Source organism: Acipenser ruthenus, chromosome 1 (genome assembly GCF_902713425.1).
Source record: "Acipenser ruthenus chromosome 1, fAciRut3.2 maternal haplotype, whole genome shotgun sequence".
NCBI lineage: Eukaryota > Metazoa > Chordata > Actinopteri > Acipenseriformes > Acipenseridae > Acipenser > Acipenser ruthenus.
Genome location: NC_081189.1, coordinates 76,892,282 through 77,036,460, shown reverse-complemented (window position 1 = coordinate 77,036,460; position 144,179 = coordinate 76,892,282). Strand labels below are relative to the sequence as shown.

At 38.9% G+C, this 144,179-nt stretch overlaps 4 protein-coding genes, 4 long non-coding RNA genes and 2 pseudogenes across 16 annotated transcripts in view; 6 read left to right on the top strand and 4 right to left on the bottom strand.

Moving 5' to 3' along the window:
• LOC117972433 (alcohol dehydrogenase class-3-like) overlaps positions 1-3,837 on the top strand; it is a 9,940-nt gene extending 6,103 nt beyond the window's left edge. The window contains exons 6-9 of the mRNA XM_034921315.2: positions 137-397; positions 533-665; positions 746-884; positions 3,463-3,837. Of these exons, the coding sequence (XP_034777206.1) occupies positions 137-397; positions 533-665; positions 746-884; positions 3,463-3,487 (558 nt within the window). The 3' untranslated portion in view covers positions 3,488-3,837. The remainder of the gene's footprint in view (positions 1-136; positions 398-532; positions 666-745; positions 885-3,462) is intronic.
• Positions 3,838-24,683: 20,846 nt separating this feature from the next.
• On the top strand, positions 24,684-31,665 carry LOC117420756 (alcohol dehydrogenase class-3-like). Its single transcript, XM_034034368.2, has 9 exons — positions 24,684-24,782; positions 25,748-25,849; positions 27,027-27,168; positions 27,721-27,808; positions 28,594-28,813; positions 30,043-30,303; positions 30,436-30,568; positions 30,649-30,787; positions 31,292-31,665. The coding sequence occupies exons 1-9, from the start codon at positions 24,765-24,767 to the stop codon at positions 31,314-31,316; spliced, it is 1,128 nt and encodes a 375-aa protein (XP_033890259.2). The 5' UTR covers positions 24,684-24,764; the 3' UTR covers positions 31,317-31,665.
• Positions 31,666-38,491: 6,826 nt separating this feature from the next.
• On the bottom strand, positions 38,492-43,850 carry LOC131737926 (uncharacterized). 2 transcript variants are annotated; one of them, XR_009329508.1, is made up of 6 exons: positions 43,808-43,850; positions 42,059-42,119; positions 40,628-40,734; positions 39,702-39,749; positions 39,234-39,434; positions 38,492-39,070 (listed from the first exon to the last, which is right to left on the bottom strand). It is a non-coding gene; the product is annotated as an uncharacterized LOC131737926 (long non-coding RNA). The 2 variants fall into 2 exon arrangements; XR_009329509.1 differs by lacking the exon at positions 39,234-39,434.
• A 449-nt stretch (positions 43,851-44,299) lies between these two features.
• On the top strand, positions 44,300-52,494 carry LOC117420700 (alcohol dehydrogenase class-3-like). The gene is made up of 9 exons (XM_059030014.1): positions 44,300-44,387; positions 47,338-47,439; positions 47,849-47,990; positions 48,536-48,623; positions 49,412-49,631; positions 50,869-51,129; positions 51,262-51,394; positions 51,469-51,607; positions 52,120-52,494. The coding sequence occupies exons 1-9, from the start codon at positions 44,382-44,384 to the stop codon at positions 52,142-52,144; spliced, it is 1,116 nt and encodes a 371-aa protein (XP_058885997.1). The 5' UTR covers positions 44,300-44,381; the 3' UTR covers positions 52,145-52,494.
• A 5,566-nt stretch (positions 52,495-58,060) lies between these two features.
• On the bottom strand, positions 58,061-64,021 carry LOC131737254 (uncharacterized). The gene is made up of 6 exons (XR_009328848.1): positions 63,979-64,021; positions 62,180-62,240; positions 60,759-60,865; positions 59,308-59,355; positions 58,870-59,070; positions 58,061-58,706 (listed from the first exon to the last, which is right to left on the bottom strand). It is a non-coding gene; the product is annotated as an uncharacterized LOC131737254 (long non-coding RNA).
• Positions 64,022-64,465: 444 nt separating this feature from the next.
• LOC131737925 (alcohol dehydrogenase class-3-like) lies at positions 64,466-72,398 on the top strand (annotated as a pseudogene).
• A 4,175-nt stretch (positions 72,399-76,573) lies between these two features.
• LOC131737922 (uncharacterized) lies at positions 76,574-95,236 on the top strand. Of its 4 annotated transcripts, none has more exons than XR_009329504.1 (4): positions 76,574-76,625; positions 77,140-77,389; positions 78,147-78,276; positions 95,194-95,236. It is a non-coding gene; the product is annotated as an uncharacterized LOC131737922 (long non-coding RNA). The 4 variants fall into 4 exon arrangements; XR_009329500.1 differs by lacking the exon at positions 95,194-95,236 and adding an exon at positions 83,568-83,690; XR_009329502.1 differs by lacking the exon at positions 95,194-95,236 and adding an exon at positions 82,727-83,253.
• On the bottom strand, positions 80,796-86,963 carry LOC117421286 (uncharacterized). 3 transcript variants are annotated; one of them, XR_009329506.1, is made up of 6 exons: positions 86,726-86,963; positions 86,405-86,634; positions 83,515-83,636; positions 83,068-83,243; positions 82,547-82,648; positions 80,796-82,268 (listed from the first exon to the last, which is right to left on the bottom strand). It is a non-coding gene; the product is annotated as an uncharacterized LOC117421286 (long non-coding RNA). The 3 variants fall into 3 exon arrangements; XR_009329505.1 differs by having other exon boundaries at positions 83,515-83,619; positions 86,726-86,962; XR_009329507.1 differs by lacking the exons at positions 86,405-86,634; positions 86,726-86,963 and having other exon boundaries at positions 82,379-82,648; positions 83,515-83,619.
• On the bottom strand, positions 90,480-114,062 carry LOC131696850 (TBC1 domain family member 2A-like; annotated as a pseudogene).
• Positions 114,063-123,318: 9,256 nt separating this feature from the next.
• LOC117416284 (uncharacterized) lies at positions 123,319-131,858 on the top strand. Of its 3 annotated transcripts, XM_059029986.1 has the most exons (9): positions 123,326-123,590; positions 127,428-127,542; positions 128,128-128,239; positions 128,556-128,643; positions 128,800-128,964; positions 129,190-129,315; positions 129,656-129,818; positions 130,324-130,403; positions 130,955-131,858. In XM_059029986.1, exons 3-9 carry the CDS (start codon positions 128,136-128,138, stop codon positions 131,258-131,260), a joined length of 1,032 nt encoding a protein of 343 aa, XP_058885969.1. In that variant the 5' UTR covers positions 123,326-123,590; positions 127,428-127,542; positions 128,128-128,135; the 3' UTR covers positions 131,261-131,858. The 3 variants fall into 3 exon arrangements, with proteins under 3 accessions (XP_058885963.1, XP_058885971.1, XP_058885969.1); XM_059029980.1 differs by lacking the exon at positions 128,128-128,239 and having other exon boundaries at positions 123,319-123,590; XM_059029988.1 differs by lacking the exon at positions 128,128-128,239 and having other exon boundaries at positions 123,319-123,590; positions 129,656-130,403.
• Positions 131,859-144,179: the final 12,321 nt, after the last annotated feature.

Below are 144,179 nucleotides of genomic sequence, written 5' to 3'. Positions count from 1 at the left end.
TAATAATGTAGCAATTTTTAAAAACAAAAACATTTCTTATATAATTTACAGTGTAAGTAACACAGATAACTGAAGGCAGTATCGTATCTGCTCTCCTAGTCCCCTCCTCTCACCCCCTTTCCCTCCCTGGCTGCAGGTTGAACCCGGCTCTTCCTGCGCTGTGTTTGGCCTGGGAGCTGTGGGTCTTGCTACTGTGATGGGCTGTAAGGCAGCGGGAGCCTCTCGGATCATCGCGGTCGATATCAATAAAGACAAGTTCATTAAAGCAAAAGAATTCGGAGCAACTGAGTTTGTCAACCCCAATGATTACAGCAAGCCCATCCAGGAAGTACTCATTGAGTTGACTAAAGGAGGTGTGGACTACTCCTTTGAGTGTGTGGGCAGTGCTACCGTGATGGTGAGTTCAGCCTGGTCAATATAAAGGCAAAGGTACTTTGTTACATTTTTGCATATATGGAGAACCTCTTATGAAGTCGTAATTTTAAAAGTCCTAGAGCAGTCATAAATGATCAAATACATTTTTGATTTCCAGAGAGCTGCCCTTGAGGCATGTCAGAGAGGCTGGGGAACCAGTGTTGTTGTTGGCTATACAAACGTGGCGGACATGTCGACGCGACCGCTACAACTAATATATGGACGAACATGGAAGGGAACATATTTTGGAGGTAAGGATTAGAGCCAATTTAGTGATCATCTTCTAGTTGTTGTTGTTGTTCTTCAAGCCTTGTTTTACTGGTTCTCACAGGATGGAAGAGTGTGGAGAGCGTACCTAAGCTGGTGAATGATTACATGGCAAAGAAAATTAAGCTGGATGAGTTCATCACCCACACTCTGCCCTTGGACCGTGTTAATGAGGCATTTGACCTGATGACCTCTGGGAAAAGGTATTATTTGCACATTTTCCTTAAACAAATTGGCAAGCTAGGTATATAGAAACATTCTAGCTGCATTACTGTCCTTTAGGACAATTGGAGCAGACATCCATTCATTTATTAAGCAGCAGCAGCAGCACAATTCTATGTAAATATACCCTCAACCATGCAGTTATACTGTTAAATGTGCACTTACAGCAATGTAGTTACAGTGGCTCTCAAAAGTATTCACCCACCTTGGACTTTTCCACATTTTATTGTGTTACAACATGGAATCAAAATGGATTTAATTAGGAGTTTTTGCCACTGATCAACACAAAAAAAAGTCCATAATGTCAAAGTGAAAAATAAAATCTACAAATTGTTCTAAATTAATTAGAAATATAAAACAGAAAATAATTGATTGCATAAGTATTCACCCCCTTTGCTATGACACACCTAAATAAGCTCTGGTGCAACCAATTGTCTTTAGAAGTCACGTAATTAGTTGAATGGAGTCCACCTGTGTGCAATTAAGGTGTTTCACATGATTTCAGGTTAAATACACCTGTCTCTGGGAGGTCCCACAGTTGGTTAGTACATTTCCTAACAAAAACTACATCATGAAGACGAAGAAACATTCAAAGCAAATCCGGAATAAGGTTCATCAAAAGCACCAATCAGGGGTAGGATATAAGAACATTTCCAAGGCATTGAATATTATTATTATTATTATTATTATTATTATTATTTGTTTTTTTAGCAGACACCTTTATCCAAGGCGACTTACAGAGACTAGGGTGTGTGAACTATGCATCAGCTGCAGAGTCACTTACAATTACGTCTCACCTGAAAGACGGAGCACAAGGAGGTTAAGTGACTTGCTCAGGGTCACACAGTGAGTCAGTGGCTGAGGTGGGATTTGAACCGGGGACCTCCTGGTTACACGCCCTTTACTTTAACCACTGGACCACACAGCCTCCCCCGGAGCACAGTAAAGTCCATTATTAAGAAATGGAGAGAATATGGCACAACTGTGAATCTGTCTAGAATAGGCCGTCCTCAAAAACTGAGTATCCGGGCGAGAAGGGCACTAGTCAGGGAGGCCACCAAGAGGCCTATGGCAACTCTAAAGTAGTTACAGTCTTCCACGGCTGAGCTGGGAGACACTGTGCATACGGCAACAATACTCCGGGTGCTTCACAAAACTGTCCTTTATGGGAGAGTGGCAAAAAGAAAGCCATTGTTCAAAAAAATTCACATTGAATCTTGGCTAGAGTTTGCCAGAAGGCATGTGGGAGACTCTGAGACCAAGTGGAAGAAGATTCTATGGTCTGATGGAGACCAAAATAAACCTTTTTTCCTCAACGCTAAGCACTATGTTTGGCGCAAGACTAACACTGCACATCATCCTGAGAACACCATCCCTACCGTGAAGCATGGGGGTGGCAGTATCATGCTATGGGGATCCTTCTCTGCGTCAGGGCCTGGAAAGCTATAGCTATGAAGATAGAGGGCAAAATGGATGCAGCAAAGTACAGAGAAATCCTGTAGGAAAACCTGCTGAAGTCTGCAAGAGACCTGGGACTTGGGAGAAGATTCATCGTCCAGCAGGACAATGACCCCAAACATACAGCCAAAGCCACACTGGAGTGGATTAAAAACAAAAAGGTCAGTGTCCTGGAGTGGCCCAGTCAAAGCCTGGACCTCAATCCAATTGAGAATATGTGGAAAGAGTTGAAAATTGCTGTTCACCAAAGGTCCCCATCCTGATTGACGGAGCTTGAGCAATTTTGCAAAGAAGAATGGGCAGAAATTGCAGTTTCCAGATGTGCAAAGCTGGTAGAGACTTATCCAAATAGACTCATGGCTGTAATTGCTGCCAAAGGTGCCTCTACCAAATATTGACTCAAGGGGGTGAATACTTATGCAATCAATTATTTTCTGTTTTGTATTTCTAATTAATTTAGAACAATTTGTAGACTTTATTTTTCACTTTGACATTATGGACTTTTTTGTGTTGATCGGTGGCAGAAACTCCTAATTAAATCCATTTTGATTCCAGGTTGTAACACAATAAAATGTGGAAAAGTCCAAGGGGGGTGAATACTTTTAAGAGGCACTGTATAGCCTCAAATGAAAATTGCTTCACACTTGAATTGGATAAATGTATGTGCCTTGATTCAGTTCAAACACTGCTATGGCTGCTCCTGAGCTCACAACAGCTGTTCTTTCTAAAATCACTCCGATAAAAGAAACAGTAAACTTTAATAACCTCTGGAATAATTACACTTAGCCATCACAAACCGTTACTAATAGTGGCCACGTGTAAAATTTCCCTCAGTAACAAGACAATGCTACTTGATTACCAGTATTCCATATTTAATAGCCAACAGTATATAGCAGCAGTTTCTTGAGGTCTGGAGCCATCCTGTTCTTTGTTGCACCTTAACCAAAGGAACCTCCTTAGAGTCAGTTATTTAATGATCCCAATAAAACCTGGACCTTGAGGACCAGATTTGTGCACTTTTGTTATAGTATGTTTACATACGTTTTGCAACGGTATTGTTTCATAAATAAATAAATAAATAAATAATCCTCTTTATTTCAGCATTCGAACAGTCCTGAAAATGTAGGAAAGAGAACTCTTCAAGCAACCTTCTTTGATCAAGTCATTTTTGGTTCTTTGGCATGTTGATCTCCTATCTGAAATGGGTGTTTATTTTCCCTAGATCATTCTATGTAGTTTATATGTGATCAATACACAAATTAAAATACATTCTCAGAAGGATGCAATGGGCAACAGTAGCAAAAAGTAGCTACTTAGTCTTTCAGTACCTTCTATTTTGAATGGAGAAAACCTCATATTGGAACCCAACAGCAATGTCTTGGTCTCCTAAGCACTCTTGTGGTGGTTCTCTGTTTTGAAACGTTGCCATTGATTTGTCTCCTTTCACAGAGTATGAAATAAAATACTGGAGCAAACGCTTTGGAAGTATGGGTCATTATTATATATGCAAACATGTAGTATATTCAGAGTGACTTCAGTCACTAACTAGGCTGACATTTTATCACACATGCTTCACAATCAAAAGTCAATTGCATTGTGGTCTGACCTTTTGGAACTCATATTTTGACTTGGAGAAATCAGAATTTTGTTAACTATGGTATAGTAATATTACCCTACATTTGTCTGACCTTAAACTTGTAACCCTTCTCTATCAAGGACCATGCATTTGCAATACTGCAGTAATATGGGGGTAAATAGTTCACCTTCAAGAGTGGCTTTATTTATATCTGCCACTGTTAGGATCATTAGAGTAAGTCACTTCAAATATAATTGTAATTGTTTCTCTGCAATTATCAGTTATATAATGTTTGCCATGTGTGGCTCTTTCATTTGCTTTAATACAGAGTTAACATCAAAGTGATTCCTTGCTTGAAATTTAAGTCACCATTTAATGTGAGTTTCAAGATCCCTAAGTGAGATAACCTATGAGGTTTCTAATGAGCAAAATAAAAGCAGTACCCCTAACCAAGACTTATTTTCTCAACTGAATCTGTGTGATGGGACAAAACCAGTTTTAAAAGGCATTGGTTTTCCCTCTGATCGTATTGCATCTTTAACTACAAACTATTGCCGCTGTGTTACAATTACTGAATCTCACATTTTGATTGGTTAAAATGATTAACTTGGGGACCAGAAAGGGGAAGGAGTTTTGTTACAAGCCTATTTGAAGATTACAAACTAGGATAATTACTTTTAACAATATAGACTTGTCAAAATCTCAGTGGTTCAATATTTCAGAGACCTACCATAGTTCTAGCAAAGACCAATCTGATCAATTTAAATAATTACCAGTCCATTTGCAAGTACAACTAGACATTGTGTACCCTGTAGTAAAAAAAGGTGTGAGGGAGGGGATCCTTTGATTGATTTCACATGAATGTCATCATGGTCACATGAATAACACGTTATTTTTCTCAATAACTATGGAAGGCCTTTCGGGTCAAAAACACTTTATTTAATACATGTTTCAAATATTTAGTACATATTTTAACACTAATTTGAATTGTGTACATGTTGTAATTCTAATTATTACACATACTAATCTGGCCAATCAGATCACTGAAAATGAAATACAAGCCAGTGAATTTAAAGAAAATAATATGTGTAATTGTCCAATTCAATAGTCGCCTTACATTCGCTTATTGGGCTGTCAGGGCACGGACACTATACAAACCAATGGAATACCTTGTGTGCGTTATATACAGCGTGTGATATTCCATATATATACTGTGAATATATATATATATATATATATATATATATATATATATATATATATATATATACAGACATGCTCAAATTTGTTGGTACCCCTCCACAAAAAACGAAGAATGCACAATTTTCTCTGAAATAACTTGAAACTAACAAAAGTAATTGGCATCCACCATTGTTTATTCCATATTTAATAGAAATCAGACTTTGCTTTTGATTTTTTATTCAACATAATATTGTAAATAATAAAACAAATGAAAATGGCATGGACAAAAATGATAGGGCCGCTAACCTAATATTTTGTTGCACAACCTTTAGAGGCAATCACTGCAATCAAACGTTTTCTGTAGCTCTCAATGAGACTTCTGCACCTGTTAACAGGTAGTTTGGCCCACTCTTCCTGAGCAAACTGCTCCAGCTGTCTCAGGTTTGATGGGTGCCTTCTCCAGACTGCAAGTTTCAGCTCTTTCCATAGATGTTCGATAGGATTCAGATCAGGACTCATAGAAGACCACTTCAGAATAGTCCAATGTTTTGTTCTTATCCATTCTTGGGTGCTTTTAGCTGTGTGTTTTGGGTCATTATCCTGTTGGAGGACCCATGACCTGCGACTGAGACAGAGCTTTCTGACACTGGGCAGTACGTTTCGCTCCAGAATGCCTTGATAGTCTTGAGATTTCATTGTGCCCTGCACAGATTCAAGGCACCCTGTGCCAGGCGCAGCAAAGCAGCCCCAAAACATAACCGAGCCGAGATATATATATATATATCATACATACATACATACATACATACACACACACACATACACAGTGGTTTGCAGAAGTATTCACCCCCTTGCAAAGTTTTCATACTTTGTTGGCACCTGAGCGTACTCCACGACGCTTTCAAATTAGACTTTACATGTAGAATCTACACAAACTGCTCCACATTGATAAAGTAAAAAAATGCATATAGAATATAAATAAGATTTACAGAGAAAAACATTAATCTCAGTTGCATAAGTATTCAACCCCTTTGCTACTGCAGCCCTAAATCAACTCAGGTGCAAATGATTTGTTTGAAAGGTCACAACATTAGTGAAATGGTTTCAGACTGTGCATACTCAAAGTGGTTTAACTTGTAGATAATTTCCCTCAGGTATATGAAGACTTTCAAGCTGCAACTCACATAGTGATCCAACAAAGCAACCATGAAGACCAAGGAGCTTTTGAAACAAGTCAGGGATAAAGTGGTTGAGAGGCACAGAGCAGGAGAAGCGTACAAGAAAATTTCAAAGGCGCTGATTATCCATCTCAACACAGTGAAGTCCATCATTAAGAAGTAAAAGATGCATCATACCACCCAAACACGACCCAGATCAGGTCACCCTCCCAAACTGAGCAGCCAGGCAAGCAGGAAACTGGTTCGGGATTTCACTCTGAAGCCAACAATGACCTTGAGAGATCTGCAAAATTCTGTGTCTGAGATGGGAGTCAGTGTTCACACCAACAATAACCCAGTCCCTACACAAAGCTGGCCTGTATGGACGGGTGGCAACAAAGAAGCCATCACTCAAAAAGCCTCATCTTAAAGCACATATGTAGTTAGTAAAAAAGCAGTAGATGATACTGCAGACATGCAGAAAAAGATTTTGTGGTCAGACGAGACAAAAATTGAACTTTTCAGACTAAATTCCAAGCGTTCCTTCTGACGCAAGCCCAACATTGCACATCACCCAGTCAACACCATCCCAACTGTCAAGCATGGTGGTAGCAGCATCATGTTATGGGGATGCTTCTCTTCAGCAGGGACTGGGAAGCTTGTCAGAATAGAGGGGAGAATGGATGGTGCAAAAAGTACAGGCAAATCCTTAAGGAAAACCTGTTTGAGTCAGCCGACTCTGAAACTGGGGAGGAAATTCACATTTCAGGACAATGTTGGTGACACTCTGACGAATAAGAAAGATTTGATAGTTGTATATACAGTACTTCACAGGCTTACGTTGAGGCCAAATTCCAGCTAATTTGATAAGAAATATTATCAAAAGGCAGAAGTGCAGGACATTAGAAGTTCACGTTTAAAGCATGAAAGATGAGGAACAGCAGCATAAGGAGGAAGGACAGGTGTACTGGCAGAATAGCAAATTACACAGAGGACAAGGAAGGCAGAGCAAGTCAGAGTCAGGCAGCATAGAGGATGAATGAGGCAGCACATGAGGCAAAGCGAGTACAAACATTCTGGTTTGATATCGTTTTGTTTTCTTGTATTTTGAAGTTGAATTTGGAGGCAGCTAACTTGCTATTAAACTGTCATCCAACAATTGGATTTGGTGCCCAAACAAGATCTTCAACTGTAGCCACATTAAGTGAGTTACATAGCTTGGATTTAATTGTTTTGTGCAGAAAATCCACGTTTGCATTGGGCAGCTGATATCGGCAGCATAAGCATGATTTCCACTAAATGTAGAAGATTTTTTAAATCTGTGCAAAAGTGTTCTTTTGTTAGCATGACCTCCCATAAACCAATGTACGATTTATTCATAAACTGACCTTTGACCAATGTTTTAAGCATTCTCCATTCTGCTTGAACTGCATCAAAATTGTATCCATGCTTTTCTAAAAGGTCACTATACACATCGTGAGTGTTTCGTATTTTGTTTGTTTGGTACATGTCTAATTGTTACTGTTTATTCTTGTTAGACAGCTAAAACATCCAGGAGCTGTCGTTTGAGGCCAGCACCATTGAAAACCTGCACCCCACTTGCACTGAGAGCACGCACTGGTTTTGTCTACATGTTCGTGTCATTTACAGTCTGGACTGTAACCCACCTTTTAAGCACAGTGCAATACACATTGTTGTGTACAGCCTGTGCGGATTATTATTTAAAGAGTTGTTTGCAAGCAACAAAGCCAAAATAAAGCTGTTTGAACTGTCTTGTGTTTATCTAACCCGGAGCACTGCATCACCCCTACACCTGAGCACTGCAAACCACACGTTCACAGGGCCCTTAAGTTTAATGTCCTGAAATGTAATGCTGGTAAAGCTACTGCTGATAGCCCTGCCCTTCCTGCTTCCTGACTGATCCTGCTGCTCACTTCTCAAGAGAGCTCCTACCCCCTCCTCTAGCTCCCATATTAACACTGGCACCATCAGCTCCAAAAGCACTTAATTTGTCTCGCCACCAATCTGAACATTCTTTGTCAACCTTTCCAAGCAAATTCTCGGTTGTGTTTAAGATTCCTTGAGCATGACAATGATCTAGTTCAGCTAAGCCTACCAGACGATTCACTACCACACCTGCAGAAACATACCTACAGTACACAATTACATTATCTCTCCCAGCTACACCTGTTCCACAGTCAGTTAAAACAGAAATGTAATTTGCGCTGTGAACCACTTCATGCAAATCTCATCCTATGTCTTCAGCAATGATAGCAACAAATTCAGCACATGCTGTATCATTGTCATATGTTTTGGATACATCCAAACCATCTTCTTCATGAAAACAATCTACTAGTTAAATTTAGTGAATGGCAATTCTACTGCAATCATATAAGTAACATTGAATTTCATTTTTAATTCTCTGTGATTTTTTTTTTTTTTTTTTTTGCATTGATTTCAGTAGCACGTATCATTGCTCTGGCTATCAGTGTCTCGGTTGTCCTACACTTTGCAATAACGCAGTCCCTAGCATTTTTATGCTTTCTGCTTTCACCATGCTTTTTCATGGTCTCTTTTTTTAAATGGCGTGTTCCAGAAATAAAATCAGTTTTCTCTGCAATTAGTTATTTATATAAATAACTAATACTCACTGATGCTGTCACCATGTAGAATAAGAAAAAATGTGTGTTGTTTTTTTCTGCAATTTGTTCTTTCATTGTCAATCTAACATGCCTTCTCACACATTACAGTAGTTTAAAACTGCATGTAGACGCCATAGAACATTCACGCACTGACATGTGGGAGATTTGACGCGTGTTGGTGCTGTCGCGTGTGCTTTTAAAAGACGCAGTATTTTTGTGTTGCAGGCGCCAATGCCAACTAACCCCCCCCCCAAAAAAAATTTTGCGACCATTTTAGTCGCAGTCTGGAGCCTGAATTGTGCGTCCCTTGCTAAAATTTAATCGGGCAGTGTGTTCCGGACTTAATTCCTGATTTTTTTAAGCCTGTTTCATATCTGAAATTAAAAAAAAAAATGTTACCCTGAAGGTGATTGTCTACTTTTGTAATTAGGCTACTATAAAATGACCAGCCACTACATTGGTACTACTGTAAAATGTCCAGCCACTATGTAGAAAATGCGAACTTAATTTACATTTATTTAGAACGTTTAGTATTTTATGTATCCTGATTGGTCCAAATGAATACGTGTACTAGGTATGCGTTTTTGACCCGGATGGCCTTCCATACACTACTATAAAATGACCAGCTCCTACGTAAAAACATGTGTATGTAACCAGCCTTCTCATTTCCAGGCGGCGGCCGGCTAACTTGCAGTCTACTTTGCCATATGAGCCGCCTAAAATAGTTATTTCAAAAAGAAAAAAATAGTTTTTTTTAGTGCTCGTATGTTCCATTGAATAGTATTGTAGCGTTTCACCGACAGCCAGAAAACTGGAGAGACAGACACGTTGGTTTCCCGTTCCGAAAGCTTTATTCAGCACTCAGTCACACACAGCTCCCTCTCAGCTGCTCCGGAACCATGGCAACCACGACAACAGGGCGTCGCAGAGTATGGAAGGCCATCTGGGTCAAAAATGTGCGCTGTGCTGTTAGTGCACGTTTCAAATAAATTACTACGTGTAGTATTGCGATACACTACGCGTTTTATTTTGTTAACTACACGTACTATTTTTACTATACGTACAAATTTGGGAGAATCAGATTTAGAAATGAAATAAGAGCCAGTGAATTTAAAGAAAATAGTACGTGTAAAATGAAAAGTCGCTTCACATTTTCCATGCTCTTCCAAAATTAGTGGATATTATTGTTTCTGTTATTATCAACAGTGGTAGATGCAATTCAGTTCCAATGCAGAATTGTTCTTCTGCTTGTTCGTTTTCTAACGTTTTGCATTTCCTTTGCACTGTTTATAAAGCATTAAATGGAGTTGGACCAGCCTATCTTCAAGATGTTCTTCCTGTTAGAATCAATACCAGCAATTTATGTTCGAATGGTTCCCTCCGTATTTCTCCTCCTTTTTTCGAGTTAATTTGGGAGGCCGCACCTTTCAGGCCACAGCAGCTCATCTGTGGAATTTGTTTCCAGTGGAAATTAGAACCTCTTCTAGCCTTCTTCAGTTTACAAAGCTATTAAACTTTGCTTTATCAAAGAGTATTTGGGTAACTTTAGAGAGCTGGAACGGTTTTAATAATTTAATACATGATTTGAAAGTGTATAATTGTGTGCAATGTGTTTACATTGTACTGTTCTGTGTATTTTAGATTATTTATGATGTAACATGTTTTTCTTTTCACATGGTACTGTATGTTAAATGATTTTAATGGTTTTTGCCTTGTACAGCGCTCCGATGCCATTTGACTAGTGGCGCTATATAAAAATGCTAAATAAATAAATAAATAAATATCCTTGTTTATTTTTGCTTTATATTGTGGGGGTGTATAATACAGTGGCATTGTGTTATAAAATAAAACTGTTACTTAATACCCACTAACCTTTTAACGATGTTGCTGGAATGTTGCAATTTAGTTCTGTTGATGCTATAAGGTTGTATCATGTTAGTGGCTTCTCCATGATTGTATCTGAAGTATTTAAAGATGTTGATGTTACGTAATAAACGCTGGGTCTCAATAGTCGGCGGGGCTTCTGGCAAATATTGTAAAGAAACGCCCCCGGCGCTATAAAAAATAATAATAATAATAATAATAATAATAATAATAATAATAATAATAATAATAATAATAGATTGTGATGACCCTTACTATTTTTGACAGTAAAGCAGGAGACTGAGAGATAACAATTATTAACAGATGTATTATACTTGATAATAAACAAGATCCCTGTCCGGGACAGGACCATGCCACGTAAAATAACAAATGCCAAACCTCAATGAGAGGCTGCACTCAGCAAATGTATGCTTGCAGCGCAGAAGTAAATCTCTCGCCGCCATATTTGCAAAAATCCTTATTTAAAAATCGATGTCTTCTTGCCTAAATGATTGTGGCAAAGTGGTTGCTGATTATGTACAGGTGCAGAGGTGATGCAGTGCAGGAATAAACAGACAGATTTGTAATCCTGTATGGAAAATAGTTGTTTTATTTTTATTATAATCCAAGTCTGGTGACCAAATAATAATAAGCTTCGGTAATACACAGCAATATGTAAAACCCATAGAAAACAGAAATTGCAGCCCTAAATAATAAAGACAAGTTATCTGCCCCACAATAATACTTGCCACGATCACCCGTCCCGGTGCGTGCAGTACTAGTGCTCCTGGTGGGTGATAACAATTTATTATAGTTTGTGACAGTTTTAGTGCAATAGTGATCCGGTTTGGTGCTGGCCCAAGGCGACAGCTCTGGATTCGTGATAGCCGTCTGGTGGTTCAAAAACACAGACAGTTACTAACAAATTACAAACAAAACACTCACAAATATTTATTTTAACACACAAGTCTCGGTGTCTCTCACGGTCCTTCCAGTCTCTCAATAAAAACCAAGTGAAGGAAAAGATATACAATTCACCAGCCCCTTTTATGCGATTATGCTTAGGTATTGTATTAAGTTATATGATTGGTTAACCTGTTACGTTTGACCTGTTGTCAGAGCAATAACTTTTTTTTTTTTTTTAAATCTTCCAAAACACCAGATGTTTGTCTCCAGTTTATTGTAGAAAGTCTTGGGAAGTTGAGAGGGGCTGCTGTATGTTTTAAAATGAGAAACAGTTTGGCTTTATTATAGAAATACATGAAAAAAACAAGTGCATATGTCTATATTTCCTTTATTTTTCATATGATAAACTAATAGTTAGGAAAATTAGCAACTTAGTTAACCTGAATGCTTGCTGCGCAGCAATTGTCAAAACATTTTCTAGTTTTAATAAAATTAAAATTAATAACATGCTGTTTTATTAGCATTACAGTGAGATTTGTATAATTATTTGTTTGCAAGATGTCGTTTGAATACTGGTCAGGAAATTATATTTGCTTTCTATTTTTATTATTAATGGTGATTACAAACATTGTATCATATTCAGTAGTTATTTCTGAGATGTATTAGTTGATTGGTGCAAGTGCAGTGTTGCAATGTTTTGTTACTGTCTGTAAAGTCTGATTGGATAGTCAGATTTTCATGACCATTTAAACACCCACCCACCACTACGCACATCTTGAGCCCCCTGTGGCCCCCAAGGTTTGGACATTGCCTTATCTGGCCCGCCAGAGAATGTAAGTAAGTACCACTGGTGTATACAATCTACGTTAATAAACCCTTTGTATGTGTAATTTGTACACCAAAGTGATTTTCCGTTTCAAGATTACTCTTTTCCATTTGAAGTAGTTTCCATGTTTTTCCATTTCATATACCTATAACTTGATATTTATGTAAAGGACTTTAACTTTCAAGCTACATTGTTTAAGTAAATATATATAAACGAAAGAACCAAAATAATACAACTTACTGTAGAAATGTATGCACTTGCGTATTCTCAGACACTGTAGTTACTGAGAAACGGCGACATGAGAAAGTATTGTAGCGACCTTGGTTCCCACAGGCAGGCGCGCACTACAGCATAGCGCCGATACCGCTGTACAAAGAGCCGGCTCCTTTGCAAGGAGCGTATATCGGGCTTATGTCTTTGTGTGTGATTATGTCACCTACCAGCCCTGCTGCTGCCTTCCCCCGTGCACGCTACACTCTCCCCAGCCAGCCTCAAGTCCGCCCCGGACTTCCTAACCAGGCTACAGTCCGACGAGTGCGTACTGGGGTACCTGCGTCCACTTCTGACACCAGTGTAGCGATCTTGGTTCCCGCAGGCAGGCGTATCAGACATGGCGAAGCAGTCCACACACAGGCAGAGGGCGGGCGCGTACACGGGACCTCTCGCACTAAAGCATAGCGCCGATACACCTGTACGAAAGAGCTGGCTCCTTTGCAAGGAGCGTATATCAGTCTTATGTCTTTGTGTGTGATTACGTCACCTACCAGCCCTACTGCTGCCTTCCCCCATGCACGCTACAGTGTGTATACTCAGAATCTTGGAAGACTAAAAATAAATGTAAGGGATGCTTGGTTCCATGAATATTTTTAGAAGCTTAGGCTGGGACCAAATCAAAACTTTAACAACCTGCTAATCGCACTTAAGAAAACTGTATTTAATCGCGTTTTCATTTTATGAGTAGAAGAAATAAGTTACAAAAAAAAAGAAAAGAAAAAAAAGAAAACGCTATTAAATACAGTTTTGTTGAGTGCAGTTAGCGGGTTGTTAAAGTTTTGATTTGGTCCGGGCCTTAACATGTTTTTTTTGTTTGTTTTGTTTTTGGAATAAAATTACAAGAGAAAAAAAATGGAATACATGAAAAAAATAAGAAAACAAAATACCCTGTAATTCGTTTTGGGTTGAGGGCGTTGCCACTTGCACCCACGCTGGGGGAGGACCCCCATACCCCCCTGCACCTGAAAATTAGAAAATGAGTGCAAACAGCCAATCACCTTCCAGATCTGGCGGGCTTCTATTTTGCATAGATGCCCGCTGGAACGTTGAAGTGCTTAACTGTGAATTCACAGTTAAATCAATCCGAGCATAAATACCAGCTTTTTCCCTTAACATTCTAATCTACAACTAATCTAATAACATAAAAAGCTACTTAAACATACTTTCTGACGCTGGTCTAGAGACAAGCAAAATCATGTCTGACAGGACATCGTAATTAAGGCTCAATTCGCAGCTACTGGACAGCAAATCAACAGGAAAGACACGATTGGTCCACAATTCTGCCATCAGCTGGATCCAAACAACACCCTCCCTCAAAACCAGCTAGTCAAACTGCCAACCCTGCTTCAGTTCTTTCCGCACCAGCCAATCCACTCCCTGCCAGCTTGAATGATGCCCCGCCTCCAACAACAAGTCTCGACTCAATACTACACGGACTATTCGACAATTGTACATGTCCAGATCAAATATAATAAGAGTAAGACCCCAATAAATAAATATGTTAGCCAAATAATAATTTTAATAATAACGTTTTCTCTACATGTATGTCATTTTTCTATTCCTATTCCTCAGTGGAAGGTTACCCGGCGAAATATCAGAAGTTAGAGGTAAATATAGGTTTTAATTTTTTTTTTTTAAAGAGAAAATAAAGAAATAAAATCATTTTCTAATAGCGTTAGAGCCCTCTCGATGCGGGCTCTACCGTGTGGTGGATGACCGCGACTGGGGTTATGTGTCCCGAGCCGTGGGCTCTACGTGTGGTAGATAATCTTGATTTACGGCTCAGGACGCAGAACTCCAGTTGCGGTCAGGATAGGCCTGAAAGACAATCGAGTTTGATGACGTTTTTCAAGTCCAAACATCCAGAGAAAGATGGTGAATCGAACCCGAAACGAGCCAGAGAACTGTCAATGCCGGAGGAGAGGAGTGAGGGGCAAACTGCTCCTGATGGCGATTCCGGCTAGCAGCGCTGTCTGCGCTGCTAATCCCACCAGTTCAGCATCACCACCGGCACGTCCTCCACTAGCTAGTAGGCCTACTAGTGAGTCAGACTCGGCGGGAGAGGGGGATGGGGTCGGGGAGGACAGTGCATCCACCGACGAAGTGCCCGGAGCAGGTGCAGTTTGGACGGGGGTTCAGTTCAAGAAAAAGCAAAACATATAACCCCTGGCTTGTCATGCAAAATTCAAAGCTGAGCTGTACAACATGCAAAAAGGTAAGGAGCTTGGGTCCGGAAAAGACTGGAGGGATGAAACTAGCAAAAGAGTGGGTGGAATGTACAGTAACGTCCTCTGCCTCCGACGTAAAAAAACAACAAAGAGCCCTCAGAAAAAAGGTTTTTGAACATGCTCGAACCAAGGCCCATTTAGCGGCAGCAAGCATTGTAGCCAAGGCTAAAGATGACACCTTAACACAGATTATTGTTAACACTCAAAATGATCAAATAGACACTACATCCAGAGTCTTCCGAACAGCTTACAAGGAGGCTAAACGTCACAGGCCCGCTCATGGCTTTGAGCAAGAAATTGACTGTCAGGAGTTAAATGGACTTGACATGGGGAGAATTCTCCATTCCAATGTTGCTTGCTCTAACATACAGCAACATATTTCATCCGAAATGAAGGGAAAACTATTTGAAAGAATAGTACAGTGCTCCCAAAATCAGCTTAATGCTGGATGAGGCTACTAGTTTGAATAAAAAGAGTGCCTTGATTGTATACATCAGACTTCAGCTGGCAGATATGGATGTACTTGCAAACATTTTTGTTGATCTTGTGGAACTGGATGATTTATCTGCTGAGGAAATTGTCCGTAATCTGTTATCTGCGTTAGAGGGTGTGAAGTTTACTGAGGGCTTTCTCTCCAAAACCATCATTGGAATAATGTGTGATGGCGCGTCTGTCATGCTGGGACGCGAGAGCAGAGTAGCAACAAGGCTCCAGGCCCTCTTCCCTAATATGACTGGCAGTGCTCGACACACAGGCTTGAGATCACAGTAGGCGATGTGGTAAAAGAGATGGGAGCTATCAATCATTTTAAAATACTTATGGACAAGCTATATGCGCTTTATAGCGTATCCAACAAAAACAGAATGGAGCTGAGGGAGTGCGCAGAGAGTTTAGATATTCAGCTGTGCAAAATCGGCAGGATCTTCGACACTAGATAAGTGGCTTCCAGTTTTAGAACTGTAGAGGCTGTGTGGAAAAATTACCTGGCTCTTCCCAAGCATTTCACCGCAGCAGCTGAGGATGCCTCCAGCGACAGCGTGACCCGTCAGAGCTATAGTGGCCTTGCCATGCGCATATCCTCACATGCGTTTGTTAACAATCTAGACCTTATGTGTGATGCACTTCAGGAACTATCTGAATTGTCACTCGAGCTCCAAAAGAGAGACTGCACAATTATTAATGCACACAGGGCAGTCTTTAGGGAAGCGAGGGAGTTCAGTGCAATGTCAGAGTAGCCAGGCCGACACACACAACTCAGCCAGAGAGGGATTCAGGAGAACTCTTTCCAAGGCATGAAACTGAATGGTGGAAGACCCAGCAACAGAGTCCTTAATCAGAGGGAGTTTTTCGAGAGCTTGGCGAGGAACATGGAGGCTAGAATGTTCTCTCAAGGAGGACGGGCGGTGGACAATACAGGATTCAGCCAGTTCATCGAGTTGCTGAAGGTGCTTTACGCGCAATACTGGCCCCAGGACGCAGGAGCACTGTACGGAGAAACAGAGATAGAATCTCTCTGCCAGCGGTTTGGCATTGACAGTCCACGTATGGTCATACGGGCCTACAGGCAATACAGGGACACCAATGGTGAAGGAGACATTCCAGATGGACTTAAGGAGCTGTTGGTGTCGGTCAGCACCATCCCCATCTCCAGTGAAGAATGCGAACAGGGATTTTCTCAAATGAATCTGATTTGCACCTCAACCTGCGCTTCCCTGCATACCTCCTCCATATCAGGACTACTCTTTCTGAACCTTGTTGGCCCACCCCTGACCAAATTCAACCCAGTCCCCTATGTGAGGTCATGGATTGCTAAAGGACACAGATTTGGCACAGACACCAGGAGCAATATGTGTGTTCTGCTGTAGCCTACATTGATTTATTTTATTTGAAGTTATATTCCGATATTGTGATGTGTTCTACTGCTACATTGACGTCTTAAATTATATGAAATTCAGGTCTTGTAAGCCCCACAGCTGAGTAGCCTATGTGGGCATATGGTGGGTGTTCTGCAGTGACGTCTAAAAATGTTGCTGTACATTGATGTCTTGAAAATTAGGCTAGGAGAAATTCGGACTTGTGTAAGCCCCACAGTTACTCGAGTAGGCCTATGTGGGCATACTATAGGCTATGTGTATGGCAGGTGTTCTGCAGTGACGTCTAAATGCATTGAATTAATTAGCACCTTGAAGAGCACTGTCCATTTCAGCACCATATATAGTAGTTACTTGGCTGTTTACTCTGTCTGCTGCGCTGCTACATTGTGTTTATCACTTTTTTTCTCATGCGTTCTGGTACCTCAGAGCCCCCCGGAACACCCCCACTTTCGCGCTCACTATGTGTTCCGGGACCTCCCGATTTACAAATTAAGCACTGATCCCTCCCCAGAGCTCTTAAATGTTTATATACAGTCCATATTAAACAGTCCAAGTTTTTGTCCATTAACTGGGTACTCAGAAGTGTTATGGAATTAAAGGTTTTCAAATATTCCGTCTTTAAATGAAAGTGCGCAAGTCCGCCATTAAAGGAAAGGTATTTCAATCTGACCTGCGTCTGCTAATTAATTAATTAACCAATCAATACTTTGCATTGACAAAAGCAACCAATCCTGTAAGTTACCTGCAACTGCCAAGAGCCAATCACAGACTGTCAGATCCACTGGAGTCACAGACACAGCATCTTTCAACAGCAACAAAGCGAGACAGTTCAGTAATATTTCTCCATTCATATATATATATATATATATATATATATATATATATATATATATATGTACACACACACACACACACACACGAGAGAAAGGCTTTGGCTGAAGGTAGAAACATGGTGATAGGAGGCATTTTAGAGTGGTATTTATTGAGAGATTTTGGTAATTCAAACTCCATCGTCTACGAACTGTTCAGTAATTGCTCCGTTCAGTCAGGCAATGTCCACATTATAAATAGTTTAAAACCCTAACAAGTTAATAAAAAAAATTACAAAATAATTAATCGTTTTTCTCTTTATATGTATGCCATGATTTATATATATAAACAACGGTAAAAATCGTTTTCTAATAGCGATAGTGCTCTCTGGATGAGGTCTCTACTGTGTGATAATTGACCTCGACTTCCGTTAGCGCCCACGCCATAGGGACAGAAATAAGTCTGCAAGCATGAGTAGATGAAGGTTGGTGGTGGGTACAAACCTGTCTAGTAGTTGGTGTCTTCCAGAGCGCTGCTAGGTTTGGATTTTCTCCAACAGCCTCTTCTTGCAGGTCTCTCCTCACTGGACTCCCACAGCGAGACTCCTGGCCCGTTGGTAGAGAGGATGACACTTCGTGATGGTGCACAAATAGGCTAGATGTCTATTATTCTAACTAGATAGATAAAAGCTGTGCGTAAAACAATCAAATTGCAAATCAACCTCTATTTAATTCAACCACACTCACCTGGTACTAATAAAAAACAGTAAATCACCTAATTAAAACAACACCACCTTTATAATGTTACTTAAATACAGCTGATGTTAATTACTTGAAGCAGGACCATTTACCTAACTGCCTCTGACTCTGGTTACCTGTAGACTGACCACTAGTAGATTCACTTAGCTTAAGTAGGCTCCACCCTCATTTTGGTAGGGAACTGGTTAACAGCTGCTAAACTGCGTTAAAGACATTACTTAAGCAATGCAATAGTTTCACACAATTACAAAAAAAAGCTTTGAAAGTTATGCAAAAACACACACTATCAGAACACCATTAACTTGTTTTTGTTTTTACTGATCTAGTACCTTGCAAAGACAGCAGTTGAAAAATATTATCCAGTTGATTAGATTAACCTGCAAAAGTGAAGTTTTAATCTTATCAAGGTTTGGTCAGGGAAAAATGTTTAAACAGTTGCATTTCTTTGTTACTCTAGTGCAAAACAAATATGTTAAGGGACTTGACTGACTACCAATATTTGAATGACCCCAGTAGAAAGTTGTTTTCAAGTAAAGATCTGACTTACAATCAATCTATAATTGTATTCACCATTACATTTAGTTATGAATCTGTTTCATGTTTACATTAAGCCTCATTTTTCTTCTTTACAAAGTAGCTTTTGCAACAGTCACCATCAGCATTTCTAGATTTCTTACTTTCTCCAAAAGATGTGAGCGAAGTTTAAAAAGCGTTTTTTTGCATGTGGCTTTTTTGGGTTATTGAAAAAAAAATTATCAAAAACATGCCAATGATTCATGTACCACAAGTGCAGTAAAATTGATAAGAAAAGCCATTCACCAATGGTATCTGAGAGATATAGATAGATAGATATAATCTCTATATGTGTCCTTTATCTACCCTCTGTTCCTAGTGCAAAAAATAAATGTCAGGATGGAGTACATTTAATATAAACGCTAAACACATATGTTAAGTCAATACAATTGCAAGAAATGTTATTTAGTTGCTGGTAAACCTATATACCTCTTGGTTTACAGAATATTCAAGCTGAGTCATGTGAACAGCAGATCAATGACCCTAAATACGCAATTTTGGTCAAGGCTTTGTTAATGTTTTTATATTTACATTTTGATAAGGGTTTGATAAAAGTTCACTGACAGTTTATTTTAATGTTGTGACTAGCATAAATGACCTATCACTTCATTTTGCAAGTTTGTTAGCCTTGATTCTTCAGTTACAAACAATAGTTCATGGATAGCTGCCCATGGTAAGTTCTGTTTCTAATAAATAAAACAGCTAACCAACATGCAAAAAATGGAAAAGCTCTGATTTGTGTGTTTTCCACTATGAGGATACAGTACTCGGGTCTTCTCCATATTGGTTTGCACCTACAGTATTGGCATCACCGATGCAGTTTTAGCAGGGCAGAGGAGTACCTTTCCAGGTAAAACTCCACTTAACACACAACACTGCTTTACATCCATTATTATTTATTTCTTAGCAGACGCCCTTATCCAGGGCGACTTACAATTTACAAGATATCACATTATTTTACATACAATTGCATTATTTTTTACACATTATTTTTACATACAATTATCCATTTATACAGTTAGGCTTTTACTGGAGCAATCTAGGTAAAGTACCTTGCTCAAGAGTACAGCAGCAGCAGTGTCCCCCACCTGAGATTGAACCCACAACCCTCCGGTCAAAAGTCCAGAGTCGAGCCCTAACCACTACTCCACACTGCTGCCCATCTATCTGTATGTCATGCTTTGATTTCTGTATGTGTGTGTGTGTGTATATATGTATATGGATAACTGCTTATCCAGTTGTCCTGAAACTTGGTATAAACATGTATCTTAAGTTAATTAATGCTTATTCTATACTGAAAGCTCCAATTCGGAATTCACTGTGTGGATCTATGTTGCCGACGTACTTAACTAAAATGTTCATTGTGGGCATGTTCTAAAATATTAAAAAAAAAATAATTAAAACAAAACTCAAGCCATGTTACAACTTGAACACAATGAGGAACACATATTCACATTGTGTTTTGGATTATAAGTTAACCAGTTACCTGTTACTAAGTAAATGTTTTAAACTGGCCATTGCCATTTGTGCTGTTTTATCCTAATGACCACCTTGCATAACTAATTGTAATGTGTTTCTGTGCATTTAGATTGGTGTATTTTGAATCAATAAAATGTAACTTGTTTAAGCCCATACAATATTTTATAAAGTTGTGTATCTTTTATAGAAATCAAAGATTCTATAGAAGTTTAGAGTTCATGTGGTGGTTCTATAGAAATATAAACATTTTTATAGAAAACTAGTTTTAATCATGAGTCATTTGAGTCTTAATTATAGTTTATTAATTATAAATGTTAACCTATAGGTGGGGTTCAGGGGGCGGAGCTAGGCACCAACAACCTATCATCTGCTGTCACCAATTAAACCTACCTTATTTAAACATTAGTCACCTCTACCTCGCTGTCTTGTGTTTTTTCGTTTTGGGCTTAAACCTAAGCGATTTCAAGACCCATCTACATTTGCGTACCTCAATAATGGAGTACTTACAGCAGTTGTCATCGGATTCTGAGGATTCCCAGGATTTTCTGTCATTAACAGATCATTCTCCTTCAGCTTCAATCCAGGGTCCATCCAGTCTCCGTTTTTTCTCCCCTTCTGCTATTTCAGTTACATCTGATCAGGCTCCCGATCAGGCTCTCGACCAGGTTCCAGTACAAATGTTGCCTACCGTTCCTGCCACCCAAATATCGAATCTGTGGCGATCCAAGCGTCTTCGGCCTCAGGACGCCCCTCCGGATCGATTGTTTTGGAAGGACTGGCCCATGAATAAATTGATAAAAACCCTCCTTAAAAATGGTAATCCGATTCCGGCAGGGAGTGATAGAGAGTCTCTTTTCATTCTCTATTGCAATTCAATCTCAGCAGAACCAGTCTTTCCTCCGAAAAAACATAATCAGCCGCGCCCAGCCATTCAGCGTCCTAAAACAGACAGTAGGCAGTCTATTCCGGATCTAGCACCCCCACAACTAGCACCGCTAACCAGCAGCCAGCCATTGAAACCCAACACTCGCAAATATTCAACGAGGTAAAATCATTTATGCAGCCTTTTTCCGATACTCTATCTTCGGTCAGTTCTCAACTGTCGGATTTAGAGAAAAGGGTGTCTGTTATGGAACAGGGAAAACAATCTACAGCGCAGTCATTAATTTCAGCATCAAATACTGCAGCGCCACCTACAGCTTCTTACGGTCCAGCCCTAATTTCAGCCAGCGAAGCAGATCCTCCAATATACAACCTCGCTACTGCATCTACATACGGATCCTCCTCTCCAAATGCAGCTAGACGTCACACTATATCTCCACAAATCAGACGTGTCATTCTCGAAGATTTCCAAATTCCACAGTTTGCTGCCCTCAGCTCTGCAATATCCAGCAGCAACGCCTCAGTTCAATCAGCTGATTTTCAACTAAATCCAACTATTAATAAACTTCTTAATTCAGCTCAAGATTACATGGCATCAGCACTTGCTCCATCTACCAGATCCTCGTACTCTACAGGTTGGGCATGTTATGTAACTTTCTGTTTACAAAGCAGGATTAATCCTACTCCATTCAACCAGGACTGGATTATGGCGTTCATAGTGCACGCTAAGGACTCTCTACATCTGGCACCAGCTACAATCAGACTATATTTGTCAGGAATTCAGCATCAATTTCGCTTGATGTCCATCAATTCCCCAACTCTATTATCAATTCCAGCAGTTCGTCTCCTTTTACGAGGAATTTCCAAGTGCTCTCCGGCTCCTTCTTCTGCTCGCTTGCCTATTTCTATAGACATTCTCAGTAAATTGATTTCAATTCTCCGCCACAGCTGTGTTTCTCCATTTGATGATCTAACTATGGAAGTCATATGTCTATCTGCATTTTTTGGATTTTTGAGATGTTCTGAATATACAGTTCCTTCTCTTGCCAGCTTTCCTACCCTAGGTATCCGCTGCAGTGACCTCAAGCTCATCCCAGATTCTCATTTCATCTTATTTCTTCGCATTTCAAAAACAGATCAACTACGGCAAGGACAATGTATTCAGCTTTCTAAGATCAACTCTCCTCTGTGTCCCTTCACTTCCATGTTGAAGTACATTGCAGAACGCAAAGCCATTTCATCCTCAGACCCTTTGTTTATCAATTCAAGCCGGTCCATTGTATCAAGGCATTGGTTTTCAACACACCTTTCCACCGTGGTATCCAGAGCAGGTCTTCCTTCGCAATTCTACACTCGTCATTCATTTAGAATAGGGGCAGCTACTTCAGCTGCAAAAGCCAACATTAACCATCATTTAATTAAAAATATGGGGCGCTGGACTTCATCAGCAGTTGAAAGTTATATTCGTTCTTCATCATCTGAAATATCCTCCGCACATCAGTCCATTGCTAGTATGTCCGGAGTGGGGACGACCATTCTGCCTGAGCCACCAAAGATTTCCCCCTAAGAAATAAAATTAAAGAAAGGGTTTTTTTTTTCTTTCCACTGTGCAGAGGGTCTTCACATAGTCATTAGGGTACAGTCTACTAACCCCTTTGTCACGTTAAGTGTTTGTTTTCTTTCGTCTAAATGTTTTCTCTTTTCTTCTTTCTTATGCATTGGCGGTTCTCTCTTTTTTCTTCATGTTGCGTCAGCGGGGAGCCGGGGGTCCATCTTTTGGGGGGTTAGTGATTCCACTTTCTCCAACCCTTTGTTAAGCTCTGCTTCATTTACCTCATAGAGGAGGGTTCTCCATGAGTCAGAGGGGACCCCCAGCCAAACCCTTCCATCTGCATGTATGTTTCTTTTGGGATTCTTCTTTCAGGTCTGATGCCTCTATGTGAGGGTCCCCAAGCGGTGGCATCCCTCGTGTTTGTCGGGTCTCCTCAAAGACGGTGGCCCCTCTCCTGTTTGTCGGGTCTCCTCAGCGACGGAACCCCCCTTCTATTATGTTGGGCTTCAAAGAGGTGGAACACCACACATTATATGTTTTAACAAATACTAACTTTATGTTTTCTTTCCGGTTTGCGAGCCTCTTCGTATGTCGGGTAACCTCAGAGACGGTGCCCCTCTCGTATGTCGGGTCACCTCAAAGACGGTGGCCCCCCTCCTGTTTATCGTGTCTATCGATCAAGTAAATGTTGGGCCTGGAAGAGGCGGAGCCCCTCTCTCCATGTGTATATGTTTACTAACTCTGTCAATAAACACTATCAGGTGGCATAGCTCCGCCCCGTGAATTGATAATTACAATGGTAAAAATCAATGTTGTAGTCATAAGAAATTAATCCACACCTCTACATATGCATCATTTTAAAACTACAAATGGACTTATTTTGAGAAATGTACACATGTAGCCAACAAATTAAACATAATCTAGTTTATTCTAGGAATTTAATTATTTAATGATTGTACCTAATATTCTGGAAATTAACCAGTAGTTAAAAGCATACAGTTGACATGTTGGGAAGTGAAAATATTATCAAACCAAGCACGGGACACAATTCAGGTTTAGTCTATTTAATTGTTTGTACTTTTTTTTTTTGACACATTTTATTGTGTTACAACATTCTGTTGGTGGTGCAATATGATGTAAAGTGACAGACTCCAACAATACAATTCTTTTTACTGAAACTGGCTAATTTACTAATTAAAATGTATGTGTTTGTATGTTCATTTGCTTGTCAGATTTTTTTTTTTTTTTGCTGTTTTTTTATAGGTACAACAGCCCAGCCTACTAGCCATGGATCATTAAGAATTGGACAATGCAAGTGTTCTTTTCCTCGTAAACAATTAGTATATTTCTGTGTACTTAACAAATACATGCATACAATATATGCAGAACCATACATCTCTTCACCAAATGTTAATGTAATATAATTTACTTTTAAGATTTGTCTAGAGAGTCTTGTCTACAGACTTGATTGTTATTAGATATTGTCAAGCAATATTGTAGTACAATCCTAATTGACTGAATCTTCTAAACATTTATCATTGTGGGGGGAAACTAAAAATTACAGATGGTTACATTATTTACTCTGCAATACCTGTTAATTATTAGCAATTATTGGAGTGTAACCAAAAGAACTGACATCTGCATGTTTTCCTTGATATTAAAGTTAGCTATATGTGTATTGCAATTGTAAAACATTGACAGCCCTCATCATTTTTTTTTTTTTTATCAGAGTAATATAAAGTGCACTGCACACAAGTGGAGACAGATATCTTCTGCCAGTTATTATTTTTTTATTTTCAACTGTCAGTTAAGTCTGAAGATCATGGCAACAGCAGGCAAGGTATGGAGTGATTGATTTTTGTGTCGGCATTCAAAATAGTTCAGTGGCGATTGTATATGAATAGATAAGCAGATGCAGGTAACAATATTATTATTATTTATTTATTAGCAGACAATAATAGGTTAGTATCATGCACACATATTGTAAATGGTGTAGCTGTTTAATACTGTGTTGAACCTATGGAGATGCCCTGGCACTATGGCTTAACTAGCATATATTTATTGTAGTAGTTTACACAAGGTTACGTTTTATGTTTTTTTAAATTTAATTTTATGGTTTTTGTTCTGTATAGTTTGATTTGTTTTATTGTGATCACAAAATATTTAATGTATAGTAATATCCTGTAAATAGTTTACCTTTCTGAACTATAATTATATGGCTTGAAAGCATTGGGCAAGGAAATTACTGCATACATACTGTATTACTTTTGTTTTATCAGGGAAAATGAATACCACCCTCAAGCTAAAAATCACCTTCACAAACTGTATACATCTTGCATCTCGTCTTATAGAGATAATATTATAATCTTCCCCCTTTTTTAATCCATTTACAATGAAACTCAAAAGGGCTTGTGTTATTGGAGAAAGTGGCAACAACACACTCCCTTGAGAGTAATAAGAAATGATTTGAGAAATGTCTGCAGAAATTAAACAATTGGATGCTTTCCACAAAGTACTGAAAAAAGCATGAAAATAAAAGTGAAGTCACAACTAATCATGCTTTTATTTAATGATCTTATTGGTTTGTTGCTTTTAACTAGTGTTGATTTGGATTTGGCTTTGAAACTTGGCTGGCCCGGAGGTTTAATTAAACTCTTTTTTTTTTTTTTTCTCTCCGTGGATTCTGGGAATGCATTTTAACATCAAAGACCTTTGGGGTTAAAATGTGACTACTCTATTCTAGAAAGTGTAATATTCTTATTGTAGCTGTATTTTAATAGAATAACTAGCTAGTTTATTGTGCAGGTTATCAAATGCAAGGCTGCTGTCGCTTGGGAGCCAGGGAAGCCCCTGTCAATTGCGGAGGTGGAGGTGGCACCACCACAGGCTCATGAAGTTCGCATTAAGGTAACATTCATTATGTTGTACATATTAATTATCATAAGCTGAATTTGGAGTAATGTCAAATCTATACAGAGGAAACAGAAATGACAGCTTCACATCCCATCGGTCATTTTACATAAACCCATCAGAAATTCAGCTTTTAGGAGTATTTTCAGAAGCAGCCCCTGGGTGAAAAAATGGCATTAGTTAGGCCTGGTAAATAATGATCAAAACAGAATGACAGTAGAGAATAATTCAAAACACACATAATGGGGAGTTAAACAGATTTAAAGACTTCAAAGTCCAGTGATTTTCATTTTATTTTGTGCACAACCAACATGACAATAGACCCGTCTGATACTGTAGATAAGAATTCCATAGGGATTTTGACCGTTTAAGCCCTAAGTGTGGTCTTAATGTGTCGCACATTAATTTTACAAGACCTATCTACACGGTCTGTCAGTCTCTTAAGTAATTGTAGGTAACAAAATAATTCCATGAATTTTACTTATTTTGCAACTCTATTAGCTGCACAGGTCCTAAACATATTTTCAGCAGCTAGTAGGTTAATATCTGATAATATATGCCTGAAGAGGTGAGGACAATGTCACCTACCAGGTGAAATGACCAAGCAAGTGCACATGTGTTTCTTTCAAAATTGAACATCTGAGACCTATATAACCAATAAGTGCACAACAGGTAAGTATAGGGTTAAAGGAATTTTTGTTGGCTACAGTCCCTTTTAAAGTGTTTTACTATTGCTTGAAGCCTCTTGATATACACATACTAGCAAGCCCAGCAGTGTTCGTATCCATGCATCATATTTTCTAAAACGTCAAGTATCCTGTACTGCTCATCTTGAGCCAAAGGCCTGATGTGGATTCAGGTACGTCTGGCCATGATGATTTGTGTATTTAATCATTTAACTTGTCAACACTACTGAGTCAATTCAATAATGAACAAGGTAAGTAGCAATTAATTTATTTGTATATTTTATAATTATGACCTAAAGAGCAATATGGAAGTTGTGCATGACACAACACACACAAAGGCAGCATATCTCCTAAGGTGAATTTGTCAGCATGGCTTAAGTGAGTGTTTAAAAGAGTAGCCTAGATTGCAAACACACAAGAGAGTCAGTTCTGTCAGTGAGATCCACCATCTATATACATACTTAATGTATGGATCTTTTACCAAACAGATTGTCGCTACTGGAGTGTGTCACACTGACCTCTACTTCCTATATGAAGCTGGTGAAACAAAGCTATTCCCTGCAATCCTGGGACATGAAGGAGCTGGGATTGTAGAGAGTGTTGGACCAGGAGTGACCAAGTTCAAACCAGGTGAGATGAAGACACTTTGTTAATCAGTAACAGATAGGCTTCTGGTACATAAAAGGAAGTCACCTTCAACATATTTTTATGTGGAAATTATATTGTGTCTGCTTGGTTTAAGTGGCTGATCTTAAATGTGTTCTTTCCGTTGACATAAGCCAATCACATAGTGTTAACAGCACAACGCGGTAGATTCGTGTTATATAATCACTTCCTGTGCGGTAGATCACATCACCTGGTTGCAGCTTCTGCACCTAATATAAAGTACATGCAAATGTGGGTAAGATTTTTGCTTTCATGAATTCTCAAAATACCCAGGACATATGGGTATTCTGAAAAAACATGCGCCCTACCCAACAAGTGCACACTTTTCTCAATTTTTTACCTTGTAGGGTTATCCCAATGCCTAGGGAGTACTGTACATTGGAAACCTATTTAATGCTTGTTGAAGTTCAGCTTACCAGCCTTTTACACAGTCCTGTCCTAACCACAAGAAACAATTTTTATTGGCTCAATTCCACTACATAGTGTAACATTCTTATTTTACTGTATCTTTTCCAGGAGACAAAGTTATCCCTCTGTTTGTCCCCCAGTGTGGGGAATGCAAGTTCTGTCTGAGTCCTAAAACCAACGTCTGCGATAAAAACTGGTAATTAGGTTTTGCACTATCTTATGTAACAAGTGGTCTCTCAGAAAACAGTCAGACAGATTTATTCTTTCGTTGATGTACCCGGCAACCCCACACACAGCAAGCAAGCATCCTACCACTATGCGAAAGAACTGGGCTTGTCTGCATTCATGGGTTTAGAGCTTTTAACTTGTAATCTTATCTCTCCAACAAGTGACAGAATCCGTTACAGCAGGGGATCAAACAACACTGCCCGTTGCACTGAACAACGTTTAGATGCAATTTACAGCTCAGATGCTTATACTGTACTAATTTGGGAGGAATGACAAACAGCTTTCTGTAGAATACCTTATTTCAGATTAATGTTTTTACAATCATTTGAAAAACGGTAATCTTTGTTTAAAAAATTTAGTAATTATGAATATTTAATTAAAATAAAAAAAATACATATCAAGTATTTTACCCCTTTTTCATGACAGGCCCAAATATATCATGTGATTTCTGAGGAATTCACCAGGTTCACTTGCAAAAGGAAGCCAGTCTTCCAATTCATGGGAACCAGCAACTTCTCTGAGTACACTGTGGTCTCTGACATTGCATTGGCCATGATTTATGATGCTGCACCTTATAACCTGTTCCACAAGCCACCTTATAATGAGGGAGTACTAATACTTTAGTGCAGTATCTCTATTTTGTGATCTGCAATGCAGGCAGATTTCAAAGTGTTTCATGTATAGTTTAGCACAGGCAGCTGTAGCAGGTTTTGTCACCGAAGGTTGTTTCAATCATATCTCTTGTATTGGCAGGATTAGCCAGGGTGAAGGCTTGATGTCTGACAAGACGTCCAGGTTTACCTGCAAGGGGAAGCCCATCTACCACTTCTTGGGGACCAGCACTTTCTCTGAGTACACTGTAGTGGCTGATATCTCTGTGACCAAGATTAATGACTTGGCCCCTCTTGATAAAGTCTGCCTGCTTGGCTGTGGCATTTCCACTGGGTATGGAGCTGCACTCAATACCGCCAAGGTTACTGTTGCTCTTTCATTTAAAATATTACTGAAGATCAGTGAAGTTAATACAGGAACAGGCAAGCCTGAAACAGATACTGTCATTGGCAAAAATCTGAATTCATTTTTGGTTGTTTAGTATAAAAAGTAATTGATACATGGAAACATTAATACCAGTTAAAAATACCAATTTTGGGTGGCATTACTTCCTGGAGGTATTAGCTATCAATGTATTAGGCAACCATTGAATTTTAAAAAAAAATAAAAATTATGGTAGTGAAAAAATAACTTAACACACTGTATACAGCTGGTTGTCTTAAGAGTTTCTGAAGCAAAAGGCTGTTTATTTGTCTTGGTAGAAATAAATGTATTGCAGTAAAGGCTGCATCTGCTATAATATTCAGGTAAAATGGCCATGTCACTGTAGCATGTTAAAATGTTTTGAATGAATCAATTGTTAATATCCTCTATTGGTTCATTAAGGATATGGTTTTGGGTCTTTATGTCAAAGTACAATTTACAGAGTATTAAACTGTTCTAGTTACAAAACTAGATAAAACCCCTTAGGCACACCCTTTGAGTCCTGAAATCAACATTCTGTTTGTTACCCGTTTTGTATCATTAACTTGTTTTAACCTGTGGAGGACTGGAGCAGGCTGTTTTACAATTGCTGTGAACATGTCAAGCCCATACAGTAGTTTTGGGTTAAACACCTTTGGGTGTAATCATTTACAGCCACCAGAGGTCAGTATAGAATAGAATGCAAAATCACAAGGCTCTTTGAAACAGTCCTTTAGTGGTGCAGTTAAATCACTATAGTGCAAAATTAAAACACAAAAAACATTCATAAAAGGCTGACCAAGAGGGAATTTCAAACAAGGCATCTAACCCTAAAATCAAATACCTTCTAGCAGCTGAAGTACCTGAACAAAACAGGAAAGCAAACAGATCCCAGCCCAGGAGGTATGCATTGTTTAACTCCCAGTCATATCCAGACACAGCCCTTGCATAGCCTGAAGCACCACCTCCCAATATGGTGTCCAATTAACAACTTTTCTGCCTACTGCTCTGGAAGAGCATACTTTGTGCAGCTTACCCGCACCCCGTCGGGAGGTGTGATTTCTTATAGCCTGTCGTTAAAAATGGTACAAATTGTCCTTTGGACTATTATGTCCCCTACGTTCATTTTTTTTATAATGTAGCCATTTTGGTGGCCTCCTCTCACCCCCTTTCCCTCCCTGGCTGCAGGTTGAACCCGGCTCTTCCTGCGCTGTGTTTGGCCTGGGAGCCGTGGGTCTTGCTACTGTGATGGGCTGTAAGGCAGCGGGAGCCTCTCGGATCATCGCGGTCGATATCAATAAAGACAAGTTCATTAAAGCAAAAGAATTCGGAGCAAATGAGTTTGTCAACCCCAATGATTACAGCAAGCCCATCCAGGAAGTACTCATTGAGTTGACTAAAGGAGGTGTGGACTACTCCTTTGAGTGTGTGGGCAGTGTTACTGTGATGGTGAGTTCAGCCTGGTCAATATAAAGGCAAAGGTACTTTGTTACATTTTTGCATATATGGAGAACCTCTTATGAAGTCGTGATTTAAAAATCCTAGAACAGTCATAAATGACCAAATACATTTGATTTCCAGAGAGCTGCCCTTGAGGCATGTCAGAGAGGCTGGGGAACCAGTGTTGTTGTTGGCTATACAAACGTGGCGGACATGTCGACGCGACCGCTACAACTAGTATATGGACGAACATGGAAGGGAACATATTTTGGAGGTAAGGGTTAGAGCCAATTTAGTGATCCTCTTCTAGTTGTTTTTGTTCTTCTTCAAGCCTTGTTTTACTGATTCTCACAGGATGGAAGAGTGTGGAGAGCGTACCTACGCTGGTGAATGATTACATGGCAAAGAAAATTAAGCTGGATGAGTTCATTACCCACACTCTGCCCTTGGACCGTGTTAACGAGGCATTTGACCTAATGACCTCTGGGAAAAGGTATTATGTGCACATTTTCCTTAAATTGGCAAGCTAGGTATAATAGAAGCTTTCTAGCTGCATTACTGTCCTTTTGGATAATTGGAGCACAGACATCCATTCATTTATTAAGCAGCAAAATTCTATGTAAACTATGTAAATATACCCTCCACCATGCAGTTATACTGTTAAATGTGCACTTACAGCAATGCTTAGCCATCGCAAACCAGTTACTAATAATGGCTGCGTGTAAAATTTCCGTCAGTAATAAGACAATGCTACTTGATTACCAGTATTCCATATTTAATAGCCAACAGTATATAGCAACAGTTTCTTGAGGTCTGGAGCCACCCTGTTCTTTGTTGCACCTTAACCAAAGGAACCTCCCAAGAGTCAGTTATTTAATGAGCCCAATAAAACCTGGACCTTGAGGACCAGATTTGTGCACTCTTGGTATATAGTGTGTTTACATACATTTTGCAACAGTCTAGTATTAATAAATACTTTTTTTTTTTTTTCTTTCAGCATTCGAACAGTCCTGAAAATGTAGGAAAGAGTTTCAAGCAACCTTTTGATCAAGTCATTTTTTGTTCTTTGGCATGCTGATCTCTTATCTGAAATGGGTGTTTAATTTCCCTAGATCATTCTATATAGTTTATATGTGATCAATACACAAATTAAAATACATTCTCCGAAGGATGCAATGGGCAACAGTAGCAAAAAGTACCTACTCCAGTCTAAGTACCTCTTCTATTTTGAATGGAGAAAACCTCATATTGGAACCCAACAGCAATGTCTTGGTCTCCTAAGCACTCTTGTGGTGGTTCTCTGTTTTGAAACGTTGCCATTGATTTGTCTCCTTTCACAGAGTATGAAATAAAATACTGGAGCAAACGCTTTGGAAGTATGGCTCATTATTATACATACAAACATGTAGTATATTCAGAGTGACTCCAGTAACTAACTAGGCTGACATTTTATCAAACATGCTTCACAATCAAAAGTCAATTATGTTGTGATCTGACATTTTGGAACTCATATTTTGACTTGGAGAAATCAGAATTTTGTTAACTATGGTACATTAATATTACCTTACATTTGTCTGACCTGAAACTTGTAACCTTCCTTTATCAAGGACCATGCATTTGCAATACTGCAGTAATAAGGGGGTCAATAGTTCACCTTCAAGAGTGGCTCTATTTTATATCTGCCACTGTTACGACCATTAAAGAGTAAGTCACTTCAAATATAATTGTAATTGATTCTCTACAATTCATTCACTTTTATAATGTTTGCCATGTGTGGCTCTTTCATTTGCTTTAATACAGAGTTAACATCAAAGTGATTCCTTGCCAATGGCTCCCAGACCAAAATGCTTGGGAACCAAATCCAGTTGTTGGATGCCAGTTTAATAGCAAGTTAGCTGCCTCCACACCATCTGCAGAAGGTCATATACATTCTCAAGCATTGGAACTGATCTTTTGAGCACTTAACATTGTCAATTCAAGCCTGTGTGGTAAGCAATGAAATGACTGTCCAATCTCGCTTCTCAAGAGAGCTCCTACCCCCTCCTCTAGCTCCCATATTAACACTGGCACCATCCGTTCCAAAAGCACTTAATTGGTCTTGCCACAAATCTGAACATTCTTTGTCAACCTTTCCAAGCAAATTCTTGGTTGTGTTTAAGATTCCTTGAGCATGACAATGATTTAGTTCAGCTAAGCCTACCAGACGATTCACTACTACACCTGCAGAAACATACCTACAGTACACAATTACATTATCTCTCCCAGCTACATCTGTTCCACAGTTTAAACAGAAATGTAATTTGCACTGTGAACCACTTTATGCAAATCTCATCTTATTTCTTCAGCAATGACAGCAACAAATTCAGCACATGCTGTATCATTGTCATATGTTTTGGATACATCCAAACCATTCTTCTTCATGAGAACAATCTGCTAGTTAAATTTAGTGAATGGCAATTCTTTCTACTGCAATCATATAAGCAGCATTGGATTTCGTTTTTAATTCCCAGTGATTTTTTTCTGTATTGATTTCAGTAGAATGTATCGTTGCTCTGGCTATCGATGTCTCGGTTGGCGTACACTTTGCAATGCCCTAGCATTTGTATGCTTTCTGCTTTCACCGTGCCTTTTCATGGTGTTTTTTTTTAAATGGCGTGTTCACGAAATAAAATCAATTTTCTCTGCAAAAGCGGGTCCTGCCTTTATGCATAACTGCCTTTATGCATAACCATTGTAACGTAACCAGGCAAATTATTGAAGCCAATAAGTCTTAAACTACCGTACAAGTTTTTCTGTTGGTGGTGTACCTTGTCTGAACAGGGAGGCTGCTGCGTAATTACCGGTAAATCACCTTCAGCAAACTCGACTCGCAAGACTTACAAAGTCTATACCTACAGTTGATGCAGATTCTGCAGTACTTGTGCTAGATGCAGCATACGAACTGGAGAAAAAAAATCAGATGTTTCTTTTCAACAACATGACTCGAAATAAAGCTCTTTTACTAAAGTGCACCAGCAAAGTCTACATTGATAATGGGAGACACAATTTCTTTCAGCATGGTATGGCGAATTTTTAAATCCTCCCTTTTTTATAATTTCTTACAGTATTTGTGGCACGTTTTGAATGACACGTGTGCAAAACATAACACGTTCCAAGTTTTATTTTTTCCATATGCTTTCTCAATAAAGTTCAGTCTTTTTTACCATGGCTTTTTAAACTGTTTTTTGTTTTGTGTGCAATTTTATTTGTTATCTTTTTATTCTTGTTTTATTCTTGTAGTGCTGTTTTATTGCTTGTTTTTATTCATTTATTGCCGATTTGTATTTTTTGTGAAGTGCTTTTGATTTCCAAAAGGCGCTATATAAAGTCTGTAAATTATTATTAGGCAGATGTATATAATTTGTCATCAGAACAGTTCTCCTTTGCAGCAATGATCTTACTGTGCTGGTTGAATAAACCCATGTTCCTGACCCACAACAAGTCTGTAACAATTCGCATGGTATGGCGAATTTTTAAATCCTCCCTTTTTTATAATTTCTTACAGTATTTGTGGCACGTTTTGAATGACACGTGTGCAAAACATAACACGTTCCAAGTTTTATTTTTTCCATATGCTTTCTCAATAAAGTTCAGTCTTTTTTTATATAAATAACTAATACTCACTGATGTTGTCACCATGTAGAATAAGAAATACTGTGTGTGTGTGTGTGTGTGTGTGTTATGTTATTTTTTCTGCAACTTCAGTTCTTTCATTTTCAATCTAACGGGCCTTCTCACACATTACAGTAGTTAAAAAAAATGAGAGTAGTTACCTACACGTAGATGCCACAGCGCATTCACGCACTGACACGTGGGAGATTGACGCTTGTTGGTGCTCTCGCTTCTATGGAGCGCCATTTGTTGCCAAAACTATCCGGTCGTTAGTTTATCAATTCGTTTGTCAATTAGTGAATTGGTCAATTTGTCCAGCAGTTCGTCCATAAATGTGTCAATTCATACAGTAATTCATAAACGTATTTGTTAATTCATCTAACAATTCATTAATTAATTTGTCAATTCATTAATATGAAACTGTATGGACCTGCAAATTTCCAGTCAACCAGACAAACTTCCAACTGTCAATCTCGCACTGTGCCGAAAACACGGCAACCTTTCTAGCCAATGGGAGCACACACTAATATTTTAATCAACGAAAATCCAGCCTCACTCGAAACTGCTTCAGCCAATAATATTTAGAAGGGCGTTTCAAAAGATATTCTATTTAACAAGATACTCGCCGCCGCTGATTTTCAATGGGGACTTCCGTCTCACTGCACGCAAAGCATTGTGGTCTATAGAGATTCTATGGAGAGTCAATGTAGGCATACGAAATGTTGCTTCCATACACTACTACTGTAAAATGACCAGCTCCTACGTAAAAAATGTGTATGTAATCAGCCTTCTCATTTCCAGCCAGCGGCCACCCAGCTAACAATTCTACGTTGTAGCAACGTTGTGAACAAGTTGCTTTTTGGTTACGGGAACGTTTGAATTCAACATTGCAGCAACGTTAATGTGTATGGTTATTGTGTATGGTCTGTTGGCTGTGTGGTCCAGTGGTTAAAGAAAAGGGCTTGTAACCAGGAGGTCCCCGGTTCAAATCCCACCTCAGCCACTGACTCATTGTGTGACCCTGAGCATGTCACTTAACCTCCCTGTGCTCCATCTTTCGGGTGAGACGTAGTTGTAAGTGACTCTGCAGCTGATGCATAGTTCACACACCCTAGTCTCTGTAAGTCGCCTTGGATAAAGGCGTCTGCTAAATAAACAAATAATAATAATGAATAACGTTGTGGACACCTTGTCAAAATATGAAAATAATTACAAAAAATTCAAATTAATGTAGTGTAGCATTAATTTTCTTTTAACAATAACAAATACAAAAAGGAAACCAAAATGTTAAGATAAATTAAGTGTAGTATGGTGCATAAACTAAATATTCCAGTCTTGTGGGTTTTAGAAAGGAATGACACTGAGACAGTGTTAAATGAAATGTTAGTTTATTGTCTTTTTGAGAGCGTTTCATAAAACTGGTAGCAAGTGCTATTGCTGTTTTGCAAACTACGATGGGAAAATCATTAATTTGGCAACTGACTTTTAATGACAGGTAGCCTACAAATAAAAAAATAAAAAATCTAAAGAAGAAATTACAACCATTATAAAATTTGTAGGCAAGAATAAAAACTGTCGGCAAGTAGGCCTCCATGAACTTTAACTGACGAGTAAAAAAAAAAAAAATATGTGAATGATTTTTGTGTTGAAGCGGTAGGCCTACAGCTGTGGACATAAGAAAGAAATGGATAATCTTTCTAGTAGACAATATTAAAGGAAACAAAACGGAGAATGAATAAAAAAAAAACAGTTGAAGGAGATGGTCCTAAATGTAATATTAAAAACTTAGCCGTTAATGTTACTGAGGGCAGATTGGACATGAGCCAAATGAAAGGGAAGCGGAATGACCATTGGTACATTACCTTTCTGTTTATATCTATCTAAGATAGCAATTATGACATCATATTCATATACACTAAGGTTGCATTGTGATTATTACTGCTGCCATTGTTGTTGCTGTTGTTATTCTTATTATTAATTGATTTTATTTATGCAGTAGAATGCCTCAATGCGAAGTTAACAAGGTTAACAAGCAGTAAAATTAATTATTAGACTATAAAAAGTCAAAATCATTAACAATCATCATGTTGCGTTACTTGAATCATCTCAAACATTGTATTACTGATATTTAGCCTATCTAAGCATGCATCCCAGTTTTATTTAATAATATTTCGGAGAATGTATAGGTAAATGAGGCTAATTACTGTAAATGCTTTCATTTACTAAATCTCTTTTAAAAACATATTTTTACCATGGCTTTTTAAACTGTTTTTTGTTTTGTGTGCAATTTTATTTGTTATCTTTTTATTCTTGTTTTATTCTTGTAGTGCTGTTTTATTGCTTGTTTTTATTCATTTATTGCCGATTTGTATTTTTTGTGAACTGCTTTTGATTTCCAAAAGGCACTATATAAAGTCTGTAAATTATTATTAGGCAGATGTATATAATTTGTCATCAGAACAGTTCTCCTTTGCAGCAATGATCTTACTGTGCTGGTTGAATAAACCCATGTTCCTGACCCACAACAAGTCTGTAGTTTGGATCTGGAAGCTCTTTACATTATGCAGGCATATGCGGTAGCTACTGTACAGCTCGAATAAATTACAGCATTCAATTTCTGATTTTAGTATTACATATATTGTTCAGGGATCAGTGCTGGAAAGGAGAAATATCTGATGACAAATACATCTTCCTAGTAAATGAAAGCATCTAATTAATTTACTTACACATTCTCTGAAATATTATTATTATTTATTTCTTAGCAGATGCCCTTGTATCCAGATACAAGATATCACATTATTTTTACATAAAATTATATTATTTTTTACATACAATTACCCATTTATACAGTTGGGTTTTTTACTGGAGCAATCTAGGTAAAGTACCTTGCTCAAGGGTACAGCAGCAGTGTCCCCCACCTGGGATTGAACCCACAACCCTCCTGTCAAGAGTCCAGAACCCCAACCACTAGATAAGCTAAATGTCAGTAACCGCTGTACACCGCCACCTGATCTGATTGAGGGCAGTCGATTGAATGGGACGTACTGTAGGTACCTACTAGCCTCCCAACAGGCAGAGTAGGTCCGAATCAAGCGCTTTAATGGACATCGGATGGAGTAGCCGCTAGAGGGCGCTAGTAATAGTAAAGATTACTTAAAATAGTAACACAGTTAGGTCTAGGGGTTGAGATTAGGTTTAGGGGTAGACATTAGGTTAGTTGTAGACATGAGGTTTAGGGGTAGGGGGTAGATTTAGGGATTAGTAGGCTAATAGGTATCTACTGGCCCATTCCTATGGGATGATTTTTTTATTTTATTTTATTTTTTTTTAAATTTAGTCGTCGCCAATTATTTTACCCCGGTTTTCACCCCAGTTTTAGCATGCCCAATTAGTATTTGTATCCCCGGCTCACCGCTCGCAACCCCCCCGCCGACTCGGGAAACGGAGGCTGGAACACGCGTCCTCCGAAACGTGCTCCTTCCAAGCCGTCATTTTTCGCACTGCAGATCCACAGCAATGCCACCAGACCTATAGTGCCGGAGGACAACACAGATCTGGCGGCTCCGCTGCAGAGCCACAGGCGCCCTATCGGCCACAGGGGTCGCTGATGCGCGGTGAGCCGTGGATTCCCCTGCCGACCTAAGCCCTCCCTACCCGGGCAGCGCTCAGCCAATTGTGTGCCGCCTCCTAGGAACTCTCGGTCATGGTCAGCTGTGACATAGCCTGGACTCGAACCTGCGATCTCCAGGCTATAGGGCACATCCTGCGAGGAGCGCCTTTACTGGATGCGCCACTCGGGAGCCCCCCTATGGGATGATTTTTGCTTGATAACGTGCCATTCAGTCGACTGATCTCAATCAGATCGGCTGGCAGCGCTATGTTAAACACTGTGCTAATGCACATACTTTGTAGTAATATGATTACTAATTACTGAGATGATTGTTAATGGTTACTCAATCAGTGGCTTAACGAGGAGACTATATCGGCATCTTGCGGCTGCAGGATTGAGATACAGGTAAAAAAAAAATGAACAAGGCATGAAAAACACAGGGCTCTAATCATGTACAACACTTAAATGCAAAATTCCTTAGACCGTTTAGTACATACAAAAGATAATATATTTTTTTCACAGAGGGAGAAATGTCTAGTAATTCTTTTAAAAAAAGACAATACACACAGCTAATACGTTGAAGAAATTACCTTGTACTTTGTCCCTCCTCGTTTGTTGGGGGCATGTGTCACTGTTTCAGCAATCTCTCCCTCTATTTCATTCACCTTTGCTCTTGGGTGATTTTTTTTGTACAAAAAGAGGATACATGATCTGACAATGTGATTTATGCTCAAGGTACTGTACACAATTTAGCTAGTTGAAGGCTTGCATTATTGTGAAACATTACTTTAACTTTTAGGGAAGCAGAAATGCAGTTATGAAAATAACATGAAATATTTGCCGTGATTCCCAGTTATTCTTTAATTACATCACACCTTTCCATATGCATGTCATACCATAAGGCCTAGACCAGGGGTTCGGCAACCCTGGTCCTAGAGAGCCTCAATCCTGCAGGTATCTCTTAATCATCAATTGCTAAATACCTGCTGCTGGAACAACATAGGAATTCTGACCAATTAAGACCAATCATTGAATCGATTAATTTATTAAGGGGTTTGGGGGGGTAAAACAAAAACCAGGAGGGTCTGCGACTCTCCAGGACCAGTGTTGCCGACCCCTTGCCTAGACCAAATCTGTAGTCTGATAAAAATTACCTGTACCCAGTGGCGGGTTTTTTTTATCAGATGGTTCTTTCTTCTAGTCATGAAAAAACACTATCAAGTACTGGGTTGTAATTTCTGATTAGTGGGTGGGTCAAAGTTTCTATTTGGTCTAGGCCAAAGTTTTGTGTATTGTCTATAACTAAGTTAATTTCTATAGTCAAAGAAAAAAAATGTTACTTCACTGCATACTTACTAGTCAATACCATAATAAGTGGTAGCTCAAGTAGTGGCTTCTTCCCCCTTTTCCCTTTGAGGCTATAATTAGACCAAAGGTCATTGGTGCCGACCTTCCTCATCATTCGGCGAACACTGTCCCCAACATTTTGCCACCCACAGAAGTCAGATAGGATATCTGGTGAAGTGCATAGAAGCCATTAAAAAAACATCAGTAAATTAAATGACTTAATCTAATATAGTTAATGTATAATTACGGTGTTTGCTGTATTGGTTGAAATAACAGATTCATTTTGAAGATATTAAGACCATATTATAAAATATAACATTTAAAAAAATACCATTTGTTTTTTAAACTTGTCATCAGATTTAATTTTCTGGCAAAGGTCTTCAAATTCCTGTGTCAATGTGAGTGGGGCAGGGAGAACATCCACAAATTCCTCGTCCTCTGCATTCCTGTTAACTAGCGTGTGCAGAAGGTGCAACAACTGTCTGATTTTCGATGACTGTGTCCAGTTTAAGGAGGAATCGGCTCTGGACATCTGTTACACAGGAATTTCATTAATTACTCCTTATACTGTTAATCATGATTTCTGCATTTAAAGATATATGCAGAATATATATATATATATATATATATATATATATATATATATATATATATATGTATGTGTCTGCATTTAAATGCATACATAACCTTTTAAAAAAACTGCTTCCTGATATTAACTCATAGAATTATAATGTATATCAGATTTTTTTTTTTTTTTTTTTAAAGGAACACAGATATAAAAGACAAATAACAAACTTACTGGAGTCAGGTATCTGTGGCGTATGAGCTGGCTCTGTTGAAGTTCGAGCTGTGTTTAAAGAAAGTAACAAAATAAGTCCACAGCAAATCCATATTCATAATGCATGATTAAGGACAACTTAAGAATCTTTTTTTTTTTAATTCTGCTTGAAGTCCTACAACAGCAGTATACTGAATCAATGATTTTGTAGACAGAAAAATGTGTATGTGGTTTTCACCTACTACTAAGTAGTTGCCTGGTCTTAAACTTCCTCTTGCTGTTTTTTCTTAATGGTGAAGGGGCATTAATTAACCTTTTCTGGACAATGAGACTGGTTGATTCCATGAATATTTTTAGAAACTTTTTTTTGTATAAAATGCAAAAGAAAAAAATGGAATACATGACAAAAAAGAAAACAAAATACCCTGTAATTCGTTTTGGGTTGGGGGCGTTGCCACTTGCACCCGCGCAGGGGGAGGACCCCCATACCCCCCTGCACCCGCGCTGGGGGAGGACCCCCATACCCCCCTGCACCCGCGCTGGGGGAGGACCCCCATACCCCCCTGCACCCGCGCTGGGGGAGGACCCCCATACCCCCCTGCACCCTCGCTGGGGGAGGACCCCCATACCCCCCTGAATCCTCGCTGGGGGAGGACCCCCATACCCCTCAGCCTTCTACTTGGGATTTCTAGCCTTCTTTAAATGAAAATGAAAAGACTGTTTAATTTGGCTTTATTTAGAACACGTACTATGTTATGTATTCTGATTGGTCCAAATCAAAACATGTACTATGTATGCAATTTTGACCCTAATGGCCTTCCATAAGTAAGTGGCAACAACCTTCGCACTCAGTTTACTAACTTTTGCAAGTTATTATCATAAATATCAACCTTAAATTGAGACTCCACATCTCATTTTGAGAGCATTCTTGTAAAGCATTAACATACGCATATCTGTGTCTGTCTTGCAGCTGATTCTCTTGATTTCCTTCTGCAAAAATTCACATCACATTCGTCCAGAGCTCGCTCGGGTGCCAGCGAGTCTGCCACTCCCACTGCAAAAAAAAAAAAAGGTTTATTTGTTATTTTTATACTGATAACATTTTACAAGATTGACAGTTTAATGTAAGAACGTCAAGGCTCGTACCATAACACATCATGTCTCGCAATGGACACATCTAAATTAGAAAACGATTGAGTACGAACAGCCAATCAGCTTCCAGATCTGGCGGGCTTCTATATTGCATAGATGCCCGCTGGAACGTTGAAGTGCTTAACTGTGAATTCACAGTTAAATCAATCCGAGCATAAATACAAGCTTTTTCCCTTAACATTCTAATCTACAACTAATCTAATAACTTAAAAAGCTACTTAAACATACTTTCTGACGCTGGTCTAGAGACAAGCAAAATCATGTCTGACAGGACATCGTAATTAAGGCTCAATTTGCAGCTACTGGACAGCAAATCAACAGGAAAGACACGATTGGTCCACAATTCTATCATCAGCTGGATCCAAACAACACCCTCCCTCAAAACCAGCCAGTCAAACAGCCAACCCTGCTTCAGTTCTTTCCGCATCAGCCAATCCACTCCATGCCAGCTTGAATGACGCCCCGCCTCCAACAAGTCTCGACACAATACTACACAGACTATTCAACAATTGTACATGTCCAGATCAATTATAATAAGAAAGCGTAAGACCCCAATAAATATGTTAGCCAAATAATAATTAATAATAATAATAATAATAATAATAATAATAATAATAATAATAATAATAATAATAATAATAATAACGTTTTCTCTACATGCATGTCATTTTTCTATTCTTATTATGTTAGGAACTATTCCCCAGCGGAAGGTTACCCGGCGAAATTTCACAAGTTCAAGGTAAATATAGGTTTTAAAAAGTTAAGAGAAAATAAAGAAATAAATCATTTTCTAATAGCGATAGAGCCCTCTCGATGCAGGCTGTACCGTGTGGTAGATAACCTTGACTTTCGTTAGCGCCCTCGCCTACGGCTCGGGACGCATAACTCCAGTCGCAGTCATCTACCACACGGTAGAGCCCGCATCGACGGTCTCTATCACTTAAATAGAAACGATTCTGTACCGTTAGCCAATCAGCTTCCAGCTTTAGCGGGCACTAAGACAGTAGATGCCCGCTGGAATGTCTCAGCAACAACTGTGAATCAAATTTAAAATCAATCCGCGCAAGTGCTGGATTTTTGATTTTTTGTATCTTTTCAGCGTACATCACATCTATTGGACAGTAAATACTAAACAAAAACACAATTGGTTCAAATGAATTAATTATTCACTAAAACCAGGCAATCAATTCTTTGCATTGATGAAAGCAACCAATCCTGTAAATTACCTGCAACTGCCAAGAGCCCAATCACAGACTGTCAGCTCGACTGGAGTCACAGACACGGCATCTTTCAAGACAACAGCAACAAAGACAGCAACGAGACAGTTCAGTAATATTTCTCCATTCATATATATATATATATATATATATATATATATATATATATATATGAGAGAAAGGCTTTGGCTGATGGTAGAAACATGGTGAGTTAGGAGGCATTTTAGAGTGGTATTTAAATCAAAGATTGTATTGGTAGTTCAGACTCAAATGAGAGATTTTCGTAGTTCAAACTCCATCGTCCACGAACTGTTCCGGAATTGCTCTGTTCATTCAGGCATTGTACACATTATAAATAGTTTAAAATCCTAACAAGTTTAAAATTCATCATTTTCCTATTTATATGTATGCCATCCTTTTTTTTTTTTTTTAAGGAAAACGGTAAAAATCGTTTTCTGATAGCGATAGTGCTCTCTCGATGAGGGCTCTACCGTGTGATAATTGACCTTGACTTCGTTGCCTTAGGCTCGGGATGCATAACTCCCGTCGCGGTCATCAGCGGGCATATTAAAATATATCGGCTGTACTATTTAATGGCAAACCATTTTTAAAAATGAATATAATACACGCCTTACTTGCTTAAACAATGAAAACAAGTCTAAAAAACGGCTAACAAATCGCAGATACACAAACTTGATTAACTGCTTTGTTACATAAAATAAGTTTGAAAACTATCTTATCTGGAGCCCAAAGCCTGATTTCAAATCCCGTCTGTTCAGAGCGCATGTCCAGTGACTTTTCTTTCTACGACGTCACCAAAAACTGTTCATTACAAACAAATGATGACGTCTCGATTGGTCCATGTCTGTCACATGAATATGTCGTCACACTAGTGGGAAAGCTTGCAAGCATTTTTAACATTGCGATCAGAGAGAGTGAGAGATCTGCTTTACACAATCTATCAATTAAATATATAATGGCTTTCTGTGGTGGTGTACTTTTTTCTTTCAAAAAGCATATATCTATAATCGTTTGTGTGATATATATTTTAATATCAAATATATATATATATATATATATATATATATATATATATATATTCCACATTATTACAGTTGTGTTACAGGACAGGATTAGTTTATCTTTAATGTAATCACAGTTTTACATATAGACTGCCCCTGTTGTCATTTAAGTCCCAATTTTCCTGGCTGCTCTGGTTTTTAGATAACATCCCAAATTCTGGGCCGCTTTGCATTTGCGAAATTTGCCCATTTTTTTTTTTTTTTTTTAATCTCTATATTTTATACCAAATAACACGATATTCTGCTCAGCTGACAGCCGAGTTACTAATTCATGCATCTACAGTTTACAATAAACTGGATCGTAAATTCATTTAAGAGTAACCCTTAGTACATGAATCAAAGTTAATGTATTTTTTACTCTCCCCAAAAAACATTTTTTTGTTTTTTATTAAGAAACAGAAATGAAAATGTTTAAAAAAAAAAAAAGTGTTTCTTGTTACAATGAAGAAATTACATTGCACTGAAATAGATACAAGACAATTAATTAAAGCAGTCATTTTCATTTATAAAAGCTAATATTAAAACACATTGTTGAGAAGGAACATGGTATTCCAAAAAAAGGACATCTCATTTGCTTATGTAATGTCCATCAATATATTGTAGCATTTCGGGTTCTTTTTGGGACAGAAATGAGACTACAAGCATGAGTACATAAAGGTTGGTGGTGGGTAGAAACCTGTCTAGTAGTTGGCATTTTCCAGAGCGCTGATAGGTTCGGAATTTATCCAATAGCCTCTCCTCGCAGGTCTCTCCTCGCTGGACTCCCACAGCGAGACTCCTGGCTCATTGGTAGAGAAACTAGCACTTTGTGCTGGTGCACAAATAGGCTAGATGTATATTATACTAACTAGATAGATAAAAGCTGTGTGTAAACCAATCCAATTGCAAATCAACCTCTATTCAATTCAACCACACTCACCTGGTACTAATCACAAACAGTAAATCACCTAATTAAAACAACACCACCTTTATAATGTTACTTAAATACAGCTGATATTAATTATTTGAAGCAGGATCATTTACCTAACTGCCTCTGACTGGTTACCTGTCGACTGAGCACTAGTAGATTCATTTAGCTTAAGTAGGCTCCACCCTCATTTTGCAAGGGAACTGGTTAACAGCTGCTAAACTGCATTAAAGACACTACTTAAGCAATGCAATAGTTTCACACAACTACACACAAAAAAAAAACGCTACAATCAGCACCCCCTACCCCAAACAGGCTTCGCAGCTCTCACGCAACAGGAAAAATGAAGGTAACATGTTGTATTTAATATATTTTGAAGTAATGTACCCCAGACCTCATTCTGACAGAGACCTATAACATTTAATAGTGAAACAGGCAGTTTAAAAGCAACAAGTCTTGAGACTAAAATAAGCTTTGAAAGTTATGTAAAAATACACACTGTCAGAACACCATTAACTTTTTTTTGTTTTTGTTCCACCCTCATTTTGGTAGGGAACTGGTTGACAGCTTCTAAACTGAGTTAAAAACTTTACTTAAGCAATGCAACAGTTTCACACAATTACAAAAAAAAAAAAAAACTTTGAAAGTTATGCAAAAACACACACTATCAGAACACCATTAACTTTTTTTTGTTTTTACTGATCTAGTACCTTGCAAAGACAGTAGTTGAAAAATATTATACAGTTGATTAGATTAACCTGCAAAAGTGAAAAGTTTAATCCTATTATCAAAGGTTTGGTCAGGAAAAAATGTTTAAACTGTTACTCTAGCGCAAAACAAATATGTTAAGGGACTTGACTGACTACCAATATTTGAATGACCCCAGTAGAAAGTTGTTTTCAAGTAAAGATCTGATTTCCAATTAATCTATAATTGTATTCACCATTACATTTAGGTATGAATCTGTTTCATGTTTACATTCAGCCTCACTTTTCTTCTTTACAAATTAAATTCTGCAACAGTCACCATCTGCATTTCTAAATTCTTACTTTCTCCAAAAGATGTGAGCGAAGTTTAAAAAGCATTTTTTGTGTGTGGCTTTTTTGGGTCATTGAAAAAAAATTTATCAAAAACATGCCAATGATTCATGTACCACAAGTGCAGTAAAATTGATAAGAAAAGCCATTCACCAATGGTATCTGAGAGATATGGATAGATAGATATAATCTCTATATGTGTCCTTTATCTACCCTCTGTTCCTAGTGCAAAAAATAAATGTCAGGATGGAGTACATTGAATCTAAACGCTAAACACATATGTTAAGTCAATACAATTGCAAGAAATGTTATTTAGTTGCTGGTAAACCTATATACCTCTTGGTTTACAGAATCATGTGAACAGCAGATCAATGACCCTAAATACCCAATTTTGGTCAAGGCTTTGTTAGGATGTTTTTATATTTACATTTTGATACAGGGTTTGATAAAAGTTCACTGACAGTTTATTTTAATGTTGTGACTAGCATAAATGACCTATCACTTCATTTTGCAAGTTTGTTAGCCTTGATTCTTCAGTCACAAACAATAGTTCATGGATAGCTGCCCATGGTAAGTTCTGTTTCTAATAAATAAAACAGTTAACCAACATGCAAAAAATGGAAAAGCTCTGATTTGTGTGTTTTCCACTGTGAGGATACAGTACTCGGGTCTTCTCCATATTGGTTTGCACCTACAGTATTGGCATCACCAATGCAATTTTAGCGGGGCAGAGTAACTTTCCAGGTAAAACTCCACTTAACACACAACACTGCTTTACATTCATCTATCTGTATGTCATGCTTTGATTTCTGTATATATATATATATATATATATATATAATATATATATATAATATATAGAGATAACTACTTATCCAGTTGTCCTGAAACTTGTTATAAACATGTATCTTAAGTTCCTGAGTCATTCTGGAGCTATCTAGAGAATCACTTGTCAAATTTTTGCTAATGCTTATTTTATACTATTCTGTAGATACTGTTGATAAATGTCATAGTCATCAGCTGGATGTGGATGTATGTTGCTGACGTACTAATATGTACTTAACAAAAATTCATTGTGGGCGTGTCCTAAAATGTTTTTTTTTTTTTTTAAATGAAGTGAAATAAAACTCAAGCCATGTAACAAACTGAACACAATCAGTAACACATTCACATTGTGTTTTGGATTATAAGTTAACCAGCTACCTGTTACTAAGTAAATGTGTGGGGTTGGTTTTTTTTTTTTTTTTTTTTTTTTTTTTTTTTTTTTGGTTGGTGTTTTATAGGTACAACAGCCCAGCCTACTGGCCATGGATCATTAAGAACTGGACAATGCATAAGTGTTCTTTTCCTCGTAAACAAGTAGTATATTACTGTGTACTTAACAAATACATGCATACAATGTATGCAGTACCATACATCTCTTCCCCCAATGTTAATTACTTTTAAGATTTGTCTTGAGAGGCTTGTCTACAGACTTGATTGTTATTGGATATTGTCAAGCAATATTGTAGTATGGCTTAACTAGCATATATTTATTGTAGTAGTTTACAAATGGTTACGTTTTATGGTTAATTATTTATGTTCTATATAGGAGTTTGATTTTGTTTTATCGTGATCACAAAATATTTCATGTATAGTAATCGCCTGTAAATGGTTTCCTTTTCTGAACTAATGATGTGGCTTAAGCATTGGGCAAGGAAATTGCTGCATACACTGTTTTTGATTACTTTCGTTTGATCAGGGAAAATGAATACCACCCTCAAGCTAAAAATCACCTTCACAAACTCTGTATACCTCTTGCACATCGTCTTTTGTATTGTAGAGATTATATTATAATCTTCCCCTTTTTTCATCCATTTACAATAAAACTCAAAGGGCTTGTGTGATTGGGCAAAGTGTCAACAACACACTCCCTTGAGAGTAATAAGAAATGATTTGAGAAATGTCTGCAGAAATTAACCAATTGGATGCTTTCCACACAGTCCTGAAAAAAGCATGAAAATAAGTGAAGTCACAACTAATCATGCTTTTATTTAATGATCTTATTGGTTTGTTGCTTTTAACTAGGGTTGGTTTGGCTTAACTTTGAAGGTTGGCTGGCCCGGAGGTTTAATTAACATTTTTTTTTTTTCTCTCCGTGGATTCTGGGAATGCATTTTAACATCGAAGACCTTCTGGGTTAAAATGTGACTACTCTATTTTAGAAAGTGTAATATTCTTATTGTAGCTGTATTTTAATAGCATAACTAATTTATTGTGCAGGTTATCAAATGCAAGGCTGCTGTCGCTTGGGAGCCAGGGAAGCCCCTGTCAATTGAGGAGGTGGAGGTGGCACCACCACAGGCTCATGAAGTTCGCATTCAGGTAACATTCATTATGTCGTACATAATTTAATTAACATAAGCTGAATTTGGAGTAAAGTCAAATCTATACAGAGGGAACAGAAATGTCAGCTTCACATCCCATTGGTCATTTTACATAAAACCATCAGAAATTCAGCTTTTAGGAGTATTTTCAGAAGCAGCCCCTGGGTGAAAAAATGGCATTGGTTAGGTCTGGTAAATAATGATCAAAACAGAATGACAGTAGAGAAGAATTCAAAAACACACACAATGGGGAGTTAAGCAGGTACTGTAAAACATTACATTCCAAGAAAATGGAGCTGGTATAATATAAATGAAAGACTTCAAAAGACCAGGGATGGATTTTCAGTTCTGTCAGTGAGATCCACTATCTATATACATACTTAATGTGTGGGTTTTCTAACAAACAGATTGTCGCTACTGGATTGTGTCACACTGACCTCTACTTCCTATATGAAGCTGGTGAAATAAAGCTATTCCCTGCAATCCTGGGACATGAAGGAGCTGGGATTGTAGAGAGTGTTGGACCAGGAGTGACCAAATTCAAACCAGGTGAGATGAAGACACTTTGTTAATCAGTAACAGATAGGCTTCTGGTACATAAAAGGAAGTCGCCTTCAACATATTTTTATGTGGCAATTATATTGTGTCTGCTTGGTTTAAGTGGCTGATCTTAAATGTGTTCTTTCCGTTGACATAAGCCAATCACATAGTGTTAACAGCACAACACGGTAGATTCGTGTTATATAATCACTTCCTGTGCGGTAGATCACATCACCTGGTTGCAGCTTCTGCACCTAATATAAAGTACATGCAAATGTGGGTAAGATTTTTGCTTTCATGAATTCTCAGAATACCCAGGACATATGGGTATTCTGAAAAAACATGCACAAACAAGTGCACACTTTTCTCAATTTTTTTACCTTGTAGGGGTATCCCAATGCCTAGGAAGTACTGTACATTGGAAACCTATTCAATGCTTATCGAAGTTCAGCTTACCAGCCTTTTACACAGTCCTGTCCTAACCACAAGAAACAATTTTTATTGGCTCAATTCCACTACAGTGTAACATTCTTATTTTACTGTATCTTTTCCAGGAGACAAAGTTATCCCTCTGTTTGTCCCCCAGTGTGGGGAATGCAAGTTCTGTCTGAGTCCTAAAACCAACGTCTGCGATAAAAACTGGTAATTAGGTTTTGCACTATCTTATGTAACAAGTGGTCTCTCAGAAAACAGTCAGACAGATTTATTCTTTCGTTGATGTAACCGGCAACCCCACACAGCAAGCAAGCATCCTACCACTATGCGAAAGAACTGGGCTTGTCTGCATTCATGGGTTTAGAGCTTTTAACTTGTAATCTTATCTCTCCAACAAGTGACAGAATCCGTTACAGCAGGGGATCAAACAACACTGCCCGTTGCACTGAACAAAGTTAAGATGCAATTTACAGCTCATATGCTTATACTGTACTAATTTGGGAGGAATGGCAAACAGCTTTCTGTAGAATACCATATTTCAGATTCATGTTTTTACAATCATTTGAAAAACGGTAATCTTTGTTTAAAAAATTTAGTAATTATGAATATTTAATTAAAATAAAAAAAATACATATCAAGTATTTTACCCGCAGATGTATACCTTTTTGATGACAGGCCCAAAGATATCATGTGATTTCTGAGGACTTCACCAGGTTCACTTGCAAAAGGAAGCCAGTCTTCCAATTCATGGGAACCAGCAACTTCTCTGAGTACACTGTGGTCTCTGACATTGCATTGGCCATGATTTATGACCTTATAACCTGTTCCACAAGACACCTTATAATGAGGGAGTACTAATACTTTAGTGCAGTATCTCTATTTTGTGATCTGCAATGCAGGCAGATTTCAAAGTGTTTCATGCATTGTTTAGCACAGGCAGCTGTAGCAGGTTTTGTCACAGAGGGTTGTTTCAATCATATCTCTTGTATTGGCAGGATTAGCCAGGGTGAAGGTTTAATGCCTGATAAGACGTCCAGGTTTACCTGCAAGGGGAAGCCCATCTACCACTTCTTGGGGACCAGCACTTTCTCTGAGTACACTGTAGTGGCTGATATCTCTGTGACCAAGATTAATGACTCGGCCCCTCTTGATAAAGTCTGCCTGCTTGGCTGTGGCATTTCCACTGGGTATGGAGCTGCACTCAATACCGCCAAGGTTACTGTTGCTCTTTCATTTAAAATATTACTGAAGATCAGTGAAGTTAATACAGGAACAGGCAAGCCTGAAACAGATGTCATTGGCAAAAATCGGAATTCATTTTTGGTTGTTTAGTATAAAAAGTAATTGATACATGGAAACATTAATACCAGTTAAAAATACCAATTTTGGGTGGCATTACTTCCTGGAGGTATTAGCTATCAATGTATTGGGCAACCATTGAATTAAAAAAAAAAAAAAAAAAAAAAAAAAAAAATTATGGTAGTTAAAAAATAACTACACACTGTATACAGCTGGTTGTCTTAAGAGTTTCTGAAGCAAAAGGCTGTTTATTTGTCTTGGTAGAAATATATGTATTGCAGTAAAGGCTGCATCTGCTATAATATTCAGGTAAAATGGCCATGTCACTGTAGCATGTTAAAATGTTTTGAATGAATCAATTGTTAATATCCTCTATTGGTTCATTAAGGATATGGTTTTGGGTCTTTATGTCAAAGTACAATTTACAGAGTATTAAACTGTTCTAGTTACAAAACTAGATAAAACCCCTTAGGCACACCCTTTGACTCCTGAAATCAACATTCTGTTTGTTACCCGTTTTGTATCATTAACTTGTTTTAACCTGTGGAGGACTGGAGCAGGCTGTTTTACAATTGCTGTGAACATGTCAAGCCCATACAGTAGTTTTGGGTTAAACAACTCTGGGTGTAATTGTTTACAGCCGCCAAAGGTCAGTATAGCACAAATGCAAAATCACAAGGCTCTTTGAAACCGTCCTTTAGTGGTGCAGTTCAATCACTATAGTGCAAAATTAAAACACAAAAAACATTAATAAAAGGCTGACCAAGAGGGAATTTCAAACAAGGCATCTAACCCTAAAATCAAATACCTTCTAGCAGCTGAAGTACCTGAACAAAACAGGAAAGCAAACAGATCCCAGCCCAGGAGGCATGCATTGTTTAACTCCCAGTCATATCCAGACACAGCCCTTGCATAGCCTGAAGCACCACCTCCCAATATGGTGTCCAATTAACCACTTTTCTGCCTACTGCTCTGGAAGAGCATACTTTGTGCAGCTTACCCGCACCCCGTCGGGAGGTGTGATTTCTTATAGCCTGTCGTTAAAAATGGTACAAATTGTCCTTTGGACTATTATGTCCCCTACGTTCATTTTTTTTTATAATGTAGCCATTTTGGTGGCCTCCTCTCACCCCCTTTCCCTCCCTGGCTGCAGGTTGAACCCGGCTCTTCCTGCGCTGTGTTTGGCCTGGGAGCCGTGGGTCTTGCTACTGTGATGGGCTGTAAGGCAGCGGGAGCCTCTCGGATCATCGCGGTCGATATCAATAAAGACAAGTTCATTAAAGCAGAAGAATTCGGAGCAAATGAGTTTGTCAACCCTAATGATTACAGCAAGCCCATCCAGGAAGTACTCATTGAGTTGACTAAAGGAGGTGTGGACTACTCCTTTGAGTGTGTGGGCAGTGTTACTGTGATGGTGAGTTCAGCCTGGTCAATATAAAGGCAAAGGTACTTTGTTACATTTTTGCATATATGGAGAACCTCTTATGAAGTCGTGATTTAAAAATCCTAGAACAGTCATAAATGACCAAATACATTTGATTTCCAGAGAGCTGCCCTTGAGGCATGTCAGAGAGGCTGGGGAACCAGTGTTGTTGTTGGCTATACAAACGTGGCGGACATGTCGACGCGACCGCTACAACTAGTATATGGACGAACATGGAAGGGAACATATTTTGGAGGTTAGAGCCAATTTAGTGATCCTCTTCTAGTTGTTTTTGTTCTTCTTCAAGCCTTGTTTTACTGGTTCTCACAGGTTGGAAGAGTGTGGAGAGCGTACCTACGCTGGTGAATGATTACATGGCAAAGAAAATTAAGCTGGATGAGTTCATTACCCACACTCTGCCCTTGGACCGTGTTAATGAGGCATTTGACCTAATGACCTCTGGGAAAAGGTATTATGTGCACATTTTCCTTAAATTGGCAAGCTAGGTATAATAGAAGCTTTCTAGCTGCATTACTGTCCTTTTGGATAATTGGAGCACAGACATCCATTCATTTATTAAGCAGCAAAATTCTATGTAAACTATGTAAATATACCCTCCACCATGCAGTTATACTGTTAAATGTGCACTTACAGCAATGCTTAGCCATCGCAAACCAGTTACTAATACTGGCTGCGTGTAAAATTTCCGTCAGTAATAAGACCATGCTACTTGATTACCAGTATTCCATATTTAATAGCCAACAGTATATAGCAACAGTTTCTTGAGGTCTGGAGCCACCCTGTTCTTTGTTGCACCTTAACCAAAGGAACCTCCCTAGAGTCAGTTATTTAATGAGCCCAATAAAACCTGGACCTTGAGGACCAGATTTGTGCACTCTTGGTATATAGTGTGTTTACATACATTTTGCAACAGTCTATTGTTAATAAATATTTTTTTTTTTTTTTTTTTTTTTCTTTCAGCATTCGAACAGTCCTGAAAATGTAGGAAAGAGTTTCAAGCAACCTTTTGATCAAGTCATTTTTTGTTCTTTTGGCATGCTGATCTCTTATCTGAAATGGGTGTTTATTTTCCCTAGATCATTCTGTATAGTTTATATGTGATCAATACACAAATTAAAATACATTCTCCGAAGGATGCAATGGGCAACAGTAGCAAAAAGTACCTACTCCAGTCTAAGTACCTCTTCTATTTTGAATGGAGAAAACCTCATATTGGAACCCAACAGCAATGTCTTGGTCTCCTAAGCACTCTTGTGGTGGTTCTCTGTTTTGAAACGTTGCCATTGATTTGTCTCCTTTCACAGAGTATGAAATAAAATACTGGAGCAAACGCTTTGGAAGTATGGCTCATTATTATACATACAAACATGTAGTATATTCAGAGTGACTCCAGTAACTAACTAGGCTGACATTTTATCAAACATGCTTCACAATCAAAAGTCAATTATGTTGTGATCTGACATTTTGGAACTCATATTTTGACTTGGAGAAATCAGAATTTTGTTAACTATGGTACATTAATATTACCCTACATTTGTCTGACCTGAAACTTGTAACCTTCCTTTATCAAGGACCATGCATTTGCAATACTGCAGTAATAAGGGGGTCAATAGTTCACCTTCAAGAGTGGCTCTATTTTATATCTGCCACTGTTACGACCATTAAAGAGTAAGTCACTTCAAATATAATTGTAATTGATTCTCTACAATTCATTCGCTTTTATAATGTTTGCCATGTGTGGCTCTTTCATTTGCTTTAATACAGAGTTAACATCAAAGTGATTCCTTGCCAATGGCTCCCAGACCAAAATGCTTGGGAACCAAATCCAGTTGTTGGATGCCAGTTTAATAGCAAGTTAGCTGCCTCCACACCATCTGCAGAAGGTCATATACATTATCAAGCATTGGAACTGATCTTTGAGCACTTAACATTGTCAATTCAAGCCTGTGTGGTAAGCAATGAAATGACTGTCCAATCTCGCTTCTCAAGAGAGCTCCTACCCCCTCCTCTAGCTCCCATATTAACACTGGCACCATCCGTTCCAAAAGCACTTAATTGGTCTTGCCACAAATCTGAACATTCTTTGTCAACCTTTCCAAGCAAATTCTTGGTTGTGTTTAAGATTCCTTGAGCATGACAATGATTTAGTTCAGCTAAGCCTACCAGACGATTCACTACTACACCTGCAGAAACATACCTACAGTACACAATTACATTATCTCTCCCAGCTACATCTGTTCCACAGTTTAAACAGAAATGTAATTTGCACTGTGAACCACTTTATGCAAATCTCATCTTATTTCTTCAGCAATGACAGCAACAAATTCAGCACATGCTGTATCATTGTCATATGTTTTGGATACATCCAAACCATTCTTCTTCATGAGAACAATCTGCTAGTTAAATTTAGTAAATGGCAATTCTTTCTACTGCAATCATATAAGCAGCATTGGATTTCGTTTTTAATTCCCAGTGATTTTTTTCTGTATTGATTTCAGTAGAATGTATCGTTGCTCTGGCTATCGATGTCTCTGTTGGCGTACACTTTGCAATGCCCTAGCATTTGTATGCTTTCTGCTTTCACCGTGCCTTTTCATGGTGTTTTTTTTTAAATGGCGTGTTCACGAAATAAAATCAGTTTTCTCTGCAAAAGTGGGCCCTGCCTTTTATGCATAACTGCCTTTATGCATAACCATTGTAACGTAACCAGGCAAATTATTGAAGCCAATAAGTCTTAAACGACCGTACAAGTTTTTCTGTTGGTGGTGGTACCTTGTCTGAACAGGGAGGCTGCTGCGTAATTACCGGTAAATCACCTTCAGCAAACTCGACTCGCAAGACTTACAAAGTCTATACCTACAGTTGATGCAGATTCTGCAGTACTTGTGCTAGATGCAGCATACGAACTGGAGAAAAAAAATCAGATGTTTCTTTTCAACAACGTGACTCGAAATAAAGCTCTTTTACTAAAGTGCACCAGCAAAGTCTACATTGATAATGGGAGACACAATTTCTTTCAGCATGGTATGGCGAATTTTTAAATCCTCCCTTTTTTATCATTTCTTACAGTATTTGTGGCACGTTTTGAATGACACGTGTGCAAAACATAACACGTTCCAAGTTTTATTTTTTCCATATGCTTTCTCAATAAAGTTCAGTCTTTTTTTATATAAATAACTAATACTCACTGATGTTGTCACCATGTAGAATAAGAAATACTGTGTGTGTGTGTGTGTGTGTGTGTTATGTTATTTTTTCTGCAACTTCAGTTCTTTCATTTTCAATCTAACGGGCCTTCTCACACATTACAGTAGTTTTAAAAAATGAGAGTAGTTACCTACACGTAGACGCCACAGCGCATTCACGCACTGACACGTGGGAGATTGACGCTTGTTGGTGCTCTCGCTTCTATGGAGCGCCATTTGTTGCCAAAACTATCCGGCCGTTAGTTTGTCAATTCGTTTGTCAATTAGTGAATTGGTCAATTTGTCCAGCAGTTCGTCCATAAATGTGTCAATTCATACAGTAATTCATAAACGTATTTGTTAATTCATCTAACAATTCATTAATTAATTTGTCAATTCATTAATATGAAAGGCTGTATGGACCTGCAAATTTCCAGTCAACCAGACAAACTTCCAACTGTCAATCTCGCACTGTGCCGAAAACACGGCAACCTTTCTAGCCAGTGGGAGCACACACTAATATTTTAATCAACGAAAATCCAGCCTCACTCGAAACTGCTTCAGCCAATAATATTTAGAAGGGCGTTTCAAAAGATATTCTATTTAACAAGATACTCGACGCCGCTGATTTTCAATGGAGACTTCCGTCTCACTGCACGCAAAGCATTGTGGTCTATAGAGAGTTTGGCAAAAAAATTATATGGAGAGTCAATGCAGGCATACGAAATGTTGCTTCCATACACTACTACTGTAAAATGACCAGCTCCTACGTAAAAAATGTGTATGTAATCAGCCTTCTCATTTTCAGCCGGCGGCCACCCAGCTAACAATTCTAAGTTGTAGCAACGTTGTGAACAAGTTGCTTTTTGGTTACGGGAACGTTTGAATTCAACATTGCAGCAACGTTATTGTGTATGGTTATTGTGTGTGGTCTGTTGGCTGTGTGGTCCAGTGGTTAAAGAAAAGGGCTTGTAACCAGGAGGTCCCCGGTTCAAATCCCACCTCAGCCACTGACTCATTGTGTGACCCTGAGCATGTCACTTAACCTCCCTGTGCTCCATCTTTCGGGTGAGATGCAGTTGTAAGTGACTCTGCAGCTGATGCATAGTTCACACACCCTAGTCTCTGTAAGTCGCCTTGGATAAAGGCGTCTGCTAAATAAACAAATAATAATAATGAATAACGTTGTGGACACCTTGTCAAAATATGAAAATAATTACAAAAAATTCAAATTAATGTAGTGTAGCATTAATTTTCTTTTAACAAAAAGGAAACCAAAATGTTAAGATAAATTAAGTGTAGTATGGTGCATAAACTAAATATTCCAGTCTTCCAACTTTAACTGACGAGTAAAAAAAAAATAATAATAATAATATGTGAATGATTTTTGTGTTGAAGCGGTAGGCCTACCGCTGTGGACATAAGAAAGAAATGGATAATCTTTCTAGTAGACAATATTAAAGGAAACAAAACGGAGAATGGATAAAAAAAACAGTTGAAGGAGATGGTCCTAAATGTAATATTAAAAACTTAGCCGTTAATGTTACTGAGGGCAAATTGGACATGAGCCAAATGAAAGGGAAGCGGAATGACCATTGGTACATTACCTTTCTGTTTATATCTAAGATAGCAATTATGACATCATATTCATATACACTAAGGTTGCATTGTGATTATTACTACTGCCATTGTTGTTGCTGTTGTTATTCTTATTATTAATTGATTTTATTTATGCAGTAGAATGCCTCAATGCGAAGTTAACAAGGTTAACAAACAGTAAAATTAATTTAGATTATAAAAAGTCAAAATCATTAACAATCATCATGTTGCGTTACTTGAATCATCTCAAACATTGTATTACTGATATTTAGCCTATCTAAGCATGCATCCCAGTTTTATTTAATAATATTTCGGAGCATGTATAGGTAAATGAGGCTAATTACTGTAAATGCTTTCATTTACTAAATCTCTTTTAAAAAACATATTTTTACCATGGCTTTTTAAACTGTTTTTGTTTTGTGTGCAATTTTATTTGTTATCTTTTTATTCTTGTTTTATTCTTGTTTTATTCTTGTAGTGCTGTTTTATTGCTTGTTTTTATTCATTTATTGCCGATTTGTATTTTTTGTGAACTGCTTTTGATTTCCAAAAGGCACTATATAAAGTCTGTAAATTATTATTAGGCAGATGTATATAATTTGTCATCAGAACAGTTCTCCTTTGCAGCAATGATCTTACTGTGCTGGTTGAATAAACCCATGTTCCTGACCCACAACAAGTCTGTAGTTTGGATCTGGAAGCTCTTTACATTATGCAGGCATATGCGGTAGCTACTGTACAGCTCAAATGAATAACAGCATTCAATTTCTGATTTTAGTATTACATATATTGTTCAGGGATCAGTGCTGGAAAGGAGAAATATCTGATGACAAATACATCTTCCGAGTAAATGAAAGCAACTAATTAATTTACTTACACATTCTCTGAAATATTATTATTATTTATTTCTTAGCAGACGCCCTTGTATCCAGATACAAGATATCACATTATTTATACATAAAATTACATTATTTTTTACATACAATTACCCATTTATACAGTTGGGTTTTTTACTGGAGCAATCTAGGTAAAGTACCTTGCTCAAGGGTACAGCAGCAGTGTCCCTCACCTGGGATTGAACCCACAACCCTCCTGTCAAGAGTCCAGAACCCCAACCACTAGATAAGCTAAATGTCAGTAACCGCTGTACACCGCCACCTGATCTGATTGAGGGCAGTCGATTGAATGGGACGTACTGTAGGTACCTACTAGCCTCCCAACAGGCAGAGTAGGTCCGAATCAAGCGCTTTAATGGACGTCGGATGGAGTAGCTGCTAGAGGGCGCTAGTAATAGTAAAGATTACTTAAAATAGTAACACAGTTAGGTTTAGGGGTTGAGATTAGGTTTAGGGGTAGACATTAGGTTAGTTGTAGACATGAGGTTTAGGGGTAGGGGGTAGATTTAGGGATTAGTAGGCTAATAGGTATCTACTGGCCCATTCCTATGGGATGATTTTTGCTTGATAACGTACCATTCAATTGACTGATCTCAATCAGATCGGCAGACAGCGCTATGTTAAACACTGTGCTAATGCACGTACTTTGTAGTAATATGATGACTAATTACTGAGATGATTGTTAATGGTTATTCAATCAGTGGCTTAACGAGGAGGCTATATCAGCATCTTGCGGCTGTAGGATTGAGATAGAGGTAAAAAAAAAAATGAACAAGGCATGAAAAACACAGGACTCTAATCATGTACAACACTTAAATGCAAAATTCCTTAGACCGTTTAGTACATACAAAAGATAATATATTTTTTTCACAGAGGGAGAAATGTCTAGTAATTCTTTTAAAAAAAAGACAATACACACAGCTAATACGTTGAAGAAATTACCTTGTACTTTGTCCCTCCTCGTTTGTTGGGGGCATGCATGTGTCAGTGTTTCAGCAATCTCTCCCTCTATTTCATTCACCTTTGCTCTTGGGTGATTTTTTTTGTACAAAAAGAGGATACATGATCTGACAATGTGATTTATGCTCAAGGTACTGTACACAATTTAGCTAGTTGAAGGCTTGCATTATTGTGAAACATTACTTTAACTTTTAGGGAAGCAGAAATGCAGTTAATAACATGAAAATATTTGCCGTGATTCCCAGTCATTCTTTAATTACATCACACCTTTCCATATGCATGTCATACCATAAGGCCTAGACTAGGGGTTCGGCAACCCTGGTCCTAGAGAGCCTCAATCCTGCAGGTATCTCTTAATCATCAATTGCTAAATACCTGCTGCTGGAACAACATAGGAATTCTGACCAATTAAGACCAATCATTGAATCGATTAATTTATTAAGGGGTTTGGGGGGGTAAAACAAAAACCAGGAGGGTCTGCGACTCTCCAGGACCAGTGTTGCCGACCCCTTGCCTAGACCAAATCTGTAGTCTGATAAAAATTACCTGTACCCAGTGGCGGGTTTTTTTTATCAGATGGTTCTTTCTTCTAGTCATGAAAAAACACTATCAAGTACTGGGTTGTAATTTCTGATTAGTGGGTGGGTCAAAGTTTCTATTTGGTCTAGGCCAAAGTTTTGTGTATTGTCTATAACTAAGTTAATTTCTATAGTCAAAGAAAAAAAATGTTACTTCACTGCATACTTACTAGTCAATACCATAATAAGTGGTAGCTCAAGTAGTGGCTTCTTCCCCCTTTTCCCTTTGAGGCTATAATTAGACCAAAGGTCATTGGTGCCGACCTTCCTCATCATTCGGCGAACACTGTCCCCAACATTTTGCCACCCACAGAAGTCAGATAGGATATCTGGTGAAGTGCATAGAAGCCATTAAAAAAACATCAGTAAATTAAATGACTTAATCTAATATAGTTAATGTATAATTACGGAGTTTGCTGTATTGGTTGAAATAACAGATTCATTTTGAAGATATTAAGACCATATTATAAAATATAACATTTAAAAAAATACCATTTGTTTTTTAAACTTGTCATCAGATTAAATTTTCTGGCAAAGGTCTTCAAATTCCTGTGTCAATGTGAGTGGGGCAGGGAGAACATCCACAAATTCCTCGTCCTCTGCATTCCTGTTAACTAGCGTGTGCAGAAGGTGCAACAACTGTCTGATTTTCGATGACTGTGTCCAGTTTAAGGAGGAATCGGCTCTGGACATCTGTTACACAGGAATTTCATTAATTACTCCTTATACTGTTAATCATGATTTCTGCATTTAAAGATATATGCAGAATATATATATATATATATATATATATATGTATGTATCTGCATTTAAATGCATACATAACCTTTAAAAAAAACTGCTTCCTGATATTAACTCATAGAATTATAATGTATATCAGATTTTTTTTTTTAAAGGAACACAGATATAAAAGACAAATAACAAACTTACTGGAGTCAGGTATCTGTGGCGTATGAGCTGGCTCTGTTGAAGTTCGAGCTGTGTTTAAAGAAAGTAACAAAATAAGTCCACAGCAAATCCATATTCATAATGCATGATTAAGGACAACTTAAGAATCTTTTTTTTTTTAATTCTGCTTGAAGTCCTACAACAGCAGTATACTGAATCAATGATTTTGTAGACAGAAAAATGTGTATGTGGTTTTCACCTACTACTAAGTAGTTGCCTGGTCTTAAACTTCCTCTTGCTGTTTTTTCTTAATGGTGAAGGGGCATTAATTAACCTTTTCTGGACAATGAGACTGGTTGATTCCATGAATATTTTTAGAAACTTTTTTTTGTATAAAATGCAAAAGAAAAAAATGGAATACATGACAAAAAAGAAAACAAAATACCCTGTAATTCGTTTTGGGTTGGGGGCGTTGCCACTTGCACCCGCGCAGGGGGAGGACCCCCATACCCCCCTGCACCCGCGCTGGGGGAGGACCCCCATACCCCCCTGCACCCGCGCTGGGGGAGGACCCCCATACCCCCCTGCACCCGCGCTGGGGGAGGACCCCCATACCCCCCTGCACCCGCGCTGGGGGAGGACCCCCATACCCCCCTGCACCCGCGCTGGGGGAGGACCCCCATACTCCCCTGCACCCGCGCTGGGGGAGGACCCCCATACCCCCCTGCACCCGCGCTGGGGGAGGACCCCCATACCCCCCTGCACCCGCGCTGGGGGAGGACCCCCATACCCCCCTGCACCCGCGCTGGGGGAGGACCCCCATACCCCCCTGCACCCGCGCTGGGGCAGGAACCCCATACCCCCCTGCACCCGCGCTGGGGGAGGACCCCCATACCCCCCTGCACCCTCGCTGGGGGAGGACCCCCATACCCCCCTGCACACGCGCTGGGGGAGGAGCCCCCTACCCCCCTGCACCCTCGCTGGGGGAGGACCCCCATAACCCCCTGCACCCGCGCTGGGGGAGGACCCCCATACCCCCCTGCACCCGCGCTGGGGGAGGACCCCCATACCCCCCTGCACCCGCGCTGGGGGAGGACCCCCATACCCCCCTGCACCCGCGCTGGGGGAGGACCCCCATACCCCTCTGCACCCTCGCTGGGGGAGGACCCCCATACCCCCCTGAATCCTCGCTGGGGGAGGACCCCCATACCCCTCAGCCTTCTACTTGGGATTTCTAGCCTTCTTTAAATGAAAATGAAAAGACTGTTTAATTTGGCTTTATTTAGAACACGTACTATGTTATGTATTCTGATTGGTCCAAATCAAAACATGTACTATGTATGCAATTTTGACCCTAATGGCCTTCCATAAGTAAGTGGCAACAACCTTCGCACTCAGTTTACTAACTTTTGCAAGTTATTATCATAAATATCAACCTTAAATTGAGACTCCACATCTCATTTTGAGAGCATTCTTGTAAAGCATTAACATACGCATATCTGTGTCTGTCTTGCAGCTGATTCTCTTGATTTCCTTCTGCAAAAATTCACATCACATTCGTCCAGAGCTCGCTCGGGTGCCAGCGAGTCTGCCACTCCCACTGCAAAAAAAAAAAAGGTTTATTTGTTATTTTTATACTGATAACATTTTACAAGATTGACAGTTTAATGTAAGAACGTCAAGGCTCGTACCATAACACATCATGTCTCGCAATGGACACATCTAAATTAGAAAACGATTGAGTACGAACAGCCAATCAGCTTCCAGATCTGGCGGGCTTCTATATTGCATAGATGCCCGCTGGAACGTTGAAGTGCTTAACTGTGAATTCACAGTTAAATCAATCCGCGCATAAATACCAGCTTTTTCCCTTAACATTCTAATCTACAACTAATCTAATAACTTAAAAAGCTACTTAAACATACTTTCTGACGCTGGTCTAGAGACAAGCAAAATCATGTCTGACAGGACATCGTAATTAAGGCTCAATTTGCAGCTACTGGACAGCAAATCAACAGGAAAGACACGATTGGTCCACAATTCTATCATCAGCTGGATCCAAACAACACTCTCCCTCAAAACCAGCCAGTCAAACAGCCAACCCTGCTTCAGTTCTTTCCGCATCAGCCAATCCACTCCATGCCAGCTTGAATGACGCCCCACCTCCAACAAGTCTCGACACAATACTACACAGACTATTCAACAATTGTACGTGTCCAGATCAATTATAATAAGAAAGCGTAAGACCCCAATAAATATGTTAGCCAAATAATAATTAATAATAATAATAATAATAATAATAATAATAATAATAATAATAATAATAATAATAATGTTTTCTCTACATGCATGTCATTTTTCTATTCTTATTATGTTAGGAACTATTCCCCAGCGGAAGGTTACCCGGCGAAATTTCACAAGTTCAAGGTAAATATAGGTTTTAAAAAGTTAAGAGAAAATAAAGAAATAAATCATTTTCTAATAGCGATAGAGCCCTCTCGATGCAGGCTGTACCGTGTGGTAGATAACCTTGACTTTCGTTAGCGCCCTCGCCTACGGCTCGGGACGCATAACTCCAGTCGCAGTCATCTACCACACGGTAGAGCCCGCATCGACGGTCTCTATCACTTAAATAGAAACGATTCTGTACCGTTAGCCAATCAGCTTCCAGCTTTAGCGGGCACTAAGACAGTAGATGCCCGCTGGAATGTCTCAGCAACAACTGTGAATCAAATTTAAAATCAATCCGCGCAAGTGCTGGATTTTTGATTTTTTGTATCTTTTCAGCGTACATCACATCTATTGGACAGTAAATACTAAACAAAAACACAATTGGTTCAAATTAATTAATTATTCACTAAAACCAGGCAATCAATTCTTTGCATTGATGAAAGCAACCAATCCTGTAAATTACCTGCAACTGCCAAGAGCCCAATCACAGACTGTCAGCTCGACTGGAGTCACAGACACGGCATCTTTCAAGACAACAGCAACAAAGACAGCAACGAGACAGTTCAGTAATATTTCTCCATTCATATATATATATATATATATATATATATATATATATATATATATATATATATATATATATGAGAGAAAGGCTTTGGCTGATGGTAGAAACATGGTGAGTTAGGAGGCATTTTAGAGTGGTATTTAAATCAAAGATTGTATTGGTAGTTCAGACTCAAATGAGAGATTTTCGTAGTTCAAACTCCATCGTCCACGAACTGTTCCGGAATTGCTCTGTTCATTCAGGCATTGTACACATTATAAATAGTTTAAAATCCTAACAAGTTTAAAATTCATCATTTTCCTATTTATATGTATGCCATCCTTTTTTTTTTTTTTTGAGGAAAACGGTAAAAATCGTTTTCTGATAGCGATAGTGCTCTCTCGATGAGGGCTCTACCGTGTGATAATTGACCTTGACTTCGTTGCCTTAGGCTCGGGATGCATAACTCCCGTCGCGGTCATCAGCGGGCATATTAAAATATATCGGCTGTACTATTTAATGGCAAACCATTTTTAAAAATGAATATAATACACGCCTTACTTGCTTAAACAATGAAAACAAGTCTAAAAAACGGCTAACAAATCGCAGATACACAAACTTGATTAACTGCTTTGTTACATAAAATAAGTTTGAAAACTATCTTATCTGGAGCCCAAAGCCTGATTTCAAATCCCGTCTGTTCAGAGCGCATGTCCAGTGACTTTTCTTTCTACGACGTCACCAAAAACTGTTCATTACAAACAAATGATGACGTCTCGATTGGTCCATGTCTGTCACATGAATATGTCGTCACACTAGTGGGAAAGCTTGCAAGCATTTTTAACATTGCGATCAGAGAGAGTGAGAGATCTGCTTTACACAATCTATCAATTAAATATATAATGGCTTTCTGTGGTGGTGTACTTTTTTCTTTCAAAAAGCATATATCTATAATCGTTTGTGTGATATATATTTTAATATCAAATATATATATATATATATATATATATATATATATATATATATATATATATATATATATATATATATATATATATATTCCACATTATTACAGTTGTGTTACAGGACAGGATTAGTTTATCTTTAATGTAATCACAGTTTTACATATAGACTGCCCCTGTTGTCATTTAAGTCCCAATTTTCCTGGCTGCTCTGGTTTTTAGATAACATCCCAAATTCTGGGCCGCTTTGCATTTGCGAAATTTGCCCATTTTTTTTTTTTTTTTTTAATCTCTATATTTTATACCAAATAACACGATATTCTGCTCAGCTGACAGCCGAGTTACTAATTCATGCATCTACAGTTTACAATAAACTGGATCGTAAATTCATTTAAGAGTAACCCTTAGTACATGAATCAAAGTTAATGTATTTTTTACTCTCCCCAAAAAACATTTTTTTGTTTTTTATTAAGAAACAGAAATGAAAATGTTTAAAAAAAAAAAAAGTGTTTCTTGTTACAATGAAGAAATTACATTGCACTGAAATAGATACAAGACAATTAATTAAAGCAGTCATTTTCATTTATAAAAGCTAATATTAAAACACATTGTTGAGAAGGAACATGGTATTCCAAAAAAAGGACATCTCATTTGCTTATGTAATGTCCATCAATATATTGTAGCATTTCGGGTTCTTTTTGGGACAGAAATGAGACTACAAGCATGAGTACATAAAGGTTGGTAGTGGGTAGAAACCTGTCTAGTAGTTGGCATTTTCCAGAGCGCTGATAGGTTCGGAATTTATCCAACAGCCTCTCCTTGCAGGTCTCTCCTCGCTGGACTCCCACAGCGAGACTCCTGGCTCATTGGTAGAGAAACAAGCACTTTGTGCTGGTGCACAAATAGGCTAGATGTCTATTATACTAACTAGATAGATCAAAGCTGTGTGTAAACCAATCCAATTGCAAATCAACCTCTATTCAACTCAACCACACTCACCTGGTACTAATCACAAACAGTAAATCACCTAATTAAAACAACACCACCTTTATAATGTTACTTAAATACAGCTGATATTAATTACTTGAAGCAGGATCATTTACCTAACTGCCTCTGACTGGTTACCTGTCGACTGAGCACTAGTAGATTCATTTAGCTTAAGTAGGCTCCACCCTCATTTTGCAAGGGAACTGGTTAACAGCTGCTAAACTGCATTAAAGACACTACTTAAGCAATGCAATAGTTTCACACAACTACACACAAAAAAAAAAATGCTACAATCAGCACCCCTACCCCAAACAGGCTTCGCAGCTCTCACGCAACAGGAAAAATGAAGGTAACATGTTGTATTTAATATATTTTGAAGTAATGTACCCCAAACCTCATTCTGACAGAGACCTATAACATTTAATAGTGAAACAGGCAGTTTAAAAGCAACAAGTCTTGAGACTAAAATAAGCTTGGAAAGTTATGTAAAAATACACACTGTCAGAACACCATTAACTTTTTTGGTTTTTGTTCCACCCTCATTTTGGTAGGGAACTGGTCGACAGCTTCTAAACTGAGTTAAAAACTTTACTTAAGCAATGCAACAGTTTCACACAATTACAAAAAAAAAAAAAAACTTTGAAAGTTATGCAAAAACACACACTATCAGAACACCATTAACTTTTTTTTGTTTTTACTGATCTAGTACCTTGCAAAGACAGCAGTTGAAAAATATTATACAGTTGATTAGATTAACCTGCAAAAGTGAAAAGTTTAATCCTATTATCAAAGGTTTGGTCAGGAAAAAATGTTTAAACTGTTACTCTAGCGCAAAACAAATATGTTAAGGGACTTGGCTGACTACCAATATTTGAATGACCCCAGTAGAAAGTTGTTTTCAAGTAAAGATCTGATTTCCAATTAATCTATAATTGTATTCACCATTACATTTAGGTATGAATCTGTTTCATGTTTACATTCAGCCTCATTTTTCTTCTTTACAAATTAAATTCTGCAACAGTCACCATCTGCATTTCTAAATTCTTACTTTCTCCAAAAGATGTGAGCGAAGTTTAAAAAGCATTTTTTGTGTGGCTTTTTTGGGTCATTGAAAAAAAATTATCAAAAACATGCCAATGATTCATGTACCACAAGTGCAGTAAAATTGATAAGAAAAGCCATTCACCAATGGTATCTGAGAGATATGGATAGATAGATATAATCTCTATATGTGTCCTTTATCTACCCTCTGTTCCTAGTGCAAAAAATAAATGTCAGGATGGCGTACATTGAATCTAAACGCTAAACACATATGTTAAGTCAATACAATTGCAAGAAATGTTATTTAGTTGCTGGTAAACCTATATACCTCTTGGTTTACAGAATCATGTGAACAGCAGATCAATGACCCTAAATACCCAATTTTGGTCAAGGCTTTGTTAGAATGTTTTTATATTTACATTTTGATACAGGGTTTGATAAAAGTTCACTGACAGTTTATTTTAATGTTGTGACTAGCATAAATGACCTATCACTTCATTTTGCAAGTTTGTTAGCCTTGATTCTTCAGTCACAAACAATAGTTCATGGATAGCTGCCCATGGTAAGTTCTGTTTCTAATAAATAAAACAGTTAACCAACATGCAAAAAATGGAAAAGCTCTGATTTGTGTGTTTTCCACTGTGAGGATACAGTACTCGGGTCTTCTCCATATTGGTTTGCACCTACAGTATTGGCATCACCAATGCAATTTTAGCGGGGCAGAGTAACTTTCCAGGTAAAACTCCACTTAACACACAACACTGCTTTACATTCATCTATCTGTATGTCATGCTTTGATTTCTGTATATATATATATATATATATATATATATATATATAATATATAGAGATAACTACTTATCCAGTTGTCCTGAAACTTGTTATAAACATGTATCTTAAGTTCCTGAGTCATTCTGGAGCTATCTAGAGAATCACTTGTCAAATTTTTGCTAATGCTTATTTTATACTATTCTGTAGATACTGTTGATAAATGTCATAGTCATCAGCTGGATGTGGATGTATGTTGCTGACGTACTAATATGTACTTAACAAAAATTCATTGTGGGCGTGTCCTAAAATGTTTTTTTTTTTTTTTAAATGAAGTGAAATAAAACTCAAGCCATGTAACAAACTGAACACAATCAGTAACACATTCACATTGTGTTTTGGATTATAAGTTAACCAGCTACCTGTTACTAAGTAAATGTGTGGGGTTGTGTGTGTTTTTTTTTTTTTTTTTTTTTTTTTTGGTTGGTGTTTTATAGGTACAACAGCCCAGCCTACTGGCCATGGATCATTAAGAACTGGACAATGCATAAGTGTTCTTTTCCTCGTAAACAAGTAGTATATTACTGTGTACTTAACAAATACATGCATACAATGTATGCAGTACCATACATCTCTTCCCCCAATGTTAATTACTTTTAAGATTTGTCTTGAGAGGCTTGTCTACAGACTTGATTGTTATTGGATATTGTCAAGCAATATTGTAGTATGGCTTAACTAGCATATATTTATTGTAGTAGTTTACAAATGGTTACGTTTTATGGTTAATTATTTATGTTCTATATAGGAGTTTGATTTTGTTTTATCGTGATCACAAAATATTTCATGTATAGTAATCGCCTGTAAATGGTTTCCTTTTCTGAACTAATGATGTGGCTTAAGCATTGGGCAAGGAAATTGCTGCATACACTGTTTTTGATTACTTTCGTTTGATCAGGGAAAATGAATACCACCCTCAAGCTAAAAATCACCTTCACAAACTCTGTATACCTCTTGCACATCGTCTTTTGTATTGTAGAGATTATATTATAATCTTCCCCTTTTTTCATCCATTTACAATAAAACTCAAAGGGCTTGTGTGATTGGGCAAAGTGTCAACAACACACTCCCTTGAGAGTAATAAGAAATGATTTGAGAAATGTCTGCAGAAATTAACCAATTGGATGCTTTCCACACAGTCATGAAAAAAACATGAAAATAAGTGAAGTCACAACTAATCATGCTTTTAATGATCTTATTGGTTTGTTGCTTTTAACTAGGGTTGGTTTGGCTTAACTTTGAAAGTTGGCTGGCCCGGAGGTTTAATTAACTTTTTTTTTTTTCTCTCCGTGGATTCTGGGAATGCATTTTAACATCGAAGACCTTCTGGGTTAAAATGTGACTACTCTATTTTAGAAAGTGTAATATTCTTATTGTAGCTGTATTTTAATAGAATAACTAATTTATTGTGCAGGTTATCAAATGCAAGGCTGCTGTCGCTTGGGAGCCAGGGAAGCCCCTGTCAATTGAGGAGGTGGAGGTGGCACCACCACAGGCTCATGAAGTTCGCATTCAGGTAACATTCATTATGTTGTACATAATTTAATTAACATAAGCTGAATTTGGAGTAAAGTCAAATCTATACAGAGGGAACAGAAATGTCAGCTTCACATCCCATTGGTCATTTTACATAAAACCATCAGAAATTCAGCTTTTAGGAGTATTTTCAGAAGCAGCCCCTGGGTGAAAAAATGGCATTGGTTAGGCCTGGTAAATAATGATCAAAACAGAATGACAGTAGAGAAGAATTCAAAAACACACACAGTGGGGAGTTAAGCAGGTACTGTAAAACATTACATTCCAAGAAAATAGAGCTGGTATAATATAAATGAAAGACTTCAAAAGACCAGGGATGGATTTTCATTTCTGTCAGTGAGATCCACTATCTACATACATACTTAATGTGTGGATCTTTTACCAAACAGATTGTCGCTACTGGATTGTGTCACACTGACCTCTACTTCCTATATGAAGCTGGTGAAACAAAGCTATTCCCTGCAATCCTGGGACATGAAGGAGCTGGGATTGTAGAGAGTGTTGGACCAGGAGTGACCAAATTCAAACCAGGTGAGATGAAGACACTTTGTTAAATCAGTAACCTATAGGCTTCTGGTACATAAAAGGAAGTCGCCTTCAACATATTTGTGAAAATTGTGTTGCGTCTGCTTGGTTAAAGTGTCATCTTAAATGTGTTCTTTCCGTTAATGCTATGGGATTGGCTTAAGTTAACCGCACACAACGCTGTAGATTCGTGTTTTATATAATCACTTGTGCGGTAAATCGCATGACCTGGTTGCAGCTTCTGCACCTAAAGTACATGCAAATGTGGGTAAGATTTTTGCTTTCATGAATTCTCAGAATACCCAGGACATATGGGTATTCTGAAAAAACATGCACCCTACCCAACAAGTGCACACTTTTCTCAATTTTTTACCTTGTAGGGGTATCCCAATACCTAGGGAGTACTGTACATTGGAAACCTATTTAATGCATATCGAAGTTCAGGTTACCAGCCTTTTACACAGTCCTGTCCTAACCACAAGAAATAATTTTTATTGGCTCAATTCCACTACAGTGTAACATTCTTCTTTTACTGTATCTTTTCCAGGAGACAAAGTTATCCCTCTTTGTCCCCCAGTGTGGGGAATGCAAGTTCTGTCTGAGTCCTAAAACCAACATCTGCGATAAAAACTGGTAATTAGGTTTTGCACTATCTTATGTAACAAGTGGTCTCTCAGAAAAGTCAGACAGATTTATTCTTTCGCTGATGTAACCGGCAACCCCACACACAGCAAGCAAGCATCCTACCACTATGCGAAAGAACTGGGCTTGTCTGCATTCATGGGTTTAGAGTTTTTTGTCATCTCACCAACAAGTGACAGAATCCGTTACAGCAGGGGATCAAACAACACTGCCTGTTGCACTGAATAAAGTTTAGATGCAATTTACAGCTCAGATGCTTCTACTGTACTAATTTGGGAGGAATGGCAAACTGCTTTCTGTAGCATACCGTATAGATTTCAGATTCATGTTTTTACAATCATTTGAAAACTAATCTTTGTTTTAAATGAAGTAATTATGAATAATTAAAATAAAAAAAATACTTATCAAGTATTACCTGCAGATGTATACCTTTTTCATGGCAGGCCCAATGAGAGATATCCTGTGATTTGAGGAATTCACCAGGTTCACTTGCAAAGGGATCACCATATTTGTGATCTGCAATGCAGGCAGATTTCAAAGTGTTTCATGTATAGTTTAGCACAGGCAGCTGTAGCAGGTTTTGTCACCGAGGGTTGTTTCAATCATATCTCTTGTATTGGCAGGATTAGCCAGGGTGAAGGCTTGATGTCTGATAAGACGTCCAGGTTTACCTGCAAGGGGAAGCCCATCTACCACTTCTTGGGGACCAGCACTTTCTCTGAGTACACTGTAGTGGCTGATATCTCTGTGACCAAGATTAATGACTTGGCCCCTCTTGATAAAGTCTGCCTGCTTGGCTGTGGCATTTCCACTGGGTATGGAGCTGCACTCAACACCGCCAAGGTTACTGTTGCTCTTTCATTTAAAATATTACTGAAGATCAGTGAAGTTAATACAGGAACAGGCAAGCCTGAAACAGATACTGTCATTGGCAAAAATCGGAATTCATTTTTGGTTGTTTAGTATAAAAAGTAATTGATACATGGAAACATTAATACCAGTTAAAAATACCAATTTTGGGTGGCATTACTTCCTGGAGGTATTAGCTATCAATGTATTAGGCAACCATTGAATTTAAAAAAAAAAATAAAAAATTATGGTAGTGAAAAAATAACTTAACACACTGTATACAGCTGGTTGTCTTAAGAGTTTCTGAAGCAAAAGGCTGTTTATTTGTCTTGGTAGAAATAAATGTATTGCAGTAAAGGCTGCATCTGCTATAATATTCAGGTAAAATGGCCATGTCACTGTAGCATGTTAAAATGTTTTGAATGAATCAATTGTTAATATCCTCTATTGGTTCATTAAGGATATGGTTTTGGGTCTTTATGTCAAAGTACAATTTACAGAGTATTAAACTGTTCTAGTTACAAAACTAGATAAAACCCCTTAGGCACACCCTTTGAGTCCTGAAATCAACATTCTGTTTGTTACCCGTTTTGCATCATTAACATTGTTTTAACCTGTGGAGGACTGGAGCAGGCTGTTTTACAATTGCTGTGAACATGTCAAGCCCATACAGTAGTTTTGGGTTAAACACCTTTGGGTGTAATTGTTTACAGCCGCCAAAGGTCAGTATAGCACAAATGCAAAATCACAAGGCTCTTTGAAACCATCCTTTAGTGGTGCAGTTCAGTCACTATAGTGCAAAATTAAAACACAAAAAACATTAATAAAAGGCTGACCAAGAGGGAATTTCAAACAAGGCATCTAACCCTAAAATCAAATACCTTCTAGCAGCTGAAGTACCTGAACAAAACAGGAAAGCAAACAGATCCCAGCCCAGGAGGTATGCATTGTTTAACTCCCAGTCATATCCAGACACAGCCCTTGCATAGCCTGAAGCACCACCTCCCAATATGGTGTCCAATTAACCACTTTTCTGCTTACTGCTCTGGAAGAGCATACTTTGTGCAGCTTACCCGCTACCCGTCGGGAGGTTTGATTTCTTGTAGCCTGTCATTAAAAATGGTACAAATTGTCCTTTGGACTATTATGTCCCCTACGTTCATTTTTTTATAATGTAGCCATTTTGGTGGCCTCCTCTCACCCCCTTTCCCTCCCTGGCTGCAGGTTGAACCCGGCTCTTCCTGCGCTGTGTTTGGCCTGGGAGCCGTGGGTCTTGCTACTGTGATGGGCTGTAAGGCAGCGGGAGCCTCTCGGATCATCGCGGTCGATATCAATAAAGACAAGTTCATTAAAGCAAAAGAATTCGGCGCAACTGAGTTTGTCAACCCCAATGATTACAGCAAGCCCATCCAGGAAGTACTCATTGAGTTGACTAAAGGAGGTGTGGACTACTCCTTTGAGTGTGTGGGCAGTGTTACTGTGATGGTGAGTTCAGCCTGGTCAATATAAAGGCAAAGGTACTTTGTTACATTTTTGCATATATGGAGAACCTCTTATGAAGTCGTGATTTAATAATCCTAGAACAGTCATAAATGACCAAATACATTTGATTTCCAGAGAGCTGCCCTTGAGGCATGTCAGAGAGGCTGGGGAACCAGTGTTGTTGTTGGCTATACAAACGTGGCGGACATGTCGACGCGACCGCTACAACTAGTATATGGACGAACATGGAAGGGAACATATTTTGGAGGTAAGGGTTAGAGCCAATTTAGTGATCCTCTTCTAGTTGTTTTTGTTCTTCTTCTTCAAGCCTTGTTTTACTGGTTCTCACAGGATGGAAGAGTGTGGAGAGCGTACCTACGCTGGTGAATGATTACATGGCAAAGAAAATTAAGCTGGATGAGTTCATTACCCACACTCTGCCCTTGGACCGTGTTAACGAGGCATTTGACCTGATGACCTCTGGGAAAAGGTATTATGTGCACATTTTCCTTAAATTGGCAAGCTAGGTATAATAGAAGCTTTCTAGCTGCATTACTGTCCTTTAGGACAATTGGAGCACAGACATCCATTCATTTATTAAGAAGCAGCAGCAAAATTCTATGTAAATATACCCTCAACCATTCAGTTGTAATGTTTAAAAGTGCACTTGTATCAATGTAGTTTTATAGCCCCAAACGAAAATTGCTTCACACTTGAATTGGATAAATGTATGTGCCTTGGTTCAGTTCAAACACTGGTATGGCTGCTGCTGAGCTCCCAACAGCCGTTTCTAAGGAACCTCCTTAGAGTCAGTTATTTAATGAGCCCAATAAAACCTGGACCTTGAGGACCAGATTTGTGCACTTTTGGTATAGTGTGTTTACATACATTTTGCAACAGTCTATTCTTAATAAATACTTTTTTTTTTTCTTTCAGCATTCGAACAGTCCTGAAAATGTAGGAAAGAGTTTCAAGCAACCTTTTGATAGTCATTTTTGTTCTTTGGCATGCTGATCTCTTATCTGAAATGGGTGTTTATTTTCCCTAGATCATTATATATAGTTTATATGTGATCAATACACAAATTAGAATAAATTCTCCAAAGGATGCAATGGGCAACAGTAGCAAAAAGTACCTACTCCAGTCCAAGTACCTCTTCTATTTTGAATGGAGAAAACCTAATATTGGAACCCAATAGCAATGTTTTGGGGTCTCCCAAGCTCTTGTGGTGGTTCTCTGTTTTGAAACGTTGCCATTGATTTGTCTCCTTTCGTAAAGTATGAAATAAAATACTGTCATTCAGAGTGACTTCAGTCACTAACTAGGCTGACATTGTATCAAACATGCTTCACAATCAAAAGTCTATTGCATTGTGGTCTGACCTTTTGGAACTCATATTTTGACTTGGAGAAATCGGAATCTTGTTAACTGGTATATAAATATTACCCTACATTTGTCTGACCTTAAACTTGTAACCCTTCTCTATCAAGGACCATGCATTTGCAATAATAAGGGGGTCAATAGTTCATCTTCAAGAGTGGCTTTATTTATATCTGCCACTGTTAGGATCATTGGAGTAAGTCACTTCAAATATAATTGTAATTGTTTCTCTACAATTATCAGTTATATAATGTTTGCCATGTGTGGCTCTTTCATTTGCTTTAATACAGCGTTAACATTAAAATGATTCCTTGCTTGAAATTTAAGTCACCATTTAATGTGAGTTTCAAGATCCCTAAGTGAGATAACCTGTGAGGTTTCTAATGAGCAAAATAAAAGCAGTACCCCTAACCAAGACTTATTTTCTCAACTGAATCTGTGTGATGGGACAAAACCAGTTTTAAAAGGCATTGGTTTTCCCTCTGATCGTATTGCATCTTCAACTACAAACTATTGCCGCTGTGTTACAATTACTGAATCTCACATTTTGATTGGTTAAAATGATTAACTTGGGGATCAGAAAGGGGAAGGAGTTTTGTTACAAGCCTATTTGAAGATTACAAACTAGGATAATTACTTTTAACAATATAGACTTGTCAATCTCAGGGGTTCAATATTTCAGAGACTTGCCAGAATTCTAGCGAAGACCAATCTGATCAATTTAAGTAATTACCAGTCCATTTGCAAGTACAACTTGACACTGTGTATCCTGTAGTAAAAATAAATAGTCCAGTATTAGGACTGTCCTTTGAATTCATATGGATGTCATCAAGGTCACATGAATAACACGTTAGTTTTGTTTGTTTTTGTTTTTTTCATAATAACGATGGAAGGTCATTTGGGTCAAACATGTTATTTAATACACGTTTAACATTTATTATACGTACTAAATTGGATTATGTACATGATCATTTTCATTACATATAATTTGGCCAATCTGATCCCTGAAAATGAAATACGAGGCAGTGAAGTTAAAGAAAATAGTATGTGTAATTGTCCAATTTAGTCGCCTTACATTTGAAATTTGAAAAACAAATCAAAACGTAAAAAAAACAAACAAACAAAAAAAAAAAAACACACATCTGGGTAACAAACTAAATCGTGTCATGGTCAACATTGTCTGTCTCAAGAATTTGGCAAAGGTTTATCCGATTTCTAGATTGAAAAATCTGAATTTTTTTTTTTTTCTTCAATTCAATGACACTGCAAAGCAGTCAAAACAACTGCATATAGCCTAATCGTAATTTTAAAGTTAAATACCAGGTGTGATTTATTGCAGATTGTAACAATTCATGGTTTTCTTTATTTATTTATTTATTTTTTTAAATTGTAACCTGACTAAAATAGCACAAAAAAAAAAAAAATGGTCAAGGAAATTAAACGGATTGTGTACGTAATCCATAAAATTGATTATTTTATTTTTGAATGGTGTTAACACATTCACACTGCTATAGGTTTGTACGTTATAAAAAAAAATGTACAATTGTAAAACCGGGAACATTTCACAATTTTATGTTTTCAACCAGGAAAAAAATCTGGGCTGAAAACTAGCTATCCCAGTTTTCCTGAGACGCCTGGTAACACTAAATGGGCAGCACTCTGCAAATCTCTATTGGCACTTTAGAAAATCTCTCGCCGCAGTATTTTCCAATTTCCTTCTGTTATCCCGAATGTGATTGGCTACTCTTGTAATTACGTTGTGAAAACTAAGTCATTACAAGCGACTACATACGCATCACTACTATGGAAGTCCATCTGGGTCAAAAAACGCGTTCTATAGTACGCATTTCAAATATTTAGTACACATTCTCATTTGACTTTTAGTACGTGTTGTAATTTGAATTACTATGCATACTAATTTGGCCAATCAGATCCCTGAAAATTAAATGCGAACCAATGAATTTAAAGAAAGTAGTATGTGTAATAAATTATCCTATTAAGTCGCCTTCTATCTGCCATTCCCCTCCAATTCGTGGCGGTATATGGACTTGGCATTGGGTAAAATGTAGTGAAGATGGATAGACCAGGAACCTCCGAGACGAGGCTTAAGTGACTTAGAAATCGCTTAATTCAGTGGTAACCCCACTGTAACTAATGTGCAAATGTATTATTAATAGCGTTTTAATTAAATTATACCAAGTCACGTTTTTATTTACAATGATTTTATTATCAACAAGTCTGACATAAACAATTTTGGCTGTTACTTAATTAAACCCTTCAAAAAAAAAAAAAGAACACAAAAATGCTTAACATAAAAAATAACAGTCCTACTAGCAGGCAGTTTACACTGCCTCTGGGCTTCTGATCGCATCATCAATTCTACATTTTTTAAATCCATTGATGAAAATGTCCGGTCTACTTTTAATGTTTAAGTGAATGGACTTCATCACTGCCATTATTTCTCTTGTCCAGCGCTTCTTTAATCTATCCTGTATACCAGTCTGACAGAGGGCGGGATAGATATGAGTACAGTATGGCATGCAACGCTCTGATTGGTGGAAGTATTATTGGTGATCCAATCAAAATCGCCAATAAAGCGCAAATAAAGTATCTGCCCTTTATACAGTATAGCCTAGGTTAAGATGTGCACTGTAATTTAACATTTTTTTTAAAAAAACCCTGAACCTTCTCGCGCCCCCCCCCCCCCCCCCCAGGATACAGTCTGCAGCCCCCATTGGGCGGGCATGCCCCTAGTTTGAGAACCGCTACACAATGCGTTTTTGACCCAGATGGCCTTCCATATTGCAGCGCCTTTTATAATCCCAGTTTATTGCCCCAATGTATTGCGAAGAAACTACAATGGCAGGGATTAAAAAAAAAAGAAATGAAAAAGAAAAAAAGCGATGTCTACTTATGTACTGGGTTAGGGCTCTGGACTCTTAACCAGCGGGTCGTGGGTTCAATCCCTCGCTCCACTGGCTCCCGATCACCGCTCGCATCCAGTTCAAGACTCTTGTACTAGCCTACAGATGCCTTGACCAGACTGCACCCAGCTACCTCCAGACCCTCATCTCTCCCTACACCCCCACTCGACCTCTCCGCTCCGCCTACACGAGAAGACTAGCTCTACCTCCGCTACGCTCCCCTGCCTCCAGAGCCCGCTCCTTCTCCACCCTTGCTCCGCAGTGGTGGAATGACCTTCCTACAGATGTCAGGATTGCCCAGTCCCTGACCACATTCCGGCGCCTCCTTAAGACTCGCCTCTTCAAACAGCACCTGTAGAACTCCTCTGTTTGTATCCTGGGACACTATCACCCTTCATGTAAATGTGCTTTATTTTGCTCTTATCTGCCCCCTATTTTACTGCATTTAATCCTGTACTTCAGAATACTGTAATCTGCCAAGTGTTTAACCTGTAATACTTTGTATTTAATCACATCCTGATGTAACTATCACTATTTAATCATATCCTGATGTAACTATCACTATTATCTGCTGTATTATTGAATTGTGGTTTGTCACACTTGTACTTTGCTTGAACAAAAGTTATTGTATTTCTTGCTCTTATTGTATTACTTGTATTGTAACACTTGAAATGTATTTGCTTACGATTGTAAGTCGCCCTGGATAAGGGCGTCTGCTAAGAAATAAATAATAATAATAATAATAATAATAATAATTTATAATGGGCACATGCCTGGCAGGCTGGTTTTTAATGGGCACGTGCCTGGCAGGCTGGTTTTTAATGGGCACGTGCCTGGCTGGCTGGTTTATAATGGGCACGTGCCTGGCAGGCTGGTTTATAATGTGCACGTGCCTGGCAGGCTGGTTTATAATGTGCACGTGCCTGGCAGGCTGGTTTATAATGGGCACGTGCCTGACAGGCTGGTTTATAATGGGCACGTGCCTGACAGGCTGGTTTATAATGGGCACATGCCTGGCAGGCTGGTTTATAATGGGCACATGCCTGGCAGGCTGGTTTATAAGGGGCACATGGCTGGCAGGCTGATTTAAAAAAAAATTGTGATTGAAAAAAAAAAATATGCTGTAGCTTGCCATTATCATAATTTCATTCTGATATTTTTTTCTCAGAGCAATGCCTCCCAGAAAGCGTAGGAAGTGTACTTCGGTCACTGGTAAGTATGAATTATTGTTTGTGAATAAATAATTATATTTTATCAAATTACTGAATAGTTTATGTATAGAGCCACTATCGTAGTTTGTAGAAAATGTTATATGGCCTAATGTGTATGACTATCAGTAAAGTATCTGATTTTTTTTTTTCTAACAACTTATAACACTTTAAAATGTACACTCCACAATAATGTCTTCAGTATTGCTGCTCATGGACAGCACTTTGGCGCATACATTTTAAAGTGTTATAAGTTGTTAGAAAGGATGTTAACAATGAAAGTGAAAATATCAGATACTTTACTGAGAGTCATACCAACACATTAGGATCTGTGTCAGGATGTTAACAATGAAAGAGAAAAAATCAGATACTTTACTGATGCAGCTGGACTAACACATTAGGCCATATACCAACACATTAGACCATATACCAACATTTTCTACAACCTACGATAGTTGCTCTTAAAACAAGAAACGTAGTGTTATTTACAAGTAAGGTGTTGTATTTTTTTCCTTCAGTGAAAAATCATGCAGAAAAAGCTCATGCTACATCAGCAACCCCTGCTGCTTGTTCAGAAAGCGACACTGCTTCCCCACTGCCACAGGCATGCCCTCCTTCCTCCAGCACAGTCGCTGTGTCACTTCAGCATCCACCTGTATCACTGGCTGTGCCTCGCCCAGCTGTAATACCCGACAGCATGGCTACACCACAAGTATTTGCTGAAGTCGAGAGCCTTCTCCCTCTTTCTTTCAACAAGAGAAAGAAAAGGTAATATAACATAAATAAACAGATTAATGTGATATTGGAACATTCCATAATTTAAGTATTCTCAAGTTCATTCCAAAGGCTTAATGCAGAATTAAATTAATTCTGAATTAAGTAAATACCTTTTTATGGTTTCATTAAATTTACATTTGTGTATCAATTTTGCAATGTTGGCCATATTTTGTATCTTATTATTCTTATACCTTTCCCCCAAAGATACAGTGTGACAGCAGAGGAGATCAGGAAAAGGATAGGTCCACCTGAGAATGTGTCAGCCAATTCCCTGGTTGCATATCTAAGGGTAGATAAAAATAAAAAGAGTGAGCTTAAAAAGAAGATTGAAGAGACAGTTGGCATTAGTCCTGGCCCAACAACCACTGTAACTTCCCTGTGTTCCAAACTGACTGAGGGTACATTAGTAAATGTCCAGTGCAATGTCAACACACTAAAACATATCAATTAGTAGTATAACACATGGTACAATATACAGACCACTGCATTCAACAGCTTCAAAATACCTTATCTTAATAGTGTAGTGTGGGTAGCCTTGTTTTTAAAACCTAACAATCTAATTATATGTTTCCATTCTAAGTTGTCTTGCATTCAGGCACCAGCTTAAGTCAAATGTAACATGCAAACAGTAAACATTATATTTATCATTAAATAAATCCATTATTTGTGAATATAGAAAATGTAATGTCAGTCTTTTGTACGTTAAAAGTTGATTGTTACAATAATAGTAACACTTTTCTGTCTTCAGGAGAAGCCTGCGATTTAGGTGTGGGCATCGGCAAGTTGGCAGTAAGGATGATTCCTTTTGACAGGATCGCAGTTTTGGAGGGCTCGATCACAACCAAAGATGTTGCCATTGGAAAGCTTCATGAATTTAAGTATGTTTCTTTACTGTTTTACACTAGTGATGAAAAACGCAGGTGTACTGTAACCAAAACGTTAAATTACATCAAATCTGTAACAAAAAATACACTATGAATATGAAATATAGAAAAAGTAAAATCAGACCAAAATATTTCCTATGTACAAAACAATAAAGTTAGAAAGAGGGGTCAACCAGAGAAAGATATGATTGCAATCAAATGTGCGAAATTGTAAAAATAAAGTCAACAGAAGACTTAATTAAACTATATATTTTACCTCTCCAGTTTTTTATGCATGGCACTCATTTTGTGGAAGCACAATTATATCATATTAAATATAGAAGGCAGGATTTGCACTCTGCCTTTACCCGCTATGCCACTTGTGAGCCACAAATTATTATTTTTAAAGTGTAAAGGTACACATTAAAACTTCTAAATAGACTTGCAGATTTTCTCAGGATGATTTTTTCCGCTGGGCATCTCAATATTTTTTTGTTTTTATTTACATGTTAGGAGCTAAAAACAATCCTCATTAAATATTGGGTAAAATCAGTGTCTGAGGCTAAAAGCAGCTTACATAAAACCACATGCCTGGTTTATTGAGTATTGCAGTACTAATTGTATTATTCATTATTTAAAAAAAAAATTATATATATATACAGTACTGTGCAAAAGTTTTAGGCAGGTGTGAAAAAATGCTGTAAAGTAAGAATGCTTTCAAAAATAGACATGTTAATAGATTATATTTATCAATTAACTAAATGAAAAGTGAGTGAACAGAAGAAAAATCTACATCAAATCAATATTTGGTGTGACAACCCTTTGCCTTCAAAACAGCACCAATTCTTCTAGGTACACAATATGTAGGTTGAAACAATCATTAACTGAAACAGAAACAGCTGTGTAGGAGGAATAAAACTGGGTGAGGAACAGCCAAACTCCGCTAACAAGGTGAGGTTGCTGAAGACAGTTTACTGTCAAAAGTCATACACCATGGCAAGACTGAGCACAGCAACAAGACACAAGGTATTTATACTGCATCAGCAAGGTCTCTCCCAGGCAGAAATTTCAAGGCAGACAGGGGTTTCCAGATGTGCTGTCCAAGCTCTTTTGAAGAAGCACAAAGAAACAGGCAACGTTGAGGACCGTAGACGCAGAGGTCGGCCAAGGAAACTTACTGCAGCAGATGAAAGACACATCATGCTTACTTCCCTTCAGAATCGGAAGATGTCCAGCAGTGCCATCAGCTCAGAACTGGCAGAAAACTGTGGGACCCTGGTACAACCATCTACTGTCCGGAGAAGTCTGGTCAGAAGTGGCCTTCATGGAAGACTTGCGGCCAAAAAGCCATACCTCCAAGCGACTCAACTATGCACGAAAACACAGGAACTGGGGTGCAGAAAAATGGCAGCAGGTGCTCTGGACTGATGAGTCAAAATTTGAAATATTTGGCTGTAGCAGAAGGCAGTTCGTTCGCCGAAGGGCTGGAGAGCGTACACGAATGAGTGTCTGCAGGCAACAGTGAAGCATGGTGGAGGTTCCTTGCAAGTTTGGGGCTGCATTTCTGCAAATGGAGTTGGGGATTTGGTCAGAATTAATGGTCTACTCAATGCTGAGAAGTACAGGCAGATACTTATCCACCATGCAATACCATCAGGGAGGCATCTGATTGGCCCCAAATTTATTCTGCAGCATGACAACGACCCCAAACATACAGCTAAAGTCATTAAGAACTATCTTCAGCGTAAATAAGAACAAGGAGTCCTGGAAGTGAAGGTATGGCCCCAAAAGAGCCCTGATCTCAACATCATCGAGTCTGTCTGGGATTACATGAAGAGAGATAAGCAACTGAGGCTGCCTAAATCCACAGAAGAACTGTGGTTAGTTCTCCAAGATGTTTGGGCCAACCTAGCTGCCGAGTTCCTTCAAAAACTGTGTGCAAGTGTATGTAGAAGAATTGATGCTTGATGCTGTTTTGAAGACAAAGGGTGGTCACACCAAATATGGATTTGATTTAGATTTTTCTTCTGTTCACTCACTTTGCATTTAGTTAATTGATAAATATAATCTATTAACATGTCTATTATTGATAGCATTCTTACTTTACAGCATTGTTTCACACCTGCCTAAAACTTTTGCACAGTACTGTATATATATATTTTTTTTTATTTCTCTATGGCATCAAGAATACAACAGACCAAATTAAAGAAAGTGCTACGGACTTTGACATGGCTACTCATGGACTGGGCTTTCAAATGCTTGATGTTTACAGTTCTGTACTTCAAAAATGTGCCGATTCCCAGATAGAAAAACTGCAGAATGTGTAGTTTTAAATGACACTGAAAATAAGGCATCCTTTGCATATATGTTCATTATTTTAAAAAAGGGCTTGTTCAAAACATTAAGAACATATCTAAGAAAAGAAAACCTAAAATAGCATTTTACGTAAGGCATTTTCTTTTCTATACAACCTCTTAAATATATATTTAAAAATGTACCATAAACATACATAAATAAAGGTACTGTACAACATCTCATATTTATAGTTTCTTGTTTTATTTGTTTATGATTTAAATATTAGCAGTATTAAAATGTAAAACTGCACATACATGCTTCAACAGACTGATACAGAGCAATACAAAGTACTGGACCCAATTGTGGAAAAAAGTGCTGTACAGAAGAACCTTCCTCCCCACTTCTCAGCTCTAATGACCCCCTGACATGTTCCCCCTTTGAAAGAAATTCAGTTCAGGCTTAGATTTTTCTGTTAACAATTTGCTTTTACACTACTCGCTACTTAAAGATTGCACTTTCTATTTACTACAAATCATATTTTTACAACTTCTTTACAAAGTGTTACAATAATGCACATTTAAGTGTTATTTAAGTAATCTGATTAAGAGAGAAAAGGGAGACATACCATATCAAATATCGACCAACTTGGCCAGAATACAATCATCAGCAATTAGAACTATGCAACATATATTTTATTTTTGATAACATGCTGCCACTATACATATAAATAGCTATTTCACTCTTACTTGAAGAGACCTTTGAGGTCCTTAACAGTTGTAATTAACCTCTATACTTTGTCCAGTTTTGTGTGCATTCTGTAATTCAAAAATAAAGGCGTGGGCTCATAACAGCACACGTTCAGCTCGATTTTAGTATCTGATTCTTTGCTCTGCTACCAATTATTCTTTTTCTAAAGGAACAGACTTTGAATTTGGAATCAGGTCTATGGGTATATAAAGCTCGATTTAAGGGGTTCTTTGAGCTGGTATGAATGCATGTCTATAGCATGGCTTCTTGCTCTTTCAATGCGTTTTCTGTAAGCATGCAGCCTTATAATTTTTATTTTATTGCTGGCCATGCTATACTGTCCAAATGCTAGTTGGTGTGCACGTTTTACTACAGCATTCAACTCTGGAGATTCCTTATAATCACTGTTGTCACACCACTCCTTTAAGTCTGAAATCATCTTCTTTACACACAACTGTTTATTGTGTGATTGACAATTTGCTGTGGTATTCACAAAGCAGTCCGTTACCTCTTGGTTAGGGTTCTGTGTACCAATTAACTCAGAAAGTCTTAGACAGACACATATTTCTCCAAGACTATTGGCAAGACAGGTGTACAATGTAGCACAATGTACAATTAAGTGTTTTCCATCCCACTCATAGCAATGCTGTTCAGTTAGTGAACTGGCTAATTCTTTTCGAATTCCATCAATATCAATCCCCTGTTCTTTGCACATCATTTTTGCAAACTCAATATGCTTGCACAAATTACCCCTTTCAGAAACGGCGCATTCACATTTCATGCTAATTAAATCCACAGCATAACATTTTGCTTTATCTGCTTCTGAAGGCACTGTGCAATGGCCACCTGATTTGTAAACAAAATTATTTTGAAGGCCTTTGTTCTTCATACGTAATGCAGATTCTGCAGCATCCTGTGTTTTGGAATCAGAAATCCTCTGAGCACCATGAAGACCTTCCAGATACCTGCACCATATACAAGACAGAATACAATTAGTAGAGCAGTATTCTATTATTCACATGCTAAAAAAAGTTATGGGTTGTGTAAATTATATACATGACAAAAATGCATTTACCTGTGGTACACTATCTCCTTATTTGTAGATACTGAAATAAATGTACACAACAACTTTGTTCTAGAAAATTACAAATATAAAGTATAATGTATTTATTTTTTGAAATCCAACACTCATTTGCAACACTAGACCACATAAAAATGCTAGTATTGGAAATGTTACACAAACCTCTAGTAAGTGACCACCTTGGTATTAAGTAGTAGAAGTAGTTCATCAACTCGTCTGTTTGCATAACCATGAAGAAACTGATACTTCATGCTGAAAAAAAATCTATGGGAAAAAAAGAAAAGCAAAAGCATTTTTTTATTTTTTTTTATTTAGTATCACCAATTTTTTTCCCTTTATCAGCAATTCAACTTGGCTGACCGCAACACCTCCCCGCCTCCTCAGGAGGGATGAGACAAAACATGCGCCCTCCGATACGAGCACTGTCAAAGCCATATGTTATTTATCGCACTACAAGCCCAGAGCTCCCACCCCCTAGCGAACACATCGTTTGGAGGAGTCGATGCAGCTAGAAATGCTAACGCCCTGAACCTGCAGGCGCCAGGTCAATTGTGCGCCACCCTCTCAGAACTTCTGGCCAAAGCTGGCAATGGCATAGGCAGGATTCGAGACAAGTCTGTCTCTTGCCTATAGTGCTGCAACTTATGTTTTTGTTTTAATCACTATTTTTACATAATGCATACCTCTCAACAAGGTTGTTCGTTTCACTGTCTTGGTGGTAAACTCTCCGTCCAAAATTGGCCCACATGTCTACATTTCGAAACCAATGGTCCTGTAGATACTGTGAAATTACTGAACTGCCAGTTTCTCTGTCTGTTTTGACAATCACTTCCTTTGACATCTTTTCAAACTCGGCAGCCTAAAATGAATGAAAATAAATAAAAAAAATGTTAACAGAAAGACATGCATACCAAATTATTTTTTTTCAAAAAATACACGTTTGTCAATATACAAATTCTATTAAAAAGATGGGTAGTATAATTATGGTAAATGGATTATCCATGAATGAGCAACAGTATGTCATTATTGTGGTGAGAAGGAAATTAAAAAACAAACTTTGAACTCATCAATAAAGATCAGCACCTTATGACATTTGCTAACGTGGAAGAAAGAAAGAAAAAGAAACTTACTGTACTGCATTGTTTTAAGGCAATCATAGACCTAATCACTTCATTTTTTGCAGACAGATTCTGACTGCATCCTCCATCACGTCGGACAATCCATCTGTGTACCGCCTTTAAAAAACAAAAAACTAAACGTTGATAATTATCACTGTCTAAGTCTGTGTTAGAAAGTACTATAGCACATGGTCTGTTTTTTGTTTGCTTTCAAAATTGTAACTTGTACACTGATTTTTTAAAACTTATTGTATATTAGTTTTTTAATTAGTTTTGAATTTGCTATGTATCATGGATTGTGTAAATTACATAATAAAAATGATCATTATAATAAATCAAGTATAATCAAATCTAAGTATGAAGACACATGTAAAATGCAATTGGAATGAACAGTTTTCCGACTCTGCTACTTTGTTTCACTTTTGTTAGATCACATTAAGGAACAATGTTTTCATTTTTTATCAATCAGATTGTCATTCAATTCCCTTCCTGTAACCTTCAGACTTAGGAGATACCAAATTTCTACCATAAAATCTTTTTTTTATTTTATAATGCACACAAGTTTGCATTCTGTCATTTTGCCAAAAGCTGGCCTGGGAGGAGGCAGATATTTTTCTGAATATATAAGGCAGGGGTAGACACCCCTGGTCCTGGAGTGCCACAGACCAGTGATTCCCAACCCTGGTCCTGGAGGACCCCCTAACCTGCTGGTTTTTGTTCCAACCGAGCTTGCAATTACTTAATCGAACTAATAATTTGCCTAATCAGAGCCTTTTAATTCTTTTAAACAGTTGGGGTTCCAAGTTAGGTGTAAAATTGTATAAGGAACTTGAATTCTCCAACTTTTTATAAGTTACATGATTTAAAAAGTCCAGTTTAAACTATTACTTAAATTAAGGGTTCAATTAAGTAATTGAGAGCTCGTTGGAACAAAAACCAGCAGGGTAGGTGGTCCTCCTGGACCAGGGTTGGGAACCACTGCCACAAACACTTCAGTTTTTTGTTTACCCCAAGACCCTTAATAAATTCATTGACTCATTGATTAGCTTAATTTATCAGAATTACCATTTGTTCCAGGGATTTAATAATTGATGATTAAGAGATACCTACAAACTCTGCAGGATTGTGGCACTCCAGGACCAGGGTCAACCTACCCCTGATATAAGGCTTTAAGACCTTGTATGTGAATTCTACATTATGGATATAAATACCCACTCTCAAGTACTTTTATACTAAGTGCAATTGAAATCAGTAGGTTATCTGTAGATATATTTAAGTAATTAGTCATTGAGGGTCGATTGCACTGTACCAGTTAGTCCACTTGATTCATCTAACTAGTGCAGGACTGGCTAACCCTGGTCCTTGAGAGCCACAGGGTCTTCTGGTTTTTGTTTTAACCGAGCCCTTGATAACTTAATTGACATTATTAATTGGTCTTAATTGGTCAAAATTCCCATGGGTGCCAGTTGATTAGTGTTTGATGATTTAGAGAGACCTATAAAACCAGCAGGATTGTGGCTCTGCAGTACCAGGGTTGGCCACCCCTGAACTAGTGGAATGAGGAGGTTTAGTCCATGTGCTTGGACTACAGTTAGTACTGTACACCTCTATCCTGAAAAATTTGCGGCCGCCCCAAAAGGTTAGCATTGAAATTCTGTTCAATATTTTTCCATGCCATTTTACATAATATAACATTCTCGTCTTCTTTGCTGGTGCTGTAAGCTTTGTTAATGTAGTTTTTAATTAGGTGTACTAAATACATCTTTTCCTCTATGGAAAATTTTGGAACTCTTTTAGATGATATTTATTCTACTGAAGGGTTTTTAAACTGTTAAAAGTTTGATGTGACTTATCTTCTGCATTGCTTCTGATATTGGTCCACATGGGCGGTCTAACGTGTTCTGCATGTTCACATCAGCTGAACCAATTCACATGATTAACTATTTGGTTTTGGTACGGTGCAATCAGGTCTAATTTGCAGCATTTGCTAGACTGCATTTTAGTCCACTTGGTATGGACCAAAGTCATTGCTACACTGCAATCAACCCGGAATGACCCCTAACCGAAAGTGGTTTTGGTTTTTTACCTGAAGTACATGGAACCAGCACAGCAGCACCTTTGCATAAGGAAACACTGTGTGTACTGCATTGATTTCTTTCATGTCCCTATCTACCATGACACATCTGCAAAGGGAAATATAAAAAGGAAGTAATACTTAATCTGTCTATCACTTCGTAAATTAAGAGAGCTGCATACAAAGCTGATTGTACCGCTACAAGGCTGCCAAATCGGGTAGCGTGAGATGGGGGGAGTGGTTGATTGCTGCCATACTTGTAGTTTTACTGGATGGGCTGCTAATTTTTTTTTTTTTTTTTTTTTTTAAACAAAATTCTACATAATAAGATAACTATATAAACCAGATTAAACTCGGTTTTAAATTAAACCCTATATTGGCATTATGTTGTTTCAAATATCACATTTTATGTTCATAATAATTTTTATATCAAATGACACATTATCACCCCAAACATTCTACAGTATAAGCTGTAAATTATGCAATCATGAAATACCATTGCCATGTAAGTTACTCATCTTAATCTGTTTATCCTTTGCATTTCATACATAAACTTCAACTATGAATTTTAAAACATATCTTGGCTGAAACTCTCCAACAGCTTCCTGAACTTTTTTCAGACAGTGACAAGATGTCACTGGATTCCTCACTCACAATAAAAAATGCTACAGGTATTCCTCAGCCTTGGTTGCTCTTCACTAGCACAGCATAAAATGCAAAACCATACTGAGTTGCGCCCATGTGTAGAATTGTTGCTCACAAATGTAAAAGAAACGTACGCTCCACATCTATTGGCACGAGTTATTGAAGGTGCTCCTGAGGATTTACCTTTTGGTTTATTGGACCTTTCACATTGCCACTGAAAGTGATTTTCCCTTCTTTTTTTGATAGCTACAAATGTGCCAGTTCCATTCTCCTTAAGACATGTCAAGTGATTTTGCATAAAATCCTCTCTTGAATCTCGTTTTACAATATGTATCGTTCTCTGCACACGTGCGTCAGACTCCTTGCGCAGAGAGTCTTCAAGTGATGAGATCCAGAAACGTTCCATTATCTCACTAAAAGGAAGAAAAAAAAACGTTAAACAATTTCTCAGTGATGTGTGTCATTCCGTAACAAATCACTCAGAAAAGTTGGATTTTGACCCACATTTAAAGGAACCTTCTGACGTACATCATCAATTCACCTCCTAAGAATAAAACATAGAGAACAGCCTTATGCAAACATTAACACAGTGCCCATCAAATGCCACCAGACATATGTGCCCATTATAAACCAGCCTGCCAGGCATGTGCCCAATTTAAACACCCAATATAAACCAGCCTACCAGGCATGTGCCCATTATAAACCAGCCTGCCAGGCATGTGCCCATTATAAACCAGCCTGCCAGGCAAGTGCCCATTATAAACCAGCCTGCCAGGCATGTGCCCATTATAAACCAGCCTGCCAGACATGTGCCCATTATAAACCAGCCTGCCAGGCATGTGCCCAATATAAACCAGCCTGCCAGGCATGTGCCCAATATAAACCAGCCTGCCAGGCATGTGCCCAATATAAACCAGCCTGCCAGGCATGTGCCTATTATAAACCAGCCTGCCAGGCAAGTGCCCATTATAAACCAGCCTGCCAGGCAAGTGTCCATTATAAACCAGCCTGCCAGGCATGTGCCCAATATAAACCAGCCTGCCAGACATGTGCCCAATATAAACCAGCCTGCCAGGCATGTGCCCAATATAAACCAGCCTGCCAGGCATGTTACCAATATAAACCAGCCTGCCAGGCATGTGCCCAATTATAAACCAGCCTGCCAGGCATGTGCCCAATATAAACCAGCCAATGTAAACCTGCCTTCCAGGCCTCTGTGTTTAACTACAGTAGTCTTACCAGCTGGTAAATTAATAATTTAGTTTAGAGTAACCAACCTTGTTATTCTGTTACCAATATTTGCTTAAGACATAGGACATTAGCATAACTTCAGCTGACATGCCTGGTAAGTTTATTATATTTTGTATTATCATTTTTAACAGCAAATCAATTATAAATTATGTGTAACTGAATGTTGTGGATCACTGTGAACAACTTGCACACACAGTACAGCATAAATACTATGCTGCACATAAAGTGAATAATTACAACAAAATAATTTTGAACAACAAAACGAGACAAAGGTGGAGATTAAGCATCACTAAAATTTGAAATGATAGCTACACTTAAAAAAAAAAAAAAGGTTATATAATACAACTTAACAGAAGAAGATATTCATATTCATATTTAAGGCGTAACTCAACATTTTTTAATGCCTTTGTGTGCACACGTTCTGCTAAAAACGGTGTATTTTGAGAAGCTGAATAAAACATCCTACCTTTTTCATTCCAAATCTGTTCTGCTGCAAAACCTTGGCGCGCAGTTTTCAGTTTGAATGTGAGGGCGTGGAAACAGGCAGCTTTTGCCATTAGAAGGCGTGTTTCCTTTGTGATGTAACTGAGGAGGCGGGTTTTCGCAGAGAGGTGTTTTATTATCTGACCTACCTGCCAGTCGAAGTTAGGGGCAAACTTCTCTCCTGTGCGTATAATTACTGAAATCTATGCATGAAAGGCAACGGCAGCAGCACGGCCGCTCCGATTCCAATCGCCATACCGTCTACACAAACCGTTTGTTCTGACACAAGCCACATAACGTACAATTAGCGGGGCTGAGCAACAAGACTGTGAAAGTGATACCTCAGAACAACAAGAAAACAAAAAGCTTTAGATGAGAACAGGGTATTTTAAAAATACACCGGTGGCTGCAAACACGTACTGACAGCACCACGAGTTTGAAAATACATCACAAACGCATGCTTCACTAGTGTGACAAAAATGTTGGTTACTTGGTCCCCGGTCTTAAACAGAAAGTGACCGGAAAAGTACTTCTCACAACTTTGTTCACATACAACAAACAGTCAAACCATAGCCGCCAGGCACTACTATATCAATACTTTTTAATGAATACGTCGTTAAAATGTAGTCTATGGTAGGCTTCTAATTTATGTTGGAAAACGTCATAACAAAGGTGTTTTAAACCAATAAAACAGCAGGTAGTCTGACTCCAAAAAGTAAACAGAAAATAAACACAAATAAAAATGACTTAAAAACAGTTTAAACAAGTCATTTTATCTGAGGTATACATAACGTACGGGTTACAAACGCGGAAAACACTAATACTTAGAAAGGGTAGTTTTTGCTTTGAACGTCAGGCAAGCGTAATTATTTGTAATAGGAACTTACAGATTTAACTGTAGCTTCCCCAGGAACATGATGCAAAAACAGTTTTAATACGATGCTACCTTAGAAGTGCTCACTTCTGAAACGCACAGCCACTGACATTGACTTTGTTGTTTGTTTTTCCTACCTTTGATGATCATAAAGGATGTGTCCAGGTGAAAATCAGCGTTTCTCGTGAAAAGTACAATCTGCCGCAGAGAGTGAATAGTAACACTCTCAAGTGGAAGACGTGTTAAACGAACGTGATGTTTCCTTGGGTGGCTAAATTATCCAATGGGGGTATTAGGTGTCAGGGGTGTACTATTCATTCATAAATCATGACAGGGTTTTCTGAGGCAGAGTGGATGAGTAAAAAAATAGAGCAGCCAGCAAGGTGGGTTTGGTTAGACACCGCCGTGACTCAGAAAAGGGCTGGCGCTGTCCCGGCCCCGCCCCGGTCACTGTCCCTCTCGCCCGTTGAAGGAAGTTGAGCCCCAGGATGCACTGATCCTGGACCCAGACCTCCTGGTCGAAGGCGGTCTCACCCAGGTTATGATAGCTGCCCATCTCTTCCTTGGCCAGGTTCAACAGCACCATCTGGGCATCCCCTCTCAGTGCCGCCGTCAGTTGCTGTGCCTTGTCACCCTCGCTCCTCTTGCACAGCTTACCCAGCACAGTTAGTTGAGCGTGGAAGGCCTCTCAGTTCGTGGTGCCATCAAAGCTGGGCAACTTTGCGCTCTGCCGTCCTGCTGTACTGTTGCCGCCTTCAGGTTGATCAGCCTGCGGTCTCTCCTGGCTCCAGGTATCCGGCGTGATCCCATGCTCTCTGCCGCTGGTGAACGCCATTCTCTAGAGCGGGTCAAGACTCATCTCTCCTGGCTCCGGGTATCAGGCGCAGCACTCTGCGGGACCCAGCTGGGCCCCATGTGCTCTACAGCTGGTGACCACCGTCTTTCAGCGCTGGCCAAGACTCGTCTCTCCTCACTGAACCTGGCCTGTTCCTCCATCAGGCCGAGCTCCTTCTTGCACTGGAGCAGCCGCTCCAGCTAATGGTACATCTCTCCATCTCTTAACCTCTCCTGCATGACGCTCGGGGGTTCCATCTCAAATCCCGCTCTGACACCACTGTAGCGTTTCAACAGGAGGCAGAAAACAGGAGACACGCTCTTACAGCCCACAACCCGTACAACATTGCAGGTTAACCACGACCAATCAGTGGCCACTATCAGCCCCACTCCCCCTGGCTCCTGCAAGGTACATATAATGATCCTGCAAGGTTGCACCAATAATCCAATATAGGGGAACAGTGTCTGCAGCAGGGTAAGCGTTCCTACGCATGGGAAGCACGGTCGCAGACCATGCAACTTTGCTCTGCAAAGCACTTCAAGCACAGACGCATGCACAAAGTCCCAGTGACAGCCTTTTGTTACAATATATATTATTAGTGATTGTATTAGAGGCTCATATATCATCATTTGATCCTCGACTACCTTTTTTCTATACGGTCTCCTTTTCCAAACATAGATGAAAAAATTATGATTTTAAAATGTTGACTGCATCAGGATACACAACATAAAAGCTTGGCTGTTGAATAATTAACTGGAATGTCATTGAGTAAAACAGAAATATATTGGGGAAAAGAAATACAGACGTTTCAGCAGTTTAATATTAGTTAATGTTTTTTATTAACATTTATTATCAGTAAACTAAAGGGAGGTATTAACACTGTTGTAGAACAATCTTTTCTGAATTTGCTGTGGGACAAATTAATAAATGAAGTGTTTCTCCACTGCAGTGTCAGCAAATGTTATTACTGTATTTATATAAACCTTTATAGAAACAAAAGAGAAATATTTTCAGTAGAATAAGGATGCAAAAAATGCACACCATTTCATCAAAAAACAAGTTCTGTTATATTATACAGCAGAGAAAATGCCTTGAAAAGGGCTCATCTCAGCCAGTTAAAGTATGTTCTGGGTTTCACAGTTTAACCTTGTGAGGAGAGTGACACTGGTAATATATAAGTGCTTGTGCCGTAATACTTTCCTAAAATAATAATTCACTTTGAGAGACTTTGACTATAGTTCAGATTGCCATCACATTATAAAACAGCAATACAAAAATGAACGCCTAAATATTAGAAATGTTCTCGTTAATTCTCCCTATTGTGCAATAATACGTACATAAAAAATCCAATCAAATATCATAATATACAAATACAGAATACAAATATGTTCTAAATGTTTTACATGTATGTGTTTAGTCTTTGACCAGGTAATCAACCTGGCAACACCTGAGAAAATAAAGGCAGCTTGTATTGGTTGCCAACAGGCCCTTATACATTGATTCGAGTGAAAAAGACAACCCATTCTTCACAAAAATAATTTATTTTAACACATTTTTCCATTATTCTTATTTTTTATTTTAGCTTTTCTCTTCACATTTTTTAGTAAACAAAAAAAGCACAAACAAAATCTCAACGTGTTTCGACAGAGTCTTAATCATGAGTAAACTTAATTTGATACAGAGGAACACCCCTTTTTTTTTTACACTCAATTCTCCACAGGCGATTAATCACCTTTACGTCACAAACCTTCAATTGACAATCAGAACAATCAAAAACAACTGAAATTAATAAGTAATTAGGTACAGAAATGACAACAGAAGGCAGAAGACCATACTTTTTATATTATTTTAAACACTCAATCTGTACGTCAACACAAAACTTTTCATACCACTAAATATTCTTTTACTAAGTTACTTTTTTCTTTTTACTCTGCAACTTGAATAATGAACAGAGGTATATACTGTATACATACAAACATACATTCTACAAAAAATACCCATATTTAAAGTCTTCATTAAGGCCATGTGGTGGAACAGAATTAAAAAAAATATCACAAAAGTTTCCCTTCTCAAGAGTTGTTTGTCAACTGAGCCATCTCTTAAAAGGTGATTAATCACCTGTGGAAAATTGAGTGTATAAAAAAGGGGTGTTCCTCTGTATCAAATTAAGTCTACTCATGAATAAGACGAAACGCGCTGAGATTTTGTTTGTGCTTTTTTGTTTTCTAAAAAATATTTGAAGAGAAAAGCTAATATAAAAAATAAGAATAATGGGAACAATTTGTTAAAATTGGTTAAAATTCAGCGCAATAGACAATGCAGCCATGCTCCAGTCACAAAAGCTATCCCTACTATCAACACATTAATATCCATAATTCTATTTATTTAACAGTTGGCATTTAAAAACTTTAGACACGAAGTTGTTACATGTCTTGCATCCCTAAAAAATTAAAAAGTAAACATTTTTTAAATCATTACTGAATTAAACATTTTACCAGCGTTGAAAAATCTATATGTAGCGATCGATTATATATATATATATACACACACACACACAGTATATATAGCACTGTATTCATCCTATTTTTTCCTTTTCAAGCTCAAGTAAAAAACGTTTGTGTTTTTGCTTTCGTCACTTAGTTTAGGTTTATCAGAGGTACATGAATTAAAACTGTACCTCTAAACCTAAGTGAATTCATGCAAATCATGAAGGATTGCCATACAATTTAACATAATTAAACAAAGCAACGTCTTCCTCTTAACTTAGCAATAACTGAACTATGCAATTTACAGGAATATAAACAAACAACCAATGCATAAAAAATAAGTTTATTTCAGAGATAGTCTCGTTTAGAAAATCTGGAACCTGGTTGCCGGTCTGAAAAGTAACTGGAATCTCTGTACTTGTTCACATTAGCCTGGCCTAAATTAATCACATTTCAAGACATTAATTTTCAAGATCTCCAATGAGTTTGTTTTCTTGGGAAACTACAAAATAATTAATTTACTGAACTGATCTGAGTGGAATGGAACTGCTGATTGAAGAAATTCAGAGACTGACAGATGATAATTATAGTAAAAGGCTGTTTTATGAGATCAGAAACAGGTTTATCCTTTGTGCCAATTGTGCTGCACTGTGTGTTGGTTTTGTGTTTGTGGAAGCCGAGGGCTTAGGACCACCATACTCCTTTCATGTGACTTAAACTGGATTTGAAGTCAAGCATTCAGAGATGTAGTGTGTGTGTGTATTACCAACACACCTATTTCCATTAATATTCTGCATTTTGACAGGTTTGGTAAACTTAATTTGTTGACTCTAAAACAAGTATGTCGGTACATCATGCGCCATTACAAAATAAGAGCCGAACTGTACATGTAAAAATGTAAGTCTGACTTACCTATATACTCAACAACAGACAAAGGATAACAGTTAGATGTATGTGTGACATACACAATATGTAAGCCCCACTATATTCCACAGCAGGGAATAATAAGGCAAACAAATTAGTTTAAATAGTATCAGTGATGTGTAATTTTTCAATAACGTCAGGACATGTGATGCAAGCTAACTGCAGTCTGTATTACTTCTTCGTCTTCGCTGACAGCAGTGTCCAGGTCCTTGTCTTTGCGCTCCACTTGTTGTTCTTTCACAAACTCCTCCTGTATCCTCTCCAGCTCCTGCAGCTCGGCTGTCAGCCTCTACATGTGAAACTCTCGTCTGTTCTTCAGCAGCTTCATAGGGAAGGGATTCATATCATTAAATGCTATGTTCATTAGTTTCCTAAAGACAGAAGATACAGAGAAAACAAAATGCCACTGATGAAACAACTGCAAAGTTAAAAGGACCTGGTGACTCTGCATTTTTCCCTTTCAAAAAATACATAAATAAATAAATAACAAAATATGGGCCTGCCAAAATTAAATTCATAAAAAGACAAAAAGACAAACATACACACTTGAGAAACAATGCACAGTTCTAACAGGAACAAAAAATGTAAGTCTGACATACAAAGTTGTTGCTTGCTAATTTTCTAACATAATAGTTTAGAGATTGAACCCATTAACTTCTACAGTGTATCAATCTTCAGGTGGTCCAAATCAGTCAATGGCCCCCCGTCTCTGCACAGCCGGCACTGCCTGGATTCTTGTCTAATACTGAAGCATGAATGGCTGCATCTAAATGAATGTGTTTGTATTTGAGGTTTAGTGGCTGGGCAGAGGAGAAACATGGTGATTGAATCAATAATTCCAATGAAAAGGCTTTGAGAACTAAATGGAAACATATTTCTGCTGCTTTACAGTCATTGTGAGAAAGCTCTGCCAAATTATTATCATATAATCCCAGTTATTTCACTGAAAATCAAGAGAAAGCAGACTGATTGATCCAGTTCCGTGCTACAGTATAACAGAAAATAAATGTTTTCAGTAAATAAAAGGCAACAGAACCTTGGAATTATTCATCCTTAGGATAACTTATTTTTACTACTAAGACCTAATGGCAAGAAAATTCTGTTTTTAATAGGATCTTAAACGGCTGGTTTCAGAAACTACAATTAGCACTAATTTTGGACTACCTTACCTAAGATAACAATAGGTAGTCCAGGATTAGTGCTAATCAGGGCCTGTGAAACCAGCCAATTGACCTACCAGTTAAATTGTTCAACACTTTAATAATCTGCTTGCAAACTGTTCATTAAACAGCTATACATACAGTACATCTGTTTTCTAAGCTGCAAAGAGGACATTATGTGGGTCTGTGAGGTGGGGGCTCCATTACCTGTAGGAAGTGAATGGTAAAGAAAGACTTACGGTTTCATAGTGGATGCATGGTAAAGCTCAGTAAACTGCAAAATCACTGTTCACATTTACCATCATCAAAATGGTATAAGACAGTTTACTGAAATCACTAACTTTACTAGTGGTTAAAAGTGAGTGAGATGAGTGTGAACTGTTTATACAGTCTGTGATTGACAGCAACTGGTCTGATGTGTCTGCTGTACATTATCATCATCCTCATTCTGCCTCACTTGCCATCAGAGATAGTTTTGGTGAAAAAACTGAGGTATTGGTAGATTTCCAGATTGTCGTGAATTTTTTGAATGTCCTCTTCATTGTACTTAGAGGGCCAGTGCACAGCGAAATATCACATGGAAACAGAAAGAAGGAAATACTGTTCAGGTTAAAAAAGGATACTTTCGCTCATCAAGTCGTCACTGGACTGAGCCCTTTTATAATTAATTATATTTTACTTATTTCCATGTTTTTCATTTTTACTCTCTATAACTCTCTAAAATGTCATTACTATAATTTAAAATAATTGGATAAGCTGCTACAATGTAAGTGTGACATACTGTGCACATGTTTGCAAGTTAAGACAATTTTTCTCAACAATTTGTGCTGAAAAATGTATTAAGCACGTTTCAACACAGTTGGGTAAGTGTGGGTGGTGTGGGTGGTGTGGGTGGTGGGGGGGGGTATTAAAGGATCAATTACTAACACAGCCGGCGCTGTACCTTTGTGCCCTCATAGAGGAAAGCGTCCCACACTCTGAGCAGGATGTCGCTGACCAGACTTTCCACGAAGACCACCAGGAACCAGTTGAAGGTGATGAGGGAATGATCGATGCTGTGCTCCTTGAAGTGGACCGACAGGCGAGGCATCTTCTCAGCAAGAAAGTCACGGAACACCCTCTGATCAGCCTGCAAGGAACAAAGAGTTCTGCTTAGAGCAGCAGGAGTTGCTCAGCTGTTAGAACAAATAGGGACTATGACTGCCTGAATTAGCACATCCACAGTACTTACTGGTGAAGCAAAGGGGATAGCATTAAAACTCAGCTATAGGCTGACGAGCAATATCACAAATATTTTAACATTTTCTTAGTAATAACAGGAGAGACATGGACAAATTAGCCAATTTCCATAACAGATGCCTTTGGAAAATAGGCAAAAACTGGTCAAACTAAATCTCAAATAAAGACCTCCACGAGAAGACCAAATCATCACAGATACAAAAAGAAGAAGACTGAGGTGTATAGGCCACGTACTCAGGATGGAACAAACCCATATCCAGAAGGTAGCTCTACAAGGGATACCACAAGGGAAAAGAAAATGAGGCAGAGAAAGTTGCCTAAGATCGAGAGGTGGCAAGGGCTTGTTGCGTCCTTGTGTCCCTGGAGGGAAGAAGAGGGTTCACTGATTTAAAATCAGTTGTTGTACATACTGTACCTGAGAGGCAGTGAGGGTTTTGCTGTAGTAGTCTTGTGGCATTATGATTTCAACAATAGCCACCAGACACCAGAAGGCATCCTCTTCATCCTTCAGAACTAAAAGTGCAATAGCTGCCAACCTGCAAGAGGAAACACACACACCACATGACTCCACTGGAAGTGTGCTGCTAATATTCAGAAGAAAAGGGGGACACATAGGTGTGCCAAGCCACATTTTTACACATTTTAGTCCCTATTTTGAAATAAATTCAGAGGAATTTGATGTATGAAACTAGCAAGAAATTATGTAAATTATACACTTATTTGTATTTATTATTATTTTATTTCTTAGCAGACACCCTTACTCAGGGTGACTTACAGTCGTAGACAAAAATACATTTCAATAATCAGTATAAGTATTAATACGATTACGATTCAATAACGGAACAGATAACAGTGTCAGTGATAGTTACATCAGGATATAATTAAATACAAAATACTACAGATTAAATGACACTCGACAGATTACAGTACTCTAAAGTACAGGGTTAAATGCAGTAAAATAGGGAGCAGATAAGAGCAAGTAAAGTGCATTTAAGGAAGAGTGATAAGTGTCCAGATGGAAAAGAGGAGTTTCTACAGGTGCTGTCTGAAGAGGTGAGTCTTGAGGAGGCGCCGGAATTATTTTTAATCTGCCTGAATATGGCCACTTGTGCTTTCCACCACAGTTGTCTTTACAGTTGTGTAGAATATTAAAGAACATATCTGGGCCAGTATATTTGTGATTCCAGAAAAAGATATATTGTACAGGGGAGGGATGAGTAGCTAAGAATACACAACACAGTTAACAACCACTAGGTGTCATAATTTCTCAAATCAATAAATAAACACTGTTTGCATGTGTATTCTTATTGCTATTTATAATACAACAACACATTGCTCTAATATAGTGTCCTGGCATAGCTACCTCCAACGAAGTGTTCTAAAATGTTAAACACCGGTAATGCTGCCATTACCTGTGGCACTGCTTACCGGTAATAGGCATTATTCTCTGTTTTAGAAAATGATAAGTTATGCTAGTCCACGTCCAAGCAGTACAAGAAAGTGTTTTGTCTTTTTTGGCAACACCTTTTACTACTTAAAATGAGTGAATGGCATTAAGAACTTTCAATACAAAAGGTACAGTACCGGTTGAGGCCCTGCAGTAGCCGATGGTGGGGTTTTGCCAGGAGAAGGCTAGCAGAATGCGCTGCAGCTTTTGGACTGCGTCGGAGGTGGGCGAGGAGAAGTGCTTATTGCTGGTGAGGGTGCAGTGCAGGTCCAGCCTGATCTGCCGCGAGGCCGGGTGCTCCGACACCTCGCAGTGCTTCCTCAGCTCCTGGTAGCGATTGGGATTCCGCTTCCTATAGACCTGCGTCCGTGTCCTCACGATCCAGCGCCACACCTGCTCCCGGTACTCCACAGGGATCCCACACCGGATCAGGCCCTTCAGCTCCGGGGAGTTAGCCCACCTGGTCCGCAAAGGCTTGTCCACCATCTCATTGTTGCGCAGGTTGTTGGAACGGATCTCCAGGTCCTGGATTTTGGCCAGGAGCTTCACGTCCTCTACTTCATAATCAGGAATGGTCTTGAATCCATAGTCGTCGTACTCACTGGGAAGGAACAGAAAGTTAAACAAGGATGTTGGTAACATGCAGTATTCACATATTCCCTAAATTATCATACAATATTGTATAGTAGGTGCATGGCTCCAGGTTTTTGTGATTTAGTTATGTGTAATGAACCTCTATGTTAAGTTGTACTGTTATATTTCTAAACAGTCCCCTCTGCCAGCGTATTCCTCCCCATCGCTGCAGGAGAGCATTGAGTTAGTTAGTTGAGTTGGAACAGTTGGCGGAGAGAGACAAAGGGAGAGAAGGGAGTGGGCTGAAGTTTGACGGTTAGGAGGAGGTAAATATGTTTGGAAGCCAGTACAAGAACCAGGAAAGGGTTATGTGTAAATGGTATATGTGCCTGAAACTAACCTGCCTAGGGTTATGTATAAGGCCCTGTGTAAATCGAGATTTCACGAACTGCGCAGAAATTGCGAACTTAGCCAAATACCGTGATTTTTTCAATATTCTTATAATTATTATTTGTATTTCATACGATGGAGGTAAGCTATTCTGTATGTCCTGCAATGTTACTGCAAATCATCTCTTGACAGGCATTTAGATTCAAGTATTCACTGAAAGAGAAAGGCGGAAATCCAAGAAACCAAAAACATGAACTTCCATGTTCCAAAAGTCCACTGAAAACCGTGAAGCACGAAACACATTAAATTTTGACCTGACAGGGATGTTTGTTTGCGCAAATATCCCTCTTGAAAAACTGGACAACCAAAAGTTACGTAATTTCTTCATACTGAGTGTAGGAAATGGTGGAGTGATTCCTTCATCAGCCCAGCTGAGACGTGAATACTTACCTAAAGTTGCCGACTATCACAAGCAGGAGATTATGGAATTAGTAAAACAGTCTGGTTGCTTGTCAATGGTCACTGACGAGTCGACTGATGCCCAATAGCAATATGTGTTTCACATTGTATTTGTTTTGCAGGGCCTAAATGGTGAACACGCATCTGACATAAAACTGAAAGCTGTCCTTGCAGATACACTTTACCTACAGGCTGTTAATGACAACACCGTTTCACAAGCTATTGTAAAGTGCTTGAATAACTTTGACGTTGATTTTGAAGATGTCAGTGCATTTATCAATCTATTTGCTGTATAAAAAAATAATAATAATCTGTACACATAATTTATAAAATAGTTCTGAGCACAATCTGCAAAATAAGACACTTTACCCGTGATACTGCCTTGAATTAAAAAAAAAAAAAAAAAAAAAACACACACTATTTTCACAGGGCCTTATGTATGAACAAAGGATCCTGGAGTTTTCTAAATAAACTGTAGACTTGCTGCAGCCTCTGACTTCTTTTTGGGCATATATACACCTTCACTGCCTAACATCAACCCTTATATATGGTCCTGGAATTGCAGTGTTTATTGACGCACATTGCTCTTTATGTGGTTGGTTAGGGAGCAGTTCAATGTCAATCCAATCTTTGACCTTTCTTTTTGCCTGCTAAGGTGTGCAGTGGTATTGTGATGTGGATTACTATACAGTTAACAGCAAGCTCATTTCAGCTGCTTGCATCAATCGCTCGAACAGCAGAACAAACATTTTCTGTTCAATTTACAATCAATACTATTCAATCTGAGTTCCTGTGCAGCTGTTAAGACTACAGTAAACTCTACGAAAGGAATTTCTATAATATTGACAAAAACAAACTGAGAAAATAATCATGAAAAATAGGAAATGCATATAATTTGCACTTCTGTTCTAAACAGACCATGCAACAAAACAAAAAGAGCTTTTGTTTTGTTTTGTTTTAAAGAAGTGACAAACAAAATATATATTTTTTTCAATTATTAAATTATCACATTAAAAGAGCAGGGCACATGACATAGAAAATCATAGACAGCAAAGCCCAGAAACTACTGTAAGTTCCAGCTCTTTTTTGGCTTTTCATTTGCGCACCTATTAGATCACAATTGCAACAAACCAACATTAACATTTTGATCCTTTGCTTGTTTTGGTATTTCAGTTCGGGATATGAGGGTATTATATGAAAATGGAACTGGTGTAGCTTGCAATCACATCATCAGTTTAACAATAGAATTGCATTTTAAATATTTGAATATACTTAGTAACAAAAAAACAAGAAAGTAGCCGGGGGAAAAAAGTTTTCGCTGTGAAACCCCGGTATGGAAATGTCAGTACTGTCTTACCTGACAGGGTTGAGTTTAAAAGACATCCTTCTTGTCTCCCTGCAGTGCGTCCTCAATGAGCCTGTTCACCATCTCCTGCTGACTGCTGTCCAGCCCTTTGCTCTCCTGCAGCCTGCGCAGCACGACCAGGTACTTGTTCTCAATCTGGCAGTTTTTGGCCTCCAGGTAGGCACACTGCAACACAAAAGAGAGGTTTAGGGTTAGGATTAAAACAAAACACAGCAGCTGGTGAAAGCAGTAACCCTCCCACAACCTCCCACTCATTTCCAAGATAGGGCAGTCCAAAGGCAGAGGGTTTCTACACCCTGTTACTTTTTAACTGGGTTGAACTTGTTTATTAAAATGTAAAAATGAACCTAGTACATTTCCAAATAACTAATTTTACAGTTCTGATGGAGCCATTCCAATTATAATCTTGCTTCTGCTCCTTAAATTAATTTTATTTAAAAATCCTCTTCGCTGCAGTGTTCACTTGTTCCCTTGTGCTGCTTATATTAATTACAAGACTGCTATTTCCTACAGTGCAATATGTGTGTCACCCGAGTGCTTATGGACACTGTGGCTGTGAAGGGTCATTTCTTTGAAAGTTAAACTGTTGTGTACAATACATGTTTTTTTTTTCGATTACGATTCGGAAATCAAAGCGTTTATGTTTTTGGCAATTTTAGCAGTTTTAGCATAACCTGCAACTGAAATTATATATATCTATTTATTTTTACAATTTTTACTGTAGTACAATAGTTTTTCATGTCACAAAAATGGTCTGATCCTAAATATATCTAAAATAATTTAAAACCATTGCCAATCAGACCAGATAGATAAAACATCTAAATTTGCTGCAATCATACCAGCCAGTAGCTGTTTCATTGCACAGTGCACTCAGGGGATATCACTATATGGAGCCATGACGCAGGCACTAGGACAGATCAAGCACTGATACAGAAACAGCTACAACTTGACCCACCCCAAAGAACACATAGGGGCCAACAAGATTAAACATGAATTTAATTTGCAAACCAGGCATTTGTGTTTTTGTGAACAGTGCCCTACATTCACAGCACTGTACTTGTATTTAGAATTCACTACATACAGTGCCTTGCGAAAGTATTCGGCCCCCTTGAACTTTGCGACCTTTTGCCACATTTCAGGCTTCAAAACAAAGATGTGAAACTGTAATTTTTTGTGAAGAATCAACAACAAGTGGGACACAATCATGAAGTGGAACGAAATTTATTGGATATTTCAAACTTTAACAAATAAAAAACTGAAAAATTGGGCGTGCAAAATTATTCAGCCCCTTTACTTTCAGTGCAGCAAACTCTCTCCAGAAGTTCAGTGAGGATCTCTGAATGATCCAATGTTGACCTAAATGACTAATGATGATAAATAGAATCCACCTGTGTGTAATCAAGTCTCCGTATAAATGCACCTGCACTGTGATAGTCTCAGAGGTCCGTTTAAAGCGCAGAGAGCATCATGAAGAACAAGGAACACACCAGGCAGGTCCGAGATACTGTTGTGGAGAAGTTTAAAGCCGGATTTGGATACAAAAAGATTTCCCAAGCTTTAAACATCCCAAGGAGCACTGTGCAAGCGATAATATTGAAATGGAAGGAGTATCAGACCACTGCAAATCTACCAAGACCTGGCCGTCCCTCTAAACTTTCAGCTCATACAAGGAGAAGACTGATCAGAGATGCAGCCAAGAGGCCCATGATCACTCTGGATGAACTGCAGAGATCTACAGCTGAGGTGGGAGACTCTGTCCATAGGACAACAATCAGTCGTATACTGCACAAATCTGGCCTTTATGGAAGAGTGGCAAGAAGAAAGCCATTTCTTAAAGATATCCATAAAAAGTGTCGTTTACAGTTTGCCACAAGCCACCTGGGAGACACACCAAACATGTGGAAGAAGGTGCTCTGGTCAGATGAAACCAAAATCAAACTTTTTGGCAACAATGCAAAACGTTATGTTTGGCGTAAAAGCAACACAGCTCATCACCCTGAACACACCATCCCCACTGTCAAACATGGTGGTGGCAGCATCATGGTTTGGGCCTGCTTTTCTTCAGCAGGGACAGGGAAGATGGTTAAAATTGATGGGAAGATGGATGGAGCCAAATACAGGACCATTCTGGAAGAAAACCTGATGGAGTCTGCAAAAGACCTGAGACTGGGACGGAGATTTGTCTTCCAACAAGACAATGATCCAAAACATAAAGCAAAATCTACAATGGAATGGTTCACAAATAAACATATCCAGGTGTTAGAATGGCCAAGTCAAAGTCCAGACCTGAATCCAATCGAGAATCTGTGGAAAGAACTGAAAACTGCTGTTCACAAATGCTCTCCATCCAACCTCACTGAGCTCGAGCTGTTTTGCAAGGAGGAATGGGCAAAAATTTCAGTCTCTCGATGTGCAAAACTGATAGAGACATACCCCAAGCGACTTACAGCTGTAATCGCAGCAAAAGGTGGCGCTACAAAGTATTAACTTAAGGGGGCTGAATAATTTTGCACGCCCAATTTTTCAGTTTTTTATTTGTTAAAAAAGTTTGAAATATCCAATAAATTTCGTTCCACTTCATGATTGTGTCCCACTTGTTGTTGATTCTTAACAAAAAATTACAGTTTCATATCTTTATGTTTGAAGCCTGAAATGTGGCAAAAGGTCGCAAAGTTCAAGGGGGCCGAATACTTTCGCAAGGCACTGTATGTTTCCAATTTGCTTTCTGCATCTAGAGGAGACCTAGATTTGGAGATGAAAGGGAAACACCCCAATCAGTCTGATCTGTTCATTCTGGGAGACTGGAGCTGGCTCAGTTGCTAACTTCTCTGTGGTTTTAATTAGTAATGCATGAACACACCCGAGGTTGCTGACCAGGCTAACAGCCAGCCATTCAGAACTACTATGACAGTCAACTAAGAAGAAGAAACAAGGAGTGAAACCTACCAGAAGTACAAAGAAAATTATAAAAATAAGGGAAGTACAGTATAAAATGAAAAAAGAAACCACAAATTACTAAAGAGAAACATAACAGAGGAAGTATCTCTGCAAAAAAAGCAAATAATTGACCAAAAATACTGACTGCCTATGTCTTTATTTATGCAGATACTAGACTACAATAACAAGGTAAGAAGGTATGTGGAGGCGTGGTTAGGGCTCTGGATTCTTGACCCGAGGGTCATGGGTTCAATCCCAGGTGGGGAACACTGCTGCTGTACCCTTGAGCAAGGTACTTTACCTCGATTGCTCGTATAAATGTATAACTGTATAAATGGGTAATTGTATGTAAAAATAATGTGATATCTTGTAACAATTGTAAGTCGCCCTAGATAAGGGTGTCTGCTAAGAAATAAATAATAATAATAATAAAAGTATATTAATAAACATGGTAAACCCAGGTAAATTATTATAAATGCATTGTATAACCATGGGAAAAGCATGGGTAAAACTGCAGAAATACTGTGGTTAAACAGGAGGCCAAAGGAATGCTTTAAACTTTTAAAAAGTTACCAGGATGTGAAAATGATACAAAGTGAATCTAAAGTTGTTTTTTTTATTTTGTTTTTTGCGTTAGACTGTGTAAGAATAGTGCCCAGTAGGTCACCAGCTTGCGTCACTACATTAGAACCACTTGCAATCCATGTGTCACTAAGCAGTTTGCTTTATCATAATGTACCAGCATGCTAGTTGTTCTTTAATTTACTTTGGCTTCTTAGTGCAGACAGAGATGTCTCTAGGCGAAATCACAGATCTCATTGTGATTTTGTGGTTAAAGCTATAAGAAAAAAGAAATAAATGAAACTCATTACTATTACTATTAATCTGGGGCCTACGCTATAAAAGCTGAAAATAAGATGTTTAGTATTAAATAAAGTCACTTATATATTAGCCTTACACAGTGACGATACTGCATTAAAGACTTGTAGGTAAGGATAATATATTTTTTGAACATATATGTTTTTTCACAATGGTTAAATGGGTACAGATCTGTCACACAGCAAGCTGTAAAGCACATACCTTCATCAGGAGGCCCTTCTCCTCTTCTGAACTGTTCCTCCACAGCTTAGTAAGCTTGTAGATTTCAGAGCTGAGGAACTTGTTTTGCATCTTGTGCGCCTCTATATCGTCCTAGTAAACACAGTAAAAGAATGAAATCAGAACACAATCTGTGGTTGTACTTAAAACATTTCTACTGTGAGCTCTACTTATTAAGAGCACAGGTTTGACCTAGTCCTGACTGATCACTGCTTTTCTTTGCTTTCATAATTGTACTCATTTGTACCCTATAAAACACTGTTTGAAAATCGCTGGGATACGTAAAAAAAAAGTGTGGCTAACTAATGTCAATTAATACACTGTACAAAAACAATATACTTGTTTTGTTCTAATAACAAAGAAATAGAAGAAAAAAATGCTAAAACTGCTAAAAAAAAAAAAAAAAAGGCCAACTGATCACGTGTCTGGAATTATTATTTGACTTTATATTAGTGGATTTAAGTTTTGCTAATAAGCAGATAACTGGTCTCCTAACTTTTATCAGAGAGCAGTGTACCCCCTCATGCCTAGTAGCCTGGGGTTACACAAGGATCTTTTTTTTTTATATACAGTATGTTTATGTTATTATAATCATTTTTGCTGTTCATTGTAACATCACATCAACACTGTGCAAGCCTGACCTATACAGTACAAAATCACAGTAACGTGATACAAAGTACGGTCGAACCTGTCGTATCTGATCCTGTAAGATATGACACCATCATTACCCAATGGACCTGTGCCATGTGTGACTTACATATGCTGCTACCAACTGAATGGTACTGATGGAAACTGACCAATGCACATTTTATTATGGGTCTAAAACAGTAAATTCAGCTCTTAGCAAGACAGAATTTGTACACGCTGTCACTTCACATAACTGCCCAGTTTAACCATAGTAAATAAAAGAAAAGTAAAGGATTCATAAAATTACTGTACTGTACATGTCTCAGGTTAACACACAATGTAAAAAAACCTGTCAGATTACTTTGGCATACACTGAGAAAGCACGTTAAGAACTGTTTGGAATGCTGTTTTGTAAACTGAGAAATACTGTACTTCAGTGCTTGTGCAGTCATTTTCACAGATTTTTTTGTATAGTATACATGCTGTGTCGTACTTTGGTGTTTTAGGCACACTGATGTACCTGACGTTGTTCATTTATAATGCCCCGACATTAATAAAGAAACTACAATATACTAAAACGACTTCCTCTGAGATACAATATTAGTATATATATATATATATATTCGCTGGACCCCTGGACCGGTTCTACTATAAATGAATCATTCTTAGACTGGAGTGGCAAACAGTAATTGTGTCTCTGCTCCAATGCTAATAAAAGCTAGTTAAGATGTCATGTTTGTAATGCTTATTGGATGCAGAGAAGGTGCAGAATACCGTATGTGACACCCCAGCAGTGAAAACATGGATCAGTTACTTTACTGCTTTTTCACATCATGCAGGATTACATGGTGGTCAAACAAAACCAAAAAAAAAGAGTGTGGTTTTACCTGTGTTTCTTGAAACAAGAGTTGACGTACTTCCCATGGCTGTAATGTAAAAGTAACTTTTAAAATAACCTTGAGGTGCTCAATCTTCTCCTGCAGCCTGCAGAAGGTCTCTGTGCCCATGGAGTTGGCTACGGTACGCTGGGCGCTTCCTGCGCAGACGCGTTTGTAACTGAAGAAACTGAAGGAGCTGAAAGGACTGTAGGTGCTGGGGGTGTCAGAGGTACAGGCGGTGCTGGAGGTGCTAGGAAATAGAGCAAGCAAAGAAAGCATTTGAAATGCATGAATATTTATTTAATATATATATATATATTTATTTTTCTTAAACTTGCTGGTTCTTTATTTTATTCTGGAGCCACCTACCTGACAATATACCCTTCATAATCATTAAACAAAAAAAAGAAAATAATGATTATTTCTGGAATTCAAATTTGTTATACACACAAAAATCATCATAGAACCCATAGTACCGATGTTAATTCTAGGGTGCCTAGCCAAAACTACAATTTGCTGCAAAAGAAAATAGTTGTTAAAAAGAGCTGTTGTTTTCAATGAAAGGTGAAATTGTGAGCTTTCAAGTGAGTTTTCTAGAAATTTCTTAAAAAAAGGCTTTGACACTCATTCTTGATCTTATTAACAAGCTTTACTCCTGCATGGTTCACCTTTTAGGAACAGGAAACCTCTGCACATTTATAACAGCAGAAAGAGTTCTTACCCTGCATGAGAAGAATGTAATAGTTTCAGAGCCACTGTGGTGGTCCCCGCATTGAACTGATCCAGACATGAACTAAGCAGAGACACAGACTTTGCAGGGCAGTTTCCTGTCAACTGAAGGACGCACCTGTTGTTTCCCCCAGTATCTGTGTCACAGGATCCTCACAGGGACAGTCTTGCGACTGCTGAATCTTGTCAAAGTTGAACACACTCCGCCTCAGCTCCTGAGCTGGCCTGTTTCCACAGATATTGAGGACTGTGTTCCTGTAAGGGCAAGGCAGGGGAAACACAAAATGACTTCTGAAGGCAAAGTACAGGAGAAAACGAAACTAAATGCATAGAAACAAACACACACACACACAAACTAAAGTAGTACACAACAAATAACAAAATCCAGAGCTCAACTGGTTGCTTCTCTTGCTTACAGGCAGCTGCCTGGATAGGGCTGACTAGTTTACATAACAGGTTTGAATAACTTCTGTAAATTTTCAAATACAAAATGACCTTAGGATAAAAGCACATGTTGCTTCCCACTAGTGAAAACTTTGCTGTTATTAAATAGAAGACAAGGAATATATTTTGGTTACAAAATATTTGGTGCTAGCAAATCATGAGCAACTGACATTGCCCTAGCCATTGCTGTGATTTTGGTACTTAAACTGTACGTAAGAGAGCCATTTAATTCAGTGTGCTTTCCCATTAAGAGGCACATAAAAAACAAGGTATGCAGGTAGTGTCTTACTGTATCTCTGTGATGGGGTGCTTGAGGGAGAGCTTTTGCAGTGCATTTTGTTGCCAGGGTCTGGCAGACAGGCTGCGGCTTCTCCGACTAGGCCCTTGGGGGTCTTTACTGCTGGGAGGAAGTCCTCTGTCCTTCCTGAAAAAGAGCACAAGCATCTCAACTGCCCATCCCTTCAAACAAAGTACACATTTCATACATATTCATTTATCATGTGGAAATGCCATTCTAATGTACTGTAATACACTTGTACTTACTTGCTGGACTTCATGGAGTAAATATAATTAAATGATTAGATATACAAATGTATTATTTGGTTCCGTTCTCCATATTTCCAAAAACTGTAGATATATGTATGTTTTAGTGAAATGAAAATGTCCTTCCCTGCACCTTTTGCTTGGGAAAGTTTCTGGCAACATTAGAGAGTCTCACTCACAACAGCTGTCAGAAACGGTGTTTGCGGGCTGTGTTGTTTAAGCTGCTGTCTTAAGAAAGTACAGGTTAAAAGTATACGTCATTCTTATACCAGAAGACAAGAGTCAGCTGTAAATACTGGGTCTATTTTATTATACATACGGAGGTGCATATACATCTTGCCAGCTTTAAACCTGTATACAGTACCTAGTCTAAAACAGCACCAGATCTAAAATACTGTAAGTCTACTGGGTGTTGTTAATAAAGAGTTCAGTGGTATTTAAATCTGGTGTTGTTAAGACATTTTTACAGCTTGTCTTGTGAGTAGTTTGGACAGGCAAAAGGACTGTAAAATATAAAAATTGACAATTTTATTATCACGGCAGTAAATTGAGAAAAAATAAATAAAACAGCATTGGGAGAGAGCAATATTAACCCAATTTGGTTAACCTGAATCCAAGTATGAACCAAGTATTTCATTAACATACATTCCCCACCATGACTGTAAATTCATGACCATGACATAAGCATTATGAAATGGCAATGCAGTTTCCTGAAAAGTCCCAAGACATGAATGGACGCACAATAAATATTACCACAGAATGTGTACACCTAGTTTAACCAAAATTAGACAGGTGTGACATACAGATGGACAGATGAACAGCCAGAGTCACCTCCACACAACGCTGTTGTTATAAAAATGGAAACAAGGCAGAAGATAACATCACAAAGTGAATCCCTGTCTAGTTACCATGTTTGTGTTCTCAGCAACTAAGCCTGCTTCAAGGCTTCAAGCACAACAGAGCCGGTGAGTCATCGGCAGAAATGAGACTGTCTCACTGTGAACACTCTCAGCATGGGTATGGGGCAGAATTGAAATCACCCTTTTGTCATTTTGAGTTCTTTCCACCACACAGCACCAACATTCTCCTGTATGATCATTATTTTTGATTGTTTGAATTCATTAAGATATCTGACACCAGACACAATAAACAAAGTCCTGTTACTTTTGTTACCTCACCTAATTAAAGCATTGCATTTCTTGCTTCACATTACACCTCATAAAAATATCTTAGATATAATTACAATAAAGGGACAAACATGAAAAAATATGTGGTGGTTACAAGAGTATAGCAACACTTTGTAAGCGTTTAGAATAAATAATTTAAATTGGGTTATTCCGGTTCAGCTGTTTTGTTTTGCATGCACACAACACCTACCCTGGAACCCTTTTCTCCATCAGATCACAAACTGAAGAACCCCACCCCACACACAATTTGGTTGACTTGAGCTAGAATTAAAACTGGGCTGTCAGTGAGCTTACCTTCCCAAGGTGCAGAAGGCAGCTGGCAGAGCTGTGTGGAGGTAGTGGAGGGCTCTGCAGGTATTTTCACCAGGCTGGTATTGTGCTGCCACCGTTTTATTTGCAGCTGCTGCAACCAATACAGCATGGCTTGGCTGTTTAATGCCTGTAAAACAAAAACAAAACAAACTAGATGGTAACTTTACAAGTTGTGGGGCTTGCTTTATTGGGAAAGTGGTCAAAGTAGCTGATGTGTGTCAAAAGTCACATTGTTTATTAATTGTCTCATGCTTAGAATGTGCTAGAATTTGAAATTTCTCAAAGTTCTATGACAGTTAATTCAACAGTGGGAAGTAGCCTACTGAAAGAAGTAGATGCGGTTACTAAAACAGCTGTACCTCTTGATTGGTAGACGCCATTCCTGTTTTGATTTCATATTTGAATAGCTGAGAAGTAGAGGAAGATTTCATTTGCTCTAAGTAGTTGTCTAACTTGTTGGGAAAGTGGTCAAAATGGCAGTTTATAAAAAGTTAGAGAACATTTTAGTTGGTGCGGTTACTAAAACAGGTGTACCTCTTGATTGGTAAAAGTTATTTCTGTTTTGATTTCAGATTTGAATAGCAGAGAAGTAGAGGAAGATTCCATATGCTCTAACTTTTTGTCTTACTTGTTGGGAAAGTGGTCAAAGTAGCTGATCTGTGTCAAAAGTTACATCGTTTACAGTAAATAGAATGTTGGAAGTCTGGGAGTTTTTAAACAATGGGGATCTTTAGAATGTTGAAAAAGTCCCATTAAAGTGAAGGAAGATGGACAAAAAAAGGATAAAAAGCTTAATAGTTTAAAAAGTATAAAAGATATCAAAGTTGTATACAAGCACACTATTCCAGACCGGTCTACACGTTTTAAAGTTTGAACGGCGTTTCTAGCTTAAACGGTGTAAGAGGAGTAGCGTGCCAAAGAATAAGAAGAAGAAGAAGTATGTCGAAGATTTAAAGTGGGGACTCTTGCTTCGCAAGCCCCACTAATAAAAATGGTTGGTAATTGTGACAGAGAGTGAATGAATCCTCGTCAACAATCTCCCTCCCAATCTCTGAGGGCGCTGTAGAACCAGAACAGAGTGCCCCAGAATGGATGTTTTTGCAGTTCATTCCAGGGTCAGTCGGAAGCCGGACATTCAGGAAGGGGGTGGGGCCACGATACCTGAAGTCAGCGCCTTAATGCGGTAGGTGATGTGTCAGTCACGGATTGGAGGAGACGTGATTGGCTGCGCCACCGAAAGAGGGCATGACGGAGGGTTTTAAGGGGAAGTGGCCCCAGTGATCTGTTCCTTAGTTTTGATGGTTAAACCATAAGGACCGTATGCACAGGAGAATTAAAAGTACTGTGAGTGTTTTGTGTTTTGTTTGTTTGTCAGCTAACTGTCATTGTTTGTTTGGCTAGACGGCTAACACGAACTGGGAGCTGTCGCTGCACGCCAGCACCAAACCCCGGACTACACTGACCTACTGTTACCTCTGTGTTTGTCTTTCACCATTCACTTGCACTAGAGCACCCACTGTCAGGAGACATGTCTGTGTCTGTGTATTGTGTGTTTAAAAAGTGTTTTTATTATTTCGGGACTGTAACCCTCCTTTTGCATGGCGCAATACACATGTGTAGAGCCCATGCTTATTATTTAAAGTGTTGTTGGCACGCAACCCAGCTGAAAATAAAGAGCTGTTAATTGTGAACTGTCTTGTGTGTGTTTGTTCTGGAGCACTGCATCATCACTACACCTGCACACTGCAAACCATTCCTTCACAGAAATCCATTTTTTTCATTGCCAAATATTTTAGATGTAGGGAAACCTGCTTGGGGGATGCTATTGTGTATTATCAAAGCAGCATCTGAAAAGGATTCCCTTTGTTATACTGACAACCTTTTTACAGCACTTACAGAGCTGCTATTTTATAGCTTTATAAGAAAAGAAAAAAAAGATTAAAATGATAGCCTTGCTCTGTTCGCTTAACTCAAACTATAAAGGAAGGCTGTGGATTTTAAAGTGGTCACAATGCAGTCAAATACCAAATTCAATATACTTTGAAGTTTAATCTTTTACCTTCAATTTACTAAACCCTCAATACACCATACACTAAGTTTTTGTCTTTTCTTTGGATACATTCCTCCCCCACATTATCATACAACAATCAGAGCCTTTTCTTGCACAACTGGCTGGATGATGCTCATGTAAGATTACAAGTGAAAAGTTAGTAAGAACCCCTTCTTTCATAGCCAATGAACAATTTATAACTTATTAGCTGGACAGTTTATTCTGAGTTCAGGCCATGGGAAGAATGGTGTGGAGTACTGCAACGTAACTTATAAGTGACTATATACTAAGATATTAGAACGGAACATACATTATATATAAAATTGCTACTGCTTCAAATTAATTCAACAATCTCTTTCATAATTGATCAAGCTTATCCGTAGATCATTATTACGCACAGTGTTAAGCATGTTAGCTGCAAGCTGTTAGATTGTTAATATACATTTTAAAGACTGAGAAAAACAAAGCTAGAACAGTAATGCTTATTTTTGTGTTCACAACCAAGAGCATTTGACAAGAGCATTTGATGAAATGTATGTCAGTAGATACAGGGAATTCATTTCTATACCAGTTTAGGATGAATGTATTTATTTTAGGTAAAGCATAACATGAGACCATACAATGGCTAATTTAATGGAATTGTATGCGTGTATAAATTACATTTATATACAGTATATATATATAAAACTTTCAGGTTCCCAGTGCTCAAAAGCTAATTTTACACCCTGCACCAAATGACAGACATTCAAACCCCTATTGCATTGCAGTTCCCTCCATTGCAGGTTTTAAAATTAGCCTGATTAGCCACAGTGTATAAGTAACAAGTTCCGATGTGTCATATTAAACTCAAAGTAAAACCAGGAATGGATCAAACTGCTACCATCCCTGGAACACAGAGGTATGGTAAAGAACATTAATAAACCATGGTAAACTACAGTAAATGCATTGTAGAACCATGGGAAAAATGCTAAATTCCTGCGTTAAATTTACTGTGGTTAAATTTATAAGGGAACCCTTGGTATTGCACAAAGGCACTTTCTTAAAATGATACATCGTTTTTTAAGGTTATTTGAAAAAAAATGACAGTAAGTGGAAGTCCAAACTGATTAGTGTATCCTCAACCAAAGCGGTTGTATCTAACAAAATAACTTAATTAAGACAGTATGATCAGTATAGGCACAAACAGTGTAATTTTTTTTTTTTTTTTGTTAATGAAAATACATGTTTGCTGTAACTTGTGTTTGTTTCAACTCAGAACTGCACTTGTGTGTTCTACTCAACGAATGGAAGTGCAAGATGTATATGATTAAGTTTTATTGGCTGGCTTGTTACTGCTTCACGTACCTTCGCAGATTAGGGGATTTCCTATTACTTTAATTTTAAAAAGACATACCTTCAGCACAACAACCCGTCCTGGGATTTGAATTTGAAAGGTCCCTTCCTGAGCTTGATCCGGGTAGCCAAAGGTAGCGTTAGCCAGGTCAATGCTTCCCAAGGGATTGACATCCTGTGATGTTCTGTAGTAGTACAGCTGGCACTTCTTCTCTTCGAAAACAAACCAGCGGGCTTTCCAGGCCTTCAAGGGCCCCCCAAGTTTGTTCAGGTATCCACACAGTTTTGTGGAGGAGGGTTCCATCTTAGTTTTCATGACTGGCTTCTCTTGGGCATTGCTCTGGTCCGTGTGTGTGGAATCACCCTCGTTCTCCTTGGTGCTTCCCACTTCCTCTCTTGCACTGGCAGTGAGGTCATGATGATTGTCTGGGCTTGTCAGATTGGGATCAGCTGGAGGCATGGGTTTTCCGACTTGACAGTCCTGCTCCATCTTTACAGTCCTCACCATGTGTCCTCACCAGATTTCAAAGAAAAGATGTTAACTGGTTTGTCTTTGGCTATTGAAAAGAGGTGTAGTATGGTATAATCAATTTTCATTCCCTTTATTAGCTTTTCCCTGCCCCTTGTCAGTTAGTTACTTTCACAAACACCAGCTTCAGCGAGGGACAAATTTGTAAATAAAATGTTACATCCTTACAGTCCCATGTGAGTAACAATTAGTACAAAAAAAGAAGCTATCAGCTATGAAGGTCTGCAGAAGAGGTACTAGTTTCCCTATGCTCTCTGTGGTGATTGCAGTGTCCCTTATTCAGGATTATGTTCTATGAAAAATAAAATCTAAACTTCACACAACTTTAAATTATTGCAACTTTTTTAAAACACATATTTTAATACAGGATTCTATTGTTAATGAGCACATTTGCTGTAAATGCTTTTTTTAAATACTGTATAACATACAGGCACTGTAGTAAATACTACTGGCAATTACACCTCCTTGAAAGTATGCTATAGTAAATTCTGAAAATTTCTATAACCACTTTGAAGTATGCATTATTCAAGGAGGTTATAGTAGACTACAGTACTAAGTATGGCCACTATAGTTTACTGCTGTATAATAAAAATGCATTTACAGCAAATTACCACTTTAAAGTATAGTGTTTACAGCAAAATACTGGAGTAAAATGCTGCAGTAGCACAGTTCATTTTATTAAATAAATAAACCAAATCTTAAATCAGCAATAGACAATTGGAGTGTTCTGATGTAGTTAAGACTGAAGGTGGCCTCCATAAGGAAAAAACACCAGAGCCCAATGACAAGGAACAAAGCGTATTAATGTGTAGCAGGCTACTGTCGTGTTTTCAAAAAAAGGGTTTAAAGCTGCCTGACAATGTGAACTGTACGCATGGGATACTTCAGCATAAACGCCCTTGCCCTAATACTTTACTGGAGTAGGCTTTCATCCAGCTATTATTAGACTCCTTCAGAAAATGAATTTGGGATCTAAAACTGAAATATTGTGAAAACAATTGGCATTTCCTAGACTTATTTGGTAAACTGACCGTGGTTAGACGTATCAGAGTGTTGGGAATAATGTTTTAGTTTCACTAATTACAAGACACAGTACAGTTCCACTTGTGCAATTACGATACATACTCCTAACAAGAACACACACCCTTCATGTACAGTAATACAAAACAGCTCACGTCTTAACCACGATCATTCTTCATTGCAAGTACACATTTACTATCAACTGCGGCTTCAATATTTTCCACTTTCGTTTTTTCTTGAGTAAACAACCTCTGAATCCCGTAACTTGAGAGAGCACTTAAATGAATAACACTTCTCTTGGTTCTTACCTCATTCACTTACAGAAACGACTTCTTCATTGTCGTAATACTAGAAGCTTTGTGTTGTCGTAATAGCAGAAACTTCGTATGAACTTTGTTCTCCTCAATGTTTCACAACGACAGTTTAAACTTGTTCCCCGTGCTATGGTGACAGTTTAGGTCAATTGACTTGTTTTATCTCCTCTTTGACGATGGTTTTGTATATGCATTTCCTTTGGGTGGGTTATTTAAAAGGTCTTCCTGATTACAAACCTGTTTCTTCGTTCCTTGCTGATAGTGTTTTGGGAATTTTAGCAATGTCACGTCTTCCGTGCTTGCGTAATCCCACACACCACTGACCTCTGTGGCAAACAATTACAACAGTGAGCAGTTACCTTGGGATTACACACCAGGTTCAGACGCATTGATTGGACTAATGTATCAGCAGGCGACCTAAGACTCACCGTTTCAACGGTGTCAGTAGTGCTCAACAGAAAAGAATGCATACAGAAAAATATTGTTTTTGCCCAGAGCCGTAACTAAGCACTTAGCTACCGGGGCATGCAAATATATGGATGGAAAGACTCCATATCGTAGGTACCGGGGCATGCAATTATATATATATATATATATATATATATATATATATATATATATATATATATATATATATATATATATATATATATATATATATATATAATTATTATTATTGTTATTTTTTTTATTTTTTTTATTTTTTTTTTGGATGTTAGGAGTTAGGGTGGTATTTACTCGCGCATAGTTTTGAATGTTATTTCCGAATCTCTCCTTTAACATGTCTGAAGGGGACACTGTATTACTTATACTGGCCATGGCCTTTAACGTCTTAAAACGTGTTAACAGTGAGCAGTTACCTTGGGATTACACACCAGGTTCAGACGCATTGATTGGACTAATGAATCAGCAGGCGACGTAAGACTCACCGTTTCAACGGTGTCAGTAGTGCTCAACAGAAAAAGAATGCATACATATATATATATATATATATATATATATATATATATATATATATAATTGCATGCACCTCCGGTTGAAGCAACCGGAGCTGGATGGAAAGACTCCCTATCGTAGCTATCGGGGCATGCAAGACTCCATATCGTAGCTAAAAGGGCATGCAATTATAAATATATATATACTGGCCATGGGTTTTGGTTTTGCCCGGCGCCGTAACTAAGCATTTAGCTACCGGGGCATGCAAATATATATATGGATGGAAAGACTCCATATCGTAGCTATCGGGGCATGCAATTATATATATATAAAACGTGTTAACAGTGAGCAGTTACCTTGGGATTACACACCAGGTTCAGACGCATTGATTGGACTAATATATCAGCAGGCGACCGAAAACTCGCCGTTTCAACGGTGTCAGTAGTGCTCAACAGAAAAGAATGCATACAGAAAAATATTGTATACTGGCCATGGGTTTTGGTATTGCCCGGAGCCGTAACTAAGCATTTAGCTACCGGGGCATGCAAATATATATATATATATATATATATATATATATATATATATATATATATATATATATATATATATATATATACAGTGCCTTGCGAAAGTATTCGGCCCCCTTGAACTTTGCGACCTTTTGCCACATTTCAGGCTTCAAACATAAATATATGAAACTGTAATTTCTTGTGAAGAATCAACAACAAGTGGGACACAATCATGAAGTGGAACGAAATTTATTGGATATTTCAAACTTTTTTAACAAAGAAAAAACTGAAAAATTGGGCGTGCAAATTTATTCAGCCCCCTTAAGTTAATACTTTGTAGCGCCACCTTTTGCTGCGATTACAGCTGTAAGTCGCTTGGGGTATGTCTCTATCAGTTTTGCACATCGAGAGACTGAAATTTTTGCCCATTCCTCCTTGCAAAACAGCTCGAGCTCAGTGAGGTTGGATGGAGAGCATTTGTGAACAGCAGTTTTCAGTTCTTTCCACAGATTCTCGATTGGATTCAGGTCTGGACTTTGACTTGGCCATTCTAACACCTGGATATGTTTATTTGTGAACCATTCCATTGTAGATTTTGCTTTATGTTTTGGATCATTGTCTTGTTGGAAGACAAATCTCCGTCCCAGTCTCAGGTCTTTTGCAGACTCCATCAGGTTTTCTTCCAGAATGGTCCTGTATTTGGCTCCATCCATCTTCCCATCAATTTTAACCATCTTCCCTGTCCCTGCTGAAGAAAAGCAGGCCCAAACCATGATGCTGCCACCACCATGTTTGACAGTGGGGATGGTGTGTTCAGGGTGATGAGCTGTGTTGCTTTTACGCCAAACATAACGTTTTGCATTGTTGCCAAAAAGTTTGATTTTGGTTTCATCTGACCAGAGCACCTTCTTCCACATGTTTGGTGTGTCTCCCAGATGGCTTGTGGCAAACTGTAAACGACACTTTTTATGGATATCTTTAAGAAATGGCTTTCTTCTTGCCACTCTTCCATAAAGGCCAGATTTGTGCAGTATACGACTGATTGTTGTCCTATGGACAGAGTCTCCCACCTCAGCTGTAGATCTCTGCAGTTCATCCAGAGTGATCATGGGCCTCTTGGCTGCATCTCTGATCAGTCTTCTCCTTGTATGAGCTGAAAGTTTAGAGGGACGGCCAGGTCTTGGTAGATTTGCAGTGGTCTGATACTCCTTCCATTTCAATATTATCGCTTGCACAGTGCTCCTTGGGATGTTTAAAGCTTGGGAAATCTTTTTGTATCCAAATCCGGCTTTAAACTTCTCCACAACAGTATCTCGGACCTGCCTGGTGTGTTCCTTGTTCTTCATGATGCTCTCTGCGCTTTAAACGGACCTCTGAGACTATCACAGTGCAGGTGCATTTATACGGAGACTTGATTACACACAGGTGGATTCTATTTATCATCATTAGTCATTTAGGTCAACATTGGATCATTCAGAGATCCTCACTGAACTTCTGGAGAGAGTTTGCTGCACTGAAAGTAAAGGGGCTGAATAATTTTGCACGCCCAATTTTTCAGTTTTTTATTTGTTAAAAAAGTTTGAAATATCCAATAAATTTCGTTCCACTTCATGATTGTGTCCCACTTGTTGTTGATTCTTCACAAAAAATTATAGTTTCATATCTTTATGTTTGAAGCCTGAAATGTGGCAAAAGGTCGCAAAGTTCAAGGGGGCCGAATACTTTCGCAAGGCACTGTATATATATATATATATATATATATATATATATATATATATATATATATATATATATATATATAAATTGCATGCACCTCCGGTTGAAGCAACCGGAGGTGAAGCAACCGGAGCTGAATGGAAAGACTCCATATCGTAGCTATCGGGGCATGCAATTATATATATATATATATATATATATATATATATATATATATATATATATATATATATATATATAAAACGTGTTAACAGTGAGCAGTTACCTTGGGATTACACACCAGGTTCAGACGCATTGATTGGACTAATGTATCAGCAGGCGACCTAAGACTCGCCGTTTCAACGGTGTCAGTAGTGCTCAACAGAAAAGAATTCATACAGAAAAATATTGTATACTGGCCATGGGTTTTGGTTTTGTCCAGAGCCGTAACTAAGCATTTAGCTACCGGGGTATGCAATATATATATATATATATATATATATATATATATATATATATATATATATATATATATATATATATATATTGCATGCACCTCCGGTTGAAGCAACCGGAGCTGGATTTAAAGACTCCCTATCGTAGCTATCGGGGCATGCAAGACTCCATATCGTAGCTACAACGGCATGCAATTATATATATATATATATATATATATATATATATATATATATATATATATATATATATAGTCTTTTTTTTCTTTTTTCTTTTTTTTTGGGATGTTAGGAGTTAGGGTGGTATTTACTCGCGCATAGTTTTGAATGTTATTTCCGAATCTCTCCTTTAACATGTCTGAAGGGGACACTGTATTACTTATACTGGCCATGGCCTTTAACGTCTTAAAACGTGTTAACAGTGAGCAGTTACCTTGGGATTACACACCAGGTTCAGACGCACTGATTGGACTAATGTATCAGCAGGCGACCTGAGACTCACCGTTTCAACGGTGTCAGGTGTGCTCAACAGAAAATAATGCATAGAGAAAAATATTGTATACTGGCCAAGGGCGTTGGTTTTGCCCGGAGCCGTAACAAAGCTTTTAGCTACCGGGGCATGCAATATATATATATATATATATATATATATATATATATATATATATATATATATATATATATATATATATAAATTTCATGCACCTCCGGAATGAAGCAACCGGAGGTGGATGGAAAGACTCCATATCGTAGCTAGCGGGGCATTCAAGACTCCATATCGTAGAAACCGGGGCATGCAATTATATATATATATATATATATATATATATATATATATATATATATATATATATATATATATTATTGTTATTTTTTTTCTTTTTTTGGGGGGGATGTTAGGAGTTAGGATGGATTTCCATTACACGAGAGTAGATGTTAAAACTTCATGCTGATTTGAACTCGGCTCTCGCCAAGATAAGCACCAACTAAGACGTAGCTTTACAGTAAACTAATGTGATCCATATGCGTCTCCATCCATTTACGTTTCCTTCCATATGATGATGTAGATATCCTTCTGTCTGGTGTTAATGGCTGAAGTGTAATGCTGGCTCCAGGGATCAGCTTATTTTGCCTCCCTGGCGCATCAGCACACACAACGGCTGCGATGCTGGCTCCAGGGATCAACCAAAGTGCGGCCTCCCCAGCACATCAGCATGACAACCGTCTGGATTGAGCTAAGTAGGGTACATCTCTGGGGTTTTCAAGTGGGCACCTTCCATCCTCAGTGTTTCGTCGACTAGCCCACGACACCTCAAGAGGGCTCGACGGTGATTCTGGCGTCCCAGCATCACCCCCCTCCGTCCCCCACTCAACTCAGCCCAGCTTACTTACCTGTCCCCAGCCAGAATCTTTCCGTCTCAACCACAGCCAGTTGCTGCTCCTCTCTGCTGCTTCAGATAAGTTCTTCACTGTGCGACGCAACTCTTGGCCACTGAATCCGACGTCTCTGAGAAACCGGGTTGTAGAATGTGCCACAAATCCTCGACAACCCACTTCCACTGGGTAAACCCGAACTCTCCATCCTCGCTGTTCCGCTTCAGTGGCTAGTTGAGCATACCGCAGTTTCTTCCTCTCATACGCCTCATCTACAGCGTCCTCCCATGGCACTGTTAACTCTACCAGGTGAACAAGGCGTGCTGATCCAGACCACAAGACAATATCTGGTCGAAGGTTAGTGGTGGCAATCTCAGGTGGAAAAATAAGCCGTTGACCAACATCTGCCAGCATATTCCAGTCTCTAGCAGCTTCCAGTTGTCCTGGGCGAGGATTGGTTTTAACACCTTTTCTTGGTGGTTGCTCTCCTGGGCGGAGGAATGTTGTCTTTTGTGTGTAATGTTTTGATGGAACAGGTGGCAACTTATTGGTCATGTTACGCTTGTCTTCCAATGCTAAGGCCAAACATCGCAGCACCTGGTCATGGCGCCAAGTAAACCGTCCTTGGCTAAGAGCCACCTTACATCCTGTCAAAATGTGCCTTAATGTTGCAGGTGATGAACACAAAGGACATGAGGGATCCTCTCCTACCCAGAGGTTTAGGTTCTGTGGTGATGGGAGAACATCATATGTTGACCTGATGAGGAAACTGATCCTGCTCTGTTCCATTGACCATAGGTCTTGCCAGCCAATCTTGCGTTGTTCCACACTCTCCCATCTCATCCATTCTCCCTGTTTGGCCTGGGAAATGGCCTTTATACACCTCATCCTCTCCTCCTGCTTTTGCACCTCGTTGACTACCAGCTTCCTTCTTTGAGCTGGGGCCGCCTTGTGCCATGTAGGAGGAGTTGAACTGAAACCAAGACCCCCTCTTCCATGCTGAACTTGCCCCATGATATCACCAATTCGAAGGGCAGCCTTTGCATCTTCCACAGCTTTCTTTGCCGCCCACTTTCTTCCAGTTTTCAACACAGGTGCTGCCTCCCTTACGCATTTATCGCGTGACTCTACTAATGTCATTTCCAGTCTGACCTTGGCGCACTTAAACTCCTCGGTTAGAGCAGAGACTGGTAGCTGCAGTATTCCTTTACCATAAAGTCCCACTCTGCTGAGGCAGCGTGGAACTCCCAACCATTTCCTGATGTATGAACTGATTAAAGCTTCCAGCTTCTCTACTGTTGTCAAAGAAACCTCGTACACAGTCAGTGGCCACAGCAACCTCGGCAGTAGACCAAACTGAAAGCACCAGAGTTTTAGTTTACCTGGTAGAGCGCAGCTGTCTATGCTCTTCAACCCTTCCACTGCTTGTTGTCTAACTTCTCCCACACGAACTGTGTCCTTTAGATCCCCGTCGTACCATCTCCCAAGACTCTTCACTGGCTTCTCAGACACTGTTGGTATTGCCTCACCATTAATGAAGAATGTTTTATCTACTACTTTGCCTTTAATTATAGAGATGCTCCTTGATTTAGTGGGCTTGAATTGCATTCGTGCCCATTCAATGTTATTGGTTAACTTGCCCAATAATCGATTAGTGCAGGCTACTGTTGTAGTCATGGTTGTCATGTCATCCATGTATGCTCGAATTGGTGGTAGTCGCATTCCAGAAGCCAAGCGCTCTCCTCCTACTACCCATTTTGATGCCCTAATGATTACTTCCATTGCCATGGTAAAAGCCAGTGGAGAAATGGTGCATCCTGCCATTATTCCAACCTCTAGGCATTGCCATGTAGTGCTGAATTCTGAAGTTGAAAAACTGAATTGCAAATCTCCAAAATAGGCTTTCACTAAATTTGTTATTGTCATCGGTACACTGAAAAAATCAAATGCTGCCCAAAGTAGTTCATGTGGCACTGAACCATATGCATTAGCCAAATCCAGGAATGTCACATGGAGCTCCTTCCTCTCCTTTTTAGCTGATTGAATTTGTTGCCAGATCACATTGATGTGTTCTAAGCAACCTGGGAAACCTGGAATGCCCGCTTTTTGTATTGAAGTGTCAATGAAGCAGTTCTTTAATAGGTAAGCTGACAATCTCTGAGCAATAATGCTGAAGAAAATCTTGCCTTCTACGTTTAATAGGGAAATGGGACGAAACTGACTGATGCTTGTAGAATCTTTTTCTTTAGGTATAAAGACTCCACCTGCTCGGCGCCATGCTCTTGGTACAACCTGTTTTTCCCATGCCACTTTCATCAATTTCCACAGAATTCGTAGAACTCCTGAAGCACTCTTGTACACTCTGTACGGAACTCCATTAGGCCCTGGAGATGATGAAGCCCTTGCTTTTTTCACAGCTTGCTCTATTTCTTTCCACTTAGGTGCACAGTCCTCCATTTGGTATTCTGGTGGATTGATAGGTGGGATGTCTGACGGAATTGACATAGGCTCCTGCCTTTTTGAATCTGTATGTGTTTCCTCCAAATATCTCTCCAGCTCAACCTTAGATGCTTTTAGTGTGCCATTCTTCTCACTGGTGAATAACTTCTTTACAAATTTGAATGGGTCTTTATAAAAGTTAGTTCTCGCACGCTCCTTCTTTTTGTAGCGTTTCCGTAGGCGCTCAGCTCTGCGCAATGTTGCAAGCTTATCTTTTATGACCCTTTGTAAGAGATTGAGTCCCTCCTTCTGACTTTGTTCTGCTCTTCTCCATTGGTTCCTCAGCTGTCTCCTTTCTCTAACTAAGCGTTCAATCTCCTGCTGCCGTCTAGACTTTCCAGGAATAGTTTGTACTTTTTCCTTCCTTTTTTCAACTCCAAACCTCTCACTTCCATATGCGTAGATGATGTCCCCAAATTTATCCAGCTTCTTTTCAACTGTTCCACTTAATCTTTCCAATGCAACGCAGAGATCTGTGTTTACTGTGTCCCATGCAGTTTTCTCACAAGCTCTTGGCCATTTAACTCCAGGCTTGTGCCCGTTGAGGTATTTACTCGCGCATAGTTTTGAATGTTATTTCCGAATCTTTCCTTTAAAATGTTTGAAGGGGACACTGTATTACTTAAAACGTGAATTAACGTCTTAAATCGTGTTAAAAGTGAGCAGTTACCTTGGGATTACACACCAGGTTCAGACGCAATGATTGGATTTATGTATCCGCAGGCGACCTGAGACTCACCGTTTCAACGGTGTCAGGAGTGCTCAACAGAAAAGAATGCATAGAGAAAAATAGTGTATACTGGCCAAGGGCTTTGGTTTTGCCCAGAGCCGTAACTAAGCTTTTAGCTACCGGGGCATGCAAATATATATATATATATATATATATATATATATATATATATATATATATATATATATATATATATATATATATTGCATGCACCTCCGGAATGAAGCAACCGGAGGTGGATGGAAATGATCCATATCGTAGCTAGCGGGGCATGCAAGACTCCATATCGTAGCTAGAGGGGCATGCAATTATATATATTTTCAAGACGCAGCTCCGAAAGCCGATCAAATATAGTCGTGTCATAATTGTTATTATTACTATTGTTCGTATGTTTTATTGATTAACGCCGAATTCTAGATTATGTAACTATTACATTTGAGATACATTTAGTAACTTTAATGGCTTCACTGTAAGTAGACTACGATTAAAGATTCAACCTCTGTTACAAAGTCAGTGAGGCACACACAAATTACTGTGTTTTTTAGGGGGAAAATATACTTTTTAATGATGTATTTTTAAAGCTACACTGTTTAATTTGTCACCCATACAATCTGAAGCAATCTTCGATAGCTTCCCATTACTTGTATTTACTTTGTAATATTGTAAAATAATAACGTTAAAATACTGTACTGTAGAGTGTGGCTTAATTTGTGGTAGTGATGTAATGTATATATATATATATATATATATATATATATATATATATATATATATATATATATATATATATATATATATATATATAAGACATTCATTAGTTAGGACTAGCCCGTTTCTTTAAAAAATATTATATATATATATATATATATATATATATATATATATATATATATATATATATATATATATATATATGCGTTCGTAAACTCAATCTGTGCCAGAGCGCAGTCTAACCGTTCCTAAACCGTTGAATTTCGGAGCGCTCGAGCACACTGGCCGCTCCAGTTTCAGAGCTGGAGAACGTTCACTTTCAAAAAGGCTAACGGCTCGCTGTGGTGGATGCGGGTATATTCTAAACCTATTTTTATTATTTATTTCATATTTGTCATTTTAATGTTTTTTGAGAGAAAAAAAAAAAATTCACATATTTTAAGTCCGGGTTTTACATTTTGAAGCTACTGAAGGGGAGGAGCCGTATGTAGGCTAGCCTTGTTCAACACCAATTAGCAATGAGCAGTTATATATATATATATATATATATATATATATATATATATATATATATATATATATATATATATAATCTCAAACTGAAGAGCAGCAGTAATAATTACAGTATTATTATTAGACTTAAGAGTTGAAAACTCATATAGAAAATCGGTTATATCGGTCTCAAAAAAGCCATTAAACTGCATAATGATCATAGTTAATAATAACACAGAATGTAAGCTTACAATAAAACTGTATTTCCAAATTTGAAAAAACTTTTAATTGAAAACTTATAAGATGTATCTTTCCAACATAATACTCATGTAAACGGTCTTGTCATTTTTTTCAGATTCAAAGGTGAATGCCTGGTAGCACAATATGGAAAAGTCAGCTGTGGAGGAATGGACTGTTGAAAATGTAGTGGAGTGGATTTCTGGCTTAGGTCTGGGCAACTTCACGGCAAAATTTACAGGTGCAAAATTGATATGCCAGTCTACAAATGTACTTATTGTAGTGTCATAAAGTACACAGTTCAAAAATATTTGTCTCATTTAGAGCTTGCTCACCAACACATTCCTCATTTCACTATCAGATGTAGTGTGGAAAACTGCAGAAAACAGTTTGGAACCGTCAATTCTTTGAGAAAGCATTATTATAAACATCACACAAATTACATCAGAGGACAGCAGTCAACATCCTTGGATTGTAACAATGATTATGCAGATCCAGAAAGTAATAGAGACTCTGACACTGCTTTGCTTTCTGTCTGTAGTGAAAATTTCAGTCAGGTGTCTGTGCATGACTTCCAGTTTGAGCTAACAAAAAATATTGCCACATTTATTTTAAAAATCCAAGAAAAGCATTTACTACCTAAAGTAGTCCAGGACAGCTTGGTTCATAATTTACAATTCATTCTAGATTATTTTCATGAAAATTATTCACAACTAATTAGACAGTGTTTAAATGAAGCAGGCTTCAATGTTGAAGAGAATTATTATTATTATTATTATTATTATTTATTTCTTAGCAGACACCCTTATCCAGGGCGACTTACAATCGCAAGCAAATACAAATACATTCAAGTGTTACAATACAAGTCATACAATAAGAACAAGAAATACAATAATTTTTTCAAGTGTGACAAACCACAATTCAATAATACAGCAGATAATAGTGAAAGTTACATCAGGATATGATTAAATAGTGATAGTTACATCAGGATATGATTAAGTACAAAATACTACAGATTAAACACTTGGCAGATTACAATATTCTGAGGTACAGGATTAAATGCAGTAAAATAGGGGGCAGATAAGAGCAAAATAAAGCATATTTAAATGAAGGGTGATAGTGTCCCAGGATACAACAGAGGAGTTCTACAGGTGCTGTTTGAAGAGGTGAGTCTTAAGGAGGCGCCGGAATGTGGTCAGGGACTGGGCAGTCCTGACATCTGTAGGAAGGTCGTTCCACCACTGCGGAGCAAGGGTGGAGAAGGAGCGGGCTCGGGAGGCAGGGGAGCGTAGCGGAGGTAGAGCCAGTCTTCTAGTGCAGGCGGAGCGGAGAGGTCGAGTGGGGGTGTAGGGAGAGATGAGGGTCTGGAGGTAGCTGGGTGCAGTCTGATCAAGGCATCTGTAGGCTAGTACAAGAGTCTTGAACTGGATGCGAGCGGTGATCGGGAGCCAGTGGAGCGAGCGGAGTAGTGGAGTAGCGTGGGCGAAGCGAGGCAGAGAGAACACCAGGCGGGCAGCAGAGTTCTGGATGAGCTGGAGCGGACGGGTGGCGGATGCAGGGAGGCCAGGCAGGAGGGAGTTGCAGTAGTCTAGGCGGGAGAGTACCAGGGCCTGGACCAGGAGCTGGGTAGCATAGTTTGTGAGGAAGGGTCGGATTCTTCGGATGTTGCTCAGGAAGAATCGGCAAGTGCGTGCCAGAGTGGAGATGTGCTGGGAATAAGAGAGGCAGGGGTCCAGGGTGACTCCAAGGTTCTTAGCTGAGGAAGAGGGAGAGAGTGTGGTAGATTCCAGAGGAACAGAGATAGAGAGATCAAAGGAGGGGGAGGAGGAGGGAAAGAAAAGGAGGTCAGATTTAGAGAGGTTGAGTTTGAGGTGATGCGAGTGCATCCAGGAGGAAATAGCAGACAGACAGGTAGAGATACGGGAGGAGATGGTGGAGTCAGAGGTGGGGAAGGAGAGGAAAATCTGAGCATCATCAGCATAGAAATGGTATGAGAAACCATAGGATGCTATGAGGGGGCCCAGGGAGCGGGTGTAGAGAGAGAACAGGAGAGGACCCAAGACTGACCCTTGGGGGACTCCAGTTAAGAGAGGGTGAGGTGTGGAGGTTGCTCCACGCCAGGTTATGAACAGCTTAGCAAACTATTAGCTGAAGAAAATGTCCTGAACAAAGCAGTAGACTTTGTTGCCACAGACTATAAATTGGTTGAGTTTTGCAAAGAAACTCTAGGACTTGTTGAACCTGTATCACATTTTCCTTTTATTATGTACCGATCTTGGACCTTCTTAAACAGGAAGACATCTGGGAATGTGTAAACAGAGAAACTGAATCAAAACCTGGCGATTACTTATGTGACTTCTGTGACAGTGACATTTTTCAGAAACAATTTCCCCGAAATTCTCACTTTCTTAGGATTCACCTATATACAGATGAATTTGAGGTTGTTAACCCCTTGGGCTCCAAAAAAACAATTCATAAAGTTTGTGCTTTCTATTTTACTTTAGGAAATGCATCTGTGAAATACAGATCACAACTAAGTCACATTTATTTGTGTGTTCTAGTAAAATACAAACTTTTGCAGACAAAATACAGTTATAGTGACATACTACAACCTTTAATAAATGACCTAAAAGTGTTGTTCACAGATGGTATTCAAGTAACAGTAAATGGTGAAACTAGACATTTTTGTGGAGCTGTAGTAACAATATCAGGGGACAACCTTTCATCTCATGCTTTGGCAGGATTTAAACGTTCATTTAACTGTGGGCGTATATGCAGATTTTGCATGATATTGCATGAAGAGATTTCAGACAAGTACTCTGAGGATGATTTGATAATTCGAGCATCTGATGCTCACAGATCACATTTGCATTCACGGGAGGTTAATGCAGAAGTTGCCAGTATAGCGTATGGAGTTGTTGCTGAATGTACGTTTGAACAGCTACCGTATTTTGACACTACAACTTCTTTCCCTCCAGATGTTATGCATGATATCCTTGAAGGAGTTATTCCATTACTTTTACGACAACTTTTGCTCACGTTGCATTCAAGACAAATTGTTTCTGTTCAAAACATTAACACTGAACTTGATTTATTTTCCTTTGGACAAAATGACAAGAAAGGAAAGCCAGTTAAATTGTCATTAAAGCATTTAAATGCTGGTACTTTTCCTGGCACTGCCATTCAAAAATGGTGCATGTTTAAATTTCTTCCATTTCTAATTGGCCATTTTGTCCCAACAGAAGATGAACACTGGCAGCACTACCTTCTGTTTCGTGAAATAGTAGACTTTGTAATGTCTCCTGTTGTGAAAAAGTCGTCACTTTCACATTTGCAGATTTTAATTGGAGAATTTCTCAGTGAATTTAATAGACTGTATCCTGGTAATTTTATACCAAAATTGCATTACTTGGTACACTACCCCAGATTGCTAGCTGAATTTGGACCACTTCGATCACTTTGGTGCTTACGTTTTGAAGGAAAGCACCAGTACTTTAAGCGGCTTGCAAGAAATGTGTGCAACTTCCGGAACATCTGCTTTACTTTAGCAAAAAGACATCAACAAAGACAGTGTTGGGATTTTTGTTGTGCAGATGCTTTGCATCAGTCATATGAGCAAGAAGGGTCTTGTGTTGTTCAGCTATCATCTACATCTTTGAAAGACATTATTCTTGAAAAATGCAATATTCAAGCCAGTGAACTTGAAGCTGATGAAACCATACTGAAAGTAAAGAAACTAACTGTGGATCACGTGAAATACGAAGTCAAGGATTACTTCATTGTCGATGTAGTCCATGAGGATTTACCCATTTTTTTCAAAATCTTGCATATCATTCAGTTTAGGTGTACATGGATTTTGTGTGGGAAGGCTTGCATGAGTGGTGTACATTAACAGCTGGCAATGAAGTTGACTACCATGCACTCGATGCTTATGAAGACAGTGATGGATGTTTATATATTGCATCATCATACTGTGTATAAGGTACTGCTTGCATTTAAAACTGTGAAATTAATTACAATGGCAGGTTAACATTGGTGCTTATTTTTCTGATTAATGTTATGTTTTTTTGTTCATTAGGTGAAGAAATAGATGGTGAGACTCTTTTAGGTCTGACAGAACATATGATTGGAAAAATCTTCCGAACTATGAAGGACCAAGTCAAATTTTTAAAGGCTCTCGAGAACCTTAAAAGGTATGTAATGACAAATATATTATACATTATGTTAGTCTATTGTTGTGTTTTAGTATTTACATTTAAATACCACATACTATACAGGAATCACTTTGAAAAGTATAAATTACTACTACCAGTACGCTTTTTGTATTGTAATGTTGTATTGTAAGAAAGATGTATATTATGGGAGTACATTTTTTTATGGAAACACAGAGAGAGAGAGAGAGAGAGAGAGAGAGAGAGAGAGAGAGAGAGAGAGAGAGAGAGAGAGAGAGAGAGAGAGAGAGAGAGAGAGGTATTTTCACTAGTTTAATTCCTGAAAATGAGGACTGGGAATGTATGGTTTTAAACTTCTGTGTAGAAAATTAATATGGCTGTTATATTATAAGGCTCTGTTTAAATATCAAGTCTTTAGATATTTTCAGGTGATTAAAATTATGAAATATTGTTTTTTTTGTTGTTTTTTGTATTTTCATAGAACAAAAGCAAATGAGCATATTGTTTCAGAGAAGGTGCTACCAGTAGAATGCAGAGAAGTGCCACAAACCTCAACAAGTGTTCATGTTTGGATCGCATGTTATACATTGCCTATATTTCCTCCAGTTGTACAGATGGCCCTTGATAGAAAGGACATTGGTTTCAAATCAAAAGACAAATCTGCCCTTCGTGCAGCTCTAATACAGACTCTGTTTGATGACCTCAGCAAATATACGCTGTAAGAACTGAGATTTCGGTGTTTGTTTTAGATACATAGGCAACCAATTTTAGAATAATTACATAACATAAAATAGCATATTCATTTTTAAAAGGATTACTATTTTTTTTAAAATCTATCATAACAGCAATATTTTATTCAAGAGAAAAAGTTTTATTAAATTCATTTTGATAATGCTTTTCAGCATGTTTTTTTGTAAATTAAAGCAATTGTAAAATGCAACTGTATTTCATGACATTATTTCTCAAATATATATTTTTCTTACAATTCACTTACAATTCATATGCCTATATTATTTTCTAATCTGTATATTTAGGTATCCAGACCACATAATGTACAGTACTGTGCTAAGTACTTTGTGCTGTAAGTACAGATTTCTAAGGGATGACAGCCAAACTGGATATGTGAGTATACATTTGGTAGTTATATTCATAAAAGAAATAGTCGAATAAACATTAATTTGTCAAAATTATGCAGCGTTAAATATATTTTTACTAGTTGATATGTATTTTTTATAGCCAGATAATGGACATAGGTTTAACTTTCTATCATTGTTTCAGGCTACTCTACTTGAAATACTGAGAAATAAATTCAAAAAAGAGAGAAAGACACTTATTTCAGTGGAGACTGTAGAAGACATGAAAAAAAAGTTTGGTGCTGTGGGTCGAGGAAGGAAGCGTGCACCAGAGCAACAGCAACCGCTCATGGAAAAGAGAAGAGAATCTGTAAGCCTAACTCTTGGATCTGCATTGACAGAAATAGATTGAAATAGAATTACATACTTTATATATGTACATACATGCGATTGTGTAGTTTATTAGCTAATTGGCTTTCATGGAGAGTACTTGATCTTTAGCATTTTTCCAGAGTAAAGAAAAGCACAGAGAATACATGCAGTAAATGCCTGATCATAAGTATTGAATTACTTAACGTTATGATACATATTGCAGATGCAAAGTGAGGAGTTCCCAGGAGAAGACGAGCATAGTACTGTACACACTCGGGAAAGAATGATGGAGAAGAAGTCCACTGAAGAAGTCCTTGGTCTGTTTCCATTCCTAAAGCATCCTAAACTGGTAGGTAATAGTTTTTATTCTACTATGGTGATTGATCAGAAATTAATATTTTTAGTTATAAGCATGTATAATCACTTTAATTAGTCCTCCTAGGTGACCTTTCTGCATCAGCAATCCACCTGCTCCAGCTTTTACAAAACTCCACTGCTCCTGGTTTTTCCCATGCAACTTCTTTCTGCTCGCATTCAGTTTAGTTTGATTTTGTTTTATTTATTGATTTTTTTAACTACTACATTATTTGTAAGTATTCAACTCTTTTTTACAGCTGTGTATATCGCCTTGGATAAAGGCATATGATAAATAAATAAATATAATAATAACTTTAGCATCTGTATTTTAGCTGTTGCACGAAGTAGAACTACGTTTTGGAGTAAACTTGGAACGGAACCTAATGAGTGGCCTATCCAGAATGGTAGATCCTATTTTCAGACTTTCTAGTGGGCATCTTCTAACTACTGTGATGTCCTACATTGAAGATGCTTCAGATAAGACACAGGAAAATGGTAATGTATAAGAAATATTTATTGTACATCAAATTGTTTTGACCTATCTCAGAATAGGATCTATAAATAACTATTAAACAGAAAATGATGCAACTTCATTTCATACACTTAGAGCATAATATTTCATGGGGAAGATAGCTGGTATTTAACTCTCACAGGGGCATAAAAACCAATGCGAAAAACCTGCATGAACAGATTTTTAGAAACTTTGTTGATACTGTTCTTAACATTTTTTTGCTCCAATCCACAATAACGTTTGTATCAGTGGTGGTCAGTCCTGGTCCTGGAGAGCTACAGTCTTGTGTGTGTTTTTTTAGGTACCTTTAAATCATTTAAACTATTCTTTATCTGTGCAGTTTAGCAAATAATGAATTCATGAATGTAACTGAGAGCACTGGTGGAATGCAAAGCCAAAGATCCTGTACCTCTCAGACCAGGGTTGCTCAACATTCTTCCGTTTGCTTTGTACTTTGTATATGATCTGATACCCTATTTGTTTTTTTAGGACTGAGAATGAATGCTGCATTGTTGCTGTTGCCAGCTTTGTTTCGAGAGAGGGAAAATCTGTTGTTTGTTGTTGACCAAGTAAGTTAATTGAGCTCTACTTTTTAAATGTAGCTTAACTGAATTGATGTTTTCAATGTTAAATACAAAGTCAAATTATCATTTAGAGATATCTCAAAATGAGTTTGAGATATCTCCAAATTAATTCCTGATATCTGTAAACCATTTTGAGATATCTTAAAATATGTTAAGATATCTCTAATTATTTCAAAATATTTTAAGATATATTCAACTGATTTAAGGATATTTTGAAATATTTAAAGATATCTGTTAAATATTTAAAGGTATCTCTTAATTTGGCTTGCCATAAATGTGTACTTAATGAATTATGAGGGAGACTTGTAGGCAATTAACAGGAGTTTAAGACGTTCCTCGCTGTTTTAAGTGAGATCCGACAGTTTAAATGTTTTTAAAGGGAGGAATATTACGAAATCCCTTTAAAGTAGCCGCAGCCCCACCACACGAGCCGCCACTGCTTGTAGGTATGGTGAGATGCTGCTGAAGTACAATTTCACATAATTTATTGTTGAATAAAGTTATTAATTATTATTATTATTTTAAAATCTATACAGGTACCACCATCACCTACGCCAACTATCGTTTTCAAGGGAACAACAAGCCCATTGGCAGCAGATGACATCTCTGTTTGTGTTGATGGAATTGAGATACTCAGTGATTATCCAGGAATGGATATCACCCTTGCTGTTGAATGTATTTTTTCTCTTTATTTTTCCTTGGGCATTGAGTATCCTAAAGCTCTAAAAAAAATTCTGACTTTCATGGAAAGGTACTTCATGAAGCTGAGTACCTCTGACAAAGTACCTTTGCCAGTGTTAAAGATGTACAGTCAAATAACTGCACTTTTACTTGGGGAATAATTATATTGATCTGATGGAATGCCATTTTAACATTTAATCTGAAATTAAATGAATTTATTGTGTCAACTATTTAATTTGATTACAAAAACAGAATGTTTGATATAAAAATGTAATTGTACATATCAAAAAAAGTATTTATTTTAAATGTAAATGGCTGATTAGAAAATTAATTGTTTATAACAAATGTAAATTGTTTTTAATAGAAGTTTTGATCTCAAAAAACTAATAAACATTCAGTATTAATTTATAGATATCATAAACTCATAATAAGCTCTGATCTAAATACTGTACTGTAGCTCTTCTAATTTGTGCCACCAAAAAATGAATAAGAAAAAAGAAACCCACGTTCATCAGTTTCAATATACATTTGATCTCAGCTTTTTCAAGGTCTATTACATGTTCTTGAAAATGTATTTTGTGTAAGTTTCAGGAAAATCTGTGGGATGCATAGATTTATTTTCCAGTTTGCTGCGAGACCCTTTTTTTCACTGTGTAAATAATATGGTTTAATTATTAAAAACACACAGGTTGAATAAAACTGTGTAAAACTGTATATAACTAAACCTGAAACTGAAACTACTCTAATGGTTTAACCTGTAAAAGCAATAAATTGTTATATAAATGTTTAATAAATAAATTGTTGGCATCCTGAATTGAGTGATTTATCAAAGCACTTACACTTCTGAGGTTGGGGGATTCTAAAGGATGTGAAGAGCTCTTAAAGGTATACATTTGTTTTTTCCCAGATGAACCAAACAACCCTCCATAGAATGTTAATTGTAAGGTTCAATAGTGTAACTCTTATGGTTCTATATTAAACCTCAATAGAAGGTTCTTCAGAGGAACCAATATGGTTCTGTATTATACCATTAATATAAGAACCATGGTGGTTCTTTATTAAACCTCTAATGCTGGGTTCTTCCAAAGAACCATTTTAAAAGGTTCCATATAGCACTTCAAAATGGTTCCAAATCTATACCAGCAGATAGAACCTTTTAGGGTTCTATATTGTACCCTTTTTTCTAAGAGTGTACTGCATAAAAGAAACGAGTGTGTTGTCGTGGCAGTTGGTGATCAAAGAAATAAAACAAAATAAAATCAATAAATAATAATGTCATAGACTTAAAGTCATACCTTTGAAGTCATAATGCATTGCAAGTGTTATTAGGGAATGTTGTGCTGTGTTTTCAAGCGCTTCAGTGTGCTGCTCTGCAAGGTTTGGAGACAGCGGGTGCGTTCATGGAGATCAAGAGCAGCCGGAGATCAAGAGCAGCCGCCGCAGGGGAGGGATACCATGGTAAATAGGTTACCTATTTACCATGGTATCTCTCCCCTGGGTGCGTTGTGTTTTGGTGAGCAGTAATGCAGGAAAGCAGCGGGCGGGATGGCGAGCTTGTCCTGCTGCTCCAACACAAGCTACCTTAAGAGCCGGTGCGATGCGGGCAATGGATGAAGTTCGTCAGGAGTACTGCATAAAAAAACGAGTGTGTTGTCGTGGCAGTTGGTGATCAAAGAAATAAAACAAAATAAAATCAATAAATAATAATGTCATAGACTTAAAGCCATACCTTTGAAGTCATAATGCATTGCAAGTATTATTAGGGAATGTTGTGCTGTGTTTTCAAGCGCTTCAATGTGACAGCGGGTGTGTTCACGGAGATCAAGAGCAGCCGGAGATCAAGAGCAGCCGCCGCAGGGGAGGGATACCATGGTAAATAGGTTACATATTTACCATGGTATCTCTCCCCTGGGTGTGTTGTGTTTTGGTGAGCAGTAATGCAGGAAAGCAGCGGGCGGGATGGCGAGCTTGTCCTGCTGCTCCAACACAAGCTACCTTAAGAGCCGGTACGATGCGGGCAATGGGTGAAGTTCGTCAGGAGTACTGCATAAAAAAACGAGTGTGTTGTCGTGGCAGTTGGTGATCAAAGAAATAAAACAAAATAAAATCAATAAATAATAATGTCATAGACTTAAAGTCATACCTTTGAAGTCATATTGCATTGCAAGTGCTATTAGGGAATGTTGTGCTGTGTTTTCAAGCACTTCAATGTGCTGCTCTGCAAGGTTTGGAGACAGTGCGCGCGTTCACGGAGATCAAGAGCAGCCGGAGATCAAGAGCAGCCGCCGCAGGGGAGGTATACCATGGTAAATATGTTACCTATTTACCATGGTATCTCTCCCCTGGGTGCGTTGTGTTTTGGTGAGTAATAATGCAGGAAAGCAGCGGGCGGGATGGCGAGCTTGTCCTGCTGCTCCAACACAAGCTACCTTAAGAGCCGGTACGATGCGGGCAATGGGTGAAGTTCTTCAGGAGTACTGCATAAAAAAACGAGAGTGTTGTCGTTGCAGTTGGTGATCAAAGAAATAAAACAAAATAAAATCAATAAATAATAATGTCATAGACCTAAAGCCATACCTTTGAAGTCATAATGCATTGCAAGTGTTATTAGGGAATGTTGTGCTGTGTTTTCAAGCGCTTCAATGTGCTGCTCTGCAAGGTTTGGAGACAGCGGGTGCGTTCACGGAGATCAAGAGCAGCCGGAGATCAAGAGCAGCCGCCGCAGGGGAGGGATCTCTCCCCTGGGTGCGTTGTGTTTTGGTGAGCAATAATGCAGGAAAGCAGCGGGCGGGATGGCGAGCTTGTCCTGCTGCTCCAACACAAGCTACCTTAAGAGCCGGTACGATGCGGGCAATGGGTGAAGTTCTTCAGGAGTACTGCATAAAAAAACGAGTGTGTTGTCGTGGCAGTTGGTGATCAAAGAAATAGAACAAAATAAAATCAATAAATAATAATGTCATAGACTTAAAGTCATACCTTTGAAGTCATAATGCATTGCAAGTATTATTAGGGAATGTTGTGCTGTGTTTTCAAGCGCTTCAATGTGACAGCGGGTGCGTTCACGGAGATCAAGAGCAGCCGGAGATCAAGTTCAGCCGCCGCAGGGGAGGGATACCATGGTAAATAGGTTACCTATTTACCATGGTATCTCTCCCCTGGGTGTGTTGTGTTTTGGTGAGCAGTAATGCAGGAAAGCAGCGGGCGGGATGGCGAGCTTGTCCTGCTGCTCCAACACAAGCTACCTTAAGAGCCGGTACGATGCGGGCAATGGGTGAAGTTCGTCAGGAGTACTGCATAAAAAAACGAGTGTGTTGTCGTGGCAGTTGGTGATCAAAGAAATAAAACAAAATAAAATCAATAAATAATAATGTCATAGACTTAAAGTCATACCTTTGAAGTCATAATGCATTGCAAGTGTTATTAGGGAATGTTGTGCTGTGTTTTCAAGCGCTTCAATGTGCTGCTCTGCAAGGTTTGGAGACAGCGCGTGCGTTCACGGAGATCAAGAGCAGCCGGAGAGCAAGAGCAGCCGCCGCAGGGGAGGTATACCATGGTAAATATGTTACCTATTTACCATGGTATCTCTCCCCTGGGTGCGTTGTGTTTTGGTGAGCAATAATGCAGGAAAGCAGCGGGCGGGATGGCGAGCTTGTCCTGCTGCTCCAACACAAGCTACCTTAAGAGCCGGTACGATGCGGGCAATGGGTGAAGTTCTTCAGGAGTACTGCATAAAAAAACGAGAGTGTTGTCGTGGCAGTTGGTTATCAAAGAAATAAAACAAAATAAAATCAATAAATAATAATGTCATAGACCTAAAGCCATACCTTTGAAGTCATAATGCATTGCAAGTGTTATTAGGGAATGTTGTGCTGTGTTTTCAAGCGCTTCAATATGCTGCTCTGCAAGGTTTGGAGACAGCGGGTGCGTTCACGGAGATCAAGAGCAGCCGGAGATCAAGAGCAGCCGCCGCAGGGGAGGGATCTCTCCCCTGGGTGCGTTGTGTTTTGGTGAGCAATAATGCAGGAAAGCAGCGGGCGGGATGGCGAGCTTGTCCTGCTGCTCCAACACAAGCTACCTTAAGAGCCGGTACGATGCGGGCAATGGGTGAAGTTCGTCAGGAGTACTGCATAAAAAAACGAGTGTGTTGTCGTGGCAGTTGGTGATCAAAGAAATAGAACAAAATAAAATCAATAAATAATAATGTCATAGACTTAAAGTCATACCTTTGAAGTCATAATGCATTACAAGTGTTATTAGGGAATGTTGTGCTGTGTTTTCAAGCGCTTCAATGTGCTGCTCTGCAAGGTTTGAAGACAGCGGGTGCGTTCACGGAGATCAAGAGCAGCCGGCGCAAAACACTAGGCACCCAGGGGAGAGATACCATGGTAAATAGGTTACCTACTTACCTATTTTTGTTTCGGCGAACGGTTTTGGTGAGCAGTAATGCAGGAAAGCAGCGGGCAGGATGGCGAGCTTGTCCTGGTGCTCCAACACAAGCTACATTAAGAGCCGGTACGATGCGGGCAATGGGTGAAGTTCGTCAGGAGTACTGCATAAAAAAACGAGTGTGTTGTCGTGGCAGTTGGTGATCAAAGAAATAAAACAAAATAAAATCAATAAATAATAATGTCATAGACTTAAAGTCATACCTTTGAAGTCATAATGCATTACAAGTGTTATTAGGGAATGTTGTGCTGTGTTTTCAAGCGCTTCAATGTGCTGCTCGGCAAGGTTTGGAGACAGCGCGTGCGTTCACGGAGATCAAGAGCAGCCGGCGCAAAACACAAGGCACCCAGGGGAGAGATACCATGGTAAATAGGTTACCTATTTACCTATTTTTGTTTCGGCGAACGGTTTTGGTGAGCAATAATGCAGGAAAGCAGCGGGCGGGATGGCGAGCTTGTCCTGCTGCTCCAACACAAGCTACCTTAAGAGCCGGTACGATGCGGGCAATGGGTGAAGTTCGTCAGGAGTACTGCATAAAAAATACGAGTGTGTTGTCGTGGCAGTTGGTGATCAAAGAAATAAAACAAAATAAAATCAATAAATAATAATGTCATAGACCTAAAGCCATACCTTTGAAGTCATAATGCATTGCAAGTGTTATTAGGGAATGTTGTGCTGTGTTTTCAAGCGCTTCAATGTGCTGCTCTGCAAGGTTTGGAGACAGCGCGTGCGTTCACGGAGATCAAGAGCAGCCGGAGATCAAGAGCAGCCGCCGCAGGGGAGGGATCTCTCCCCTGGGTGCGTTGTGTTTTGGTGAGCAATAATGCAGGAAAGCAGCGGGCGGGATGGCGAGCTTGTCCTGCTGCTCCAACACAAGCTACCTTAAGAGCCGGTACGATGCGGGCAATGGGTGAAGTTCGTCAGGAGTACTGCATAAAAAAACGAGTGTGTTGTCGTGGCAGTTGGTGATCAAAGAAATAGAACAAAATAAAATCAATAAATAATAATGTCATAGACTTAAAGTCATACCTTTGAAGTCATAATGCATTACAAGTGTTATTAGGGAATGTTGTGCTGTGTTTTCAAGCGCTTCAATGTGCTGCTCTGCAAGGTTTGAAGACAGCGGGTGCGTTCACGGAGATCAAGAGCAGCCGGCGCAAAACACTAGGCACCCAGGGGAGAGATACCATGGTAAATAGGTTACCTACTTACCTATTTTTGTTTCGGCGAACGGTTTTGGTGAGCAGTAATGCAGGAAAGCAGCGGGCAGGATGGCGAGCTTGTCCTGCTGCTCCAACACAAGCTACATTAAGAGCCGGTACGATGCGGGCAATGGGTGAAGTTCGTCAGGAGTACTCCATAAAAAAACGAGTGTGTTGTCGTGGCAGTTGGTGATCAAAGAAATAAAACAAAATAAAATCAATAAATAATAATGTCATAGACTTAAAGTCATACCTTTGAAGTCATAATGCATTACAAGTGTTATTAGGGAATGTTGTGCTGTGTTTTCAAGCGCTTCAATGTGCTGCTCTGCAAGGTTTGGAGACAGCGGGTGCGTTCACGGAGATCAAGAGCAGCCGGAGATCAAGAGCAGCCGCCGCAGGGGAGGGATACCATGGTAAATAGGTTACCTACTTACCATGGTATCTCTCCCCTGGGTGCGTTGTGTTTTGGTGAGCAATAATGCAGGAAAGCAGCGGGCGGGATGGCGAGCTTGTCCTGCTGCTCCAACACAAGCTACCTTAAGAGCCGGTACGATGCGGGCAATGGGTGAAGTTCGTCAGGAGTACTGCATAAAAAAACGAGTGTGTTGTCGTGGCAGTTGGTGATCAAAGAAATAAAACAAAATAAAATCAATAAATAATAATGTCATAGACTTAAAGTCATACCTTTGAAGTCATAATGCGTTGCAAGTGTTATTAAGGGAATGTTGTGCTGTGTTTTCAAGCGCTTCAATGTGCTGCTCTGCAAGGTTTGGAGACAGCGGGTGCGTTCACGGAGATCAAGAGCAGCCGGAGATCAAGAGCAGCCGCCGCAGGGGAGGGATACCATGGTAAATAGGTTACCTACTTACCATGGTATCTCTCCCCTGGGTGCGTTGTATTTTGGTGAGCAATAATGCAGGAAAGCAGCGGGCGGGATGGCGAGCTTGTCCTGCTGCTCCAACACAAGCTACCTTAAGAGTTGATACGATGCGGGCAATGGGTGAAGTTCGTCAGGAGTACTGCATAAAAAAACGAGTGTGTTGTCGTGGCAGTTGGTGATCAAAGAAATAAAACAAAATAAAATCAATAAATAATAATGTCATAGACTTAAAGTCATACCTTTGAAGTCATAATGGATTACAAGTGTTATTAGGGAATGTTGTGCTGTGTTTTCAAGCGCTTCAATGTGCTGCTCTGCAAGGTTTGGAGACAGCGGGTGCGTTCACGGAGATCAAGAGCAGCCGGAGATCAAGAGCAGCCGCCGCAGGGGAGGGATACCATGGTAAATAGGTTACCTATTTACCATGGTATCTCTCCCCTGGGTGCGTTGTGTTTTGGTGAGCAATAATGCAGGAAAGCATCGGGTGGGATGGCGAGCTTGTCCTGCTGCTCCAACACAAGCTACCTTAAGAGCCGGTACGATGCGGGCAATGGGTGAAGTTCGTCAGGAGTACTGCATAAAAAAACGAGTGTGTTGTCGTGGCAGTTGGTGATCAAAGAAATAAAACAAAATAAAATCAATAAATAATAATGTCATAGACCTAAATCCATACCTTAGAAGTCATAATGCATTGCAAGTGTTATTAGGGAATGTTGTGCTGTGTTTTCAAGCGCTTCAATGTGCTGCTCTGCAAGGTTTGGAGACAGCGCGTGCGTTCACGGAGATCAAGAGCAGCCGGAGATCAAGAGCAGCCGCCGCAGGGGAGGGATACCATGGTAAATAGGTTACCTATTTACCATGGTATCTCTCCCCTGGGTGCGTTGTGTTTTGGTGAGCAGTAATGTAGGAAAGCAGCGGGCGGGATGGCGAGCTTGTCCTGCTGCTCCATCACAAGCTACCTTAAGAGCCGGTACGATGCGGGCAATGGGTGAAGTTCGTCAGGAGTACTGCATAAAAAAACGAGTGTGTTGTCGTGGCAGTTGGTGATCAAAGAAATAAAACAAAATAAAATCAATAAATAATAATGTCATAGACTTAAAGTCATACCTTTGAAGTCATAATGCATTGCAAGTGTTATTAGGGAATGTTGTGCTGTGTTTTCAAGCGCTTCAATGTGCTGCTCTGCAAGGTTTGGAGACAGCGGGTGCGTTCACGGAGATCAAGAGCAGCCGGCGAAAAACACAAGGCACCCAGGGGAGAGATACCAAAGTAAATAGGTTACCTATTAGGTTACCTATTTACCTATTTTTGTTTCGGCGAACGGTTTTGGTGAGCAATAATGCAGGAAAGCAGCGGGCGGGATGGCGAGCTTGTCCTGCTGCTCCATCACAAGCTACCTTAAGAGCCGGTACGATGCGGGCAATGGGTGAAGTTCTTCAGGAGTACTGCATAAAAAAACGAGAGTGTTGTCGTGGCAGTTGGTGATCAAAGAAATAAAACAAAATAAAATCAATAAATAATAATGTCATAGACTTAAAGTCATACATTTGAAGTCATAATGCATTGCAAGTGTTATTAGGGAATGTTGTGCTGTGTTTTCAAGCGCTTCAATGTGCTGCTCTGCAAGGTTTGGAGACAGCGGGTGCGTTCACGGAGATCAAGAGCAGCCGCCGCAGGGGAGGGATACCATGGTAAATAGGTTACCTATTTACAATGGTATCTCTCCCCTGGGTGCGTTGTGTTTTGGTGAGCAATAATGCAGGAAAGCAGCGGGCGGGATGGCGAGCTTGTCCTGCTGCTCCAACACAAGCTACCTTAAGAGCCGGTACGATGCGGGCAATGGGTGAAGTTCGTCAGGAGTACTGCATAAAAAAACGAGAGTGTTGTCGTGGCAGTTGGTGATCAAAGAAATAAAACAAAATAAAATCAATAAATAATAATGTCATAGACCTAAAGCCATACCTTTGAAGTCATAATGCATTGCAAGTGTTATTAAGGAATGTTGTGCTGTGTTTTCAAGCGCTTCAATGTGCTGCTCTGCAAGGTTTGGAGACAGCGGGTGTGTTCACGGAGATCAAGAGCAGCCGGAGATCAAGAGCAGCCGCCGCAGGGGAGGGATACCATGGTAAATAGGTTACCTATTTACCATGGTATCTCTCCCCTGGGTGCGTTGTGTTTTGGTGAGCAATAATGCAGGAAAGCAGCGGGCGGGATGGCGAGCTTGTCCTGCTGCTCCAACACAAGCTACCTTAAGAGCCGGTACGATGCGGGCAATGGGTGAAGTTCGTCAGGAGTACTGCATAAAAAAACGAGTTTGTTGTTGTGGCAGTTGGTGATCAAAGAAATAAAACAAAATAAAATCAATAAATAATAATGTCATAGACCTAAAGCCATACCTTTGAAGTCATAATGCATTGCAAGTGTTATTAGGGAATGTTGTGCTGTGTTTTCAAGCGCTTCAATGTGCTGCTCTGCAAGGTTTGGAGACAGCGGGTGCGTTCACGGAGATCAAGAGCAGCCGGAGATCAAGAGCAGCCGCCGCAGGGGAGGGATACCATGGTAAATAGGTTACCTATTTACCATGGTATCTCTCCCCTGGGTGCGTTGTGTTTTGGTGAGCAATAATGCAGGAAAGCAGCGGGCGGGATGGCGAGCTTGTCCTGCTGCTCCAACACAAGCTACCTTAAGAGCCGGGACGATGCGGGCAATTGGTGAAGTTCATCAGGAGTACTGCATAAAAAAACGAGTGTGTTGTCGTGGCAGTTGGTGATCAAAGAAATAAAACAAAAAAAATCAATAAATAATAATGTCATAGACTTAAAGTCATACCTTTGAAGTCATAATGCATTGCAAGTGTTATTAGGGAATGTTGTGCTGTGTTTTCAAGCGCTTCAATGTGCTGCTCTGCAAGGTTTGGAGACAGCGCGTGCGTTCACGGAGATCAAGAGCAGCCGGAGATCAAGAGCAGCCGCCGCAGGGGAGGGATACCATGGTAAATAGGTTACCTATTTACCATGGTATCTCTCCCCTGGGTGCGTTGTGTTTTGGTGAGCAATAATGCAGGAAAGCAGCGGGCGGGATGGCGAGCTTGTCCTGCTGCTCCAACACAAGCTACCTTAAGAGCCGGTACGATGCGGGCAATGGGTGAAGTTCGTCAGGAGTACTGCATAAAAAAACGAGTGTGTTGTCGTGGCAGTTGGTGATCAAAGAAATAAAACAAAATAAAATCAATAAATAATAATGTCATAGACTTAAAGTCATACCTTTGAAGTCATAATGCATTGCAAGTGTTATTAGGGAATGTTGTGCTGTGTTTTCAAGCACTTCAATGTGCTGCTTTGCAAGATTTGGAGACAGCGGGTGCGTTCACGGAGATCAAGAGCAGCCGGAGATCAAGAGCAGCCGCCGCAGGGGAGGGATACCATGGTAAATAGGTTACCTATTTACCATGGTATCTCTCCCCTGGGTGCGTTGTGTTTTGGTGTGCAATAATGCAGGAAAGCAGCGGGCGGGATGGCGAGCTTGTCCTGCTGCTCCAACACAAGCTACCTTAAGAGCCGGTACGATGCGGGCAATGGGTGAAGTTCTTCAGGAGTACTGCATAAAAAAACGAGAGTGTTGTCGTGGCAGTTGGTGATCAAAGAAATAAAACAAAATAAAATCAATAAATAATAATGTCATAGACCTAAAGCCATACCTTTGAAGTCATAATGCATTGCAAGTGTTATTAGGGAATGTTGTGCTGTGTTTTCAAGCGCTTCAATGTGCTGCTCTGCAAGGTTTGGAGACAGCGGGTGCGTTCACGGAGATCAAGAGCAGCCGGAGATCAAGAGCAGCCGCAGCAGGGGAGGGATCTCTCCCCTGGGTGCGTTGTGTTTTGGTGAGCAATAATGCAGGAAAGCAGTGGGCGGGATGGCGAGCTTGTCCTGCTGCTCCAACACAAGCTACCTTAAGAGCCGGTACGATGCGGGCAATGGGTGAAGTTCTTCAGGAGTACTGCATAAAAAAACGAGAGTGTTGTCGTGGCAGTTGGTGATCAAAGAAATAAAACAAAATAAAATCAATAAATAATAATGTCATAGACCTAAAGCCATACCTTTGAAGTCATAATGCATTGCAAGTGTTATTAGGGAATGTTGTGCTGTGTTTTCAAGCGCTTCAATGTGCTGCTCTGCAAGGTTTGGAGACAGCGGGTGCGTTCACGGAGATCAAGAGCAGCCGGAGATCAAGAGCAGCCGCCGCAGGGGAGGGATACCATGGTAAATAGGTTACCTATTTACCATGGTATCTCTCCCCTGGGTGCGTTGTGTTTTGGTGAGCAATAATGCAGGAAAGCAGCGGGCGGGATGGCGAGCTTGTCCTGCTGCTCCAACACAAGCTACCTTAACAGCCGGTACGATGCGGGCAATGGGTGAAGTTCTTCAGGAGTACTGCATAAAAAAACGAGAGTGTTGTCGTGGCAGTTGGTGATCAAAGAAATAAAACAAAATAAAATCAATAAATAATAATGTCATAGACCTAAAGCCATACCTTTGAAGTCATAATGCATTGCAAGTGTTATTAGGGAATGTTGTGCTGTGTTTTCAAGCGCTTCAATGTGCTGCTCTGCAAGGTTTGGAGACAGCGGGTGCGTTCACGGAGATCAAGAGCAGCCGGAGTTCAAGAGCAGCCGCCGCAGGGGAGGGATCTCTCCCCTGGGTGCGTTGTATTTTGGTGAGCAATAATGCAGGAAAGCAGCGGGCGGGATGGCGAGCTTGTCCTGCTGCTCCAACACAAGCTACCTTAAGAGCCGGTACGATGCGGGCAATGGGTGAAGTTCTTCAGGAGTACTGCATAAAAAAACGAGAGTGTTGTCGTGGCAGTTGGTGATCAAAGAAATAAAACAAAATAAAATCAATAAATAATAATGTCATAGACCTAAAGCCATACCTTTGAAGTCATAATGCATTGCAAGTGTTATTAGGGAATGTTGTGCTGTGTTTTCAAGCGCTTCAATGTGCTGCTCTGCAAGGTCTGGAGACAGCGGGTGCGTTCACGGAGATCAAGAGCAGCCGGAGATCAAGAGCAGCCGCCGCAGGGGAGGGATACCATGGTAAATAGGTTACCTATTTACCATGGTATCTCTCCCCTGGGTGCGTTGTGTTTTGGTGTGCAATAATGCAGGAAAGCAGCGGGCGGGATGGCGAGCTTGTCCTGCTGCTCCAACACAAGCTACCTTAAGAGCCGGTACGATGCGGGCAATGGGTGAAGTTCTTCAGGAGTACTGCATAAAAAAACGAGAGTGTTGTCGTGGCAGTTGGTGATCAAAGAAATAAAACAAAATAAAATCAATAAATAATAATGTCATAGACCTAAAGCCATACCTTTGAAGTCATAATGCATTGCAAGTGTTATTAGGGAATGTTGTGCTGTGTTTTCAAGCGCTTCAATGTGCTGCTCTGCAAGGTTTGGAGACAGCGGGTGCGTTCACGGAGATCAAGAGCAGCCGGAGATCAAGAGCAGCCGCAGCAGGGGAGGGATCTCTCCCCTGGGTGCGTTGTGTTTTGGTGAGCAATAATGCAGGAAAGCAGTGGGCGGGATGGCGAGCTTGTCCTGCTGCTCCAACACAAGCTACCTTAAGAGCCGGTACGATGCGGGCAATGGGTGAAGTTCTTCAGGAGTACTGCATAAAAAAACGAGAGTGTTGTCGTGGCAGTTGGTGATCAAAGAAATAAAACAAAATAAAATCAATAAATAATAATGTCATAGACCTAAAGCCATACCTTTGAAGTCATAATGCATTGCAAGTGTTATTAGGGAATGTTGTGCTGTGTTTTCAAGCGCTTCAATGTGCTGCTCTGCAAGGTTTGGAGACAGCGGGTGCGTTCACGGAGATCAAGAGCAGCCGGAGATCAAGAGCAGCCGCCGCAGGGGAGGGATACCATGGTAAATAGGTTACCTATTTACCATGGTATCTCTCCCCTGGGTGCGTTGTGTTTTGGTGAGCAATAATGCAGGAAAGCAGCGGGCGGGATGGCGAGCTTGTCCTGCTGCTCCAACACAAGCTACCTTAAGAGCCGGTACGATGCGGGCAATGGGTGAAGTTCTTCAGGAGTACTGCATAAAAAAACGAGAGTGTTGTCGTGGCAGTTGGTGATCAAAGAAATAAAACAAAATAAAATCAATAAATAATAATGTCATAGACCTAAAGCCATACCTTTGAAGTCATAATGCATTGCAAGTGTTATTAGGGAATGTTGTGCTGTGTTTTCAAGCGCTTCAATGTGCTGCTCTGCAAGGTTTGGAGACAGCGGGTGCGTTCACGGAGATCAAGAGCAGCCGGAGTTCAAGAGCAGCCGCCGCAGGGGAGGGATCTCTCCCCTGGGTGCGTTGTATTTTGGTGAGCAATAATGCAGGAAAGCAGCGGGCGGGATGGCGAGCTTGTCCTGCTGCTCCAACACAAGCTACCTTAAGAGCCGGTACGATGCGGGCAATGGGTGAAGTTCTTCAGGAGTACTGCATAAAAAAACGAGAGTGTTGTCGTGGCAGTTGGTGATCAAAGAAATAAAA

What these genes read in the sequence shown, in the direction of transcription:
- LOC117420756 (XM_034034368.2), top strand. An exon ending in CTCATGAAGTTCGCATTAAG is followed by an intron (nt 25,850 to 27,026) that starts GTAACATTCATT and finishes TTTACCAAACAG; the next exon opens with ATTGTCGCTACTGGAGTGTG. An exon ending in CTAATGACCTCTGGGAAAAG is followed by an intron (nt 30,788 to 31,291) that starts GTATTATGTGCA and finishes TTTTTCTTTCAG; the next exon opens with CATTCGAACAGTCCTGAAAA.
- LOC117420700 (XM_059030014.1), top strand. An exon ending in AACGTCTGCGATAAAAACTG is followed by an intron (nt 48,624 to 49,411) that starts GTAATTAGGTTT and finishes TTGTATTGGCAG; the next exon opens with GATTAGCCAGGGTGAAGGTT. An exon ending in CTGCACTCAATACCGCCAAG is followed by an intron (nt 49,632 to 50,868) that starts GTTACTGTTGCT and finishes CCCTGGCTGCAG; the next exon opens with GTTGAACCCGGCTCTTCCTG.
- LOC117416284 (XM_059029980.1), top strand. Translation starts at nt 123,497, where the DNA reads ATGGAAAAGTCAGCTGTGGAGGAATGGACTGTTGAAAATGTAGTGGAG. An exon ending in CTTCACGGCAAAATTTACAG is followed by an intron (nt 123,591 to 127,427) that starts GTGCAAAATTGA and finishes TTTGTTCATTAG; the next exon opens with GTGAAGAAATAGATGGTGAG. An exon ending in ATGACAGCCAAACTGGATAT is followed by an intron (nt 128,644 to 128,799) that starts GTGAGTATACAT and finishes TCATTGTTTCAG; the next exon opens with GCTACTCTACTTGAAATACT.